This window comes from Marmota monax, unplaced genomic scaffold, assembly GCF_021218885.2.
Source record: "Marmota monax isolate L192 unplaced genomic scaffold, Marmota_monax_Labrador192_F-V1.1 WCK01_AAM20220418_F8-fsc00901, whole genome shotgun sequence".
Lineage (NCBI taxonomy): Eukaryota > Metazoa > Chordata > Mammalia > Rodentia > Sciuridae > Marmota > Marmota monax.
Window position 1 is genome coordinate 1 of NW_026694970.1, and position 131693 is coordinate 131693.

The 131693-nt window shown below is 41.4% G+C and overlaps 3 protein-coding genes across 3 annotated transcripts; 2 read left to right on the forward strand and 1 right to left on the reverse strand.

The window, feature by feature from the left end:
* Positions 1-96: 96 nt before the first annotated feature.
* Nwd2 (NACHT and WD repeat domain containing 2) lies at positions 97-41491 on the forward strand. The gene is made up of 5 exons (XM_046427489.2): positions 97-11703; positions 21957-22160; positions 25796-25940; positions 31189-31778; positions 35302-41491. Exons 1-5 carry the CDS (start codon positions 11680-11682, stop codon positions 39232-39234), a joined length of 4896 nt encoding a protein of 1631 aa, XP_046283445.1. The 5' UTR covers positions 97-11679; the 3' UTR covers positions 39235-41491.
* Positions 41492-45332: 3841 nt separating this feature from the next.
* On the forward strand, positions 45333-80976 carry LOC124081278 (sperm motility kinase 2B-like). The gene is made up of 2 exons (XM_046427493.2): positions 45333-45528; positions 75530-80976. The coding sequence occupies exon 2, from the start codon at positions 75604-75606 to the stop codon at positions 76942-76944; it is 1341 nt and encodes a 446-aa protein (XP_046283449.1). The 5' UTR covers positions 45333-45528; positions 75530-75603; the 3' UTR covers positions 76945-80976.
* A 5978-nt stretch (positions 80977-86954) lies between these two features.
* Positions 86955-87913, reverse strand: LOC124081279 (glycine cleavage system H protein, mitochondrial-like). Its single transcript, XM_046427494.2, has one exon. The coding sequence runs from the start codon at positions 87883-87885 to the stop codon at positions 87364-87366; it is 522 nt and encodes a 173-aa protein (XP_046283450.1). The 5' UTR covers positions 87886-87913; the 3' UTR covers positions 86955-87363.
* Between the last annotated feature and the right edge of the window lie 43780 nt (positions 87914-131693).

A 131693-nucleotide genomic window follows, 5' to 3' on the forward strand; every position in this document is an offset into this window, starting at 1 on the left:
GTACTTCCCCTCCCAGGCCAGTCTCTGGAAGTACTGGCTGCCCTGTGCTCACCTTGCCATCACCAGTGGCCCTCATCAGCTTGTTTCCTTCACAGTTCTCTAGGACAGAAGCAGGAACGAGTCTCCAGATTTGCAAATCTTTCAGAGCTCCTGGGGCACATCTTGGGTCCCAAGAAATCTCTTAAGTGTGTTCCGCTCACCAGCATTCACTTGAGAGGATTCTATGAGTTTCTTTAGCACAACAGGTAGTAAAATGTGGCCTTCCCAATATCTACAGGTAGAACTACCCTCCCATAATGGGGTGGGGATAGGAGAAGAACCACTCAATCTGTGGAAAGAGCGAGGCAATTCCTCCAAATACCCCCAGTGAATCCCTTCCATTTCCCAGTCTCCTTTATACTGGGTGTGGGTGACGGAGACAAGAGTCTCAAGAACAGGGTGGCCACTTTTTATTTAGCGCAGGAGTTGGGTCTAGAAGCTCCTATTTACCACGATTCAAGACTATCAATTTCCCTTATTTGTGTTTCAGTGAAGATTCTGAGTTCCCAGGAAGAGCCCTTGCGATGGTTAACTTTATGCTTTAAACCGAGTAAACCAAAGTACACGGACATTTGATCAAATAATAATCTAGGTGTTACCATAAAGGTATTTTTAGATCAGATTAACATTTAAATTAGGTGACTTTGAGTAAAGCACACTACCTTTAGTAACGAGAGTGGGCCTCATCCAATCAATTGAAGTCCTCCATGGAAGAAGGAATTCTGCCTTCAGATGTGTTCCAACTTGATGTACAACATCAACTTTTCCTTGGGTTTCCTGCCTACCAGCCTGCCCTGCAGATTTTGGATTTGCTAGCCCACACAACTCCACAGTGACCTGAACCAATTCCTTTAAGAAAAAAATTAGAGTTAAAAAGATTAATGCGCATATCCTATTCTGTTTCTCTGGAGGACACTGACTAATGCAGCCCTATTTAACATTCCACGTAATTCTACAAAGACACATGCCTAACTTGTTTTGCTCACTGTAGGAACCATTATCTACCTCTGGTAGTCCCTGAATGCCATCCACTGGGGGAAAAATTCTGTTTATCAGTACCTGGAATAGTTCTTTAGCTCAATACTTGATGGATAAATCAGAAGGACTGCATGAGAGTCACAGCACATACGGTGAAATGAGAATTTTATACAGCCACATACACTATCCATCTGATTGTGATCTGAGTTTCCAAACTGTCCTTCCAAAAATAGGAAATTCAATCGATCGTGGTCAACTTCAGATTTCCTCTGTGTCACCCAGACTCTGTGTTCTCTTGTGGGCTTGAATTGTACTTGCCAGAAAAAGTTCGCTGTGAGTACAGAGTATTTTCATTAGATGTTGTTCAAAGAAATTGCATTTCTTCAGCACCTTTTGCCAAATGCTTGCCCCTAGCCACTGGTTGCCTGGGAACAGTCCCCAGCCCATGTACTGCATCTCTCTGTTGCTCTCCCTCCATTGCCTCTGAGTTCTGCAGTGGCCACACTGTGGTTGTAGAAGGGTTTCATCGTGAACATCATTTAATAGAAGAATATCTTCTAAATTAATTCCAAATTGAAAACAGATCTCCAGTTGCCCAGAAACGTGGGCCTGTGATTGAAGCACATCACTTAATTCTATTATAATTGAGTGTGTTGCACAGTTTGAACATCACAGTTTCTAATTAAAATAGCTAACATTTACTAAATGCTTGCTGTGGGCCAGGCCTTCTTCAAAGCATTAACTAATCTTCCCAACTCTTGAGAGGTTGGTACTATAACAAAGCCATTTTACTGATGAGAACAGAGGCCTTAGAGAGGTTAAAATTACTCATCCATACCAAGTGTGGTGGCCCATGCCTGTAATCCCAGCAGCTTGAGAGGCTGAGACAGAGGATGGGGAGTTCAAAGCTAGCCTTAGCAAAAGCAAAGCACTAAGCAATTCAGTGATATCCTGTCTCTAAATAAAATACAAAATATAGCTGGGTAATCCCCAGAACAGGAGGGAAAAAAATATTACTCATCCAGAGCCACGTGCCAGTATGGCAGGGGCAGGTTTCAGATCCCAGGAGTCTAGTTTTAAAGCCCTTTGTTCTTTACCACAAAAAGAATATCTTGCCTGAAAATCAGCCTTGTCTTTATAAATAGATGCTTACATACTTTGCAAATCATATAACTGTATAGATTTGTTTTATATAACCGTAGCTACACCAAAAAGACTTGACAGGAACTTATGTGAAAAGAAAGTTTTTGGTTTTGGAAGGGGGTTGTTTGTTGTGTTTACATTAAAGGAGATTTAAGAGAAATGACAGGCTAAAATATAAGGAGCTAAAGAGAAAATAGTACATCAGAAATGCATTCAAGGGAAGTGCCCAGGTTTGAATAGAAAACTTGCAAGGTTTCTTGGCTACCAGGACAAAAAGAGGAACATAGTCAAGTTCATATCTTTCTTCATATGATAAAAAGGAAGCATGGCATTTTACTGAGAAAGGTGCAAACTTACACAGAATCAGAAACTCTTGGGGTGGGGCCCAGAGATCAGTGCTGTGCCCAGCTGTCTGGTGGTTCTGGTGCAGACTCAGGTTTGAGCATGGTGCTCCACGTTTGCCATTCTCATGTTTCCAGATGCTTCTTTTCTGTCTCTCATAGCATCTAAGTCAATCAGTAGCAGGTAACCAGCTAAGCCAGACTGTAGACTCTGTATCCCCAAACATCTCAAACCTTGAAGCTTCAACAGCCTTGGAAATGGAATGAATCTAAGCAGATACACAAGGGTAAATTGCTTCTTGTAAAATCCCTTATTAGTTTGCCTTCCCATCTACTCTAATATTCCTCCAAATGGGTTACTGTATGTCCTGTATGTCTTAAATAATGAAGAAGCCCAGAGCTAACAGCTCAATTTCCTAGCAGTCTTCCCACTGGGAAAATAAAGAGAAATTACCTTTCTGGGTTGTATGTTGGGGTATCAGGCTCATTCTGCAGATTTTCCCATTTTCCTGTGGCTATTAACAAAACTGCAGTGGGGAGGAATTGCCCATCCATACTCAAAAATTGGAGTGGTGGCATTTATGTCCTCCCTAGAATGACACAGAGTCCCTGGTCATCATCAATTTACTTAGAAGGACCACTTTTTTAAATAAAAATATTCCTAACTCTTGCCAAGGTTTAGAAAGCCAGCTAAGAATTCTCAAACACTTGATTTCAACTTTGTGACTAATTTCCTTGTGTACCTGCTCTTGACATGTGGCTGACAAATGGGTGTTTTATGGAAGCCATAGCAGACTGTTTGGCTTTTATTGTGACTAATGATGCATCGTAAACAAAATGGAATGTGCATGTGTTTTAACCTCAGTCAATTTGCATTCCTTGAGATGAAGATTGGAAAAAACCAGATAGCCTTTCCCTAAAGAACAATAGTTTTAATTTTGTTGTTGTTGTTGTTATGGGTCTTACAATTCTGCTTAAAAGTGGACTTAAATAAGCTTCACTGGGCAAGCAGGAGCCTGAAGGGTTCGGTGTATATTGTCATTAATTGATGTTGTGTGGTCATCTTGTACCGGACACTGATATTTGCCAACCAGAACAAGTGAGGAGCATGCTCATATTTAAAAACAGATATGTAGTGTCAATAAACTACCCATTTAAATAGGGGCCACATCCCCTGGAACAGCCCAGAATGTCTATTTCATGTAGTTCCTTTTTCAATTATCCTGTCCCTAAACTTATCTGCTCTCTGTCCCCCTTGGCTAGTGTCTTAGCCCATTTTGTGTTGCTAACAGAATACCTAATGCTGGCTAGTGTATAATGAAAAGGGGTTTATTTGGCACCAAATTCTGGTAGCTGGAAAGTCTAAACAGCACTGTGCCCGCCTCTGAGAAGGAGCTCGTGACTCATCACCACATGGCAGAGAAGCAGAGGGGATGTGTCATGGGCATAGAGGTCAGACACATGGGTCAATCTTCCTTTATAAGACTCACTCTCAGAGTAGCTAGTCCAGTCCCATGGAACCTAACCCACTCCTGTGAGAGATGGGCATTCATCCTTATGAGAGTTTTGCCCCCAGGACCCCAAACACCCCCTAAATACCCCCAACATCCCTTAGCACCATTACTTGGGGGACCACACCTCAGCATGTGTTTGGGTTAGAACAAACCGTATTCACACCACAGCAGCTAGAGATCTCATTTCCCTCTTTATTGAGCAACAGAGGACATCTGCCAAGAAAGCTCTGGCTGCTCCTACTCATCTTCATTTCAGGAAATCTCCTCACCTCCGTTTTTCCCAGTTTGCCAACCATCTCAACAACAGGAGCCTCTCTCCAAAGATACCACCTGAGCCCCAAATGCCCCCAGATCTTCTTCACCTGTTACCTCTTTGTCTCTTGTACTTTCCATACCGTCCTGTCCTCTAGCATCTCCACAGGTTTACAAACTCACACTCTGGGTCCCATCTATCACTCTCGTTCCCTATCAATTTGACACCCCCAGATTGAGAACTTCATCTTCTCTCAACAGTCTCTCTTTCTATCACTTCTTTCTTCCTAGAATTCTACGCCCGAGTTATCTTGGTAAAAGACATGTCAAAAACTCAGGGGTATCTAAAAAGAATTAGAAAAAAAAATTTCTGAGTCTCAAGGTCCTCCATGTCCACCTTGAGGCCTTGAACTTTCTTTCCCAGAATGACTACCCGTGCACGCTTCTCTGGTTCTTTGAGCATTACACTCACCTTCAGACCTCTGAACTTCTACTCTTACATTTCTCCATCTGCAGCATCCTCTCTCCACTTATTGAAATCCTCATCCTCAAATGAAACTGTCCCCCTTGCTTCAGTTCAAATCAATGACACCCACCTCTGTGTACCCATCTTACACTTCTATTGTAGTGCCGCCTTCCCTGGTGATTAGTTGTTTGTGCCTGAAATCAGGCACAAACATTTCATTTTTTAAAGTCTTTCCCCAGTGCCAAACATGGTAATTAACCAAAATTAGATGTTGAAGCACTGAATTAAAGTGTGTGCTATTAACCAAATGGATAATCAGGGAGGTACTATAAGGAACAAAAGAAGGTTAGCTCATTTCCATTAGACATCTTCTTCTGCAATATTACTTCAGTGTAATGTAATCATTACATCTAGAATTCTTAACTGTTGATTTAAATTCTTATCAGATAGTCTCATGAAGGAGCCTTTTTTGTGTGTCAAGTAGAAAGATCAGACTGGGATTATAAATTCTAAATCACAGCCCTGGCTCCTCCCCACAAAGCCACCTGCATGGGTCTCATATCACTTAACCTTTTAGGAAAACTCAGTTTCCTCATCTCTAAAGGGAATTGTCACTACTTTATTCTTCCTAAGCTTTCTACCAAGGTCAGGCTATTGCTGTTTTTACCATCACCATTATTTTACAGCAACTTTTTTTTATATAAAATCCGCTACTTATTGAGCTTGATAAATCCTATTTTGTAACAATTATATAGCAAAGTGCACAGAACTTTGACTACCATGAGGACTACTTAATGGTTAGAGGTCCCAATTTACAAAATTAACCCTCTAGGTGAAAGAGTTAGACAGTTCACATCTTCCTATTGTTGCCAAGAATAAAATCTACTGGAACAAAGATACTAGGAAGATTGCCCAGCCCACAGTTAGATGGAGACAGCAGCCAAGTAAATGCTCATAGTTATAAATGTGGAGGGTGCCTTTGAGAGACAATTAGAAGCCTGGCAATCATAACATAATAGAGCTCTTATTTTTACAACATAAATAGCACTGGGTCTGGGAACATAACTCAGTGGTAGAGTGCTCGCCTAGCATGTGTGAAGCCCTGGGTTCAATCTCAGCACTGAAGAAAAAAAACAGAGTTAAATATTAACTGCACTAACTGAGCATTTCCTGTGATGTTGAGTTAGGTGCTGTTATTCCCAAGGTTGAGAAGGTTGACATGGTCCCCAAATAAGCAATAGCAGGAGCCTAAAAGGCTGGAAATGATTAGCAAGTGCAGAATGAATCTATTAGAAAATCATTCTCTTACAGTCCCAAAGAAAGTGACTGGTCTAGACAGCAGTCACCAGTGGATGGTAAAACCACTGGCTGAAACACACCTAAGTCTACAGCACTGGTTGGTCTCAACGTCACTAACCATGGGTCCGAGGGTCTTGGGTAACTCATGATTAACACAGTAAGAAAGGACATTACACCTGTGAAGTCTTCTTGCCTACACATATTGAACATGAATATAGTCAAAGCTTTCAATCTAGCACCAGTTTATAAGAAGCAGGGGGCCTAAATGAAGAAGGTGAGAAGCGATGTGAGTGTAGGATATTCAATAGCAGCGGTACCCCATCAGGGCCCCAGAGGGCTTCTTAAATCACTGGGCCTCATTCCCAAAGCCCCTGCTTACTAAGACCTCAGAAGAAAATTGACATTTGTACCAAATTCCCAGGAAGCACTTCAAGGGAGCACACTTTGAAAACCACTGCTTACCTGGCTATTCAGTAATATGAGAGGGAGAGGGGATGTGACAGAATAACATGAATTTAAAACACACACAAACCTGATGCAATGCATGGACTTTGCATCTTAATTCAAAGCAACTGAAAAAGAAATTTTTGAAGCAACTGGGGAAATATACATATGTCGACTGGATTAGGGGTTAAATTAAGAGATTACACTCCATTCTGTTGAGTGTAGTTACATCGTGACACTATCATGAAACACATTTTTAAGTTAGAAAAGTATTTTGTTACCACCAAGTGACAATATTCCTAAAGATGATGGATTAAAAAGGGGGATTATCAAAATACTAATAATTGTTGAAATTGGCAATATATGGGGATTGTTATGCTAGTCTCTCTGTTTGGGGATGTATTTGAAAATTTTCATAAGAATTTTAAAAAATAATCACTGCCTGCACTGGACAATCTCTTCTTACATGGGATGACACCCTCCTTCATCTGAAGATCAATCTGCCAGTCGCCTCAGCCAGCCCTTCAAAAAATGAAAACCCAACACTCAGAAATAAGCAAAGACACATTACCTTTATACTCTAGAAGTAGCTGTAACAATGTGAATTTTGGCGGACTCAGCATACATCTCCGTCAATGATGGTGTGTTTGCTTCTCATCCAACAGCTGATCTCCCGAAGGAGGATTGCTGGAAGTGGCTATAGAGCCAGCAGGAAAAATGACAATTCGAAGCTGGACAAATAGAAAATGGAAAAAAAAAAAATGTGTAACAGAATTAGATCAGCCCATTGTGCGATACTTGGCCTTTATAAAGCATTTATGTGTCAGTTACCATTCTGATTCTCTTATTTATATTAATGCTATTAATCCACAGGGTAACCGCCTGAGCTTGGCACTGTTGTAATCGGTACTTAATAGATGAGCGCACTGGATTGTGGAGAGGTTAAGCAACTTGCCTGAGGTCACACAGTAGAGAGCCTTTGCTCTTCACCAAGGCTAGCACTGCTTCATTAATAAGAGTGAAACCATATCCACTGTCATCTAAGACATATTGGAGTTAAGTGGAAGTTTAAAAGGCAATGTAGGCATTTTTCTGGTTGAAAATTGTTTTAAAGGGTTTGTAAAGTCCCTAATGGAATAAACTGACTATTTGGAAATCTCCCTAAACAAAGCCTGGTATGGGAGCAAAGAGCATGGACTTTGGAATTACAAAGACCTGGTTCAGAGTCTCTCTCCACCTTTAACCAGCTGTGGTTCTTAGGCAAGATACTTGACCTCTCTGATCCTCAGATGTCTCAGTTTAAAGTGGAAGAAGTAACACAACATATAAGGTTCAAATGAGTTAATGGTGTATGGGTAGTTAGTTCATATTCTCCTTCATCTGGAAAAGCTGGTGGTGGCAGACTAATGACTTGTTACTTTATAAATAGGCAAAAGATACTCCATATCCAGAATTTACAAATGTGAAATTCCAATTAAAGATTAGGCATGTTCTAGAGGGAACGCTTGTAACACCGAAGGTCAAGAGCCCAAGCCATGATCATGAATGCCCATTAATATCTCAGGGTCGTCGTGTGGATGGTTAACTCTTAGCCAGCTTTCCCTCTGTCCGGAGATGCACATGCCAGGCTTCCTGCCAGGCCCGTAAGCTCTGTTCCCAGTTGTAAAGAAGAAACTGTTCTTGGAACTGTGGACCAGCAGTGTGCATGGGCAATTCTGCTTTTCTTTTTTCATTTTCTTTTTTTTTTTTAAGGCTTTCAGAGCAGAGCTGAAAGGCTGAGGATCTGCACACCCGCAGGCAGCTTGAAAGACCCCTCAGATTTGCTAACTTGGGCTGACCCCTGCGGGGCAGCAGGAAGAGAAGCCAGAGCCTGCTGAGGGCCAGGCGCTGTGCATTGCATCCTACCCAGGAGAGGGACCTTGCCAACTGCACAAACCAGGCCCCCCAGGCACTGGAATCCATGTTTTAAGTATAGAGCTGGAAACCAGGCTTGAGCCTAAGCCTTACATAGTTAAAAATTGATGTCATTTATGGAAATAATGTCTTTAATAATTGCTGGCTTAATGATGGGATGGTTAGTAGGATATTACTTATAAAAGCAAAAAAAAAAAAAACCCACTTGGAGGAATCTATGCATCAGGTGAGAATATTGATGAGAATGTGGACTATTCTTAGGATGGAATGCAATAGCTCTACAAAGCCTTCTAAGTTTATCAACATAGAGTCATTGCTAAAAAAGGGTAAAAGAGGGTATAGAACACATCCCATATGTTAATTTATGTTAATTTTAAGTAGAAAACAGATACAAAGGGGTATATCACAAATCTATAATAACAATTGTATTTTAGGAAGGTGGAGAGGAATCAGCCTAGATTTGTAGGTCAAAGGTGAATTCAACTTTATCTGTTATATTTTCTTTCTTTTATTCTAAAAAAGATCCGTTGGAAATGAATGGAGTCTGGAAGGCTGAGGCAAAAGGAACTGCACATAAATACTGTACTCTGGTTGAGAAAGTCATTTCCCACAGTGGTAGAGGCTGGCGGTTCTCATTTTGCGGTGCATGTATACTGAATGTGAACAGTTAAGTAAAGGGGCAAAAGACGGTGGGATCCAGGTTTCTCACTGTGCAGGCTGAAATGTACAGGTAAGCAAGAGTGGGGAGGCTAGAATGATCCATGGGCAGCGGGACAGCATTGGAGACATGATGGAGAACTCATACTCAGCTTAATATAGATTAAGACTAGCATGGAATTCAGATGGAATTATTTACAGATGTATTTATAGACACCTGCATATACACAAGTTTGCATATGCAATATAATTCTGCCACCTGAGTGAACCTAAGAGAAATGACACCCTAATAGCAACAAGCACATCTGGCACCCAGATGCTTATATCTAGTGCCATCCCCAGTAAAAGGAGCAGGGCTCCCTGAAACATGAGTGTGTCTGGGACTGGAGTATCCTGCAGGGCCATAAAGAAGGAGTTCTTAAAAAGAAAAGAAAAACTTAGGGTTCTCAGTGGCTAAAGGTGGATGCATTAAAGCAGCAAAACAACATTGTAGGATTGGATTATGATCCAAGATATGAAATAAAAATACCCACGAGTCAATACTAGTATAAGCAAATGATTAAATAATTAACTAATAAATGGTAAGAAAAAGGACAAATATCCTACACAGAATAATTTCAAAGTGTGTAAATGTTGGTTGGGCATAACTCCTACCCCTTAAATGCAGGCGGTGCATAATGACATTCTTCTAATGAACACAGTGTGGAAATGGAGGGGAATAGCCACCGTGGCTGACAGACACTGTTGGCCAGGTGATCAAGGTTGATGTCCACACTCCTAAATTAGGCTGGTAGTAAGTACACAATGAAGATGGCATTTTATCTCTGTGATCTTCCTTCTGAAAACTTTTAACTCCAGTCTAATAATAAGGAAACTGTTAGGCAAATTTCAGTAGAGGGGCATCCTACAAAATATGGGACCACTTTTATTCAAAACAGACAAGGTCATCAAAAAGCTTGTGAAAGCTGTGCACAGTGGCACACGCCTGTAATCTCAGTGGCTCAGAAGGCTGAGGCAGGAGGATTGAGGCAGGAAGTTCAAGGCCAGCCTCAGCAACTTAGTGAGGCCCTAAAGCAACTCAAAATAAAATATAAAAGGGCTGGGGATGTGCTCAGTGATTAAGTACCCCTGAGTTCAATCCATGATACCAAAATCATCATCATCATCGTCATCGTCATCGTCATCATCATCATCATCCTGTGAAAATGTCATAGCCAAGAGGAGAGGAAGGAAAAATGACACCTAAATGTGATATGGCATCCTGGATGGAACCCTGGAGCAGGAACAGGACAGTACGTAAAAATTAAAGAAATCCAAAATAAAGTTATCCTGCATAACTTTCTCTAATCTCTTAATACCTCGGAATTAGAAAATGGAAATTTAGAGCAGAATTCTGTCCAGATTATGTGTATTGGTAATTACAGTGGACGACATTACTGTTTATTTGTTTGTAATAGCACTGGTAAATCAAAAATCTCTACGAGTCAGGCCAGGATCTAAGCTCAAAATTGTTGAACTTCTTTATACACAAATCTTCATGCAAGTAGTGGGGCTGCTTTCTAAAAATGGAATTTTATACCTACTGGCAAATTTATATGCTCAGCAAGGTTATGCCCATTTTTATTGTCACTCTGTATCTGAGAGCACCTGCATCCTGTTGCCTAGAAACCCCTAGATTCCCATTATGTTCTCTGTGAGATTGATAAGCAAAAAGATCTTATCAAACTGTGTTTTCATTTGCAGTTCTGTGATTGTGAAAGGAATCGAGCATGATTATTTTTCATGTTTACTGGCATTTTGTTTTGCTTTGCTTATATGAAGGACCTGTTCATGTCATGTGTCCATTTTCCGTCACTTTATAACAGCTCTGTATCAGTGTTTTGAATATTATCACTCTTCTGTCCTGACATCTGTGACACTATTCCACATTCCACTTCCTCTTGCACTTCCATGTACACGCAAAAGGTCGGTGGCCCTCAGCCCTGCTTCCCGCTGTTATCCCCGGCTTGAGCTACATAATCTGTGCAGGTGTCTGGCTCTCCGAGAATGAAAATGCAAAAAGAGCAGGAATTGTGGCGGCCTTGTTAGTGTGACTAATCCTTTCAGGACCCAGAGACTGAGGAGGTTCCTGGACTTTGACTACTCAAAGTAGGATAGTCCTGAGACAACAGAGACAGCTGGCCATCCAACAAGGTAAGTTAGGTGCGTGGTAAATTCTTGATGAATGAAGGCATGCTGACTCCATGACTGCTCTTCTAGCCAGATCACTCCTTTGACAACAGATCCGCCTCTCTGACTGCTTCACAGACAGCACCACCTGAATGCACAGACACGGCATTTCTGATATGTCTAGAATGCTCTCCCCCCCCCATCTCGATGAGCACACCTCCTCCTTGGTCTTTGCTTCCTTGATGAACTCTCTCTCTAGCGATTTAAAACTTTAGTTATCCTTACACATTTTGCAACAGTCCTCAATTTTGCAAGGCAGCTGACTAGGGTTAAGGTTGTAACCTGAACTTTGAAACTGCTCAGAATTCTGGGAACTCCAGAACAGCTTCATCCTATCTGATTCTATTCGCCAGTTCTTTGACTCACAGGGCCGCTGACTTTGCTTGCAAGTTTCTGAAGAAGGATGGTTGTGTTCAGTATTTTCCAGGTAATGAAACTTCATTACAGACGAAGACACCTTGTACTAAGTAAAAACATAGCAGAACCATTATGGAGATAAGTAGTTCAGCAGGGGGGTTAAATGTGTAAATTAAATAACCATAATTAAATCATGATTGTTTCCAGGAAAAGACTATTATGCGATTATAAGAAAGCTGAGAATTGTTAGCACTCAAAGAACTTAACTGAAGCATCAATTCAGTTATTCTTCTGTATGCTAAATGATTAAGGAAATCATTTAATCTTTGATTTTATAATTTTATGATGAATGCCAAACACACCTGATCTTTTCTTGGCAAAATCGTATTCATTGTATTCACCTTTTTGCCTGCATTAGTCAGCTTGGGCTGCTGTGACAAAATGCCATAGACTGCATGGCTTGAACAGATTGATTCTCCTACCGTTCTGGAGGCTGAGAAGTCTGAGAGCAGGGTGCCAGTATGGTCAGGTCTGGTGAGGGTCCTTTTCCTGGTTTGCAGATGGCCACCTTCTGGCCAAGTCCTCACATGGCTGAAATTGCTCTGGTGTCTCTCTTCTGATTCAGGCACCAGTTCTTTGAGATCCCCATTCCCCTCCTCCTGTGACCTCATTTAACCTTCATAACCTCCCCTAAGACTTCATCTCCAATATGGTCACATGGGAGTTAAGGCTTCAACAAATGGATTTTAGGGACCCACAGCAGTGCTATTCTTCCATCTTAGAGGAATTGAATTTTAATACATCAATTTCTGCAAATAGTTACTAACACAGAGATTATAACACAAATGACTTCATCTTTTAACTTTGTATGTGGGTTGTCATCTGCCCCATGAGGCCCACCTGAGTTGTCTGTGAAGGTGACTCCACACACCTGTGGCTGTTTCCAGCTGGCTGGTGCGGTTAACCCGGCCCAGTTCCCGTTCACCCATTTTCCTCCCCCCTGGAGAGCAGCATTTGCCCTCCACTGACCACACATTTTCTCACTTTCCCACCACCACTAAGCAACTGCACTTTTCCCCCTTTCTGTCTGCTTATCTTCTTGATAGACACATTTCGCTCCCTTTTCTGTCCGTCCAGCTGTACTTCCAGTTCCTTAGTTCTATCACGGGGACATATATAGAAGCATGCTGAGCTCGTTTCCCTATTTATTATGTTTAAATAGTGGCACTTTTCATAGCACCACGTGCTTTACATTGCACACAGATGTAAGTGTTTGATTCTTACAATAAACCAGAGCAGATGAGGGGGCGGGTAAGTACACAGTGTGGAGCCTTCTCACCACCCAAAATGTGAAAGCTGAGAGTCCAGAGAAGTGAAGGAACTTGCCCTGCTCACTCCTAACACCTCGCCTTCTCTTAACCTCCCAATATTCAGAATTTATCTGTAGATTAAGTACTGTGTGTCTGAGTGCATTTCTTTGTCTCTATATCCTGTTTCAGGGAATCATGTTGGCGATATGGGAAATGACAGGCTCACTATGTATAAACTGTGGGATACGGATATTTTTTGCCCATAGACAGATGCCAGTAAATAGCTAATTATTATAACTATCAAGCCTATCATGAGTATCTGGATAATTGCATGCTTTCAAATGAAAAATACTTACATTTGTATGCTAAATATATCAGCTAACATCTGTTCTTGACAACCCAGAATACAAGGTTATGTCTCTAATCATTGAGAGATGAACAATATTGTAGATTTTGTCTATCTGTGCCAAAAATCATGACCTTTTTTAAAAAAAAAAAAAAATCTTATCTAGATCACATGTAGTGTAGGCATTATTTAGTTCTGACAGATAATGTTTTAGTCACTGGTCATTATTTCCCAATTTATTATCATTTTCCCATCACCCCTGTGGAAGTGAGAGTTTTCCAGAAATATAGAATTAGTAGCATGTGTGTGTGGGAGGGTATACTGTAAGGAATTGGTTCTTGTGCTTTAGGAGACTGATAAGTGCCATAATCTGTCATCTGTGAGCTCAAGACTCAGGAGAGCTGATGGTAGAATTCCCCTCTGAAGACCTGAGAACCAGGGGAGCCAATGGTGTAAGACCAAATCTAAGGGCAGGAGAAGACTGACATCTCAACTCAACAGGCATAGGAAGTAACTTCTCCCTTCCTCTGCCATTCTGTTCTGTTTGGGCCCTCAAAAATGGTAAGATGCACACCCAGTTTGGGGAGGGCAGTCTGCTTTACTCAGTCTACCAATTCCAATGCTAACTCATCTGTAGACATACTTTCACATACACCCGGAAAAAATGTCTGGCCAAATGTCTGGGTATCCTGTTATCCAGTCAAGTTGACACATAAAATTTACCATCTGTGAACTCTTTCTTCTGTGACACGTGAAACTTTACAAAGTTTAAGAAATTGAATTGTAGAGACTATCATGCTAACTGAACTAAAGCCAATCCCCCCCTCCAAAAAAAAAAAAAAAAAACAAAGGCCAAATGTTCTCTCTGATATGCAGATGCTAACACACAATAAAGAGGTGGGGGTAAGAATAGAAGTTTATTGGATTAGACAAAGAGGAATGAAGGGGAGGGGGGATGGAAACAGGAAAGACAGTAGAATGAAGCAGACATAACTTTCACATGTTCATATATAAATACACAACCAGTGAAACTCCACAACATGTACAACCACAAGAATAGGAAGTCATACTCCATGTATGTATAATATGTCAAAATACACTCTACTGTCATATATACCTATAAAAAAAAGAAGAGAAAAAAGCATCTGAATTGTAATTTACTTCACAATGAAGTATCTTATGTTTTTATTAAAAATTTAAATAGGTATGTAAGTACTTCCTAACTTTCAAAACATTGAGAAAGTACTTTAGTAGGATTCAAGTGGTCCCATTCCATAGCAGCATTCTAAAAGCAAACATTCTGTGAGCCCCAAGAAATGCATCATAACTACCTTTGTTCCTCCAACAAACAAAAAATCAGCCATAGCATTGAATGTGTTATTGTCCTTGTGCTCCCATTTGAACCTATCCATGAGCCTTGGGTCCTCCTCAGCAACACTCCCCAATTCACAGATTCCTGAGTGTTAAATAAGATCATGCATGAGGAAAACTTATATAAAATATGAATATTTTCATAATACAAGGGAAGCATATGGAAAGGGAGGCATTGGCCCACCTGCCTTGCTTTGGTGATTGGTTGGGGGTGCATAGGACAGTTACAGAGTAGTGCTTTTGTCTGTCCCAGCAGTGCTGGGGTGAGTGGGGATCTCTCGTCCTTTGCAACTGCTCCCATGAGCTCTGGCTCATGAACAGTGATGTACCTCCCTACCTCCCTGCAAACACACCATGCCATACCCCAAAAAGACTCTGTCTCTGTCTATCTTACCTGATATACTGAGCTCACCAGCACCTTCAAGAGGACTCAATTTATTTCTTCTCTTACTGCATATCATCAGACCCAGACCTCTAAGTTCTCAATTACAAGCCCAGGAAGAACTAACTGCACGTAATAAACAGGAGTGGGGGATCTAATATTTGCCCAGTGGAAAAGAAACATCCATTGAGAGAAAAGAGAATGTTGTGTCTAAGCCTTTGAATGCAGTGGCTTAGATATATCCATATCTGTATTAAAAGAAGGAAAGGGAGAGAGAAAATGCAGTCTTTTTATATATAAGTTCCTAGTTATAAAGAGCTCCATAGTTTAGAAAACATTTCTTTAATGGTGGTGTAATTCACATAACATAAAAGTAATCTTTTAGACAATACAGTAGCATTTAATACATTTACAGTGTTGTACAATCACCGCCTCCATCTAGTGCCAAAACATCAAGAAGTATTTCTCCTTCTAGCATTATATGCACAAACTATATGTAGAACTATTAATTTTTTTTCTTAGACTTTTCAGGCCATTGGACCCATCTCTCTGGATTACATTAGAACCCTCACATGGATTGTTGCAACCATTTGTTGTGTTCCCTCCCAACAAATATAACCCATTTTCAGCATCTAAGAACAGACCAATGAAAACATTTTCCACATTTAATAAGGTGGGCAGGAGAGGTGATTACAGGTTTCTACAAACAGGCCAAGTCCTGTAAGTTCATGTTCATGTATGTATAGACAGAAGCTGAAAATTATTTTAGTCATTTGCATTTCTTCTGTCCAGGGTCCCAGAAAGACTGATCAGTGATATAGCTAATAAAAATGGACCTCAGTGTAAAACTGAATGTGGTCCCCCAAATCCTCACCAAATTTTTCTTCTGCAAACTGGTGAAGTTGTTTTAACAAAGCAAAACAATGAAATTTTTGAGCATTGGTATCACAGGGGTGTGGGAAATGTGTTTCTCTTCAGTGGTGGGAGTACATATTCCATTGCCAGGTGAACAGAGAAGGGGCCCTGCTCCCAGCACCTGGGACTCCCTAAGGTGGTTCATGGATACTTCCCCTGGAAGCAGAAGAGCTGCTCCATCTTGCTACCCGGAGTCTTCCCGCTAGCCTCTAGGACTTGGCCCAACCTTTCCACCCCTGTTCCAACATATGAGCTAACTTTGCAACTGAGTTGGACTGTCTCTAAATTGATTCTCTCTAGCTTGGGTCAATATTGATAAATAATTGTGTGTTACAAATAATTTGTGTATTACATTAGAACTATCACCACAATGAATCCCAAAAAATTCTTCCTGGAAAATGTGGCAGCATATTTCTTTTTGCTAGTTCTCAAATAGCAAGATAAGATGAAAGTGGAAGCCTGTCTGGACTCCTGAAAAATAACTAATTCATGATTTATGAGCATTCTACCTAAAGGAAGAATCAATATAGAGGGGAAAAAAGACTCAGGGAGAACAATCCAATAAGTAACTCTAAACCCATACAGCACATTCTTACTTTTCCAAAGTTCTATATTGCCACTTTATAGTAGGCATTCAAATATTTGTTATAGTGGGCATTCAAATATTTGATATTTGAATCAAATGAGGATATTTTTCTACTTCAGTAATATTTAAAAAACACTTTGCCTTACTATATTGATTAAATAATTATAGTATTTGGTGCCAGGTGTTCAACTAAAAGAAATAATTATTTTTAAATAGCTTTCGATTTTTTTAATGATCTGTTATATTCCCAGTGCTACCTCTTCAATGCCTGCTAACCATTATTCATGAGACTGTACATAGTGTGTGTGTGTGTTTTGCCCATATTAGTTATTCTCAAATTCCAGATTTATTAGGAATTTCATTGTAAATGCAGATTCCTGGGATTCCCCACCTGCATTGTTCTTTAGGTCTGAGAAGGGACCTAGAAATCTGCTTTTTATGTTACAAGCATCCTGGATCATGCACGTAAGCTACGGAGCACATTTGAAAACTGATTCATAATTTTGACTTGACTCTAGTCTTGGGGCACGCTTTATTTAGAGCAGAAAGATGAACAGCCAACAATTAGTACCTTCCTAAGCTAGCGATAATTGTGGTCCACTGAGAGAAGATCTTCTTTCACTAGTCACTATTTTGTCCTCTTCCCTCTTCATTGGCAAAATCCAGCTGGCCTGCCATGATATTCCCAAACTGTGCTGGCTTCTGGATGGAGAGTCATCAGTTACTAAACCCCATATTCTGGTCCTCCACCCAGGACCAAACTCTACCCGAATGCCTGCTTGGATTTTGCCAGGGATTCCCTACCTTTCTCAAATGGGTTTGTTGCATGATCACCCAGTACAGAACCCCACTTCATGACACACAGTCCCAAGTGAAAAAGTGCTGACTAACCTTATCCAGAATGAGCCAAGAGTAATAGGTTGGTTAACCAAAAAAAAAAAAAGATCATTTCTGTTTGTATCTGTGGTAGAATGGCCGGTCATGCCTGCTTGTTTAACAGAGACACCATTAGATGTTGAAAAACAACTTCAAAAATTGAATTTTGTTTAAAATAGCCTATCAACAAGAATGACCCAAAACCAATGCAAATTGAAGTGTGAGCATTCTTAATTGCACTTTAGGCTAATACAGTGAGTTGGGATGGGAACAATTTTATCCCAAAAGAGCCCTCTATGAAACCCTTGTAGCTCATGCTGGATTAATGTATACCAATAAAGTGAAGCCTCTCCTTGCAAGCCCCTTCCAAAAGGGACTGTGGTGGCCAAAGAGAACAGACAGGTTGTATCTACCTCCTGCTTGGTATTGGGGCTGGTACAGAGAAGACTAAGCTTGAATCTGTGAGATCAGTTAACCAGTCACCTTTAGTAAGTCAGTTATGTAAGATAGTTTATGTACTAAAGTGAGAGGCAAGGCAGACTTCAACCAGAGATGTGTTTATGCAGTACCTGCTTAAAGATTATGGGTTGAAATTAGAGTGGCTGCAAAGAACTGGTACCTTCCCAGGTTGTCCCTCTACCTTGTGGGAGCTGAGCTGTTGTGTTTGAATACAAGAAAAAGCTTCAGGTAAGAGACAAATTTTAAAGATTTTCTTGTCTTGGTTCATTTATCCAACAATTTTTAAAATACGTTCCATGTGCTAGTGTTACAGGCCCCAAGGCCTGCGGCAAAGCTCAGACGGGTTGGGGGGGCCTCTTCACCCTACCCGGAAGATTTCAGACACGTCACTCAGAGTAACAAGCATGAGTTTATTAGAAGAGACAGGGAAAGGAAAAAGGGAACACTCTTGAGGGAGAGAGAGAGGGTCCTCTCAAGAGAGGAGAAGGGCAGGGCATGGTCACACACACCTACAATCCCAGCCACTCAGGAGGCTGAGGCAGCAGGATGGCAAGTTCAATGCCAGTGTGTGTAACTTTGTGTGACCCTAAGCAACTTCGTGAGACTGTGTCTCAAAATAAAAAATGAAAAAGTGGCTCAGTGGCAGAGTACCTCTGGGTTCAATTCTCAGTACAAAAAGAGAGAAGAGAAGGACAGTGTGCCCTTGTTGCCCTCCAGCTTTATCGCGGGTAGAGGTCCCAGGAAAGTTTCCAGAGAGTCCTGCCCAGGTCCATCTACTCGCTGACCTTTGACTGACAACATAGGAACTGCACAGACCCACCTCCAAAAGAGGATGGTGTGGAATAGGAGTTTCTAAGGGAATGGAGTCCCTCTCTTTTTGCCTCAGTTGCCCGTCCCCTGAATCAGTTATTGCACTGTGATTATCCTCCAGCAAGCTCTCTTATGAGGATCTTGATGTTTTGGTTCCCAGGATGATTAGGGGTGGGGACAGTGACAAGGGAGGGTACAGACCACCTGGTCAGGTGTGCCATCGTCTTGAATCAGTAGCTTTCCTGAAGGGGGTGTACTTACGGCTAGGGGAGCTTTTGACGTTCCTGGCCTGGACTTCCAGTGCTGGCCTGTCCGATGAGGCTCCCTGTGGCTTCCAGTCCCTTCGTCCTCCTTTCTGCACTCACCCAGCCTGGCTGACTAGCTACCTAACACCAGGAATACACAGCTCTGGCCTCACCCTGGGGCTTGCCATCTTGCACAGAACTTCTTTTGGACAGAGATCTACTAGGGACTTTTATGATTCTCTCCCTTGCCTGAATCAGATAAAAAGTCACTGTGAAGTTTGTTCTGGAAGGCAGCAGAACTAGTCAGAAGTGCCCCTGGGGAAGCCCAAACAGCAGCTCACCTTCCAGTGGATAGATGAGCTTGCTGTTAAGCTAAAGATGCACGTCAGCAGGAGGAAAGCTCCCCATATGCCCCATCGCCCCACTTCGGGAACACCTCAAAAGCTTTGCTTGAGCCACAAATATACCACTTTATGGTAATTTTGAAATGAAGATTTATGTTTTTTAGAGTTAAGTTCTTTTAAGAAAAAAAGTTATAAGTGAATAATTAGTGATAATATTCATTAATATCACAAATGATATCATTAATATTATGGAGGATACTAACCATAAAGTAAGCTCTAGATGATGATTTCCAACATATTTTAATGCACGTGTGTCAATTTCACTGAAATACTTGCAGAATTGAAACCTTGGGACTAAATGGGTTAAACACAAATACTCTATAGCAGACACAATTGCCATGTATGCTATAGATTCATGTAAGAGTTCTGGGTCTTCCCTTTCTTGTTTCCATGATATAAGATGTTGAAGACTGCCGGGTATGGTGGCATGCACCTGTTATCCCATTGGCTCAGGAGGCTGAGGCAGGAGGATCTCGAGTTCAAAGCCAGCCTCAGCACTTACAGATGCCCTAAGCAACTCAGAGAGACCCTGTCTCTAAATAAAATACAAGAAAAAGGGCTGGGGATGTGGCTCAATGGTTAAGCACCCCTGAGTTTAATTTCCAGTACCAAAAAGAATAAAAAAAGATGTTGAAGATAATTAGGTATTTCCAGTATTATTATAAGCTAATAGAACAACCAGAAGTTCAGTCACCTGGATGGCTTGCTAAACCAAAGATTGTTCAGCTCTTTAATCAGAGTTTCTGACTGAGTCTGGGAAAGAGGCCTGAGGATTTGCATGTCTAACAAATGCCCAGGGGCTGCTGATGCTGTGGGACCACATTTTGAGAATCACTGGCTTGAGCAAACTTGAAAGTGTGACTCCACAAGGAACTAGCAATAGCATCACTGTTTAAAAATCTACACACCTGCTACAAGTTTATAATATAACCTAAGTGAATTTAAAGCCATCCACTCAAAAATACCTTGAGTAAAATTGTATTCTTATAAAGTCTCACTATGTATTCTTTTAAACTCTCTTATATGTATAGGTATGCTTGTGTATACATATCAACATTATAATATGTCTTTTCTCAAATATATGTAATATTCTATGTGTAAAACATTGTAATCATCTTATATGACTGCATTCTCTCTCTCTCTCTCCCTCTCTCTCTCTCTCTCTCTCTCTCTCTCTCTCTCTGATTGAACCCAGAGCAACTTAACCACTGAGCCACATCCCCAGCCCTTTTTAAAAAATTTTTGCTAAGTTGCTGAGGCTGGCTTTGAAGTTTTGGTCCTCCTGCCTCAGCCTCATGAGTTGTGGGGATCACAGGTGTGCACCCCACACACGGTTCCTTTTCTCTTCATAATGCTTTATAAACCTCTTTCCTAACTGGTGTAGTTCTACAGCATAATTTAGTACATCCTTTTGAATGAATGGATCTTAATTTGTTTAAATGTTTCCCTTTGCTGTTCATTGAGGTTGTCATATCAACCTGTTCAAACAAACAAGTTCATCATAAATAGCCTGTTAAATTTTTATGTACATGCTTAATGATTGTCTAAAGACAGATTCCCAGAAGAAAAACTTCCAGGTCAAAAGTCATATGGATTTGTAAGGCTTTTAAAACATAAGGCCAAATCCCAAAGAACCAAAAGCCAAATGTTTTCTCTGATATGTGGATGCTAATTCACTATGGGGAGCAGGGGAAGATCTAGAGGTATTTTGGACTAGACAGAGAAGAGTGAAGGGAGGGGAGGGGGAAGGAGGTATGAATGATAGAAGAATGAATCGGACATTATTACCCTATGTGCATATATGATTACATGACCTGTGTAACTACATCATGTACAACCAGATGAATGAGAAGTTATATTCCATTTATGTATGATATGTCAATGTGCATTCTATTGTTATGTATAACTAATTAGAACAAATGGGAAAAATATTTAAAAAGAGGGAAGGTCAGAGCACACTACAGAGAAACATTAGATCATTTTACATACCCAATGGCAATATTGTTATTTTCTCACACCTTCCTGTAGAACTGAGCAATATTTTTGTTTGTTTGTTCATATTGGGGTTGCCAATTATATAGGGAGAAAATGCTATTTTGTTGATATTTTGAATGTTTTTTAGCTGCCAATGGAGCATCCGAGGATACTGTATTTATGCCCTGCGTAGCTGTGTGAATCTGGAGCTTAGAATCAGACTATCAACTCTTGACAGAGCAATTCTTTTGTTTGAGGCTTTGTATGTTTGACATTTCATAAGGTTTAGCATGTTGTTTTTATTTGCCACCAACAAATATAAAAAAAAATCTCTAAGCTCTTGTTGTACTATATGAACTTCAAGAAAGTAAATTTATGCTATGGAAATCATGTATTTTGTATTTGTCTGCTGTGATATACAAGCTCATTTCTTGGTATGTTGAATAATCTGTTACTATAATTGTATTAAAATTAATCTAATTTTACTTCTGACATCAAATGTCTGCTGTGGTGAAAAGAGAAAACTAATGAAGCAAAGTACCTTGCTTTCTACCTTCCTATTTACTGAGTGACCACAGGCCTTGACTACTAAAATGACTACTTTCTTGGTGATACACTAAACTGAACTTTCTTGTTGATACACAGGGACTATTAGGTGAAAAGTATGGGAACATCCGAATCCCCGGAGAAGTGGAAGCCTCAGAATTTGAAATGATTTTGGATGCTGCCATAGAGGCAAAGATGGAGACTAAGCTACTGGAAGAGTGGTACTGTCGAGATGAGAACTCTGTGCCAGCAGCTTATTACCTCAGACCCAAATCAGAAATGCTGAGAAGCAATAAGAATGCAGTAAGTCACCCTTCTCTCCATTACCAAAAACTGTTCATATCACACCAGGGTGGCTTTCTCTGCTGAAAACCACAACAGGTGGGAAGTCACTCTACCCTGGACCATAAATTTAACAGCTGAATCCACACTAACCATCAGGGAAATGCAGGTCAAAACCTCAAGAAGCTGTCGCCTTGCACCTGTTAGAATGGTGATTATCTACAGGAGATAAGTATTTGTGAGGATGTGGAAAAAAGGAAGCCTGGTACACAGTTGGGGGGATTGTAAATTGAAATAGCCACTATGGAAAACACTAGAACAGTTCATGCTCTTATGATCCAGCCATTCCACTTCTGGGTACATATACCCAGATAAATGAAACCATTATCTTGAAGAGACATCTGCAGCATTACTCACACTGGCCAAGATATAGAAACAACCTAAGTGTCCATAAGCAGGTGAATGGATGTGTTAGCTTTCTGTTGTTGTGACAAAAATACCCAGTAAAATCAACTTAAAGGAGAAAAAAATCCATTTCAGCTCACAGTTTAAGGGATTTCATTAGCTGCATTGCTTTGGGGCTATGGTGAGGCAAAACATCATGGTGGGGAGCATATGGTGGTGAAAAAGCTGCTCAGCTGTAGGTGGCTGGGAAGCAAAAAGAGAGGAAGGACCATGATTCCAGAGGCTTACCCCAGTGACCTCACTTCCTTCCATAGGCTCCACCTCTTAAGAGTGCTACCACCTCTAGGTAGGCTGGTGACCAAGCCTTTAACACACAGTTAGCCTTTGGGGAGACATTCAAGGTCTATACCATAACAATGGGTACATCAATGATACACACACACACACACACACAGGAATGTTATTCAACCTTTAAAAAAAAGGAAAAAAATCCTGCCATTCACAACACAGATAAACATGGAGGACATTTTGCTAAGCAAAATGAGCCAGGCACAAAAGACCAACACTGTATAACCTCATTTATATATGGAATCTAAAGAAAGACCAACACTGTATAACCTCATTTATATATGGAATCTAAAGAAATGCAACTCAGGATAACAGAATAAAAAGGGACTAGAGTATGGGAAAATGGGAAGAGTTGGTCAAAGTGTACAGGCTTTCAGTTAGAAGATGACTGATTTCTAGAAACCTCTTGTTCAGCACAGTGTAGTTAATAATAATGTATTCTCTGCTTGAAGTTTGCCGAAAGTAGATCTCAAGAGTTCTCATGATGAAAGAACTGGTAACCATAGGAGATGGTGGAGATATGATAGCTCTAGAGTGATAATCATTTCACCAGGTATACCTACATCACACTACTACATTTAAACCCCTTAAAATATAATCTTGAAAAAAAAAAAAAACTAAATCCAAATCTAAGAAAGTTTCAAATTTTGTCTCACCTTTGCTTTTAGCATCTCTTTCCTTCTGGGGCTATTTCCTTTTTCCAAAAGTATATCTTTTAAAAATTTTGTTAATGCATTTGGAATTCCTTTAGCAATAAACTCTCTCATGTTTGTTTATCTGAAAGCACTCTTATTTGACTCAATTTAAAACCTGTGTCTATTTATTTATTCTTCTCTATTTGCCATGCTTATAGCTGTGAATTCATATGTCCTATCAGCTCTCAAACATTTTTAACCATCATCTCATCAAACATTGTCTCTCCTCCGTTCCTTCTCTTCTATACTTTAATTAGTTGTACTCTAGATCATCTCAATTCATCCTTCCGGGCTCTTAATTCCCTTTCACATTATCAGTTTTTTTTTTCTCTCTTGCTTTCCAGATTAGTTCTGATTTTTTTTCCACTTCAGCAACTTTCTTCAGCTGTGTCCACTTTGTGCACACATTGAGTTTTCAAGTTCAACAGTTATGTTATTTTGTAAGAGGTGTGTGTGTGTGTGTGTGTGTGTGTGTGTGTGTGTGTGTTGGCTTTATTTTTATTTTTGTTTTGTTTTGTGGAAGGAGGTGGGTCCTTTAAAAATCTGCCATCATTTATGGTCTCATTTTTTAACTTTTAATTTGATTCTTTTTCTTTAACAATTTGAACAATCAATTTATATTCTTGTATCATATACAGAAACATGGGATAAGGTTGATAAGTGCCTGAGTATTATGGATACATTATTTTTGTCTCCTTTCCAACTTGATTGGAAACAAGACATCAGTCACCTAAAGCTGAATGAAGGAGAAAGAGGGGGAAAATGGGCCTATCCACTGCATAGAATGTTTATAGATACTGAAAAGATGCCATAGAGAGCCGTCCTTCTCCTGAAGACAGCAGCCTTGATACAGTCAGCACCCAAGCAGCTCCAAGAGGAGGAGAACCAGGGATCAGCTGCTGGTCTTCATTTTAGGACCTTGTATATTTGTCCTTGAGAATTTAACACAAAACATTTCCTCTGTGCAATGTGTAATCATATCAGAATGCTTGATCTTTCTTTTCCCCCAAAACATGCATTCTTCAAAGTGATCTATAAGAATATTGCCTCTCTGGATGGGACTATTAGGGTGAAGCAAATCATTCAGAATGCACTAGGAATAAATGTAGATAGCAAAGAATGTGAAACCTCAAGAAGCTGTTTACATGGTGGTTTGGGCCATTTGCTCATTGTTACTATTTAATTAGCTTCATTCCATCTTCAGTTATTTCTGCAATACTCTAGGAAAATGTAAATTATTCCCAAAACCTGATGTGTTATTTCTGTAATAAATGGAGGTATGAATAAAATTATCCTCAAAACTATATAAACATTTCCTGATAGGCAATCCTCCCATTTTATTTCCTAGCAGATCATCCAAACCAATGAGATGGAAACAGTAAAAGGAAATTAAATAATAACCTCCCCTTTAACTGTCTCCCTTTTGGAGGACATTAAAATGATGATTTTGTTATGATATTTATATCAAAACTCAAGAGGGAAAACATGATAAAATAAGAAAACCTATCTGAGACCATTTTCTTTTTATATATCCATTAAAAAATTATCTGAGTCTGGATACTGTGTAAAGAAAGGAAGTTTGTTTAGCTCAGTTTAGGAGACTGACAGTCCAAGATTGAGCAACCCCCTAATCCCATGTTTCCAGCCTCTGGTGAGGGATCTCTTGGTTACATCACCTTGATGGGGACTCACACCAGAAGAGAGCACACAGTAAGACAGGAAGACCCAGAGGCCAGGCTTGCTCTTTTTACAACAACCTGCTTTTTCCTGGGAGCTAACTGGGGCCCCGTGAGAACTGCATTAATCCCTTCCAAGGATAGCAACCCCTCTCCCCACCCCCCGCAGTGAAATAACCATTTTCTACTAGTCTCCGCCTCTTAAAGATTTCTCCCCCTTACAACACTGGGGACCAAGCTCCTAGCACTTGAAACTTTACACATAAAAATCACATCTAAGTAACAGCAAAGTCCAACCAAAAAACTGTCTGAGCTACACCTTTATGTAATTTGGAAAAGTTCACATGAAACACGGAGATAATTTCTAACATTCAAGGCCACAGAGAAAGGATGAAATAAGATACTGTCTATAGAAGGCCTACTGTAGTTTCAACACATCATCAACCTCCATGTAATAGGAACTCTCTTGTGCTTAAACACTACTTTTTCTTTGATGATTTTAAAACTGGCTTCTTACTTCTAACTTTCATAGATGCAGCCTCCTGCTAATGCTGAAAATGAGAAGCCGTGGCAAGAGATATCCGATGAGATCAAGACGATATTTAAAGCTGCTGTCAAACTGTTACATGAAAAGGGTAAAATGAAACACAGCCAAGCTAAGAGGTACCTGTTCTCAGGTAATTTTCACACATTCCCAGTAAACTAAGGCCTAGATAAATAAGAGGTGCGGTTGCTGCTTCCCTTTATGGTTCTGTAAATCTCATCTCATTTACTGCCTAGCAAATTGAATTATTCTAAACATTTCCATGTCCTGGAGAGGCAAGTGTTCTTTTGGTTCAACCCACAGAAAAGCCTTTACTTAATTTGAGGGCTTCTCCAAGAAATGTGATTTTTAAAGAGGTCAGAGGTGGCTGGAGATAAAAGGCCAAATTCTGCCATGGCTTCTCAGTTGAGCTGTTCATTCATTCACTCATCCAGCTGCCCGGCAAATTTCTATGGGCCTATTGGCCTACTTTGTGCCAAGCAATGGGGAGACAACAGTGAATAGGAAGGCAAGTTCTTCATTCTCCTCAAACTTATTTTTCAGCAAGGGAAAATAAATGATAGTTCAGTAATCAAATAAATGAACAAGATCATTTCAGAAATGATAAGTCGTATCGATAAAATAAAGCACGGTAATAGGATAACTGTGGCTGCTGGATAATGATGGGGTCTGCATGTGGATAGGGTGAGCAATATAGAGATGATCTTTGAGCTGAATGAAGGAGGACTCAGCCAGCAGTGCCATGTCTACTAAGGCAGAGAATGCCAGGCAGAGGCACCTAGAAGTTCAAATCACTGAGATGGGGATGTGCTTCAGAAATTCCAGGGAGAAGATCAAGGTAGTCAGGTTCAGAGAGGGAGAGATGAAGTCTGAAAGTCATCTCAGGTCCTCAGAACCTTGAGTTTTATTCTGGGTGAAATGGGAAGCCAGGGGAGAGTGTGAAACAAGTTCTAATTTCATATTAAAATAAAAATCTCCCCAGCCAATGAGTAAAGACCCCACCTGTCATCTTTTCTCAGCCATGGAAAGGAAGCTTCATTATTAAAAGCTGCACAGGAGAACACAAATCTGAAGGAATATGTCAGTCATTGTTTCCAGAGAACAAACACTCCTGGGTACAAGTAATCAGATATATATAGTATAGCATTTATTTTGAAAGCTGATAGTAAGGAATTATTGAGAGAAAAGCAATAATAGATGCATTTTCAAAAGGGCTTTTTAAATGGTGTAGCAAAATATTTGTAAAAATCTAAAAGTCTCTCGACCCATGCTCACTGGATATGTGTGCTTCACATCATTTTGAAATTTATGAATTATTTTGACAAATTCCAGAAAAATGCTAACAAAAAATTGGCCTGGTTTAAAAAAAAATACTAAAATTGCTAGGAATAAGTACTATCTTTAGAATATGCAGGTTAACATTTATCCTTGTTCCTTTGGGACTTTTTGATCCATTTTTTGAATCTCTGGCTCTTCACCTTTATCAAGGACAAAACGGCCCTGTTCTTGAAAATGTGCTGTATCAGAAAAGATGCCCAGCAAAACTTTTATTTGTTTATATAAAATACACCAGTTTGAGGGAGGCATACTCTAATTCACAATCATATGGTTCACGTGTTTATAATTGGCAAAAACCTTCTCCTCGTTTTCTCCATTCTGAAGAACTCTGTCCACATGGATAAGTTGTTTCATGTGAACTACTGTAAGGGGATTATTTTCTTCTTGGAGTTACATTTGCTAAAGGTAGACACAGTCATGATAATTTTTTTTTTCTTTTACATTTTAAACTCATTTTGAGATGATGCCAAACTTCAATCATAATCAAAATTACTGGAGAATTTCCAGCTATTTCAAATGGATCTAGTACATTCCTTTAATATTTTTATAAATCTTGAAAATAAGAATACAGAATAAAACCTATAAAAGTATATTATTTATGTTTGATGATGATTTTTCACATTTCTGATTTCACCTATTTAGACAAGAAAAGGTGAAAAGTAAATAAGACCCCAAAGTTTTGCCCTTTTGTAAATGTCTAAACTGAGTGGCTTCGGAAATAGTAAAGAGAATAATGTCTCATGAATGACAGTTGCCAGGGCTGGGAATCTGTTCCCAATGTTACCTTCATTGATTAGTGTGACTTATTATAATTATAGTATACTAAGGACAGTGCAAAGACAGAAAACAAATATAGTATTTTCTACTAAGGAGAGGGAAAGTTTTAAAATATTTGTACAGAAATGTATTGCATTATTTGGCTTTCTTTTTACTGTAACAAATACCCAAGATAATCAACTTAATAAAATAAAAGGTTTATTTTAGCTTACAGTTCAGGAGCTTACAGTCCATGATCAACTGTCCCACCACCACCACCTCCACTGCTTTTGAGCCTGTGGTGAGGCAGCACATCATGGTGGCAGTGTGTGGCAAAACCATTCATCTCATGGCAGGCAATGAAAAGAGAATGAGGAAGAGACCAAGGTCCCACAATCCCCAAAGACCTAAGATCTCCCACTAGGCCTCAGCTGTTAAAGGTTTCACCATCTCCCAGTAGCACTATTCTGGGGAACAAGGATTTAACACATGAGCATTTGGGAGATGTTCCAGCTCCATACTATGCAGGAATTATGAATAAAATTCTCCCTAAATCAGAATGATGCACTTTGCCTCCAAAAATAACTCTGTACAGAGTTGATTGTGCATCATGTCACTCATTTATATTCAGAAAGTCCTTTCCATTCCAAGCGCTCTATGTGCAGCCTCTTTTTTACCCCAAGCCAAGCTTGGATGAGCCCTTCCATCTTGGTTGATTTGCATCTCTTTTTATGAAGCTCCAGATCTCCTGATTGACACACTCTTTTCATAGATGTGATAATATTAGTTGAATTATAGCTAAATTGTTTCTGGGAGTCAGGGTGGCAGCACACTCTGGTTACTAAGTTACTAAGCATCATATATAGATGCCACAGTTGGACCACTTCCTTTCTCTTCTTATCTCAGAATGCAGCAACCTGCTAATCCAGTCTGCTCTCCAACACTGTGTGCAGATGGCTGGAAAAGACTGGGCTGAATGCTGCTTTCTATAGTAGCCCATGATGTTTTACCTTGTTTTCCTTATAACAAGTTCTTACTCTTTCATAAAAAGAAGAGTAGACTTATGTAATCTCCTTTTACTTCCTTAAGTAGCTTGCTAATTAAAATGCTTTGTAAAATATACTGATGCTCATGGCACAGCTTACTGAACACAGATGGGGATATCTTCTCACTGGAATCATAAATTATGACTGATTGCTATAGTTATGGAAAGAACATTATCACAGGGGTTTCACTCAAAGTCATCATTTTTTAAAAAATGCACATTCCTTAAAAGTTACTGTATAGAACATATATGTGTATGTGTTCTGGGTTTTGCTTAACACTGAAGCGCACTGAAAGTTTTTTTTTAATTTCTGGACAGATCGATGCAGCATATTCAGAGCCCTCCCCACACCACACTCCCATCAGATCCCCCAGTAGTATAGTCTCCTCCATGGAGAAGCCTTCTCTGACCTCTCTGAGTGGGTGAGAACCCTTACTGTTTGCTCTCGTTGCTCAAAGTTCTTCTCTGTCACAGGAAAAACTAAAAACGATCATAATACATTTATTTGTGGGAATCTAGGTTTAGTATCTGCTGTCCTCCACTGAACTCTAACTCCGTTCAGGCTCTTGTAGAAGAATGTCATAAACTGTGCAGCTTATAAACAACAGAATTTTATTCTTACAGTTTGGAGGCTGGAAGTCCATGATAGTTGGTGCATGGTGAGGCCCCACTTTGTGGTTCATAGATGACACCTTCTCACTGCTTCCTTATGGGGCAGAAAGGATTAGGGAGCTTTCTGAGGCCTCCTTTAAAAGGAAATTAATCCCATTCATGAAGGATCCACATCTATCATATTACCACTTACCAAAGGCCCCACCTTCAAATAGCATCTGAGATTTAGGCTACAATATATAAATTTTAAGGAGACACAAACATTTTGTCTATGATAATCCATGTAGTCTTTTAGTATTGTCTATTTTATCTCAGCATTTTATGCTAAGGAAATATCAGCATACTGGCATAGCATACAGACTCAATAAAGTCCAACTGGATGAAGGGGAAAAGGAAAGGAGTAGGAAGGAAGGAACAATTTCAGGCATCCAGTTTTTAAATAATGTAAGCTTTTCATTGCTGTGACAAAATACCTGAGAAAATCAATTTAGAGGAGGAAAGATTTATTTTGGCTCATGGTCTCAGATCACTAGGCTCCATTGACCCTAGGCCTGTGGTGAGGAAGAACATCATGGCAGTAAGGGTGTGGTGGAGAAAAACTGCTCATCTCCTGGAACCAGGAAGCAGAGAGAAAAAAATAAAAAGGAACAGGGGACAAGATATGGTCCCCAAGGACATACCTGAACAACCCACGCTCTTTAACTGGGTCCTCCCACCACATCTCTGTAATTACATCAGATTATGAATCCATCAATGGATTAATCCACTGATAAAGTCAGAACCCTCATGATTCAAATACTTGCCCAAATCCCCAACTCTGAACATTGCTGCATTGGAGACCAAGCCTTCAACACATGAGCCCTTGAGGAACATTCCAAATCTAAGCTATAACATACTGCTTCCTTTCAAATTCACTTCCACTGGTTTTTCTTTTTTTAAAACATTCTTCCCTGAACAATGATGTTTTTATTTCAGTTTTAAATGTCTTTATGAAGGCTTAAATGATTTATAACATGTACTTACTTGTGTGTAAGCATGTGTCTTGTAAGCCATATACTGTTTAATTTAGATGAAATAAAGTTCTATACTAAGTGGGTGCCTTTTCTGATGGTATAATAGAATTTAACAGTGATATGGGTAATTCCAATTGATCTGTCTTCAGACATGATTAGAATTTGTTTTAATGTGCCTCTGAATTTACCTTTGAACATATCTCTCTGGAGTACAATAAACCTTAAAAAAGAAAAAAAAATGGATGGTAAATCCACAGTGTAAAGGACACACCAACTAGCATCAAGTCAACCCATGTGTCTCTCGGCCTCTGCCTCTTTGTTAGCTGGACCACACTGGTCCCTGCTGTTTCTCCAGTCTTAGAACAGCTAATATCTGAGAGGGCAACTAAGCAGTATCAACTATAAATTTGGTGAACTTGCTTTCTTGTGCTGATGTTCAACCTCTTCCTCACATTGTGGAGGAAACTACATAATTTTATTAGAAATTTCCTTGGTTCCAAAATACTCCACTATAAACTATACTAACCACCCCCCACCAGCAACTAATCTTCATATGGGGAATGTGGGCACACTTCTCTCATTCTAGACAATAAACTCCTTCTCTTATTTTCTTCCAGCTATCGAGGATGAGTTTGACTTTGCTCTCGGCAAGCAAACTCCAGCATTCCTAAAGAAGTGTGTTTGCTACATTAGAAAAATTGCTAACATTGAGCGCTTTGTGAAAATCCCAGAGATGGGAAAATACATGGATATAACTGGAGCAGAACCAAGGATTATTCGTGACCCAGAAGCCCAAGAGAAGCTGATAAAACTCAGGGATGAATTTATTCCTACTATTGTCGCATCATCTAATCTGAGAGTATACACATCTGTTACCCATTGTGACATGAAACTGGGCTATTCCCAAGAAATAGAAAATCATTACATAGAAGGACTTGGTAAACAGTTTTATGAGGACATGATTGATATAATTCAGGCCACAGTACAGCAGAATTTTGACACTGAAACTGATACACTCTACGATGAAATCCTTCAGCATTCGTCATTATGTAAAACATATGCCTCCTTCTATGAGTACAAATGTGAAGCTCTAAACATTGTGCATAAATACATTCTTCCAAGCAAAACTGGGCACATCAACCCTCTTATTATATATGGTGGACCATGCACTGGGAAAACCCTCCTGTTAGCTGAAGTAGCAAAGAAGGTAAAAGTCTGCTCTTTCCCATCTGTATTTATTAAAAAAAAAAAAATTCTTTGGGGAAAAAATCTAATGGATCAAATTCATTTCCATACACTGTGCTTACTATCTGAATTATAATTAATCTTTTTGGAATGGATACCTAAGTATTCATTTCTTATCTTTTTTTTTTCTGATGTAACAGGAGAGAGCAAGACTCATGGGGTGCAACCATAAACCTTTTTAATTTTTTTTCAATCATTAATTGAACACGTGTTACAGAGCTAGATCCTCCATCTGAATGAATTCCAGGGCTGATCCCAGAAGTTCCTCTCACCTCACCCCTCCAAGACTAGTTTTCCAGTTGCTTCAGTTCACTAAATCAGTCTCAGCTCAGTGAATTAGTATGTCCAATCCAAGCAGATAATTAAGATTTTAGTCTACATTTCTCTCCTCTGCTGAGGCCTACCATAAACAAGACACCTACAGTAAGAATGGGGACATGGGTGTCTTTTTCTTAGTCTACATAACCCTTCTTTCCTCCTTTTCTAACCCCAACCACCTTCATGACCCCCATGGGTTGTAGTATAGTGGGTATAATAAGAAAGGTAAGGTGACTACAAAGTTCTTACATGACCAGTACAGTTAGGAACTGGGCTTTGAACTCACTGTCCTTGACAGGTGTTTAAAGCTCCCTCCCATCTCTTCAGAAGTCAATTCATGATTTTTTTTGGAGGTTCTTCCTTTTCCTGAAAATCCCACCCTATCCCCACAGAGCAACTCTCACCTGCAGGGCAATGCATCTTCTCTCTAGCTCTCTCCTTCCCAGCTCCTAGACTGCTAGCAACACACTTCCACCATCTTTCTGCTAAGATTTTCTCCATAGCCCTGCAAACTCCTTCAGCAGGACCTGGGAAAACAAAGCAAACAAGCAGAAACCCTCGCCATCTGTCTCTTGCTGGTGGCTCACATTAGGTACGTGGGAAACCCTGAGAATCTCTAGACCTACAGGCCAGGTGCAGTGAAGCAGCTCCATGTGCCTCAGCCCCATCCACGGGAGCAGCGAGCCAGCCTGTCACTCCACCTTCATGTTTTTCAGGTGTCATCAGATACCAGTTGTCTGTGTCCCCCAGGCTTTAGGGATTCATTGAAGCCCTTTCCCCTGGGCTAGAAGTGAAGAGTGAGAATTCCTCTGACCTCCCCTTTGAGGATGGGGAGGGGAGAGGCATGACCCACACACCCTCACCTCCAACTTCTTTCTCAGCCCTTCCAGTGTTTTTTCAGGCTGGAGGTGGAGAGTCCACTGACAGTAGCAAAACTGGTCTTTACAACTTCCCTTCCCAGTCCTGCTGGGGTCTGGGACCTTTGGAATGTGATGGCTGTTGTCTTGCCTCCTCTGCCTAAACTGGGCCAAACTAGCTGCACATTTAATCTGTTCAACATGGTACCCAAGTATCATGGTTTCCATCATTCTGGTGTTAATTCAGAATCTCCTCATTGTCTTCTGTGGTGACTCTCGAGAATAGAGCTTTCTTTCACTTCATGAATATTCTCATAATCAGTCACATGCTACACAATCTTGAATTGGTCATCCTGAGGACAAGAGCAGGGTCAGCTGCATTGCACCCTAGGTGGGAATTAGGTTCCAGTAAGCTCACAGGTGAAACTCAGGTGCATAATACTCGCCCTTGAAAAGTCCTTAGGAAGGCTAACGTACCATTTCTTGGCATGGCAAGCCTAGATGGCTTTTATTCATGTGTTTTAAAATATGGCCCTATCTAAAATATATATATGTATGTATTTTATACACACACACACACACACACACGTGGCCCTATCATTCATTGAGCACAGATGAGGTAATGGACTGGCATTTAGGGAAATGTTACATCAAAATAAATTATGTGTATACCTGTGAGTGCCTTTGAACCCAGGTTTGTACGTTTATAGTCAAGAATTATTATTTAGATTATTCCAACTGAGCAAAATGATGACAGCATGAGAACCGAAATTTGCGTGTGCCACTTCATGTTCACTCTAGGGCTCCTCTTGTGGAGGAGGAAAAGGGAGAGGTGGTAGAAGGAACAAATATTGTGAATTGGACTAAATGGAATGTGGTGTGATATGTCCCCACGGGCTCTAGCACAAGCAGGCAAGGGTTCCATAGGTATGCTGCTGTGACTATACAGATGAGCCAACCTCACAGGACAGTGTGCTAATAGTGCAAAGATGAAAAATGACTTTCCACACTCTGTCTTCTGGATATTTTATCAGTTGCCCACAACTGACTATGAGAATTCAGGCTTCTGTTTCCCCAAGAGACCTTATCCTTCCCTGCATTCCACTTGACACTCTCCTAGGGAATGACTAGCCTGCCATCCACAAGAGCTTGCCTCTCCTGTGACCTTGTGTCCTTCCAAAATGTATACCCAAAGGCCTTATGACCCACCTCACCCTGCCACCCCCTAGCTGCCTACAGGTACCACACAGTTAATGCCTATCAGGGGATTAATTCCTTGATTAGGTTAACCCAGTGCTTTCCTGCATTGTCTCACACAAGAGCTTTTGAGGGACACCTCATATATAAACCATAACAACCACCAATGAACAGTTGTAGGATGGTAAGATTGAACTCCTTGAAGCCAGCTTCAAGGAAGTACACTCCTCGGAGTATTTTTACACTTTGATCATGTCCTTTCCCATCTTTGACTTTCCAGAGAGAAAAATACTAAACATATAATATATGTTTAGTATGATTTTAACTCCCACTCTGTCTTATGGTGACCTTTCAACTCAGAGCAAGTCATTTATCCAGCCTGGGCTTCATTTCCCTCTTCTGTTAAAAGACACTGTATCCCACCTGCCCTTCAGAGAGAGAATGTGAGGACAGACAACTGCAGGCGTGTACACACAACTGTCTGTTACAAAGTGCATCTAACAAAACTCTCTTAACCAACATTATACAGATATTGTGTGACCAAAAAAATATAACAGTGACCCTTTAGCACCATAGAAATGTCTCTGAATTATATAATATTTTATTCAGTATAATCTTAGCACATAATATTTTTATCACATTCTAATTAATTGGAAATTTGGTCATGCACAGATGGCATGATATGCTTTCAATTAATGAAAATATTTAATACAACATGTAAATCCTTAATTCAGTCATTAAATAAACACTAAGTGCCTACTAGATGTCAAGAAATGTGCTGGGAAATGGGGATGTAGTGATGAAAACCTGACCACATGAGATATTCAGATTTACAGATTTATGAAATGCTTTGTAATTTTCAAGCTCAATGTTGCCTTGGAATTAAATAATACCATTAACACTCTTTTACTGTCTGAGGTCTCACCTGTAGAGTTTGATGCATGAGCTCCATGATAGTGCATTGGCCTTCCCATAAAGTCCTTCCACTTTGTGGTTCTAGGCTATATTTTGCAGGGTAGATGTTCCCAGAAGTCTCAGCTCCAGCAAGAGGAAATGTGAGCTATGACCATGTAGATACCTAATACCATTCTGAACTCGACTTCTGTATTTTAGGCTTATGGCTGGCTACATGAAGACACAGGACCAGAATCTGACCCAGTAGTCGTGGTGAGATTTCTAGGAATGACAGACATGAGTACCGACCTCAGGACCCTCCTTCTGAGTGTTTGTGAACAACTGGCGGTTAACTATCGGTGTCTGGTTCAAAGCTACCCTAAGAAGATCCATGACCTCCGGGACTTATTTATAAATCTTCTGAATGAGTCTTCACTGCAGAGACCTCTAGTAATAATATTTGACTCCCTGGAGCAGCTCTCAGAGAACGACGACGCCAGGAAGCTCTGGTGGCTCCCAGCTCACCTTCCACGCTTCGTGCGGATAGTCCTCTCCACACTGCCCAACAAACACGGGATCCTGCAGAAACTTCGGTGCCTTATCCATGACGATGATAACTACATCGAACTGATTCCCCGGGACAGGAAGATGTGCAGCCAGGTCCTCAAACACCAGCTGCTGCGGGTCAAAAGGAAGGTCACATCAGGCCAGCAGATTTATGTAAACAATGCGTTCTCCAAGTGCACGCTGCCCATGTTTGTGAACCTGACCTTCAGAGAGGTGAGACATTGGAGATCCCACAAAGACGTGGATGAATCCTCCCTCTGTGTCACTGTTCATGAAAGCATAGAGCAGTTATTCTGGTCCTTGGAGAAGAAATGTGGCCAGAAACTGGTCTCCAGGGCTCTCGGTTACATCACCATGGCCAAAATGGGTTTGAGCGAAATGGAACTGGAGGACGTGTTAGCCCTGGACAACAGCGTTATGAACGAGCTCAACGAGAACACCAGGCCCAGCAATCCCCTGAGAGTACCTTATCTGTACATCGCAAGGCTCAAGGAGGGTCTCAGTGGATATTTAATAGAAAGACACGTGAAGAACGTCACCCTCCTGGTCTGGGCTAACAGACACCTGCAACTCATAGCCCAGAAACTGTATCTGCAGGATGACAGCAGCCTGCGTGAAATGCACACCATCTTGGCTGACTATTTTCTGGGGGTCTGGTCAGGGGGCAGGAGGAAAGCTTTCTGCCTTGAAGACCCCTATTTGAATGGCTGCCTTGACTTGGATAGCAGAAGCCTGCTGGAGGAAGAAAAGCACTTCCTGGAACAGGCTTCCTTTGACAGGCAGGCCCCTGATCAGCCCTGGGTTTTCCAGTGCAATCCCCTGGAGCCCGACATCTTTTTCGTCAACCACCGGAAAATGTCTGAGCTGCTGTACCACCTGACGAGATGTGGGAAAACTGATGACCTTCTTTATGGCATCATCATGAATTTCAGCTGGCTTTACACCATGATCAAAATTGGCCAGTTTGACAAAGTGCTTTCCGACATTGAGCTAGCTTACAACTACTCCCAAGAGAAGGAGCTGAAGTTCTTGGCCAGCACCCTCCGCAGCATCAAAACCAAGGTCATTGCATTTCCTGGCTCCCTTTCAGCAGAGCTACAGCAGAGACTGCTTCCTGTCGTAAGCTCCCTACCCAAACTTAGACACCTTCTTTTAGAATGTGACAAAGATGGGCCCAAATATTGCTCCATCGTGCCATTGCATTCATCCATGGATGTGACCTACAGCCCCGAGCGTCTTCCCTTGTCATCCAGCCACCTGCACGTCACGGAGATTCTGCCCACCTCCAACCCCAGCACCGTCCTCACCGCTCTAGAAAATGGTTCCATCAGCACATGGGATGTAGAAACTCGCCAGCTACTCAGGCAAATCACTACGGCCCAGTCTGTCATCCTGGGCATGAAGCTCACCAGTGATGAAAAATACCTTGTGGTGGCTACAACAAATAACACCTTGTTGGTTTATGACAATGTCAATTCTTGTCTCCTGTCTGAAGTGGAAATCAAAGGAACCAAACATGGAAGTGGCTCCACCTACATCAACGGATTCACACTGTCTGTCAACCACGCCCTTGCCTGGCTCGAAGCCAGCAAGGATGTTACTGTCATTGATCTGCTCTATGGATGGCCCCTTTACCAGTTCCACTGCTGGTATGAGGTGACCTGTGTCCAGTGCTCGCTGGATGGGGTGTATGCTTTCTGTGGGCAGTACCTGAACACTACCACCATATTTCACTTAGGGAGTGGAGAAAAGCTATGTACCGTGACATCTGAATTTTCGGGTGGGTTTGTGAAGTTTCTTCTTATCTTGGACACAGCTCAAGAGATGGTGATGGTGGACAGTGAGGGAAGTCTTTCTGTTTGGAATACCGAGGATATTTCCAACCCCCAGCTGACGGATGACTTTGACTGCAGAAGAGAAGACAGCGAGGTGGTCAGCATTGAACTTTCAGAGGACCAAAGTGCAATTCTGATCTGTAAAGCTCTTAGCATTGAGCTCTTACATACCGGCGTATGGAAGGTAGCTGAAAAGTTCAGAGCCAAGCATAACGAACGCTTCGTCTCTGCTGTGCTGTCCAAAAATGGAGACTGTATCATCGCGACCATGGAGAATACTCCAGCTGTATTTTTTTGGAGACGAGATACAGGACAATGCATGGCAAGCTTACAGGAAATCTCAGGTACCATAGTTAAGTTGGTGAAATCTAGTCACCACAATATGCTACTGTCTTTATCAAGCAGTGGTGTTCTTTCTATTTGGGATATAGATATAATCACAGCTATGTCCAACATAGATAAGACTGGGAAACCCATCCAAAGTCTGGTGTTGCCTGCTAGAGGGGAAATCATTTACTCCCTGGACGGCTCTGATTGTGTTCATAAGTGGAACTTCAGCAGTGGGTTCATTGAAGCAGTATTTAAGCATGAAGGCATAGTGGAACACTGTGTGTTAACATCCGCCGGAGACATAATGGTGACATCAGATGACAAAAGCAGCCAGTATGTCTGGCACACCAGCAGTGGGGAAAACCTCTTCCGAATCAATGGGCAGAGAATCTCTCAGCTGCTGATCACACACAATGACCAGTTTGTGGTCTCTCTCTGTGAGGAGAATGCCTCCAGGGTTTGGAGACTGGCCACAGGCCACAGGGTCTGCAACATTCTGACCACTTTGCAAAACGCCTTTATTACCTCCGCAAATACCTTCGTGGTGGGAATGACTAAAAGCAAAGTGTTGGCAGTCAGCCTTTGGACAGGAAGTATCACCAAGAAGTTTTGCTGTGAGGACGGAATCACCATTGTGAATTTTAAACTGATCCCCGACTGTCCGGACATCATCGTGTTCATCACGTCAGCGGAGACTGTGAACATCTGGAGTCTGACAGATGAAGTGATCTGTCACCGTGTCCAGCTTCCAAACAACTTCTTGAAAAATCTGGAGGACTTTGAAATTTCTCCCAATGGAAAGTTAGGCATTATATCTAGGGGAGATGAAAATATCAACGTGCTCGATTTACATAGTGGTAAATTACGAGTAGTCCACGCCTCTGGGGTCATCTGGCGGCAAAGGCTGTCTCGGGATGGTCGCTACCTGGTCTACATTTGCTTCCGAAATGGGGAAGAAGAGGAAGAAAATGGTGCCATATCCAGCTTAATTGTAATGAGACTGGCTGATGGCAAAAATATCGGTGCTTGTTCCCTTTACAAAACGCCAACTTTCCTTGCACTCTCTCAGAGGCACCTGAACATCATTGTGGGCTTTGATGATGGAAGCATAGGAATATACACTGTAGTGGACCGAGTAGATGCTGCACTGAAAATCAAAATTGCCACTTCCAATAGCAGGCAGATTTTCAACAATGCAACACAGACATCCAGACCAAAGTCTAACAGTTACTGTTTTAAAGTATCTGTGGATTGCTTATGGAGAGAGTCCACTGAGGTCTTTGCAAGAGACAGCCCCATCACTGTCAGCGACTCCTCCGAGTCCAACGAAGCCACACCCTCCAAGAAGCACAATTCTTGCTATGACCGGGTGTGCTCTGCCCTAGAATCCAGGGGTCACAGCTATGCCCCTGATAACTGACAAAATGTCTCTCCCACCCAGTGAAAATACACAATCAACATACAGAAGAAAAGACAAGTGTATCTTCTGTATCTCCAAGGATATACTACTCGTTACTAAGAGACAGGAAAGATGCTGGCATTTCAGCGTCTTATTAACATGCTCATGAAACAGAGATGTGAGATTGGTTTTTGGGTGCCAACTTTTTGTCAAGGCATATTTAGGAATGGAGGGATGACAGAATTTCTAGAAGTGAGATTTAAATAGTTATTTCATCTGGAAGAGAGAGGATTTTGAAAAAGCTTCTAAATTAGCTGTGTGGTAAGAAGTATCATAGGTCATTCCATTGGTTCAGATGAGAGGGACTAGAGTTATATGAAAACCATTTGGACTGAAATTAGTTCTACAAAATCCAGTTGAAATCATGAAGACAAAGAGTTGTTTGACTCCAAATGATTTCGTGATAAGTAAAACACAGCCTTAATCTCTCTTTACATTTTCCGATCCTGACAACTGTGTAAACCTAGTCTGCAAATGAAAGGTCTAAAGGTGCAAAATCATGTAACAAATATGCCCAGTTGTATTCCCAGTTTCCCGAGAGACACAACATAAAATATGAGACCATGAACTGGACTGGGACAAGAACTAACTACCACCATCATAGGGCTATTGAACATGGAGAGTCAGTCAGTCTTTAATAAAATACAGTTCCAACGATTGCATGCAAGGGTTTCTCTGTAATGGAACATATGATTTTTAAACTACTTATTTTCTGAGTTGCAATATAACACTTAATAGGAAATCACCATCTTTTCAGATCTTTTTTTGAAATGCATATTTGTGCTGAGTCTAAAGAATTACAGAAAGGGCATTACAAATTCAATCAAAACACCTATTTGTTCTTATCGTCACACTAACAAGAATATGTACTACTCAATCAGTTATATGGAAGCATAAATTATTTCCTACATCCCTGCAGTATACATCAATAGAAAGCAAGCTTTCTTAATATGTCATCTCTGAAACACTGATGACATTTGCCTTACTCTCACTCCTCTTCTTTCCTGTGTTAAACGCAGATAGATGACCAAATACTCTGGGACAAACTTAATATGCCTGTCTTTGTGCTAAAATATTCCAGAAATCTTAAGGGTGTCCAAAGGTTCTTTATTGTCCCTGTTTGTAACCACTTTCTTACTTCCACACACCATACGTATGCTTCTTTCTCTGTTACACTTCTGGACTGAGGAATCTTCTGAACCTTTTATAGTCTTACCATTTCAAAGCAGAAGCTGGGAAATGGCATTAAATATTTTTTAAACTCTACTGCACCTATTTAAAAAATATACATCTCAGAAGGTCAAAGTGATTGACTTCCTTTCATATGGTCCACATGGCATGTCCTTGGATAACTTTTCACAGGGGTCAGTAGAGGTGGTTCAGTTTGGTTTTCCTTGAACAGTGAACAAGGAACTGACCTATTTCCAGTGAACCTCTGCCATGAACTCACTGTGGACGCCTGGCAAGATCTTAAACCTCACCAGTGTGTTGCTTTTGTGAACTGCAAAATAAAGTAATGGGTTCTGCTGAAGCCCTATTAGGGATGTTGGAGTAATAATTTCAGAAAGAAAAAAAAAAGGACATCTTGATTGTTGATTCTAATGAAGAAAAAAAGTGATCTAACATAGAGAGAATCCAAATCCACTGTATTTCACTTGGGAAAGCAGTTTAACATGTAAGCCTTCAAAGATATGATTCAGATATAAACACCCCATTCCATGGTGAAAGATTTTCTCCTCTACATTACTCATAGATTAGCTTCCAGACATGGAGGTGGTAGCCCAGGGAGGGCTCAGACCCACATACCAATCACCTGGAGTAGATTGTATGAGTCAATGCTTTTAGTTCTTCAGGCAATGCATACTTATTCCTGTCACTATCAGTTGAACCTCCATACCATACATTTCTAAGAAGTAAATGCCTAGATGGATTAAATGTAGTGTGTGAATGTTCTATGTAAAAGCCAATAGAGTATAACAAGTGACTTGAATGATTTTTTTCCTAACTTGTTTGCAACTGATAGCTCATATTGAATGTTTTTATGTAAACTTTGTATTGTTGGGAAGAATTACCCAATCAGAGATTTATATTTTCATAAATGTTACATTTAGTTAAATTTTGTTACAGAGTTGTTACACTAGAAAATTATTTCAGTCTTCAAACAATATATAGTCTTGTGTATGTATTGTTTGTATGAATAAAAGATAAACCACTTAAATTTGTGTGCAGTTGGTTTTTCTGTCCCTCTTTTGCAAAAGTGATTGGAGACCTCAAGTAATAGTAATAGTTGTTCTTGCTTACTGAGTGCTTATAATGAGGGCACCTAGGTACTTTTCTCAGAGCTTTACAGATTCTAAGCTATGCAGTCTTCACAACAGACTTATGAGTAGATACTGTTAGTCTTTCATATTTACAGATGTGGAAACCTAGAAATGCTGAACAAGATCTCAGTGTACCATCACTGTGTTTTTAATTAAATTTCTTAAAGCAATCCAAATGTGCCATTTAGTGCACAGTAAGCACTACCTGACAATGACCTCTAAGGTATTTTCTAACTTGTAAATGAGAGATCAATCTGGTCTCTTAAAGATCCCTCAAAGTTGCTGTCAACTCCCAGGTTTTTCAGCAGTACAAAAATAGTTGATGAATTCATTCAGCAAATATTTGTTTGGCTATGCATTTTACCAGGAACACAGGGTAAATAAAATAACTCATGACTTCTAGGACTTCAGCCTTAACAAGAAAACAGGAAACAAGTCCTGTGTGTGTTTGTAAGAGGGCAGTATGCAGGCAGTGTGCTTCCCTCTGGGGCTCAGGAGAAGAGATGACAACCAAGGACGTGTCCCAAAAATTAAAATCCTCCAGGTGAGAAAATAGGGCCAGGAAATCCTTCCCAGAATCCTTTACTGCTCAGGTCTGAGAATCCCCACATACACCAAGGTGCAAGCAGGGTGCTTGGGCAGCATTGGAGAGTCAAAGTTATAAGTAGGCAATAATGAGATGAAACCTTGTATCTAGTTGTCAGGGAATGATTTAAAATTTAAAAGGTAATAATAAATGGAAGAAATGAGCTGTTGGGTTTATTGCCCTTATCAACATTTGGCTGAGACTAATCTGTGTTAAAGTTTATCCCCACTGAAAACTATTCCATTAGGCATGCCAGGGAATTCCTTCTTGGATTCCAAGCTATGTCCTTTAGGTTGAAAGTTACACCCTCTTCTGGTTCTCAGAAAAAAATGTGGAGAAGTTGATCACCAATGTTTTTGTTAAAGTATTTCATATACATGGAGTTTGTATTGAAAGAGCTTCTTTCCTAGAGTTAAGAATACTACAAATATGGTATATTTTCTGTGTCTAAGGTGTTATGTCCTAGGATGGTTTGAAAATTAGTTCTTCTGTCCAAAATCCTACAATCAAAAAAGACATAACTAAACTAGATATAAGTCTATGACCAAAAATTAAGTTGTTTATAAAAGGGAAAGCTGGGTGCTGAGGACCCAGGGAAGCAGTTAGAACTACCTGGGAATCAAAAAGGATGAACAGGAGGAATAGGCAACTGAGGCTTGAAAAGTGAGTAGTACTTATCCATCAATATCAGGCATTTCAGGTTAGAGAAGCTGAATGAGAAAAAAAAAAAGAGTTGAAGCATATTTTGAATGACTTTAAATGCTATGCTGGGATTTTACACTCATTAGGTAGTTGATAGGAAGTAGTTGAAATGTTTTTGAGAAGGGGAGTGGCCTAGTTGGAATGGTATTTGGGATAAATGGTAGGCAGTGTTTTGTCGGATGGATTAGAGATGGAAAGATCAGAAGCCCCGAGACCCTTAAAGACTATTGCAAGGATCTAGGCTAGAAAGTATGAGAATTTGACAGGATGGTGGCAGTGAGAATGCTAAGAGAAGCAGAGATTTAGAGTGATTTCAGTACTTAACTGGGTGATGGAGGAGAGGGAAACTCAATTCTACTTCCAATTTAAATTAGGTAGATGGTAGAGTTACAAATGTAAAGTGAATAGGAAACAAATGCAGGGAAAACAAACTTTGTCCTGGATCCTTTAAAGGATCCCAGTTGGTAATATGTCATTTATCCCATGAAGAAAACTGAGATAAAGAATCCAATCAGTGTTGTCATTTTTTCAGGAGCCCTCTTCTACAGTGCCAATAAGGCATAGGATGTCATTGCTGTTGCAATGTAAACTGATAACCATAACATTTTTTAAAAGTTATTTTTTTAGAGCTACTGGACAAATTTGGAAGTATATTGACAAATCTACTCAAAACAAACTCACTTTCCTATCTTCCATAACATTAATTTGAAACAATTTATATGCTAATGAAAATATGAACAAACTTAAAAACTAAGTAAATTATGGTATTTTTATTCCAACATGCATCAACATGTATGTTCTTCTGTATCCTCCCCTGCCCAGGGTCCCCTTCAGATCTCCATTTGGCAAGTGACTTGCATGAATCATGAATTACATTTGTGTAAACATACAGAATTTGGCTCTAGTGTATCAACTGGAGAAATTATATGCACCATTTAATTGAGATTACAAATAATAACAGCACTTCTGTCTACACGGAATGCCCACCTGTCCTAGATGAAGGCAACTAAGCCACTCATAGCAGAGGTTCTCAAACCAGTGTGTATCACCTATGAAAACACAAGTTCCTTCACCCTCCCCAGATGCCATATTTCTGAACCCATTTATTGGGGAAGGGCCCCAAAATTCGTGTTTTTACTGCATCAGATTAATGCTGATTCGGCTAGTCTAAGAAATACGTGTTAAAACCCAAGACAAATACGAAAATGTTTTTTGGTCAGAATAACCTAACTGATGAATGCACTAATATTCTGTGGACGTTACTAAGGCACCAACTAGACCTGGGACATGAGAGTCATTTATTGTGGCCCAGGGGGTTTATCAGAAAATGACATAAAACAACATATAACTTCCCTTATAAATCTTCCATTTGTAAGTGCAGCAGCCAGTAGGACACTGGGAAAGTTAAAAAAAAAAAAAAAAACGTGGCAAATGCGGGCAGAAGCAGTGAAACTTTTGGTTGGGAGGTCGCAGAGGAGGTTTTAAACAGTATTTACAAAACGGCTTTAGGGAATTGTCTTCCGTTGCAGCACCAGGTTCGCATTCTTCCTATGGGCGTGAATGCAGCTGGAACCACTAAAGCAGGCAGATTGGAAAACTAAGGGCAATAAGTGCATCTCTAAATAGGATTCTGCCCAGTTCCTTCTCCAACATCTGGTTTTATCCTCTCTCCCTGGATAGATTGACGGGAAGAGAGAAGGAAGTTAGCTAGATGGCGCAATTGCTTAATACATTTTCCTGGCAAGCCCCACAATCGCTTTGGAGGGCAGGTGGAAAGAATTTTCGGAAAAGGCAATTAGTTCTCCACCCACCACCGTAGATATAGGGACTGTAACAACTCATTAGATGGATGGCGTGTTGCAAAGAATTATCCTAGTACCCGCCCCCCGACACACACATCAACCAAAAGAAGTAGTAATAGTAGAGGGAAACGAGGGCGGAGAACCTTGGGTTCACTGAGCTCCCACTGTGACCTTTGCGGGGGCAGGCGAGTGTGTGCAGCTTCCCTGGAAATGATCCTGTTAGTGTCTTCGCTGTTTCTCAGGTCATCTAGCCCAAAAGGCAGGCGATGGATAACTGTGCGCACAGGACTAAATAGCAGACGCCAAACTGAGAAGGAAACCGAAAAACTCCAAATACACGAAGGTCAAGGGTACAAATTTATTTCCCGGGAGGTGCATTTATCTATCCCCAACCCACCACTTAAGTCCCCAATCATAGGGAGAGCTCCCTTCTCCGAACAGCACGATAAAAAGTAGGCACCAAAAAGTTTCCCAGGACGGCCACAGCTGGCACAGAAGCTGGGTGTCGGCGCTGAGACCCAGCTCCTGGATTTCCTGCTCCTTTGCCCCGGGATGACCAACCCCGGCTCTGAGGAGGTCCGGCGTCCGGCTCCAGCGGTGGCGCCGCGGTCCCCCGGGAGCTCGCGGCAAGGGGCGCGCAGGTAAAGGGTTACGCGTACCGCGGAGGTTCGCCCCGGGCCGGGCCACGTGACGCGCCGGCCCAATGACGGCGCCCGGTCCGCAGCTCGGGCGCCGCGGGCTCCGGTTGCCGCTGAGCCGCTCGCGTTTTCCCAGCGCGGCCACCCAAGGCCAGCGAAGCCATGGGCGCCACGACCCCAGAGCAGCCGCAGCCGCCCGGCACCAGGTAGGGACAGTCGCCCTCCAGCGCGTCGGGCGCCGTGCGAGCGCTAGTGCTTCACTCCTGCGGAATGGGCTTTGGGGCAGGGGCCCCCCGACTTCTCGCGAGGGTCCTACTTATTCTTGATTTCTTTTGGCCCTGGGGGTGGACGGGGAGGAGGGGCCTTGAGGATGTTTGCATTTTGAAGACTTGGGGTGGGGGGTGGAATCACGAAATTTAACAAAGGCTCGGAGAGAGCGGCAAAACGGGGGACGCGAGGACTTTTACAAATTCCCAAAACTAAAGAGCAAGATGTTTGTAAAGCTCAGCATGTAAATGGCTGTAGGAAACTTTTTAAATTAAATCCCTAGTTAATGAACTTTCAAACAATGCCTGAGAACTTAGCTCGGAAAAACTGCAAGAGATTTCCCCTTATTTCTAGGGCCCCTTCTCCCGCCCCATGATTAAGCATCTGAGTGTTTTTTAATAAAACGGAAATGGGATTTGACCGCCGCCACCGTTTCTTTGAAATGTCCTTGGGTCCCAGGATTTGCCCCGCCTTGGGGTGCTGGCGTCCGTTGTGGGTGAGCAGGGGGTTGAGGGAAGAGGATGCGACTCTACAAGGAACACCTAGTGCAATGAGGGTGACAGGTGCAAACGGTTAAACGGTCACAAACTGCTAAATATTTAATAACTAGGTAAGTGTCACCCAGGTGAATCACTTGGGTCCTTTTGACTTTGGCCGCCTGGATGAGGTGAGATTTTCACAAAATGACAGCGGAAGAATTTTCTTATAATAGGAGGTAGATCAATGTGCAACCCCAGCCTCCTACACCGTAATTATCATTAAAATCAAAACAAAAACTCCTTTTGGTGACTTAGTACCTTCTGTTTTCCGTCCGATTATAGATATTTACCCCATCTAGAAGGAGTCAATGTTCCATGAGGAGGTAAGATCATTAAATAGGGTATTTATTTCCTTCCTGACACATTTATGGGAGAGAGTAACTGATGGTGCTTCTCACTATGGCTTGTGGATGTCCTGGGTGACCAATTTATTGTGAGGAGTAATTACTGAGAAGAGAAACAATCAAAAGTAGAAGTAGAAGTGATTGTTGTTTTTAAAGCTAATGCATTCTGTATTTGCTGAGTTTTTTTCTCCCGTTTAATCTTCTAGTTAATACTATGAAAAGGATATTTTACTAACAGTTAAAGCTTCTCAATCAAAATGCCAGTGTCCATGGAACACCTTCTGTAGTAAAGTCCCTGTCCTGAGATGGATGAGTGAAACAATAATTTGAGGTTGTAAAATTAAAGAAGAGGGCTGAGGATGTAGCTCAGTAGCAGAGCACTTGGCTAGCATGCATAAGGCCTGGGTTTAATCCACAGCACTGAAAAAAATAAAATAAAATGATGTTGCAGTGATCCCAGGTTATTTCTGTTTCTCTGAAGTGTGAAAAGTCAGTTAATACCAAGCTGCACTGGTCACTGAGGGTATTGGAGCAGACACTGACACAGGAAGGGGAGGTGTGATTTTATTTCTCGTCCTTGCCCACTCTGTCCATCCTCTGATCTTGCTCCTTTATTTAATCTGTAAGCATTAAATAAATGTCTGTCTCATACCTCAACCTAGCCCTCATTATCAGTAGTTCTAAAGATTTAGCTATTTAATGATGTCTAAAGACAAATATGACCAACCTTAACTATGTTCCAAAGACCTTTTGCATATCTGGAATTTAAAACAACAAAAACTTGCTTGTCAACTAAACACATATTTAGGAAAATAGAATGATTCTCTGGAATTCCCACCCAGCACCTTTCTTGAGTCTGGAAAACACCTTGCTAAACTCTGGCCAGAATCCAGTGCCAGGCCAAGGAAGGGCAGAGCAGGTGCTATCTGCTTTGCTCCTGGAACTGCCCTGCCCTGGTGCCTGAGGAGTTCACTTCTTGCAAAGAACTCCAGATTCTAATAATTTAATACTAACCTTCTAAGAGCTTGTTTCCTCTCCCTTGACTGCTTCAGATTCTCCTAGTTACACACCTTTTCCAATAACCCTGAATCTTAGGTTCTTGGGGGTCTTGGTTAAATGGTACCTACTTCTTGATGTCTTCTTCTTCTTTTGATCGTTACACAGATTAGCTGTTTACAGTTAGACTTCCTTGGTGTCCAGAAAAGAAGTATTGGGAAGAATTGATTGATCCATCCTAGGAGGAGGGCAGGCACAGAGCCTTTACCTGTCTGCAGGTCAGAGAGGTCCTCCAGTTGTGTTCTTTCTAGAACACCTGCTCTTAACCACTGATCCATCCAACTTGTAACCTTTCTTGCTCTAGTTATCCCTGAATGCTATTTAAGAGGGTATGCTGAATGCTAACATCTTCCATTTACTCATACCCTTTTCACCTGTGAATATCCTCATCTCACAGAGATTGGAATTTCCAGGATTATAGACCATCAAAATGATCCTCTCCTAAAACATACTTAAAACACTGAGATGATGAACATGTGCTATGCAGCAGATAATTAAAATAACTCAAAATACAGACTCAGAGTGATGTGAGGCACCTAAGAAACATGCTCCTGAGTTGCAATGAGTGTTTATTAACATAAAAGAAAAGGGATAATCATGCCTCACACTTTACCACAAGCAGTGAGCTCTTTTCTATTAGGTGTGCAAGTGACTCTCCAGAATTAAATGAAACTCTGGTCTGGCTCTGGAGACAGCATGTGTGTAGACACAGAGACAACAGGCAGTTGGCAGAAGTGTGGACACAGCCCCTATCTTCAGGAATCTTATACCATTGAAGGGTTTGAAGCAGAGCAGATCTCTAGTCTAGAAAGTTCACTCAGCTGCAGTGATAAGAATGAGAGGAGGGAGATACAAATAATGCCAAAGGCAGATGCTGCAAAAATCCACATGATGGGGGGGAGAGAGAAGTGAGTCAATTATAAAAAAAAAAAAAAATTATTTAGGGAACAAATGCTCTTTACAATTTTAACTGCAAGAAACTATTAACCAATCCATTTTTAAAAAATATTAATTCACATGACATTTCAGAAGGACAGGACATTTTATTCAAGGTGGATAAACATAAGCCACATTTCAGTGCAATGTTCTTCTGCTGATTATAGTTACTCTGCCTCTCCCCATAGCTTTTTTCCATCACAGCAAAAAAAAAAAAAAAGTTTTTGATAAACAAAGAATTTGATAAACAAGAATTTGAATTTTCTAAAATTTTTATGGTAATTCCTTCCCCAAGTTTGATAATTGAGTACCTATCTTGGTCATTCGTTTGCAAGACATGCAAAGATCTGATTCTTTATAGCTGTACAATAGTGTCCCTTCTTTTTGATGGTCAGTTGCCAACAACTGCAGTTCTCTAAAACATTTACTGCAGCCTAAAAATGAATAGAAGAAGTTGACCTGCACCTGCAAATTATTGTTAAGAGCCACACATACTGGGTTCCCAGGAGAACTTATATGATATGATTTCATGTCCCTTTCTTAATAAGCCTGGCTGCATGGGTTCCTGGTCCACCATTAGGAAGTCCATGTTATAGGTTCAATCTGTGACTAGCACAAGGAGTATGTAGTCACAACCACCATTGCTCAACAACAAAGACAAGACAGCGAAGGTGTCTGTGATTAAAACCTTTTCTACAGAAAAATGTTAAATGTGGTTCAGATTTGTTAAATATGTGTTCTGGAAAAAAATGAACCCTTATTCCTTTCTCTAGCTGAAAAGAACCTTAATAGTCACTTCGTATGACACTGTAGTTTATAGATGAGGAAACTGGCTCAAAGAGGTCCAGTGATTTCTCTAAGTTCATACAGATGCCCACTGGAAAAGTTACAAGGTCCAGACTGTAACAGTCCCAATTCATAGTTCAGTCATCTTCCTACTACTCATTAAAGCCTAAATTTTAGTTGTATGGAGAAATCCATTTTCAGTTAAGTACCCTTTCCCCAAATATAATAGCCACTGTTCATTGTGAAATTGCATATATATGTATATGTGTGTGTATGCACACGTGTGCGCGCGCACACACACACACACACAGGATCAGTTATCTGTTGCTATGCAAAATAAACCATCCCAAACATAATGGCTTAAAACAACTACCATTTATTTAGCTTGTGAGTCTGTGGATCATCAGTTTGGTCTGGACTCAGCTGGGCAAGTCTAATGATCTTGTCCTCTGAGTACTGGCCCACCATCAGCTGAGTCACCTAGGGAGCTGCTGAGCCTATGTCTCATCATTCACAGGCTAGCCAGGGCCTGTTCACAGGTTGGTTCTGCATGGTTGCAAGATGGAGAGCGGGAACAAGGTCCCTTGAGGTCTCAACTATAAAAGCAAGTCAGGAGGCCAACTTAGGTTTAAGGGATGGAGAAATAGACCCAACCTTTTGATGGGCGGGGCTCCATAGTCACATTAGAGAATGTCATGGAGTCAGAGAGAAGTGGAGAATCATGCCATTTTCAAAATCTGTCATATCAGCCCAGCACTCTACATAACTCACCTAACTTAGTTCTCACAATACTAGAAGTTACAGGTGAGGAAACAGACCCAGGCATGTTAGTCTGGGTTAGGCAGGGGATGCCACCATGAGTGATGGAACCAGCCTTGGATCTCAGACTCCAAAGACCATATCAGAACCTCAGTGCAGCCTGCCTCTCTGCATTATGCCACAGTGAAAGGTGGCATCATTGCCAAGTATCACTCAGCTCAGAGCTGGGCATGAAAAATAAAAACTTTGAGAATACTTTTTAAACTTATGTGTGAAAAAAAATCAGACATGACTGCCCCTTCAAAGAATATATGATTCACTTTATGTCCATGTGCAGAAATTATTGAAGCAGTAAGATTCAGGGTAAGGAGAAAGGGGCTGGATGGATTATGGGAGAAGCTTAGCATGATGAGTTTATGACAGCCAAGAGAAAGATTTGAAGAGAATAGTATTTATTAATATCTCAAAAGCTCCTCACATCATTTATGTAAAGTAATAATATTCCCACTCTACAAGGGATATTATTCCCTAACATCTCACACTTGACAAAGATAGCAATCAAACCCATGTCTGTGTCCCCCTTTTTCCCCCTACTAAGCCAAAAGGCTTTGCTACTCAAAGTGGGGTCCATGAACCAGCAGCAGTGTGATCACCAGGGAACTTGTTGGAATGTTGTCTTTCTTTTCTTAGTACTGGGGATTGAACCCAGGGACACTTAACCCCTGAGCCACATACCAGCCCCTTTTTTATATTTTATTTAGAGACAGAGTCTTGCTTGAGGCCTTGCTAAGTTGCTGAAGCTGGATTTGAACTCATGATCCTTCTGCCTCAGCCTCCCAAACTGCTGGGATTACAGGCGTGTGCCACCATGCCCAGCTTAAAATGCTCTCTTGATTCTGCCTGCCATCTACTGCATCAGAATGTGTTTTAACAGGACCTCATCTCCCAGATGATGCATGAGCACCTCTGAGAAGCCCTGTGCTAAAGGGAACTTGGAGATGATTTGCATTAACATAGACAAAGGAGGGTGGAAATGCTTTCTAGGCGTGGAGACTGGCAAGAGCAGAGGCTGGACTTAGTTCCACAGGTATAAGGACAAGTGGAGGGGTTCACAGAGTAGGAAGGGATGTGAGATGGACAGAATTCTGTGGAACCCAATGAAGACTGTTCTTGAGGTAGGTTAATGGGCAGCCTTGAAGATGGCCTGGAGAGGACAGGCACTGGCCACAAGGACCCCAGGTGTGAGGTTTGCACTCATCCAGGAGAACTCAGACTAAGGTAGGGATGGAGGAGAAAGGTCTAATCGGGGAGGCATCTCAAAGCACATCCAGCCAGCTTGATGACAGATTGGATTCTAAGGAAAGATCCAGCAGAAGGAGGAGAAGATGACCCTGGACTGCCAGGTTCTGAGTTGTGTTTCCCAGCCTTCAGGTTGGGTATGTTTGCTCTCTTTACTGCTGAGAAAAGATACCTTTTTGTAGTGGTGGCTTTATTGTTTTGAGGTAACTGCTCCCATTATTTAAATTGTATCAGTTTTCAGCTATTGGGAAGAGGTAATTCCAATATTACTATTCCAAGTCTGCATGTCTATGTAAATAGTGGGAAAGTGTTTTTTTTTTTTTAATACTGTCTTTTTTTGTTCTAATTAGTTATATATGACAGTAGAATACATTTGGACACATCATATATAAATGGATTATAACTTCTCATTCTGGTTGTACATGATGTAGAGTTACGCAGGTTGTGTTATCATACATGCACATAGGGTAATAATGTTCAATTCATTCTACTATCATTCCTATTCCCATACCCTCTCCCCTCTTTTCACTCCCCTCTGTGTAATCCTAAGTACCTGTATTCTTCTGTAGCCCCTACATGTTGTGAATTAGCATCCACAAATCAGAGAAAACATTCAGCCTTTGGTTCTTTGGGATTGGCTTATTTTGCTTAGCATGATATTCTCTAGCTCCTTCCATTTACCAGTAAACGCCATAATTTCATTCTTCTTTAAGATTGAGTAATACTCTACTGTGTATATATACCACAATTACTTTATCCATTCATCTGTTAGAGGGCATCTAGGTTGATTCCACAGTTTAGTTATTGTGAATTGAGCTGCTGTAAACATTGATACAGCTGTATCACGTGGTATGCTGATTTTAAGTTCTTTGGATATAAACCTAGGAGTGGGATAACTCCTAGGTAGTTCCCTTCCAAGTTTTCTGAGGAATCTCCATTCGGCTTTCCAGAGTGGTTGCACTAATTTGCAGTCCCACCGGCAATGTATAACTTTTTCTCCACATTCTCGCCAACATTTGTTGTTGTTTGTATTCTTGATGATTGCCATTTTGACTGGAATGAGATGGAATCTCAGTGTAGTTTTGATTTGCATTTCTCTAATTGCTAGAGATGCTGAACATTTTTTCATATATTTGTTGCTCAATTGTATTTCTTCTGTGAAGTGTCTGTTCAGTTCCTTAGCCCATTTATTGACTCGTTTTGGTGTTGAGTTTTTTGAGTTCTTTATATATCCTGGAGATGAGTGTTTTATCTGAGGTACGTTGATAAAGATTTTCTCCTATTCTGTAGGCTTTCTCTTTACATTATCAATTGTTTCCTTTGCTGTGAAAAAGCTTTTTAGTTTGATTCCTCCCATTTATTGATGTTTGATTTTACTTCTTGCTCTTTAGGAGTCTTGTTAAGGAACTCAGTTCCTAAGCTGACCTGGTGAGGATTTGGGCTTATTTTTTTTCTTCTATTAGGTGCAGGGTCTCTGTTCTAGTGCCTAAGTCCTTGATCTACTTTTTGAGTTGACTTTTGTGCAGGATGAGAGATAGAGGTTTAATTTCATTTTGCTACATATAGATTCCCAGTGGGAAAGTTTTTTTAATGGCATATAATTATTATAATAAAACAATTCTTTGTGTACTTCTTAGTTTATTAGATCTTCCCAACTACCCTGCATTATCTGTGTAAGTAGGACTTATGCCCCTTTCACAGTTAAGGACACTGAGACTTTGATGTGACACAGTCATGTATGATCTCAGGTCTACTGACTCCAAGCCCAGTCCTGTCTGTGTCTACTAAAGCACTCTGTAGACTTTCTGTTTGGTCTTTGGAGGAATGTAGCTAACTGATCAGTTTTTGGTATGGTTTTTGTTTGTTTGTTTGTTTTTGTTGTTTTGTTGTCATATACACTGTGCTAAACTCAGAAAGATGCTGGAAAGATTATATTGGCAATTTTGCAGTTATTATTTCATGGAAACTTGAAAATGCCTCATGAAAAAAACTGACTTCCTCCTCCACCTGATTTTCTTATTTCATTGAATCCACATGTTGATCCCAGTGGCAACAGATCGCGCCCTACACTTCAAATGATGTGAGCTTTTATATATCCTTTTCCTTTGAGTGATAAAAAGAGTTTGGCTTTGTTCAAATCTATTTTTTGAGCTTGTTTCTTAACTAGATAAGCTGAGGCTTTACAAATGTCCGGGGATGGTAGAATCATGGCTCTAAAGGAATCTTCATGGACTCTAACCCCTCATTTCATGGATAAGAAAACCAAGGCCTGGAGAGAAGAAGGACCCTGTTGAAGGACACCCCACAGGATGGAAGGAGGCCCAGGGCTAGACCCAGGTCTCCAATGCCTCAGTTCTTTTCTTTGACTTAAACTACTTCAAAGCAGTTCCTTTCTCTGAGGAACTGAGGCCACGGACAAGCAGTGCGGAGAAGTTGAGAGAGCCCAGCATCTAAAGTCATACGACCTGGATTTGAGTCCTGGTTTGCTAGCCACCTGGCATGTCACAGATGCATTTAATAATACAGTCATTTCTATAGAGAATCATAAAACAGAGATAATTGGATAGACGGTCGAAATCTGGTTTACAGTTTATCTACATTCTCCTTTAAACTTGACGGGGCAAGTTTTATGATCGTCGCTGGGATTTGGTTTTGATGAAGAAAGCCAAGTGTTCCAGGACTGGATATAATACAAGCTTCAGGGATACACTACAGCCCCGGGCAGAGCCCAACCCCAGACCACTGGGGCAGAGACTGATCCCATGCTTAGAAGGAGATCAGGCCCTGCTACCGATGCCAGACTTGCTAACTGCAAAGGAACAGGCCAGTGTTTCCTGGTGCCAAAACCCAGAGTTAAGCTGTGGCTCTGGGGCGGTGCACCTGAAAATAGGTAGACCGAAGTCACACCTCACTGGCTTAGAGAGAGCTAGAGGCTTGTTTTTAAATACCCTGCCTCTATTCAAGGATTTAATGAGGCAAAAGGAGTGTTGCTTTTATGTAATTTAAAAAAAAAATGCTACAGTAGCTTTGGAAAGTAAAATTACTAAAATTGCACCCTTTAACAAGCAGTCATCCTTTAACAGTGAACTACACAAGTTCAAAGCAGAATAAGCAAAGAAACAGAAACTGGAGAATTTAACTCTAGAGCAGTTTCTGGGGTCCCCAAAGGCAGCTGTGACTGGGTGAGATACATGTATACCCCACACCTGTAAGTCAGAAGTCATCAGGATCATCCTCCCAAACTCAGATCATTGTGAGCAGCATACGAATGTTTGTTTCCATTAAATTCCTCTACCCACTCCTGTGTGCAGGTGCTTGGTGTCTGCTTCCTCTATGTGAACCCTCTGAAAAGAAATGGAGGGTAGGGGTGGTATTTTTTTCTGATTGCTAAGCCACTGGGTTGACCACATTTCTTGCATGACTCACTCGGAGTCAGGCCTGTCCCAGAAGAGACTGGAATAAGGGCTGGGCTGTCCTCAGGTTTGAATCCTGTCCCCACCATCTCAGGAATTTCTCCTAACCTCCTTGGGTTTCAGTCTCCTTATCAGTAGCACCGGGGCACTAGCGACTTCCCCTAAGGTATGTCTACCTAGAATATTCTACATGTGGTAAATTTTAATAAATGTGATTCCCAGCCTCTGTAGTCTCCAGTTTTCTAGAATGTAAAATGACAAGTCTGGACTAAAGCGGTTTCATGGGGTCCAGGAGGGAAGGAGAGAATGGGGAGGTGTCAAGCCCCCCAGGTCTCTCTCTGCTCACCTCACCTTTACCTGCGATAAAGCCACATGAAACAACAGAAGCTTTTAAGCTTGAACATGTGGGGCTTTCCCTAAATTTCTAACTAGACATATTTCCTTATCATGAAATTGTCCACTTAAAAGCCTGCCGAAGGATAGTTTTAAATGCTTCTTATATATAACCACATTTCAAGTGAGTAAAGAACTGTGGGGTCTCATGTAGTAGCAATTCAATGTTTGCACGGAATTGTGAAGTGCCAAGACCTTAGTGTGAGGAAACAAAGTAAAAGTGGAGCTCTTTGAGAAAGCAGAACTTGATTCTGAATTGATCATGATGTAAGTGATAAGACTGAGGGAAACTATAGCATATGGAGAAATGAGAGCTCTCGTTTCTTGGTCCTCATTTCCCTGGAGGATAGCAGCCTCATTTTTGGTGTTTTATATATTTCTCATCCTTCATTTCATGAGTTTAGCTGCATTAAAGAAAAAATTGTGAAGTATTCTTACCGTGCAGGGCCCATTCCAGTTGGTAAACTAGTGCCATAAAATGTTTTTGTTTTGTTTGTTTTTACTGTTAATGCAGGTAGAATACAGTTTAAATGTTTTTTTTTTATTAAAAAGTGTCTGTGGAACCCAAGCACTGTGCCAGATGGGGCACAAAATGGGCCTGGACACGCTCTCCCGGGGAGATGGGTATGGATCCATGACAGGGCAAACACGTAGCTCCACATTCCAACATGGCCCACAGGGAGGAAAGTCCCATACTGTGAGGGGCAGCACATGATGGGCAATACAACTTGATGGTCAGTGTGGTCTTTCCCATAAGAACAGTGAGAAGCTACTGAGGGTTTTCACCTGGGGAGTGATAAGATATGTGTCTCTGCCTGCAGCACAGGAAAGGAGAAGGCAGGTCCTGAGAGAGGTGGGCAGTCTGGGAAGGGCCTCCTGCACAAGAAGGTCTGACTTTCCACTTGAGTAAAGTAGAGGTAGTCAGATGGCAACAAGCAGATGGGTTCTTGAGATATTATGTGAGGCCACCAGGACCTGGTGATTGATTAGAAACAAAAGGTGAAGGAGGTGTAAAAAGAGTAAATTTTAGGACCTGGGTAGGCAAGGAGTTTTGTTGCAGTGTTGTTACAATCAAAAACAAAAAGTGGAAAAGTGTCATATGTCTTCAACATGCATTGGTTGCATATAATTTAGAGAAACAATGTGGTGTTCCACACTGATTAAAAAATGTGATGTACATATAATGACATAATAGAAAAATGTCCAGAATATAGTCTTAAGTTTTCAAAAATTTGTGAGAGAAAAACATGACGATTCATCTTAATAAAAGAGTAATGATTATAATTAGCACTTCACAGAAAACATTTGGAAAAATGAATGTCAAGCAGACAAGAATAGAGATCACAGGGACATTTGCAATCTACATTTGACGTTTCTGTACACTGGACTCTGCAACTCTCATCTGTTCTTTTGTAATCAGAAAAAACAGACTTATCAGAAAATGAGCCAACTATCCTACTTCTACCATGAAAACTTCTGATCCCTCTATCCTAAAATGATCACTTGCTCTTCTTTTTTTTTTCCAGTGGACACAACATCTTTATTTTATTTTTATTTTTATGTGGTGCTGAGGATCGAACCCAGCGCCCTACGCATGCCAGGCGAGCGCATTACCGCTTGAGCCACATCCCCAGCCCCTCACTCGCTCTTCTTGACACAGACCACAGTCATCCCAGAATGTGAATTCTAAAGAGGGCCTTAGAGATTATTTAATTCAATATCCTCACTTCAAAGATGGGGAAAGTGAGGCCCATAAAAGTGATATAATCCAAGTCACATAACTCTAAGTTAAGAGCCAAGACAGAATCCAGGGATGTGCTAACTTGGAGTTCAGAATTCTTTCTACTACAACAAGATAGGTCTCCTCTGGCACTCCCTGTGTCTCTGAATAACTTGGTTTTATTGGACTATCAAGTAAATAGACAAATCTTTCTTCCTCCTGGAGGAAATGATGTGTTCAAAGCACCAATATCACACTTAAAACTCACTAAAACAATAGACTTCAGTTAGACTTGAGATCCAAGAGGCAAGACTAAAATTTAGGGAGAAGAAAGACTTCCACACTTGCATGGAGCTCTTGTGAGTGCTGACACTCATGTGTACATGCATTCTCTCTCTCTCTCTCTCTCTCTCTCTCTATATATATATATATATATATATATATATATATATATATAGAATGTATGTACACACATATGTACATGTATGTATATACATATACACACACACATATATACACATATATACATATACACATATATGTGTGTGTGTGTGTGTATATATATATATATATAGAGAGAGAGAGAGAGAGAGAGAGAGGGGCACTCACCCAATTGGTCAGACCAGAGAAATGAACTTGAACTTAGGATCTAATTGAGTGTCAGAGTGTCACATTGGTCCCCTTCCCACTGCAGCACTGTACCAATACTCCGAGCTTCCCAAAGGAAATGGCACCCCTATTCAAGACACACCTGTAAATCATCAACCGTTTTGGTGATTTACCACGGTGGTCGGACTCTCTCAGCCCCTGTGCACAGCAGGTTTCAGGGACTGCTAATGCAGCCAACCTGGCCTGGTGGTGGTCCCAGAGGAGTTTCGGATTGTCAATCCCATGTGGGGCTCGGCCAAATGGACACTTCAGTGTGGGTCACTGTTCACTGACATAAAGCTCCTGCCCTGATAGAACTGAGGATCTAGGCTACCTTGCCTTGTCCTAGGGGTGTCTGGGGAGTCATGCAGTCTGTTAAGGGCTGTGTTTGCTCTCTCACCTCTAGTGCCCGATGCTTTTCTCCCTCTTCCCTGAAGCTAATCAGAACACTTTTGTCTCTGCCTAGCTCCACTTGGCATCTGGTGTTTATCACCTAAATGAGCTGCTGTCTTTTGGAAACTACTCCGCTCTCTGCCTCCCATTTTGCAAATTTGGTGAGCTTGTTTCCAGTGTTTTATTAATTTACTTCAACTGAACATTTTCCATATCCTAAACATTTCCATTTTTAGACTCTGTATACCCACCTGCGTGTGTGTGTGTGTGTGTCTTATTTTAAACTCTTTCAAACCAGCTTTTCTTTTCCTGTTGCTAATCTTGTGTGGGTTGATGAAGCTTTAAATATTTAAGGTATCTATATAATGTATTTATACATTTATTTCATGTTAAAATTGGGAAAAGACAAAAAAAGTGTCATATGCCCTTAAATTATATTAAGCAAACTCATTTTTATATACTTTTCCCTCAGTCAACTTCAAGTCTGCTTTTCACCATGCTCACATTGTTCATTTCACAAATGCAGAAATTTCATTCCAAACAAACTTCTTGAACACTAAGCTCATTTGAGGTCCTGAGTATGGGCAAGAGGGGAATGTGTAAGAGAACAGCCCACAGAACTTCCTTGCGAATGAAACAGGAAGGAAAGTGGTTGAACCACAACTCAACAGACCTTAGAGCAGAAAATTACAAGACAGCAGTAGGGAGTTCCAAGATCACAATAACAACGCACCCTGGAGGAGTCATTAAGAGAGTATTATCTCTGGATAACCCAGACCTAGACCCTGTATGTGTCTGCACCTTCAAGAAGTACCAGGAAGAGGTTCTGTTTCTCACTATTCTTTCCAGCTATGCTCGGACAGAGCAGTAATGTGTCAGACTGATGGTAATCTCGGTGTAATTATTGAATTTTTGTAATAATGCACAAAGCATGTTAGATGAGCAACAGTATGGACTATTTGAATCAATCTGCCCTGAAACTCAAGGACTGATGTTCCATCTAACTTGACCTTTCCTTGTCTGAGCATGGATGCACTACCTGATGATCATATCCTCTCCTGAACAGATACGGCCAAGCATTTTTATGTCATTTTTGGGAGTTTGTATGCATTATTCCCTAAACATTAGGACATTTTGATAGTTAACAGAGATAATAACTTCTATTACAAATTAAAATTCCCATGCAAGAGTTATAAGTTGTCTGTAGGTGTAATTAAGAGCTAGACCAAGTGAACTTGTGTGTTTCTTAATATCCATAATCAATATACATGTGAGTATCTTCCTTCCATTTTTCTGATTCATAATATGTTGAGAGAGTGAAGACATGAAAGAAAAAAAACACAATTATTTCATCATCAAAAGGAAAGAAATGCTTTCCTGCTAGAAATTCTCAGTTGAAACTGATTAAGAAATGAGTAGCTCTGATGAGTGTTTAGAGGGAAACAAAGGATAAGAGGGTGCTGCTGTCTCTTTAAATTTGAAAATATTTTTATAATTGTCCTTGAAGTTTCTATTTTCATTTGTTTGCTTTGGGTGGCACACGGAAAAATATTTGCCTACCTTATGGTACTAGTCTTCATGCATGTGTTCGCAAATTAACTTCCCTGTGAAAAAGTGGTAGGCAATTCATTGGGAAGGGCTTTTCTTTTTAAATATTTGCAAGTGCATGAGTTTCTGCTCCAAAAAATGGTGGTTCGTTCTATATATGAGAATCAGGTCTAAGAGATGATTCTCTAGAAAAATTCGTAACTGTGAAGCTTCAGGAATCAAACATTGGGTTTTCTAGTTATATAATATCTCAGAAACTACCTTGGTTGTGTGACCAGTGCTTTCATTATAAATCAGTTATCAAAGTTTTAATGAACCCTACTGTTTACTGCAAATAGCACTGTTTTTAAAAATCTTAATTTGTTGAAGTAGGATTTTTTAAAAAAATGTGTAGATAATGAATGACTCTAAATTGTTTTGAGTAGGTCAGAGGCAAAGCAAAGTATGTCTTTTTTCCTTAAAAGAATTAAAGTTTCAATTGTCTGAAAATTCTCATTCACTCAGCAGATAGGTATTGAGCATTTCCTGTATTTCCCAAAAATTACAGAGAAAGTGCATCAGCCTTCCTAAAACTCCATAGTGGCCCTCCCTCCCTATAAATACAGAACTTTAATTTGCACATGAAATTCCTAAATGCTATTCTTCCACATCATGTACTTGGTATTTTTAAAGGAAAAACTTTAGATAAAATAAATATAACAGAGTTTATTGGAGCAAAGAACAAGTCGTGAGTCTGGATGCACAATGAAACAGAAAGATCAGAGGGCTCTGCTCCTCAGCCAACTGGGAAGTTTCATAGACCAAAAAGAAGGAAAGCGCAGAAGTAACATGAATAGTTACCGCCTCTTGTTTGCCTTATTTGGGCATGGTCTGATTAGTGGCTGCCTGTGATTGGCTGAAACTCAGCTATTTGTTACAGGAACTCTATACTTGTAAGTTGAATTTGTTTTCATACTATGTTAGGTTGCAGTTTGTATGGTGGAACTCAAAGTACAAAGACAGCTTCAGACTTTAGCCTCCTGCTTCTTGTGGTTTAACGGTATATGAATCCACTTATCATACTTAGCATACATATTGTAGGCATTGGCCTCTGTGAGGTCAGTATACAGTAGTGAACAGAGGCTTGGTCCTCCCTCGCATGCTTATATCCACTCAGAAAGAACAACAATAAACCCTAAGCAAAAAGTGGAATTTAAATTGTGCCACAGAGGGAAGATCAAAAGGGTCATAACAGCCTTTAGGAACCCCCTGTAAACAAGGAACGAAGGGAGAAGAGGGGAGGATTATCTGAGAAGGTACTGAAAGCAGAACAAGGAAGAAAAGTTGGTCAGAGAAAGAGGTGGAGGAAATGGGAAACAGAGCTATATGATTAAAGGTTGTGGGTAGGATCATGGGGGCCCAGAAGCCTGGCTTCTAACGTTAAGAAGTGCAAGCACCTGCTGCTCTTGCGCCTGCCCTAACCTCTAGTCTCGGCTTAATGGAGAATCAGAGTTGAATAGAAGGGGCTAGGATTTCCTCTCTGATCTGTGATTAATATGAACTGCTGACTTTCTGGGAAGCTGCCCGATGGCTCACTGTGAGCCATTTCAGGAGACCCTGTCCTGGCCCGGGGATCTCCAGCCTCCTCTAACTCACCTGCATCTGTAGCGATCCCTTCTTCATTCCCTCTGCCCTCCAAGGATTAGGTGCTCCTTTTCACGTTCAAGGTCAGCCTTTTCACCTGAATCTCTGTTACTATCATCTTCTGGGATAATGCTTCACCAATTACTTCTGTCTCTATCCTGAATCTGTAAACTCTAATTTAAATTTTAAAAAGGGGGGGGGGAGGGGGAGTGGGCAGTCAACCCTTAGTAAACACACTTAAATCTTTTCTTTGTCTAATAAAAATAAAATACAAAATAAATGTCTCTATCTTTGAGCCTTTTGGCTACCACCTCATATCTCCTCCCCCTCCCCACCTCCCTCCATACCTCCCTCATTTAAAAATTAAACAGGCCAGGGCCTAGTGGTGCACATATGTAATTCCAGCAGCTCAGGAGGCTGAGGCAGGAGGAGCAGGAGTTCAAAGCCAGCCTCAGCAATTTAGCGAGGCTCTAAGCAACTCAAAGACCCTGTCTCAAAATAAAAAATAAAAAGGACTAAGGATGTGGCTCAGTAGTTAAACACCCCAGCTTTCATCCCTGGTACCAAATGGAGTCGGGGGAACTAAACAATCTTACAGAGTTCTTGAATCATTGCTGTGATGCCCAAGTCTGCACTACCAGTTTACTCTCAATACACAGCTGTTCAGTTTCTGTCCACGTCGTGACATGAAAATTTAACTGACCAAATCTAGTGGTTGTACTTCACCTTATAAACATCCTTGTTAATCTTTCCAACCAACAATGTGAATGCTGCTTTGCACTTTGAAATCCTGTCTTTCCTTTGACTTCTATTATGCTGCTATATTTCCCACTCCTGGATCTTCTATTTTGAGGACCAGTCCCTATTACTCCACCGCCTGTTATCACATCTGACCCTGAGGCTTCGATGATATAGAATCTAATCCAGGATCATGAGCATATATATCTATGAGTTTTGGCTCTGACCCCACGGAAGGGTGCGCAGAGGATTCAGGGTGGGATTAACCATGACTGGATTCATTGATTTGGGTCAACTGGCAAGGCAACTTATGGAAAGTTGTGGAATCAAAATTTACTTAAGAATCAGGTCATTTGAATCTTGGGACATAGATGAGAAAACAGAAACCTTTTTAAGGTATGGGGTCCCTATTAATGCAGTTTTCCATAGGGAAAATTAAATCCCAAACCCAGGCTAACTATGAAAATGCACTAAGAATATAACCCCAAATCTCTTGGAAAAGTAAAATTCTGTCAAGATAGAGTTTTAATTCTGGGGAATTTTTAAATGAAGTATAAATTTGATGGATTAATAAATCCAAAGAATTTAAACTTTTGGATAAGTATATAATATTTTAAATATTTGTAATATAATATTATAATAAATAATTGTAATATAATATTCTAAATATTTGTAATATTTAAGATAATTAGCATGATTGACCCTGTGGTTTCTAATTTAAAATATGTCATTGGGTGATTTCTTTAGACTTTGGAGTTTTAGCATAATTTTGTGTGTTTAAAGCTATGTTGAAATGTTTTCAAAAACTAAAGATTACTCTTTATGAGTTTAATTTGTTTTATAAATGAGTACTGAAGAAGGGTTTGTTCATTGGTCACAAAATTGAAGTATGTAAAATTAAATGTATAACATTTTAAACTATAGAGTTTAACCAAGTTGTTACTTTAACCAAGTTGAAGGATCCCCATCAAAATAATTGACAGAGTTCAGAGAACTTAAATAGAATGTACAATTTAGAGTCCATCTCAACTCAAAACAAAACAACAAAAAAAGGCCTTTTGGATTTGTGGTTTTAATAGATTAAACACTAATTTTTAAAAATTCAAGTACATACAAATGTCTTTTGGACCCCTAAGAAGATACCCAAAATCCTTCATTGCTATTTTTTACCCCCAAGCATGGAAGTGCCCCATGTGGGGTAGGCTACTCACCTCACAGTGCTCCCACTTTTCTAGCTTCCTAACGACCACCCCCCACACACACCCTACCGCCCCCAGCATTGCCCAGTGTAAGCACTCCTGGTAGCTCATAAGCACTTGATTCCCACATGCCTGTCTCCAGGCCTCTCCCATACCTGTGGACCCATTGAAAATGGCTGCCTGCAGAACAGATCCTCCTGCATAGCCCCAGAGCCCATCAAACTCAACTCACCTGAAACCGAATCCATCTCTGCCCCATCTCCAGCCACACTGCTTTGCTCTCCTTTCTGTTACTGTCAGTGAGTGACATCACCAAGTTTTCCTTTCCCTGAAGGACAAGGACTGTGGCATGGGCATCTTTCACTCCTCAATCCCTGCTACCTTACAACAGTAGCTATTCAAAAACTCAGTAGATGAAAATGAAACAAAAAAAAAAAAAATAGGGGATGACATGAATACATGTCTCATACCGGGAAGATCCTTATATGAACAGGAGTAGCTAATATTCCCTGAACAACTACTATGTGCCAGGTACTCTAGGTGAATAACATTTATTAACTTAAAGGGGTGCACTCAGAGAGAGTAAGTTAGGATGACAAAGCTAGTGACACAGATGGAACCCAGTCCCTCCAGTGTTCCTGCCTCACCTCAGGAAGCTGCTTTCACATGAGGTTAAATTTCCTCTGGCTGAAATTTATGGCAGTGGCAATACTGATGTACTCTGAAGAGCAAGGGCTCCTTAGAAACTCAGAAATTAGGTGTTTATAAATATGTAATCTTTTCTAAAAATTTCCTCATAAAAAAACCTTACTTATCATTTTCAGGCAGATCAAAATACAAAGGCTTAATCATTTCAAAGATCAATACTGTCACCCGTTGAAAGCACATCAGCCAAGTCAGCTCTCTAACTTTCCTGCTTGGCCTGCTGATGTTTTAGGAAAAGCCATTCTGGATAGTTCAGCTAGACCAAGAAGGTACATTTCAGTCAAACTGAACACAACCACAAGAGCGTCTTTCAAGAAATAAAATTGAGAGTCATTCTTCTAACATTTCCTCCTTCCCTCTCATTCGTATGATTCAGGGAAACAATGCTTCTTTTTTTTCTGCTAAGCCTTCCAAAGCCCAGCACAAAATTACCAAAAGTAGTAAAACTAGAATTGCTATCTTATCCACATCCACCCCACCTATACCTCCAACCACCCCCACCACATGCAGAATAAACCCTCTAAATACAGGCTGTCAAGTTCAAGCTCAAGATTGAGATAACAAGGATCCTTTGCTTAAAAAAAAAAAAAAACTTACAGTAATGAGCATTCTGTTCTATATTTCTCATATCTGAATTAACTCTGTCCCACTTAAAACTAGTCGGTGTCTTTTAAGACTTATAATGTTGGAGAAACTTTTGTGTAGTTTCTCTTTAGGAAATTACATTAAAAAAATACACCACTTTTAGCAATGCCTAGGAAGTAGTTATTCTGAAGATCAATTCTTTCACACTGTTCTACTTAATTGGGTCACATATACAAATTTGAAAATTGGAATGAGCTTAGATAAAGATAGAAGAAATATATATGCAATGGGGTTCCAGTAAGCCAGCCTTTTTACTAATAATGTTAAGGTAGAGCATGATGAATTTCCAGAATGGTTTGCAGTTATAGCCAGAATTACTATTGAAAAATAATTTTTCCCCAACTACAAGCAGAAAAAGACAGGAACTATTTTACATGAGGTGGAAAGTCATCACAAGACTGAAATAATTTATCTGGCAACTTTAAGAGAATGCAGTCATTCAGGAGAAACTGGCCTCATTCTTGCAAGTACCAGGATCAAAAGGTAAATGTAAAGCAGACATGCTCTACCCAATCCCAGGTCCTCCTGTAAATTGCCTTTGGTCACAGAAATTGCTGCTCTTATCCTTCGTCTGTCAACAGGTAGCATCTTGCTTATCGTCATAATATAAAACTCATATCCCATCAGCATCTTAATCACTAGATGCATTAAATTCATAAAACTGAGTTACCTTCATCAATCCCATTGATGAAGTTACCTGAGTTACCTTCATCAATCCCACTGATCCTCCTGTTTGTGCACATGGCAGCCACTGAAAAAGGTTAAAATCAGAAGCTTTTAGACTCTCCCTGGGTTCAAATCCCAGTTCTAGAGCTGCCCTAGAGCCTCCATTTCTTTCTCTGTAAAATGGGGACAATACTTTTGTGCTAACACATAGATGGTGTTGTCAGCCTAGAAGCTAGGAAATAAATCAGCGCATGCATGTGAAGAAAGCTTGTATGTTAACTCCTATGACTTCTGTAATTAGAGCATGATTTTTTAAATAAAAGTTAAAAATAATGCAATGTACTACATCATGACAGTCTCCCATTAAATTGGTGCTAATGAGTGTTGATATGAAAGTGAAAAAACTGGAACTCTCTCACATTGCTAATGGTAATATAAAATGGGGTATCCACTTGGATAATAGTCTAGTGGTTTCTTAAAAGATTAAATACAGAATTAGTACATTATGCATTAAGTCTTGTCCTAGGCATACATCCAAGAAAAATAAGAACATATATCCATAGAAACACTTGAACACAAATGTTCAAAGCAGCATTATTCATAATAGCCCCAAATGGAAACAACCCAAATATCCACTGTCTGATGAATGGATAAATAAAATGTGATAGTTTCATACAGTAAACTATTAGTCCTAAAAAGGAAGGTAGTACTGACACATGCCACAAACAGATGAACCTTGGAAACATCATGCTAAATGAAAGAAACCAGACACAAAAAGCTACATTGTATGACTCCATGTATATATGAAAGATCCAGAATAGACAAATATAGAAATGGGAAGTTTTCTGATGATTGTGGAGGGCTGGAGAGGATAGAGGATTTGGGAGTCAACAGTTAAAGTTGATGGGATTTCTTTGGACGTTGGTAAAAATGGATTGTGGCAATGGTTGCACAATTCTGATTATACCAAATCATGGACCAGTATACATTTTAAATGGAACTGTAAAGGTATGTGACTATCCCGATGCAGCCATTAAAAGAATAATAGTGAAGTGACAGACGGACTTGTAAGCAACTTCAGCAACCTTCAAACATAAATGTTTTTAGTCAAGAGGTCAGTAGACCTCTGTTAATCACCCTGCCACAGAAGTGCCCCCAAACCCTTGGGCTTTGACTTCCCAGCAGTTTTTATTTGGGGTCTTCCTTGCCCACAGCCATCATTTGCCCATGTATAAAAATGAGGAATTTCAACTTTAATCTTTGAGGTTGTTTTTTTCCCCAGATTGTTAAATGAACATATATATATATATATACACTGGGGAAAATTCAGAAAAGTAAGAGTTCAAAGAATAAATTAAAACAAGTAATCCTGTGAGCTTCGAGCAGTATCCCCCTCTGGTTCCTTTCCAGGTTGGAGAATCTGATTTAGAACTTTGGTCTTAGAGAACCAAGTTTTCACGCCAGCTACATGTGTGAACTGCCTCTTTATAGAATCATCTCTAAAATGATCCCTTGGACCTGCAGATCTCATCGTTTTAAAAGCGATTTTCAGTCTTATCTGGGTTGGACAAGTGTCAAAATGTTAACAGTTTTTATTATTTAAAAAACACCCCCTTATATTTTCTTTGTGCTACCAGTAGTGGGCTTCCACAGCACTTATATGATCTTTTTCTTCCTATACTATTAACATTTGCACCGGGTTGTGATCCCATTCATATTTTCCTACTTCCCATTTCTCCAGCCTAGATGCAGCCCTCTGAAAAGGATGTGTTCTGGAGGAAATTCAGCCAGATCTGCAGGCTTGAAGCTGTCTGTGGGAGTCACCAAGACAGGCTTCTCGTGTGGGCCTGATCCAATATATCAGGTGAATATCATCACCTGTTCTTTGTTAGGAAAAAACATGGATTAATTGTTTGGCTTAAGTCTACCAAACTAACATTGGCCCTTTAAAAAACAAATACTTTCCCTAGCTTTGGATTGTCCTTCCAGTAAGGAACTAAAATAATGGTAAATATATCTTAGATAGCCTTATCAGACGCTTTACACTTTTATTTGTTCAAAATGGAAATGCTTTTTATAATTTGCCTGATACTATTATTTCCTGATTTGGTCATTTTTATCAAGGAAATTAATGGATAGTAAAAAATGTGCACTTTCCCATGGGAAATCCATTTCTACCAAGAAACAACAACCATCTCATCCTCTTCCTCCTATCACCACATTTTTCACTTATTTTTATCACTAGTTATTCTTTCATACAAAGGTGTCTCATTTTCTCAGGTGACTATAAATTTCTTAAGCATAATAGCTACCAATTTCTTCTTATCCTAGCACCTTATTTAAGGTTTGTCCCTAAATACATCTTGAGTGATGACATGCCAGTTGACATAGCTTGCTTTTCTTCCTCAAGTCTGGGCATTTGTGATCTAATTATTTTATCTTGTGTCTTTCTGAAGGTGCAATCAGAATGACACTAGTAATTCTGCTATAAAAAAATACAGTAAGGCAAAAAAAAAAAAGAATCCTATTATAGAATGGCTTTTTCAGACCAAATCACATTAAATAGGTAGATTAAAGGCAGGTGGTTGTTGTTCATTGTACTGTTCTGTCAAGTCTTCTGTAGGTTTGAACATTTCAAAATCCAAAGTTCAAAATTTAAAAAAAAAAAAGTTAAACACCCTCCAACCATAGGCCCAATCAATGTCTTTTGATTTTAACTTTGCAGATGGATTGTTTCAAAGATTGCTAAATTATAGCAAAGAGTGCTGTGTCTAAGAATCTCAAGCCTTTCTCCTCTAATCCTTTTCACTCTCTTCTTTCTTTGTAAAAATTTTCACATTGTATTTCAGCCATGTCCTCACAAACTTTCATCAATAAATTAATGGCATTTTTCACGAGAGATGTTCTGCAGACTTTGGAATTTTTCATCTAGAAGAATTGGATTCAGGGATGGAACAAATAATCACACAAGTGTGAATTTTCGGTAATGTGTGCAATGTGAATCAATAACGTAACGATCAACCCAATAAGGAAAGGAAAGGAAGAGTTCTCATTAACCAGGAAGAAGGGGCAGCATGAACACAGGCCCAGGGGGAGACAGGACCAAAAGAAGACCCATGAAGCTAGAGCGCCAAGGGGAAGGTGGCTCAAGATAAACTTTTTAGAAATGAGTAGAAGTTTTATCTTCTGGTCTTCAGGGCAATGGGAAGCTACTGAAATATCTTTGAAAAACAGTTGACATAAACAGACTTGTGCTTGAAAATCTTACTCCATCCGTGTTGTGGAACTGACTCAGGGGACCCCAGTGGGTGTGGACAGACCCGCCACAAAGGCTTGACGGTGGTCTAAGCAGGAGACATAGGTAATTTGCTTCAGGAATTTACAGCAGTTCAGTAGAGAGAAGTATACTAATTCATGACTCTATTTACAAAATTAAAATGTCAGGCAATATTGGTATAGTCTGGGTTTCAATGGAGGTTCAGATAGAGGTGAACTAACTCAAGAAATGTACAGAAGATAGAGTCATCAGGAGTTGGGAATGGGCTGGAAATGAAATGTGAGGGGAAGGGAGAGGTATTGGGAACACCAGATTATATGACTCATACTAATAATATATCTCTCAGCACATTAAAGTTTCCAATAAATCCTATCGCAAAGAAACCAGGCTTACTATCTAATCCAACATTTGCCAAATTTATTGAACCCAGAATCCCCCTTTTATTTAGTAGCTTCCTGGGAATACACATCACACAACTCTTGAGTTCACCTAAAATTTGCTCTTTTATTTTGAACAATTCCAAACATTCTTCACTTTTCTTTAAACCCCTGTTTAAAGTCTTCAAGGCCTGCCGTAGGAAAATACCACAGGTTTCAACCACAGAGATTTATTTTCAGGGTTGAAGGCTAGCAGTCCAAGATCAAGGACCATAGGTTTGGTTCTTTTTAAGGCCTCTCTCTGTGGCTTATAGATGGCCACTCTCCTGCTGCCTCCTCACAAAGCTGTCTCTTGTCGTGTGTGTCCTACCTTCCACTTCGAGGGATACCAGTGTTCAGCCCTGATGACTTCACCTGATGGCTTTATCTAACCCTGATTTTCTCTCAAAAGTCCCACCTTTAAACACCGTCGTAGGCAGACTGAATTTCCACCCTCTTAATGCCTCACAATAGGGATGAAACTCCAACCTGAGTTTCAGAGAGGACAAACCATATTCTAAACCATAGCAGGAGGAGCTGGGGGTTAGCACTTCCAATTGTGGATTTGGAGAGGACAGAATCAGCCTGTAACAACCCCAAAGGCACAAAGTTCTTATCCAGAGCCGGTGCCATCATTGTCCCTCCACACCCTACACCACATATAAGGACTGGTGGTCCTGTGTCATTAACCCTAAAACTTCTCTGTCATTAGTGCTATCCATGGTGAATCACAGTACATGCTGCAGTAAGACATCCATTCTGCAAGGCATGGTGGTACATGCCTGTAATCCCAGCATCTCAGGAGGCTGAGGCAAGAGGATCATGAGTTCTAAGCCAGCCTCCGTGACTTAGTGAGGCCTTGTCTCTAAATAAAACATTTTATTAAAGGGTTGGGATGTGGCTCAGTGGTTATGCACCCTTGAGTTTACTCCTCTGAATCAAAGAAAAGTTATCTATCCTTACTCAAATTTCTTATTAGTAAACCCAAAACATACCAACAAGGATAAGCAAAAAAGGAACCAACAACAGCAGTCCTGAGAAACTCCACAGACAGCAAAGGTGAAGATGTAAGTGGAGAAGAGAATGCTCCTGGATAAAAATCAAAATTAAAATTCTAACCAGGTGAGACCAGCATTTCACCTTGAAGCAGAAGAGCTCCTACACCCAGGCAAACAAACTGTCTGCCCTGCTAACTGTGCCCACAGTACTGGGGTCCAACATCCACATGACATCTTTACATGTCAGGGGGAACAAGCACCTTGTGAGAAGCATGAGGACTAAGTGTAAGTTCTTACTCCACTCTGCTCAGAGTAGGTTATTCCACTTCACTCTGTTTTCTCACCCTAGTGGAATGGCTGAGATTATATTGGTGGATTCTCATATCTTTAAAAACAAAATCATTTTGCACATTTAAAAAACTATGACACCCCAATGTCATCTGACTGGCAAAATAGTTCTATGGTCTGAATGTTTGTGTTGAGGAGGCAGGGGATTTGCAAGGATGGTGGAATGTGATGGACATCATTATCCAAAGTACATGTATGAAGACACAAATTGGGTGTCAACCTACTTTATATACAGAGATACGAAAAATTGTGGTACATATGTGTAATAAGAATTATTTTGCAAAAAAAGTACATGTATAAAGACATGAATTGGTGTGAACATACTTTATATACAAAGACATGAAAAATTGTGCTCTACATGTGTAATAAGAATTGTAATACACTCCACTGTCGTGTATTTAAAAAATAAAATCAATTAAAAGAAATAAAAAAGATTGTAATGGTGAACAGCACAAGAAGATGAAATGCTCCATCTTTTTGACATAGCTAAAATCTAATGTAAAATCTGCATGTAAAAGTTTGAATCCTGCTTTTTGAAAAGCTTACGATTATTTAATAAATAAATCTTCCAGACTTAGCTGATAAAAGTACATCACACATTGTTCCAGGTGGACACCATTGCTTTTATTGCTTATGTATGCCTTAAATATTGCACAGAATGTACTTTTACTTAATTTTTTTCATTGATATGGATTTCAAATGTAGCTGGACATTCTGTACCTTTTTTTCTGTCAATGCTAATTACCTACATTTTTCTTGTTTGTTTACTGCAATTTTTATTAAATTTTATAAACAACATTGTGCTAAATACAAAAAACAAATTCCCTTGTTGAAGTCCTTATCCTCATGGTGATGGTAATAGAGATGGGAACTTTGGGGATGATTAGGTCATGGGATGGAGCCCTCATGAAGGGGATTGGTGCCTTCCTACAGAAAGATGACAGAGCCAAGTGTCTCCTTCTGCTGTGCAAAGGCACAGTTGAGAAGGCTTATCTATGAACTTAGAGAGGGGCCCTTGCCAGATACCATATCTGGCACTTCGATCTTGGACTTCCTAGCCTCCATTGACTCTGAGAAATAAATTTCCATTGTTTGTAAGGCCATTCTGTTTATAGAATTTTGCCATCTCATTCCCAACAGACTAAGACAATAGGTCAATCAAAATACCATGAAAATATTATGTCAGCAACTCCTAAAATCCACCTAAGAGGTGAATACTTTACGTGAAATACAATTATACATTCTATAATCCTCCACCAGACCCAGAATCACCTTCAGGTTTCACATTGTTTCTGGTTTCAGGCAAGCTTTTAAACGTCGTCACATCATCTTTAGTGGAATTGAGTCCCAAATGAGTCACAAGCCAATAAAAACTACCTGCTTATTTGCTAATTAGATACAATTTATCTTAAGGAAGGAATCAAAAGGAATTTTTTTTTCTCCTAAATTCTATTAAATCTGAGAGTCCATCTTCTGCTTTTTGGGCCTGGATGCTAGCCATTACATTATTTTATGAAATATGTCTACTCGGTTATTCCAACTTGACAGGCAAATGATGCTAGGTTTGTACATCAGAAAGTTAACTCCTAGCCAGGCATGGTGGGGCACACCTGTCATCCCAGCAACTCAGGAAGCTGAGACAGGAGGATCGAAAGTTCAAAACCAGCCTTAGCAACTTAGCAAGGCCCTAAGCAACTTAGTGAGACCCTGTCTCAAAATTAAAATCAAAAAAAGGGCTAGGGATGTGGCTCAGTGGCTATGTACCCCTTGGTTCAATCCCTGGCACCCCCTCCTCACAAAAAAAGGAAAGGATAGAAAGAAAGTTAATTCTAAAAAGAAATCGTTTGAGCTGGGATCGTTTATCCTATCTCAAGAGCAGTGCAGAGATCCTTGGAAACAAGAGGAGTGGCATTGATTTCCCTGAACTTGTTTGACATGGGGTTAGTATTGCTAGTCTAGTTCCATTAGGTTCCCCCTATAAACAGCCAGTAGCAAGATACTCTTACATGAATCAGGTTTGAATTACGCCTCTATCTATAACACAGCACCAAGTTAACTGGAAACTGACATGTGCTCATTCAAGGCAGACTTAGTCCCTATTTTTTTTTCCTAGTACAATCAGCCCTTCATGTTCATGAGCTCCATATCTGTGGATTAAACCAACTGTGGATTAAAAATATTCAAACAAGAAAATTGTGCTTGTATTGAACATTATAGACTTCTTTTCTTTGTCAATATTCCATAAACAGTAGAGTTTAACAACTCTAGAAATGACTGAAATATTTGGAGGAGTGTGTAGGTAATTTGAAAATACTAGACCATATAAAAGGACTTGACCAACATAAATTTCTGGATACACGGGGCGCTGCTGGAACCAATCCCCCACAGATACTGATGGACAACAGTAGATATTTACAAAATTTATATTCTTTTTAGTGCTGCCATGTCTATACCGTGGCTCCTGAGATCTCTTTAGTTCAAATCCGCTCCTGCCTGTTCCCCACTTTGCCATTTTATTAACTAAGATGAAGTTCAAAGCCTCTGACTCTTGCTTGGTGATGATATTTTTCTCTCTGCTGTCTTCCCCCACAGCCTGGTAATTACATTGTTTATTTACTAGTTTCACACACAACCAAACCAATCCCAAACATGCCACCAAGCAGCCTTCAGGGAAATATATTCCAAAAAGCTTTACTGAAACCACTTATTTATTGACATTCAAAGACGTTTAATCATTCTGCTGAGCAACAAACACTTGGGCCAAACAAGGAACAGCCCGCCTTTCAAACACCTAACCTTTGTCAAAGGTTTATTGAGAAAGGAAAGCCACAAAAGAGCTGGAGGTGCCAAACTCGGGCAGCCTTTGTCACACCCCTGTGCCAGGTAACAGTATCATATTGCATCAATATATATGAGCATATAAAAGAGAAAAAAAGCAGGCTTCTCTCTGTGGTGAAACTGGATTAAAGTTACTGTTCCTTTTTTTGTGGATTATTATATGTATCCTCTTTCTAAAATGTTATTTCCCTTCTTCTGCTTGAGTGCCTCACCCCTAAAACATACACACATGCGCATGCGTGCGCATACACCTGTCCTCCTACCTTCTTCACATATTTGATTGATACATGCTACTGATTTGCTGTCAACGAAGTTATCTTCCCCCTGGACTCCTATTTGTTCTAGTTCCTGGTTGACCAGAGGTTTTTTGTTAAACAACAATGAAAGCTGCATGAGGACATGTGTGAGGTAATCCCGGTGACTGGAACAGCCCAGATGATCCAGAAATGGGCTCCACAGTGTCAGAAGTTGATGATTGTCATTACTGAAATAGAGATAATACTTGTTTTATGATCTGTGTATGAAAATAGGGCAAGACTCAAGTGAAATGCTTTGCATGTTTTGAGGTAGATGTTTCTTTGCCCAGAGGTTAATAAAATACTTCAAAAGGGCACAAAAAGATTAGCCACTTACCTTTTTACCAGTAGGAACATTAAAAGCCACAAAAAAAAAAAAAAAAAAAAAAAAACGTTGCCAAGTATAAACCACACCCACCACCTAGACTTTATGGTTGACATTTTCCATGTTGTATTGGTCCTCAATCTAGTCATCTAACCAACCTTTTTATTCATTGATCCATCTTTTTCTTAAAGGAAAATGCATTTCAGAGTATGTTGCAGACATCATTTCACTTCATCCCTAAACAGTCAATGTGTATTGCATTAACTATGAACTTAGTTTTTATTTGCAGTTACCATTGTTCCTTTTCTCTTTATCCTTCTCCTTCTTCTCTGCCCTCTTCTCCTTCCTCCTCTGGTATAATTTACATACAGTGAAACGCCCAAATTTATGTCATTTGGTGAGTTTTGACAAATGTGTACCACAATTAAATGTCAATGTCAAAATCTAGAAACCCTACTTTATGGTAAAAATTGAAGATGTTAAAACAGGCTTCTGAATATGCTTTAGGCTTGGCGGGGGGTGGGGGGGGGAACTCTGCCAATCTAGGGAAGTTGATGGATCCCCATATCAGAAGGATAATTTTAAATGCCTAAAGTAAAATACATAGGATTACAAAGGAAATAGTTATCAGTTTTTAAGTGATGATATAGTAGTATATCTTTCTTCTTTATAAATGCACTAAAGAACAAGATCTAGTAGTAAATCTAATAATGTCCATGAATTTGAAGTTGTGGACATACATAATTTTTTGAGATCTGCAACAACTCCAGTGTGATATAAAAATATCTAGAATTAAGTCACAAAAACTTTTTTTGATGCTGTAGTTTAGTGCTTACATTCAGAATGAAAGGAAATGCTAAATTTTAGAAAGCATTGAAAATGGAGACATGACTTTTTCTCATTTTACTTCAGTTACTCTCAATTCTATCCATGAACCTCTTCAGAGCTCTATACAATCCCACATAAAAACTCCTATGTTTGTGGTAATTACTATCACCAAAGAATGACCATTATCTATGATCATCCTTTCTTCTTTCCCTCTTGCTACAAGTAAAATGAGCCAAATCCAAAAACCCAAAGGCCATATGTTTTCTCTGATAAAAATATGTTGATCCATAATAGTGGGGGGAGAGAATAAACTTTGAATTGGGCAGAGAGGAGTGATGGTAGAGGAGTGGGGTGTGGAGGTGGTAAGGAAGGCGAAATGAGACAGACGTTATTGTCCAATATACAAGAATGATTACCTTAACAGTGTGACTCTATGCCGTGTACAGCCAGAGAATGAGAAGTCGGGCTCCATTTGTGTAAAATCTGTCAAAATGAATTCATGGGTCATGGATACCTAATTACAAAAAAAAAAAAAAATTCAATACAAAAAAATTCCAGGCTCCTTTCATATTATGAAAGTTGAAAAGGTTCTGGAGGCCCCAGAATGAGATGACCACTGGTAACCATCGGTTACTCTGACCTCACAAGGAGCCACTGTGATGCGCTCTCAAACACCGGCCATATAAGAGAGGGCCTGCAGCTGGGTTTTTCGTCCATAAGTACAGGAAGCTCTTGGTGGTGACCTGTCGGACTCCCAGATAGTTAGTGGTTGGTGGTTGGTTGTTAGTGGTTTGGTGGCTGGTGGTTTCGGTGTTTGCTGTTGTTTTTTTGATTTGGGCTTTTGTTTGTTTGTTTTGTCTTCTGTCTTTTGGTTGTTGGTTTTGTTCTTTTGTTTGGATTTGTTATTTTATTTTTTTATTTTTATTTTATTTAATATTATTTTATTTTTTATTTATTTTTATTTTATTTTATTTTTATTTATTTTTATTTTATTTATTTATTTATTTATTTTATTTATTTTGAATGAGCGTCCTTAGTTGGTGTTCCAGCTTTAGGATGCAGAGTCAGAGTAGAGAGAATAGTGTAGGGTCACAGGAGCCCAGCTCCTGCTACGAGTCGGCCCTCACCGACCATTACCAGGTGGTGAGGGAGCTTGGGGAGGGGGGCTTCAGCCATGTGTTACTGGCCCGCCATCTCCTCACAGGGGCAGAGGTGGCAGTGAAAGTGGTGTCCAAGGCACAGGGGAACGTGCCCGTCCTTTCCGAATCGGAGAGGTTGATGGCCCTGGATCACCGCAACGTTATCCAGCTCTTCCAGGTAATGGAGAGCCCGAGCACCGTCTACATGGTCATGGAGCACGCAGATGGGGGAGACCTATGGCACTACATCCCTGAGGTCGGTGGCCTGCAGGAGGACCAAGCCCGCCCGGTGTTCAGGCAGATCGTGCGCGCTGTGCGCCACTGCCACGACAGGGGCATAGTGCACCTGGACCTGAAGCCCGGCAACGTGGTGGTGGACATCAGGGCCGGCAGTGTCAAGCTCATTGACTTTGGCCTGGGCGCTACCTTCACGCCTGGGCAGAAGCTCAACGGCTTCTGGGGCACTGTCCCATACTGTGCCCCTGAAATCGTGCAGCATCAAGAATATGAGGGTCCCCCTGCAGACGTCTGGAGCCTGGGGGTTACCCTGTTTCTCATGCTCACTGGGAGACGCCCATTTAAGGCCAGAGTCGCCAACTGCCTGCAGGACGTCCTCATGCAGGCCAGCTACCACCTTCCCAGGTACCTTTCCCAGGACGCCTGCAGCCTCATCCGGCAGATGCTGAGGCTGGACCCCAGGCAGAGGGCCACCCTGGAGCAGGTAATGGGGCACCCGTGGCTGAGCCAGGGCAGGGAACCCTCGCCCAATCCTTGCAGTGACCCACACCCCAGACACCCAGACCCCGCCATCATGACCATCATGTTCGACATGGGTTACGACCCCTACCACACCTGGGTGTCCTTGGACCAGCGGAAATACAATGAGGCCATGGCCACCTACCTTATCCTCCAGCACCAGAGAACCCAGGCCGCGGCGGGGTGGGCGCTCCAGGCGAGGCCTGTGCGCAGAAGGGTGGTGGGGCCTCGCCCAGGCCCCGCGGATGCCCCCGGCCTGCGCCCCAGCAAGTGGTGCACCAGCGAGCCTGCCCATCCAGTGCCCTGGGAGCACCAGCCACCAGAGGAGGCCAGGCAGGCAGGGCACAGGGGCGCGGTCAGTGCCAGCATGCCCGCCATCCCTCTGCGGTTCTTCCACGTGGGCACAGCCTCTCCCAGCCCAGCCTCCCGAGGCGACCCTGTGCCCCGCGGGCCCCAAGACCCCAGGCCCAGCCCATGGAGGGTCCTCTGCGGGTGTGTGGCAGAAGGCCCCAGCTCCTCCTCCCAGGGGTCCTCAGGCCAATCCGCTAACAGCGGCAGGGGTTGGAGGGGGGTCACCAGGAGGATCGCCACCTGCCTCCAGCAACTGTGCTGCTGCTTGCCCTGCTTCCGCGGACCCGGCTCCCGAAGAAGAGCGGCACCCGTGCAGGGAGGCCACAGGAGCCCTAGGTTCCAAAACAGAGTGGCCCCAGTGGACGCGCCCTGAGGAGGCACACAGACCAAGGGACAGCCAGAAGACCCCGATCTCCGAGCAGCCTGACCTCAGAGTCGGCACCCGTCAGGAAGGGCACCGAAACAGCTGCAGCACTGAGGGACGCCCACTGGCCTGGGCCTCCCCGCGTGGACTCCAGCCAAGAGCCCGTCGGCCTCCACCACCACTCTCTCTGCCCCCTCCTGCCACAGACATCAGAGACTCTTCCCTGGGACACTTCCCCTGCCCTGCTCTGCCCCGGCCTTCCTCCCGGGCTTCTGGGAAACCAGCGATGGTTCCTCATCAATTTCTCTTTCTCACCCATTGAATAATAAAATTGATTTTTCAAAGACTATTTTGTTTTGCTTTGTTTTAAGAGGGCAGGTTGAAAAATAGAGGAGATAAAACTTAAAAAGGAAAAACCCAAACCAAAGAGAGGCCTCAGGGCAAAAGCAGGAGCCCAGCAGATGTCCTGACCACAGCCTGGACCACTGGGCCTCCCTCTGCTGTTCTGTGTAGATAGAGACTCCTGCACCTTCAGCCAGTGTAGGTGGGGACTCAAGTGCCTTGACCTCGTGTAGATGGAGATTCTCTCCTTGAGCCACTGGAGACTCGATTCTGTTTTAGTCGATTGCTTTGGCCACCAAGGATCTTTCCTGCTCTTCAGGCCCCTCCCTGAGATGTGTGGAGAGGGTGGGTGGCAGGTGTTAGAGAAGACTCGTCTGGAAAGCCACTGGACTCCACAGAGTGTCTGTGGCATCACCTCCATAATCCCACGGGCAGGGAAGCCAGAGACGAGCCAGTGGGCGGGGGTGGGCTGGCCTGCAGCAGTGGCTGCCTGCGGCACCAGCACGCCTTGCCACCTCTGAACCCAACATCTCCTCCTGGCTGCTGCTAAAGGTCATGAAGAATGAATGAGCACATGGGCTCTGGGGACTGGCGATCTTAAACTGTCCCACAGTGGCTACTTACATAAAAGCCAAGTGACCATCAAGGAAATAAAATTCCTAATATAAAAAGCTCCCAAAAGATCTTCAGCTATAGATGATGGCCCTGGAGAATTCCGCCACACAGTGAAGAAGACCAACTGTATACAAACGTTTCCAGGAAGTGGAAGCACAGGGAACAACTCGCCATGTATTTTATGAAGCTGGTATTGCCCGACCATCAAACCAGAAAAGCCGCTGCCAGAGAGAACCATCAGAGAAACCCCAGTATAGACACCAACATCCCCATACGATGCACTTTACTGAAAAGCCAAGAAAGGCACAGGAGGGTATGGATTCATGTAGAATAATGACGTGACAGAACTCGGCACCTATTGAAAAGTCTCCCAGATGGGTAGGACCAGGGAGTGTCAGGGATCCATCCTGTCCCCCAGACCTCCACACCTAAGAATAAGGTCTCTCTTGTCAGAAATAAGATGGGAGCCTAAGGAACCAGGGTGAGCTCATGGTTCAGCGTGGCTTGTGTCCTCATAGGGAGGCCAGGGCAAGTTTGATTCAGTGTGACTTAGGTTGTTAGGGGACTGTCTTCTGTTCAGGGGATGTCTGTAGTGAAACATTTGAGTTTTCTTACTTCTCACTTTGGGTATGTCCTAGAGGTATTTCTTGGTGGTTCCTGTGGGGGTTTCATTTCCCACGAGATAGGAACAGCAGCCAGATGGAGTCTGTGGCAGGGTAACTTCACTGGCGTAGAGAATGCCGCTGCTGTGCCTCTCCATGCCCACCCGCTCAGCCAGTTTTGTCACAATGTTACACGTGCACACTGTGTTTGATTCCATAGAATAATCTTGGGGTTTTTCTCCAATTTATTCTCTTACATCTTGTGGAACAAAGGTAGCACTAGCTTTTATAATTGTCCTGGATTTGCTTTACCAGAGATCTTTCTGTCTTCATGGAGATCTGACTACCCAATCTAATGTGCTTCAGGTCAGCCCCAAGAACCCCCCTCATACAGGCACATCTAGTGGGGACCAGCTCCACTAGAGTGCAGTCAGGCCATGAGGCTCCACCCGCAGGGATGGGAGGTGCAGTTTAAGAGTGCTTCTCCAGGGGCTGGTGTTGGAGCTCAGTGGTAGAGCTCCTGCGTAGCATGTGTGAGGCAGTGTGTTTGATTCTAAGCACCACATAAAAATGAATAAAAGTCCATTCAGTTAAGAAAAATTTTAAAAACAATGCTTCTCCAGCATGCTCTAAGACGTGGTTCACTTCCTAGCAGTGCACACGTGCCCACACATACACAGAGACACACGTAAGAATATTTATCTAGCATGGAACAATGGCCTGTGGCTGTGTTTTAATTAACTTCCTCATGTCTTTGGCCCAGACACCCAACAAGAAATAGTTAGAGGAGATTATGTTGGCACACAGGTCAGGGTTTCAGTGGTCTCCATGTGTACATTGCTGATTCCATTGCTCTGGGCCCAAGGTGAGGAAGCTCATCAAGGGAGAAAGACCCAAAGGAAGAAAGGTTCTCTCCTGGGACATTTCCCTCTACCCTTCTCTTTCCTGGCTTTCTTCCTGGGCTTCTGGGATAACATGGATGCTTAATAAATTTCTGGTTTTTACCCAATTGTATAATAAAATCGATGTTCTAAAGGTTGGAGGGGGAGAATAAATCTCTCTCATTGTCTGGGTCTACTTACAGAAAATAGGAATTCCTTCAGCTATGTCAAGCAAAATGAAACTTTATTAATTGATTAATTCATGATATTTAAAGTGGGGAACTAAAGTCTTACAATCTCCTTAGAAGGGCTGAAGTAGCAAGCTTGGTAATATCAAGAACACCGCCAGGGAACTAGCCCTCAGATAAGCTGCCTCCTCTTGTGCAATCAGAAAGGAGGACTGGAAGTGAGCATTGGAGCCCTTGGTTCCAGGACCCCTTCTATAGCTGAGATTAGTAGGTGAGCTGTGAAAACAGCAGCCCCAGACTCCCACCGTGCTGAATGGGATCTGCATTCTGCTTCTTGACATCTGGTCATTGGAACACTGCTAAAGAAAAATCCAGTGGGTCCACAAAGGGCTTGCCAGCAGAAACAGCAGATGTAGCCAGGTGCTACAGGTATCATGAATCAATCAATTAATGAAGTTTCATTTTGCTTGAAATAGCTAAAGGAATTCCTATTTTCTGCCTCACTCTCTTTCACCTTTCTCACAATACATGTGATGGTCTGGACCTTAGTATGGAGCCCTACTTACCAGGTGATTCTGGGAAATGTGGATGAAGAGAGCCACAGCCCACATTATTCCTCCCCCACCTCCTGTCTAAGGTTCTTAATCTTGTGCCATTCCCTATCCTGTCTGCTAGTAGACATTGCTCAAGTGGTTATCTTGTCCTGTCTTCTGTCTTCAACATCCCCCTTTCTTCCACCTGTCTCTAAACAACTTGCAGACCCTGAAGACAAGCCACGAAAGCAAAGGCAGACAAGTGGGACCAGGTCAGACTGAAACAGCAAAATGACCAGGCAACCCGTAGAGTGGGGGAAAATATTTGCAAGCCTTATATCTGAGTAGTGGTAAATATTTGAATTATATAAGAAAGACCTACAATTCAATAGCAAAAACAAAAAGAAATCCAATTTTGAAAATTGGGAAAGGACCTGATAGACATTTCTCCAAAGAAGACCTACAAATGGACAACAGTTATACCAAAAGGTGCTCAACATCAGTAATTACCAACTAAATGCAAATCAAAACCACAAGATAACACCTCACACCTGTTAAGATGACAATTATCAGAAAAAAAAAAAAACAGATGTAATAATGTTGGTGAAGATATGGAGAAACTGGACCTCTCATGTAGTCACCATCGAAGTTTCTTAAAAAATTATAAGTAGAATCATCATATGATCCACCAATCCCACTTTGAGGCATATATCCAAAAGAATTGAAATTAGAATCTGGAAAAGATATCTACACTCCTATGTTCACTGTAGCATTATCCACAATAGCCAAGATACGGAAACAACTAGATGTTAATCAATGGGAGACAAAGAGAATGTGGTGTGTGTGTATAATGGCCAAAAAAAAAAAAAAAGAAGAAGAAGAAGAAGAAGGAAATTGTGTTATTTGTGACATGGATTAACCTGGAAGACATTATACTGAGTGAAATAAGCCAGATACAGAACAAATATCACATGGTCCCACTTACATGGGATATTTAAAATATTCAAACTCATAGATGTAGAAAAAATGGTGGGACTGGAAAGGGAGGTGGTGGGAGTTGCTGTTCAACAGTTACAAAGTTTTGGTTATGAAGATTAGTAAGTTCTAGAACTCTCCTGTACAGTCTGCGCATGTAGTTAACGATACTATGTTGTACACATAAAATGTGTTAAGAGGGTGGATGTCATGGAACTGTTCTCACCCCAATAAAATAAGAGCCATATATTAGAAAATATTTGGGGGCTGGGGAATGTACCTCAGTGCAGAGCACTTGCTTAGAATGCATGAGGCCCCAGGTTTGATTCCTAGCACTACAAAAAAAAAATTCATATTTTCCTTTCACTAAATTCTTATATATATACTATGATCTCATTTGGGGTTGGAGTGCAGGGGGGGACATGTTTGTTTTGTATCATTGTCATGTTTGGGTGGGGGGCGTTGTCCCAGCTTTTTGGAAGTTTTCAATTAAAAATTGCTCACCATTTTAAAGTACCACATTTCTAGGATTATAATCTCTGTTAATTTTTTCAAATTTAAGTTACACATATGATACGGTAACACTTAACATAATAATGTAACTACTTATGTTAAGTAGAGAAATGAATGAAAAAATTAGGGTACATTTTTGGATGACAGAATTATGGGTGACATATAATTTGTGTGACACATCAATGTATTTTTCCATTTTTAATTCAACAAACATGTATTGATCACCTTCTCTATGGGCCAGATATTGCTGAGGACCTGGGATAACAAAAAGGAAGGAAAGCATGTCCCTGAACCAACCATTGGGCTCCTTGACTTGGCACTAGCCCAGTCTTCCAGACCATCTGGGTTGCCAAACAAGTCAGATCCAAATTTTAAGTACAAGTGAATGTAACCTGAGATTGTATCTAATGGGATTACGATAGTCAAAGTACAATATGTTCTTTGACCCTTTGAGATTGACTGGACTGAATGTGTCATGGGAAATGTTCTCCTCTTTGATGTCTTCTCATTCTTAACACCAAATTACATAACATAAAAAGAAAAAAAAAAAAAGAGCTAGAAACAAAGTGTCATGAATCAACCTACAGGCCCAGTGAATCAAATTATGTTCTTTGCATCTGTTTAGAGAAGGTCTATCCAATCCTTCTCTCAACAAACCAGTTGTAGTGGCACACGCCTGTAATCCCAGTGAGTCAGGAAGCTGAAGCAGGAGGATCACAAGTTCAAGGCCAGCCTCAGCAATTTATCGAGCTCAAAGCTCCATTTTCACTGTTCTGAGAGTATTAACATGTAATTCTCATAACCATATGGAATAGGTATTATTGTCCTCAGGTTCTGTATGAGGAACCAAGGCAGAGAGAGAATAAATGACCTACTCAAAGTCATCAAGGTAGGAAGTAAAGTTTGAACTGGGCAATCTTCATATTTCTCTAATTCAGAGCTCCTGCCTCACCCCACCCACGGCAGTCCTGTATTATTAAGGACTCCATGTTTTCTTCCTTTGCATGTCCTGGAGTCCTATACTATGAGTGACTTGGCTCATGCTACCAAGATTAACAATGACTTTACTGCAAAATGCCAGCAGCATTTGTAGTATATTTTTCCTGTGTCCCCTAACCAATATCTCAAGCAGAGCTTAGCTCACCAAGATGGATAAATATTAACTTTAGGTCAGCACCTTATGTCACAGGCCAGAGTCTAAAACAGCAGGGAACTTTGGTCTCTTCCTGTATCTCCTCTCATGTGGACACAGGACAGAAAAGCAGCCTCAGGTGTCTCTGGGCAAATCGTTGGACAGCCATGCTGCCTTATTCTCCTCCATTCTATAGCACTGGATCGTGTCCTTAATATGTAGAAATTTTAACCATGAAAGAATTAGAGCATTCTCTCAACTACCAGATTTCTGTGTGTTCATGTTCAAAAGTACAGGCACATGTACAAAGGGATACAAGAAACGTAAATGTGAGGTCAAGGGTCACTAGAAGTCATCTACTCCAAGTCTCTCCATTTATAAAAGAGGGAAGCAAGCACCCCCAAAATTATGTGCCAAAGTCACATAGATTTTATTTTGATAAAGCCTTTATTTTTAAATCAGTTTATACCCTTACACTTTAAATCATTTAAAAAGTTTTTCACCAGGTATATGCTAGAATATATACTAGAATATGCTGGTATATACTAGACTATACATATTCCACATACTGGAGTATAGTTTTTAAAGTCTGCAAATTTTACAAGGTTTCTTAAGAAAAAGACAGATGCCCAGGTCACCTGCTGCTCACTCTCTTTCCCAAAGACTAAGTATGACTTTGTTTTCTCACCTTCTGTTTTGTTTTGTTTTGGAGGTGGGGAGTTGGACATTGTACACTGACTTTCCCCTGTGTAGGATAAAGACTCAGCCCTCCACCTGATACAGTTCCATCTCAATTGTGATGGAAATATTCAATTTACACTATTTGCGTTTTTGTGACTGTAGATGATATTCAGAAATGGGGCACATCCTAAGCTTGTGTGTGTGTGTGTGTGTGTGTGTGTATGAGTATGTGTGTGTATAAGTGTGCCCATGCTTGTGGGTATCTTTCTAATACAAATTTAACATCCACAGAGTTAATCATTTTCTTTTTGCTCTGCCTGTTTTTCTTGCCTATGTTTGCTTTGTTTGGGAGCCAGGTCTCACTAGGTTGCCCTGTCTGGTCTCCACTTGTGTCAAGTGGTCCTCCTGCCTCTACCTCCAAGTAGCTGTGGCTATGGGCATGTGCCACCATGCCAGTTTGTACTTGTTTTTAATAAATGTACTTACCTTTCATTCAATACTGAAATGTTTCCCAGTTGTCTAAATAGTCCCTCAAGATATTCAGTAATTCTTTCAATTTTCTATCAAGTATTGCATCAGTCCTATCCATGGCAAGCTTATGAGGTCTCTTCTGGAGAACTCTGCCTGCAGGTCTGAACTGGTTGTCTTCTGTACCTGCTCCGTCTCCCATCATCCTTCACTTCATCCTGTGTTAGAGCCCCATTTCTGGGCCTCACATATCTTAGTCCATTTTCTGTTGAGCAATTGATATACCACAGAGTGGGTATTTTATAAACAGGAGAAATGTATTCAGCTCAGGGTTCCAGAGGCTGGGAGTTCAGCAGCATAGCGCCCCCATCTGGAGATGCCTCCTTGCTGCATCATAACATGGTAAAAGGGTTGGCAAGCATGAGAAGACAGAGAACCAGGTGAACTCTGATAGCAGATCCATCCTTGGGCTAACTAATCCACTCCCTCAGTGAGGACACTGATCCATTCATGAGGGATGTGCCCTCATGACCCACTCACCTCTTAATGGTCCCACCTCTGAATACCTTTACGACAGCTATTAAATTACAACATGAGTTAGAGAGGAGCTTCAAACCATAACAGCATATTTTCCTTTTTTCTTATTTTTTTTATTAACCATGTCCTCTAATAGCTTCCTAAGAAAAAGTATATGTGTGTAAATATTCAATATTTAAGACCAGCTGTCTAAAAGTACCTGGGTTCTACCTTCCCACTTGATTGATAGAGTGATTGCCTCTAGGGTTCTGTGTTGGAAATCATTTTCACACAGAACCTTTTTCCCTTCTTTGTTTCTTTGTTTTGGTTTTGATTTTTGATTTTTTTTTTCTCCCTTCAGAGTCCTGAAGACACTGCTCCTTCATCTCCTGGTTCATTGTGGCCATTGAGATGCATAACACCATTCCAGTTCCCAGTCCTTTGTGCATAGTTTGATTTTCTTCTCTGGGTGTTAAATATTCCTTACCTCAGAGTGGGGAGACTTCACAGTGACACACCTTGGTATGAGTTGGCTTCTATTCCCTGTGTGGGGCTCTCAGCATCTCCTTCTGCACCAAGAAAATCTACTCCAGATTAGGGGTATTTTCTGGAATTATTTTGGTGATGTTTTCTTCTGAGAGTTTTTTTATTTTGTTTTTTTCACTTTCTAGATCTCCTGGAATTCCTAATATATTTATCTGCTTTTCTTATCTTTCCTCATCCATTTCTTTGCCTTTTCACTCTAATGTCTTCAATTTTAATGTACATTTCTCCAATGAAGGTCTTATTTCTGCTGTTTGTCTCCTGCCATCTGTCTTCCTTGTTCTCTCAATTCCCTATTGTTAGATTCATGATGCAAATACAGACATGAGGTATATATTCATTTTATCTCTAAATAACCATTTCTGAAAGTTTCTTTTTTTCCTAACCATTTTTGAAAGTGTCTTTTTTCTCCATAGTCCCTGGTTCCTCCAAATTGTTTCTGTTTTCATTGGCTTCATGGTAGTCGCGGTGTTCTGCTCAGATGTAAGAGTAGGACTACAAACTGAAGCTCAGGACGACTTATGAACAATGAGCCTGGAATCTGATTGGGGGGATGTGTCTTCCAAAATGCTCATCAACGATGACTTTGGCTGTAATGCTCTGGCTGAGCTGGTTGTTAGGGAGCATCCATGTAACTATCTTTAGGGATTTCCTCCAAGGTTGGTCCTAAGAAAGCTCTTCCAGCCCCTTGCCTGGAGAGTAAGGACCTGGTAGCCAGCATTTGAGGGATGCAGCTGGGAAGCAGATGAAAGGAATCTCTGTGTACTGGGTGCATGTTTACTTTATGCTCCTGTTTCATCTAGTATCCCACCTTCAGTGTTGCCTGCTGTTTCCCCAAGTCAGAGGGCTTCTGGCCTGACCCTCTTCACAAGATTAAGTGTCTGGACTTCTGCCGGAGGAGAGGAGGTGGAGTCACCCAGATGCTCCCAGTAAGGGGAGCACAAGTGTCAGCTTCTTAAACACATCTTAATCCTTCCCATTTTGACCTCAGCCTCTTCCTCTACCAGAGTGACCTGATGCTGCCAATCCCAGAGCCTTTGGAGGACCCTCCACTCTCTGTAAATTGATGCCCACTAGCTCTGGTTTCGCTTTCTCAGGTCCACTGAGAAAATGAGTGATCAATCATCCGCCTGCTTTCTGTCTTCCAAAATGCTGTTGTCGCTCCTTCAGTTCTACTATTTCTACTATTAAGAATAGCTGTGTACACACACACACACACACACACTATATATATATATATATATATATATATATATATATATTATAGTTTTAATAAGTTTCAGGAGAAGGCCAAAACTGATGGTGTGTTCAATCCACTGTCTTTACCTGATGTTCTACCAATACGCGTTTTAATAAGGTTGATATGTACCGACATATATCCATGCAGGGGTCCAAGAATACCTAATAATTATTTAATTAGTGGTGGATTACAAGATTCCAATATAGCATTTTAAAAATCTGGTAGAAAAAAAATAATTTACATGTGACTTTAAAGTTTTCTTAAGACCTATTATTATTTTAACAACCAGGTATGTTCCATAGTCTTCGTCCATTCTCTGCTGCTGTAACAGAATGCTACAGACTGGGTAATCTATTAGGGGAAAAAATCATTTTTATGATTATAGAGGATGGGAAACTACTGGCATCTAGCAAGGGCCTTCACGCTGTATCATAGCATGTTAGAGGACACAAATGAGATCATAAATGAGAGGGCAGGAGCAAGAGAAAGCTAGAAGCCGAACTTGCTTTTATAACAACCCACCATCATGCCAATGACCTTCATCTGCCATGAGGGTTCTGCCCCCACAACCTAAGCATTGCTCAAAGGTCCCACCTCTTAATAATCTTACAGTGGCAATTAAACTTCAATATGAGTTTTGGAGAGAACACTCAAATCCTAGGACTCCACCAATATTCGTCAGTATCTGTTTTTTTTTTTTTTTTTTTTTTTTAATGAAGTTGAATATTTTATTTCTTATTTTGTTGCAAGCTGCTGTTTCAGTGTATAAAAATAACACCAGTGAATGCAGTACATTATAAAATTAAGACAGTATTGTTCTTCTGACACTGTACAACACACACTTTCCTCTATGTCCAGTTTTTTTAAAATGGAAGATCATTAAGTATATTGACCCAGATCCAGGGATGGATGTAAGCACGTTACAGTATTATATTAGGCTTATAACAAGATTATCCTTGAATTACATACTTTTTTATAAGTATTTTTACCACAGATAATTTCATGAATTCTGATATCAACCTAGTGCCTACTCTAAAAATCATAAGGAATTGTAAAAAAGATGCATATTGTGTTTATCGGCAGTCATTGGGAAGTTAAGGGGTATCTTCTTCCAGTAGCATTGTTAAGAGTAGTTTTTAAGTCTTCTATAAGACAACTGCTTGCAGTTATTCCATACTAGATTATTTAGGGTGCCATTTTCACTCCTCAATAGATTTTACATATTTCTCATATGCTTCTTCGCTCATTAGGTCATCTAGTTCTGAAGGGTCACTCAGTGTCATCTTTATCAGCCAACCATCTTCGTAACAAGATTTGTTCACAAGCCCTGGGTTTTCTGCAAGTGCCTCATTAATTTCAGTTACTTCTCCTGATAGAGGAGAATAGAGTTCACTGGCAGCTTTCACACTTTCCAAAGCACCAAACTCATCTTGTTTTTTCAATTTTGTTCCAACTTCAGGCAGACTACAATAAACAACATCTCCCAGAGCTTCCTGTGCAAAATTGCTGATTCCCACTGTTCCAATACCATTTTCTGTAGTTATCCATTCATGTTTCTCTGTGAATTTACGCACGGAGAGCAGAGTGGGTCCGGTGCGCAGCGTCCGAACAGCGCCCGCCCTCACCCGCCAGGGCCACGGCGGGCAGAGCGCAAGGGGCGCAGGGGCTGCACGCAGGCTGCGGGCAGCAGCTAGCGCGCTCCGGACTGCTCGCAGCGCCATATTCGCAAGGGTACAGAGGGTCGCCCGCGGCGCCTCTGCCGCCCTGCGACCCCGGCGGGAGTGCGTCAGTATCTGTTTTGTCCATAGCACTGTAGCAGGTGCTATAGTGCTTATGACCTTCTGTCTTTTACCAGAGGTAAGATCTACTGAATGGGAAATATCATGGCATCCATGATATATATATCATTTATAAATTATCTTAGGAATAGGTAAAAAAGGTTTTCTTAAACTATAGGTAAAATAAATACTATCATCTACTATCTACCAGACAGATAATTTTTGCTACTATTTCCTCAAAAGGGTACTACTGACATTTTGAGTGAGGGAGTTCTTTTGTGGTGCTAGACAATCCCAAGCATTACAGTTTGATTATACATAAGCATTAAATGCTGTTTTAATGCTTATATATAATGTCCTCTGTCATTGAGACACTAAAAATCAAGTCCATTCCCACATTTCTAAGAGTCCCTTATGAGTACTTGATGCCAACACCAGTGATTTCTAATAAAACTCTTTGAAACAGAGCTCATTTCCATTTTACAACAAAGCACAGAGAGACTCTGAGAGATTATGTTACCGCTGTTGACCAGTGACGAGTCCTTGCTTCCCCAGTGTTGAAGAATAACACCAAAGAAGCATGCTGAGGCAAGGTCAGAGTAGAAATTAGAAGTTTATTAAAGGACAGCAGAAAAGACTTCTCCAGGAGGAAGAAGGGGACCCAAGAGGTGGAATCCGTGGAAGTGCGGTTGTCTCCCCTTTTTATAGTTGTTTTTAAGTGATGGAATGTAGGTGGGAAGGCCTGAGGGGTGGGACACAGGTGGGCCAAAGAAGTAGTCAGAGCAGGAAGGACTTCATTAACACTTCTTTGGGATGGACTTTGGCCTAGAGCCTTTTCAGGACTTCATTAACATTCCATGAGTTGTCCTGCCTTTCCTGGAATCATTCTCAGCATGGCCTCCATTTTAGATTTCACCTGGTATTAGACCCGATTTACCTAACTACACTGACTACCTAACTTTAATTCTGGCTCCAGTTAAACTCCTTATTCTTCTATTACCTGCAAGTATAATTAAATATAATTCCAAAGCCTTCTCTATTTAGCTGTTCCCTATAGCTGAAAGAATTTAGAGAGGTTGTATTCATTTGCTTAGGCAGTCTTAACAGAACACCACACTCTGTGTGATTTAAACTATAGACATTTATTGTCTTACATTTGTGGAGGCCTGGAAGTCCAACACCAGGGTTCCAAGGGGGGCTGATTGTTGTGAGGGCTCTCTTCCTACTCCTTGCTATCCCTTCACATGGCCTTTCCTTGGTGTGGCCTTGCATATCCAAAGAGAGGAAGGAAGATCTCTGCATTTTCTTATGAGGACACCAATCCTAGCAGATCAGGGCCCCACCCTAATGACCTCATTTGACCTTAATTACCTCCATGAAAACTCCATCTTCAAATACTCATTGGATTTGGTGACTGAGGTTACAAATTAACATTGTGCAAACAATTTGGCACAGTGGTAGGGCCAGAAAACATGAAGACTGATTAAGCAGTAGGTGCTCAAGGAAAAAATGGTGATGATCCATATCTATAGGCAGGAAGGATGGAAAGAAAAGGGAGAAGCCATTGAATAGCCATTCACAGATGAGAACCTGGTGATCAAAAAGTGGTATCAGAGCAGCTAATAGTCCTAATAACAGGAATGTTTTTATCTTAGTCTCTTTTGTGGGTAATTTATAATTAACAAAAGTTTGCAGGCCGGCTGCAGAAGCACATACCTGTAATCCTAGTGGTTCGGGAGGCTGAGACAAGAGGATCATAAGTTCAAAGCCAGCCTTGACAACTTAGCAAGACATTGTCTCAAAAATTAAAAAATAAAAAGGTATGAGACATGGTTCAGTAATTTATCAGTCCTGGGTTCAATCCCTGGTATCAAAATTTTTTTTTTCATCCACAGTTCTGAAGGCCAGGAAGTCCAAGACAAAGAGACCAGTATCTGGGGAGGACCTCCTTCCTGCAACATCCCATGCCAGAAGGCAGAAGGGCAAGAGAGGGCCAAACTTGCTCTTTTTAACAGCTGTAATCCCATTCATGATGATAGATCCTTCATGGCCTAATCACATCTTATATTTCCCATGTCTTAATACTGGTACCATGACAATTAAATTTCAATATAAAATAGAAGAGACCTACATTTGAACTATAGTCTTCTGAAAAATACCATAAGGTTTTTTTGGTTGGTTTGTTTGCTTGGGGCTTTTTGTTTGTTTGTTTTGTTTTTTTTAGTGCTGGGGATTGAACTCAGGTCCTTGTTCATGTCAGGCAAGCACCCCACCATAGAGCTACATCCCCAGCCCAACAATGCTAAATCTTAAGGCTTGAGAATAATCTTCGACTTCTCCTTCTGTCTTCCAGGCCCTCCAGGGCATGGTTGACTCTGAGCCCTCATGTAGGCCCACCTTATGGCTTTGGTGGGTTCAACCACCATGGCAGCTCTCATGGGTTGGAGCCTCCGCCTGCAGCTGTTGGCTGGTAGCTCTACAGCCGTGCCTTAGGGGCAGCCCCACCCCACAGCTCCACTGGGCACTCACCTACTGGGGACTGTCTGCAGTGGGCCCCCAGTCTCTGCCTGGGCACCAAAGCTGTCCAGTACATTCTTGAGCTGTAGGTGGAGGAGGATACCCCCGCAGCTATTGCATTCTTGCACCTGCAGAATTAGCACCACAGCTGGACCACCAGGATTTACTGCTTACACTGAACAGTGGAGCCACCAGCCACAATGGGGCCCCACTGGGCCCCTGCTGGGGCCGCTGAGGAGCACTACACCAGGATGCAGAGTACAGACTTGAGGCCCCTGCTGTGGGTGCCAGAGGCCTCTCTCTCTCCACACGTTTGCTTCCCCCTACCTTATCCTCTGGGCCTGTGTAGGGAAGGGTGGCATCAGTAATCTCTTGAAGTGCCTTCAGGGTCATTCTGAAGGGTCATTTGACCACCCCCTTGGTTTCCTCTTCTGAAAATGCTTTCATTTTTCTCCCACAGGGCCAGCATGATAAACCTTCAAATCTCAGAATACTGTTTCCCTTTTCATTATAAATTCTATCTTGAAGTCATTTCATTCTTCTCAAGTTTTACTACCTGCAGTTGAAAGAAGCCCCATGGTACCCAGAATGCCTTGCTGCTTAGAGGTGCCTTCTGCCAGACCCCCAGCTCATCACTGTCTTCCACAGAGCCTCTGGGCTTGGCACCCTCCAGCCAGGTCTTTGCCCACTTTATAACAAGGATGGCCTTTACTCCCGTTTCCAGAAGCTCATTCTTCATTTCTGAGGCCTCATCACAATTGCCTTTACCATTGTATTTCTGGCCACATTCTCATCACAGCTATTTAAGTAATCCCTAAGAAGTTCTAAACTTCCCTACAGTCCTTCTCTTCTTCTGAAGTGAGACTCAACATTGCCCTTCACACTCTATTTTGAGCCATCTAAGCTTTTTCTAGCCTATTCTTCCAAATCCTTCTAGCCTCTACCCATTTCTGGGTTTCAAGCCTTCTTTCACATTTTTTGGATATTTGGAATATCAATAACTCACTCTCAGTACCAATTTTCCAGCTTAGTCCGTTTTGTGCCATGATAACAGGATACCACTGACTGGGTGATTTATGATTAATATTATAATTAAGATTTGCATTTCTGGAGGCTGGAAAGTCTCTGATGGAGAGACCAGCATCTAGTGAGGTCTTCTTACCAGGTTATCCCATAGCAGAAGGTGAAAGGACAAGAGGGACCAGTACCAGTCTCACCATGAGGATGGAGCCCTCGTAACCTAATCCCATCTTAGAGGTTCCACCTCTTAATATGTTTATAATGACAATTAAATTTCAACCAGAGTTTTGGAAGAGACAAATGTTCAAACTATGGCAGTTTCTAACTCAAGGTATGTGAATTTATGTGAGATTATATCTAATGGTAAAATTCCATTCATTGGATGGTAACGTGGGGCTCTTTGAAATCATCTCACAGCATGATTCTCCTCATTCTGTGACTTTGAGACCCACAAGTTTAAAAAAATACACTTTACACCAACACGCACATCTGAAACAGAACTTTTATAGGTTCTAGTTTCAATTGCTTCATAATGAACTACCCCCACTCCAAAAAAAAAAAAGTTTGTTTTGCTTTAAAATGAAAATTTAAGTTGTCAAACCTGCAATTCATGTAGGACTCTTGGGCACTGAGGAGGGAACATCTGGTCTCTGCTCCACAGCACTTCAGGGACAGGAGAAGCCATCCTCCAGATGGCTCGCTCACATGGCTGAGGTTTAGTGTTGGCCATCAATGGGAGCTTCATCAGGGCTGGAGGCCAGGTCCTTCCTGGGACTTGGTTTCAAGAGCAAAGTCCTTGAAACCAGGTGTCTCAGCAAGTACCTTGTGCTATGGAGGCCAAAGGAAGAGTAATCTAAGTCCTTGCTGCTCTGAACCAGTAGCATGAATATCTCATCAAAGTGTATTAGAAGGGTAGAATTTGGCGCCAACCTGAATATGCCAAATATAAACCTACATTTAACAAAGTGTCTCTGCAGATTCTTGAGCACATCCAAATTTAAAGGATAGTGATCTAAAATCAGCATTTCCCAAGTGTTTGGATCATGCATCCTGTCAGTAAAATTTGGCATGAATCACATGTTGTTGTGTGATGTTTGTATGATGCACATAGATTGCTGTACTAGTATTTTATAAACAGTAATATGCACCAAATAGAAATTTTTAAAAGATGAGCTGAAGAGATGTCAGTAGGAATTTAATAATTTTCTCCCAATCCCCAGTATTACATGTTAATAGCTTCCAGAGGTACAAGCACCCCAACTGGAACACCCTCTGGCCCTCACCCCTAGCTCTGCTACCAAGTCACATTGGCCAGTCACACATGAATACACCCATGACACACTCTAATAAAGCACGCGATTCACCAAGTTTCATGCATTTGAAATTCTTTCTCCTCTTTAAAAGCAAATACTTGCTGATATACTTAGCAGACCATTGCATTTTGTCTTCATAGAAATTAATTAGATTTTAAGAAACCCTGATACCAGTATTGGTTGTGGAAAAAGAATAAAAACATATTTGCCTTTGAGATGGTATGATGGCATAAACTTTCAATAAGAGAGTTTAAAAATAATCTGCATTTTCTGATTCTAAGGATTATCATCTAGCCATTAAAAATTATAAAGTGTCCATGAAACTTTTTTATGTGGGAAATACTCAAGGTATATTTTTAAGTGAAATAGAAATAAGAAATACTGGAGAACGATATTGACCAAATTTATATTCATATATATATATATATATATATATAGTGTGTGTGTGAGTGTGTGTATGAACATGTAACAGCAAAACCCACCATTGTGTACAACTATGATGCACCAATTAAAAGATGTGGAAAACAAATAAAAATAATAGGTTAAAGAAAAAAGGAAGGAAGGTAAGAAGGAAGAAAGGAAGACAGGCTAGTGGTAACCCCAACTTAATGGTAGCTATCTTTTTTGTTTAATGATTTTAAGTTATAGATGGACATACCATCTTTATTTATTTATTTTTCTGTGGTGCTGAGGATCGAACCCAGTGTCTCACACGTACAAGGCAAGTGCTCTACCACCGAGCCACAGCCACAGCCCTAATGGTGGCTATCTTTGAATGGTATTTTTATCTAATCTATATTTTCTAACTCTTTTGCAATGACCATGTATTCTTAGAGTAATAGGTTAGTCACTAGGTATGACTTCACTGGCATGCCCTGAGCCTTGTAGACAGGGTTTATGTGCTATCTGTGTTTTCCTGTGTAGGTAATCAGACATTACCCGCCCTGTATGTTACAGGAAGATATATATATAAAACATTCCAGGCTCGGTCTTTTCAGGCTGCTATCAAGTTACCCAAGACTGGGTGGCTTAGAAAACATTTATTTTCACAGTCCAAGGTTGGGTGCCTGCATGGTTGGGTGTTTGGTGAAGACCTTCTTTGGGTTATGTCCTCACATGGCTTTTCTTGGTGGGCATGCAAGAAAGAGAGAGCAGAAGTGGTCTGGTTTCTCTTCCTCTTTTTATGGAACTCTGCCCCTGACCTCATCACCTCCCAAAAGTCCAAAGGTTCTACCTCCTAATATCATCAACTTGGGGTTAGGCCTTCAAGGTGTGAATTTTGGGGAGTCAGGGGAACACAGACACCCAGACCTTGCATTAACCTCACAGCTAAATTAGCATCTGCATTTCAAAGAGAGAAAATGGCAAAGAATGAGGAGCGAGGTGTAAAGTGGTTTCCTTCTTTAAAATGCTTTGCCTATATTAGATTATTCCATGAGGCCAAGTGAGAACAGGAAATGTATTCTTTTTTTGAGGGGGTGGGAGTGTACAGGGTACCAGGGTTTGAACTCAAGGACACTCGACCACTGAGTCACATCCCCAGCCCTATTTTGTATTTTATTTAGAAACAGGGTCTCACCGAGTTGCTTAGCACCTCACTTTTGCTTAGGCTGGCTTTGAACTCCTGTTCCTCCTGCCTCAGCCTCCTGAGCCACTGGGATTACAGGAGTGCACCACAGATCCAGCAGGAGATGTATTCTTAATGCACTAGTTATCTGTTGCTGCATAACAAATTATTCCAAAACTCAGTGGTTTAAAACAGCAGTAAATATTTCTCATTTCCAATAGTTTCTGAAGGTCAGGAATGAAGAGTGACTCAGCTGGGCCTTACCAGGGGCCTCTCATAAGTTTGCAGTCAGATGTGGGCTGTGGCCATAGTCACTGAGGCTTACTGGGGTGGAGGCTGTCCTTCCAGCCTGGCTTGAGTTGGTTCTTCCCATGGGAGCCTCTCCACAGGGTTAATTTCATGGCTTCACAACATGCAGCTGGTTCTCCCAGAGCAAGCAATGTCAGAGATCTTAAAGAAGCCAAACTTTCCTAACCTTGACAATCTCACTGTCACTTCTGCCTTGTTGCATTTGTCACAGGCAGGGTCATCCCAATCCAGACTCACTCCAGCAAGGGGACAGATAAGGACATGACACCAGAAGGGCCATTGGGGCCATCTTGTAAATTTGGCGCTAAAATTATTTCTTAGCTCTGGATGCCTTGAATCGTCAGAGCTGAGGTCCTTCAGCTTTCCCCTTCCTTCTCTTTTTAGCACCTATCCGCACCCTCTTCCAGAACCCATGATGCCCTTTCATACTTCTTAGATAGTCATGAGTGAGGGCACTGGCCTCTCTCAATATCACCTTAGTTATTGGCTTAAATTCCTCTAGGAAGGAGGTATCTGTTGAACTACCACAGATGCTTATGAGGTGTGGTGGCCTCCAAGATGGGCACAGAACTGGCTGGTAAGGGACAAACTTTAACTTAAAGACAGGTCTTTAGGGCATGGAAAAGTCAAAGTAAATTGGATTAAACATGGATAACAGAAGTTGCAGGCAAGCCTGGGGTGGGTAAGAACTAGCCACTCTTCAACACAGTCCCAGTCGGGATATAATGAAAGCAAGTGTAGAACCAAATTCTCCACATAGCTATTTTAAACTGCCTTGATTAGCAAGTAAACCCAAAACAGTATGTCAACCTATTCTGTAAACTTCAAGTCTGAAGTCTTTATTGTTTTATATTCTAACAGCACCCTACAGAAAAGACTTGGTCATCCCTTGCTATCTATGGGGAATTGATTCCACGAGCCCTCTGGATACCAAAGTCAGATGTTCATGTACCTTGTCTAAAATGGCATTGTATTTGCATATAACCTATGTACATCCTCCTATATAATAAATCATCTCTAGGTTACTTTTAGTACTCAGTACAATGCAAATACTATATAATTAGTTGTTTTAGTCTATCATTTAAGGAATAATCACAATAAAAAGTTTGTTGTTGTTGTTGCCATGATGAGCGCAGGCAACAAAAAAATACACAACTTTTTTGGCAGAGGAAGAACATTTTTTTATTTTCTCACTTTTTTATTGGTGCATTATAGTTGTACATAGTGATGAGATTTGTCATTATGTATGGGTACACACACAATATATAATTTGACCATACTACTCCTGAGCATTTAGAATTTTTTTGATTCAAAGTTATTTGAGCCTGCAGATATGGAGGCTTCCTGTACTTGGGTCAGCTTAACAATATTCCAGACATAGTGTCCTAACACCCTCAAAAGTCTGCATCAGGTACCCAAAACAACCAATCCAATGAAGGTCACAGGTCCAGTACCTAGCTTCACCTCACACGCAAGTGTCTAGACTTCAGTTTATTAGATTCTTCTCTCTTACAGGCCAGGGAAGTCCACCTACATATCTGAATCCCACCAGTGTTTTCTGTTTTTTAAGTCTATGTTCCTACTTAGTAGGCCATTAATAGAAACCCAATCATTAGTTCCTGTCTTAATCAATGGATCACTGGAGTATCACTTAATAATCACTTCTATGTGCAACTGTCCCGATTAGATATTAGTTGATTACTCCTGAAATGTTCATTTCTTACTACCCCTAGGGTGCAACAAACTAAAATCTATACATATGTAGCATACTCTTTAATGGTAAATTACAGGTCTTAGCCCAGACTGTGGATGCAGGGGGAGCTAAGTTGAAGACTGATTTACTGTCTCACTAGAATCCAGTACCGTGTTGTTTTGTGCATAGTTAGCAAGTTGTTCCACGTGCTGGATTTGCCTTTCTATTCAGATTATAAATTTCTTGAATAAAGCAAATCATATATACTTTTTTATTCTTTTGCAGTGGCAAACACAGAACTAGATACATATAGGTACATATAGCTCCAGAAAAGCCTTCTTTTTTTTTTCCTGGTACTAGGGATTGAACTCAGGGAACTCAATCACTGAGCCACATATTCAGCCTTTATTTATTTATTTATTTATTTATTTATTTATTTGTATTTTATTTAGAGACAGGGTCTCACTGAGTTGCTTAGCACCTCCCTTTTGCTGAAGCTGGCTTTGAACTCGTGATCCTCCTGCCTCAGCCTCCCAAGCTGTTAGGATTACAGGCATGTGCCACTGTGCCTGGCTAGAAAAACCTTCTTAATCATTAAAATTTGTGGCAACATCTTACAAAATGTTTGATCCTTTAGGAATCTTATTTACTTTGAGATTCTAAAGTACCTCTATAAACTAAAAACCTAATGACGTGAAACAATTATCTGACACTCTTGTAATGATTCAGGACAATTTAGGATTGCAATGAGTGATATAAATGGTGTATATACATTTGTGTAAGTATTTTTTTCCCTCATGTCAGTTTATAGCCTTGGTTCCAATCTCTTTTAAGCTTCACGAATTACAAATCAAAATATGCTAACATAAATAGTGACATTTGGCTTCATTCAAACTTTTTAAATTGAATTTGTCTGTTTGTACTAAGTTTAATTGCTTAAAGCACCAAGTCCAGAAGATGAAAGTTAGCACTGGATTTGTTTTCGTTCTGGGTACTGGCTGAAAACGAATGGTCGAAAAGCACTGTAATATTTGATTTTGAAGAGCTTGGACTAAAGGGATTGCATGTTGCCACTCAGGTCCTCAGCAAGGAAAGGCACACAGCTCTTATTATTTAGTGTGTAATCACGCACCTTGCAGCCACAGCCAGGAGAGCAGAGTGTTTGGTTTTGTTATGCAACAGCAGCCAGGCACACAGCCACTCAGCCACCCTTCACCTGCCCCGCTCAAGAGGGCCCTCAGCTGGGTTTCCTGCTATGTTTTTAACCATTGGACAACTGTGTGAAGTTCTAAGAAACTGTTAAGACTGTGGCCTGGGGATGCAAACCTTTGGGGCACCTCCTTGGGGCAAAGAAAGGAAAAGAACTAGCAGAACAGCTCCAGAGAGGTAAGAAAATCCTTAAAACAAAAGCAAACAATAAACCCAGTTCTTTCTGCAGTTGCCCAGAGAGAGGAAGAAGTCCATGTTGATTCACTGCAGTTCTCCTGGACACTCCTTCCCACTGCAGTTGGGGATGCAAAGGTTTGAGGGTTAAAGTAGGAAGACTGACCCCATAAATTTCCTTAGTATTCCTTCCAAATTCACACTCAATGGTAGGGCAGTGTGTGTTCAATCTTAGGCATACTGTGTAAGTAATGTCCTTAGGAACCATCCTAGTCCCTGTGTACCTTACATAAACTACCAGGAGAGAGATGAGTTGGTTGGTTGCAGGTAACACTTGGCACATACACAGACACACACGTACTTTCTTATTATTACTTCAAAAAAATTCATCTTGGGTCACTTGGCTCACGGCTCATGGTTAGAGATCTTAACTTTGATGACTTGACAATATTGGGTTTATAATATTTTCTGGGTTTTATTTTTTTCAATGTAGAATGTCTTCTACATAGAAATCTATTTCAATTTTTATAAAACGTGATAATAAAGCAATCTCTGAATTTGAATCTTGCTAAATTCAATAAATTACTTGCATCCTTATGCCTTTAATGTTTCTAGGCCAAATTCTGTGATTTCCTCAGAATTACATATTGAATTGTCCCCAATAATGTGTTACATAAATATGTTTATTTTGGATCTAAATACTTTAAATTATAGCCATTAATTATTTTTTAAAAAATGCTTCTAGCTTTTAGACTCACATGCGTTTCTATCTTTGTATTTTTTCCCAACCGTAATGACTGTGTACTGTTGATGTGATGTGGAAGATTAAATTTTAAGGCCAGGCTGACTCCCAGTGGCTCCATTATCTTTTCTGTTTGGCTTATCAATTAATCCTTGGTGTCCCTGAAATCCAGAATAAAAACTAGAGTTTGAAAATGTACGTGAAATAAAAGGTAGTGGCTTAGAATCTCTTAATGTCCTCGATCCTTGGTCTGGTTAGTAGCTATCATAGTGGACCTTTTTGTTTGCTTGTTTTTATTCTTGAAAGAATGTACTGTATTGGGCAGGGAGATATCGATTCAGCTTGCTATCTGCCTATTAGAAGCAGCAGGAAGTGGGCCCCTTCATCAGTGCTTTGTCTATAGACCCCTGCCCCACTGGGTTAAACTTCAATTGATTTGAAAGAAGAAAGAACGCAGTGCACAGCCTAAAACAGCTACCGTTAGGTGTCCACCCCAGGCATGTGCTAGACACAGTCCATGGCCAAGTTCACTGAATCCAAAACCGTTACAATAGGCATTTCCCCAGTCCTCATATTAAAAAACACAATAAGCCTTCTTGTTTTTGTATTGTTTTGTTTTGTTATTTAAATGTCTGCTTGAAAAGAAAAAGTGGAGATAAAGGATCTAAAAAGGTTTGGAATGTCAAAATAAATGATAAATGTCGACAGCATATTTTTTGAAAGATTCAAAAACTCTTTTTTTAAAAGAGTTCTTAACCTTCATCTAATCAGGGTCCTGTTATCTGCGCTGATCACATAGAGGGCAAGTGAGTCTTCCTAAATTCCAGGATCTACTACATGTCCCGTGGTTCCTATGTGAAACACTGTTTGGGGTCTAGGCTGAAACTCTCCTACTACAAATTTTATCAGCACTTTTTTTTTTTTTTTTTTGGTGGTGGTGGTTCCTGGGAAGAGATGAGAGTAGTGATCCCTGGGAGCCAGGCAAGGCTCGCTCTTCCATGTCCTCATTGCGACCTGGCTCTTAGACTCATCAGTGAGTCACGTCTCAAATCAGAACTGGGAGAAAGGCCATAGCCCCCCTGACCGACCGCTCTGTGTCCAGAAGCAGAATCTTGTGTAGTGATTCCGCTGTGGTCTTCATGCTAGCCCTCTAGCTGCTGAGCTTCTGCTGTATGTGAGGCACAATGCTAGCACCAGCCCGAGGAACTGCCATTCCACTAGTGAGGAAACTGAGGCTGTCTCACAGTCACATGACTATGCTAGGATCATTTTATCCCACTTGCTTTTCACTAAATGTTAATGTTCTACTGGGAACTTCTGCCATACATCGTACCCCCTGGAGACTGATTAACTCACAACAGGGGAAGCTGGGCCTTAGGGTCACTGTTAATGGGATGTTAGTGGCCTGTGGCTGAGGGGAAATTGCCTGGAAAATGCATTTGCCCTTCAAGCTCAGAACCTCGAAAGCTTGTTCTGGAGACAGCCACGACTGGCTGGGAGAACTTGGAATTTCAGAAATTTTGTGACATTTTGATAATATTTTAAACAAAATTGTATTAAAATAGAATTAAGTAAACTATATTTAAAACTGTAAATAAATACAAAAAACTCATCTCTTCCTAAATATTTTATCATTTCCTGTGCTCTTGAGGTTATTACATCTGTTGTATCTGTGTGTGAGAAATACTAAATGATGGGTACCACTCTGCACCTTTCCAAATCTGCATTCAGCGTCTCAACATGCTAGCTTGACACCAGCCCTGGCAGGAACATTTACACCACCCAAACTTGACAAATGCTATGAATCAGTCAGGACTTAATTTATTATTTTGTTGCTTGTCTACAATTAAGAACACCATGAAGAAAATGTTTGTCAATGGCCATTACATGAAAAGTTCCTTGAGGAAATTTTTCTTCTAGTATTCAATCACAATTTTTAGTATCCAATTCAAAAAATATGCACACATCATTAACAAACAGCTGAAATGAAATTCCCACTTATGTTCATTGTTTCACCTTCCGCTAACCTTGCGAACTTAAATGTAAATGTCAACCCACACAGATCTGCACGTCTTTATCATTTGTAACCATAGTTAATGATGGATAGAAGAGTCTAGCAAAACTCACTGAAATCATTCTTGTGTGAATAAGTGATCTAGTCAGCCTTGGTGGTGCATGCCTGTAATCCCAGCAACTTGGCTGGATCAGGAGGCTTGCAAATTCAAGGCCAGGCTTGGCATCTCACTGAGATCCTGTCTCAAAATTAAAAAAATAAAATAAAAAAGGCTACAGGTGAAGCTCAGTGGAAGAGTGCCCCTGAGTTCATTTCCCAGTACTGCAAAAAAATGAAAGAAAGAAAGAAGAGAAAGTCAGTGGTATATATGGGATGTTTTATTTTTTAAAGTATTGTTATTATAATGTTTATACTGTGCACTAAACATCTTTTATTTATAATAAGCATTTTTTTTTTCCGGAGAATCAGTTGTTAAACATTTGCCCTCATAAGCACTGCCTGGAAGGTATAACTGGTTTGCAAACTTGGCACCTGCCTAAATCATAGAGTAAAAACCATGCCTCCCCAGAAACAATGGCACCATTTTGAATACAGTTGAAATACAAACAAACTTTTTGCCCCATTGTTTAAATAGGGAAGCTAAAAAGTATACTGACTACTAGTATTGAATTTTCCACTCCTGTCCACTGGCAAGAATAAATTCTGTTGAGAAATCTTCAAATTACCCCGGAGCAGGTTGCAGATAAGGCATGCATTTTGTTATGGTACATATGGCAGAGTGCTGATTTTTCTAATGAAGATTATAGGATCCTTTTGCAACTATCTCTGGTTTAACCAGTAAAACTCCCACCCATACCAAGAACGCAAGGTGATGCACTTTACGTGTTAGTATGTACAGCTAAGAAAACATTAAGGAATTTAAAATAAGGAATTTAAGCCCATCTCATATTTACTCAGTTGAGTAAATGAAAAGTAGGCTAAAGCTTATCAGTTTCTAGTTTTGTTTTACTTCTAGCCTGAAATACTCTCTAGAAATACTCCTGTGAGCTGTGGATTGGCATGTACTTCTTTTATGCTCTGTTCCTTAAGTCTACTTTAATTGATTTTGGATTGTTTCCACAAACTATGTTTCCGCATTACATTCTGCACTGAAGAGGGTGGGGCTATTTTGTTGATTTTGGCTTACAAGAAGTGAACTTTCTTTGACCTGAAAAATTTTGAGAAATTCCCTCCTTCTCAGCTTTTCCTTGTGGAAATCTAATATCTGTTCATTAAAAAAAATAAAATGAATGAATGAATGAATGAACAACTGAGAATCCTTTCAGTATTTCTGGAAAATGGCTTCCCTTTTGTGGGAATTGAGTGCTTAAGAGGAAGAGTTAAAAATACTCCCTGGTGCAGTGGTTCAGGCCTGTAATCTCAGCAGCTTGAGAGGCTGAGACAGGAGGATCCAAGTTCAAAGCCAGCCTCAGCAACAGCAAGGTGCTAAGCAACTCAGTGAGACCCTATCCTTAAAAAAAAAAAAAAATTAGGGCTAGGGATGTGGCTCAGTGGTTGAGTGCCCCTGAGTTCAATCCCCAGTACAGGGGGAAAAAAACAGGTAAATGGATGATGTTGGAGAAGATAATGCTAAGTGAACTTAGCCAATCCCAAAAAAAACAAATGCCGAATGTTTTCTCTGATATAAGGAGGCTGACTCATAGTGGGGTAGGGAAGGTGAGCATGAGGGGAATAGATGAATTCTAGATAGGGAAGAGGGGTGGGAGAGGAAGGGAGGAGGCAGGGGATTAGCAAGGATGGTGGAATGTGATGGAAATCATTATCCAAAGTACATGTATGAAGACTCGAATTGGGTGTCAACATACTTTATATATAAACAGAGATATGAAAATTTGTGGTATATGTGTAATAAGAATTGTCATGCAAAAAAGAACTACATGTATAAAGGTATGAATTGGCGTGAACATACTCTATATACAAAGATAGGAAAAATTTTACTCTGTATGTGTAATAAGAATTGTAATGCATTCCGATGTTGTGTATTTAAAAAAAATAAATTCAATAAAACTAAAAAAAATTAAAAAATTAAAAAATCACTTCCAGGCTCACTCAGTTGCCTTTAGCAAAAAATTCAATGAAACTAAAAAAAAAAAATTGGTTATAGTTGATGCAGATTTGAAGAGTCACCTAATGTAGATCCATCATGTCTCCCAAGTTCTCAGTTCCCTTAGCACAGTAGACGATTGCCAAGTGAGGGTAGGAAATACTTAGAGTGCTCATTCTCCTGGGCAGAATTGTTTTTCTAGTTTTGACACTGAGTATATGTCAGGTTCTTGGTTTTCTTAGGTTGTCCCTTTTATATAATTCATCATAAGCAATGCTGAAAGGAAACCTGGAGGAAGTTTTTGATCTCTTTGGATTTGCTGACAGGGGCTTTTGTGCTTGTTTTCCCTGGCATTTAAGGAAACAAGATGAAATAGGCAATCAGTACAGAAAGCACCATTTTTTTTCTTTTTACTTAAGAAAATCTCTGCTGTGAGACTAATACAGTTTAAATGCAGGATCTGCAGGATCTTTGCTGCAGTCTGGTCAGAATAGATAATACTTGTCCTAGACGGTGAACTTGTGGCACCAATGCTATGGCATTGTGGAGCCCTGGGACTTAACTCACCAGAACCTTGTTCAGAAAAGTCATGGGAATCTAAACTGGCATGGCTGCAGCAGGTGCCTTGAGTGGTCAGGCGTTTTACCCTTGACGTTGTTCTTTGGACTCTACTTCCTTCACCTGAACACACTATCCTAAATCTAACAGTACAGGGCCCAATTTTTAGGACCAAAGACTTACTGAACATTTACAGTGTTCTTGGTACTGGGTTTAATGCTGGGCAGCTTCCTTATGGAATTTATATGCTAACCTAGAACTGTTTAGAAATGAGTGAAAATTCTTTCCTTTGTTTTCAACTGGAATGAAGACAATACCTCTTGTATACCAGGCACTCTTCACATCCTGAGGATTCCATCGTGAAAATCCCAGCTCCCTCTGTGAGGTGCTGTGGGAGTCAGAACCAAAACAATAATCCAGCCTGGAGCATCCAGGGTGCTCTCAGGTAGGGACCAAGGTTGAATGAAGGAACCACAAAGAGGGCTCTCCAGAGAGGAGCAGGCACAGTCCCAGTAAAAGCTCCCAGTTGAAAGTAGGAGGTATATTTTTAAAGAATTGGGAGTTTCTCCTCCTGTTCCAACACCTCAATCCACCATTATTGTTAGGATTTTGCAGAGGAGAAGGAGCAGGGAGAAAGAATAGGATCTATACAAGGCAGGTGCCAAGGTCCCACCTCTTGAGACTGCAAATGGGTACAACCCCTCTGGAAAGCAGTATGGAGACTCCTCAGAAAACTTGGAATGGAACCACGATTTGACCCTGTTATCCTACTCCTCAGCTTATACACAAAGGACTTAAAATCAGCATACTGTAGTGACGCAGCCACATCAATGTTCATAGCAGCTCAATTCACAATAGCTAAGCTGTGGGACCAACCTAGGTGCCCTTCAACAGATGAATAGATAAAGAAAATGGAATGTCACTCAGCCAAAATTATGGCATTTGCTGATTAATGAATGGAACTGGAGGCTATTATGCTAAGTGAACTAAGCCAATCTCAAAAAAAGCCAAAGGCCAAATATTCTCTCTAATATGCAGATGCTGACTCACAATGAAGGGGAGTGTTCACCAGACTGGACAGGAGAAATGGGGGGAAAGATGTGGGATGGGAATTGGAAAGACAGTAGAATGAAGCAGACATTACTTTCTCGTGTTCATAGATGTATACATGACCAGTGTAACTCCACATCATGTTCAACCACAAGAATGGGAAGTTATACTCCATGTATGTATAATATGTCAAAATACATTCTACTGTATAACTAAACATGTATACATGTAGTCATTATAATTAAACAGAAAAAAAATTAAAAATAAAATATTTTTTAAAAAAGGTCCACCTCAGTCCCCTCCTGCCTGTTTTCCTGTTCATTTTTCATGTTTGCCACACCCAAGAGTCAGATAAGGAAGTCTCTTCCCTTTGACTTATCATTTACTGAGAACTAAAAATCATGTGTTGGCTTACTGTGCTTTTCCTCACAATAACTCTAAGAGATAGGAAAAGTACCGTCACATCGCCACTTTATGGTTGAGATGGCAGTGATGTCCTCAGCAGGAGTGGTATTGCTGAGTTCGTGGCTCAACACAGCAGCATGTCCACATTTCCTCACATGAGGATATAAGGCAAGTTCCTTAACTTCTAAACCTTTGCTTCCTCCCCTGTCAAATGGGCTTAAAAATAGCACTGTTTTCTCAAGGCTTTTGTGAGGGTTCAGTGAGATAGTGCACATAACGTGCTAAGACATGGTAAGCAATTAATAAATAGTTATTATTATTATTATATTATTATTATTATTATTATTCCACTTTGAACAATAGGCACTAAATCAGACTGTGTTTACAAACTTGAGTAAGACATGTCACCAGCCAGAGAGACAGACACCTGCGTAACTGGCCACATGGCCATGAGATAGACAGATTAAGCAGTTGTGCTGGCCCTTAGATTGTTCCATTTGAAGCTGGGGCATGCACCAAAGGCTTTGCAGAGCTGATCATGTTTGGACTTTGACCTGGGAGGTACAGTGTCACTCACTCTGAAAGGGTGAGCCCAGTTGAAGAGATGCAATTTTATTAGTTTTCTATTGCTATAAAAAAAAAAAAAACCTAAATTCTGTAGCTTAAAATAACAAACATTTGTTATAGTTTCTCTTGGTCAGGAATCTGAACACAACATAAGTGACTTTGGTTCCAGGTCTCTCATGAGGTTGCCATCAAGTTATCACCCAGGGCTCCAGTCATCTCAGGCAGAACTGGGGATGGAGAATCACTTCCAGGCTCACTCAGTTGCCTTTAGTAGGCAATAGAAGACCCAATTCCACACTCACCATGGGAGCTGGCCTACCTTGCTTCCTCAGAACGACCTCTGTTTATTCTGTAGAGCTGCAGTTGGCCAACTTATTATATAGAGGGCCAACTAATAAATATTTTAGACTGTGGATCAGACAGTGTCCCTTGCAACTACTCAACTCCACTGTAGAGCTGGAAAACTACAGTAGACATTGGGTAAATGAATGCACATGATTATGTATCAATAAAACTTTATTTACAAAAGAAATGTGGCCTGACCCATGGACAACTTAACTGACATGTTTCCTCCTATAATCTGAGTCACTTGTGGTATGTGGATGGCCAACTTTGAGGCAGAGAGGATGAGCTCATGGCAACAGGGCTTTGCATACTAACAAGGAAGGAGTAAGCCCAGTAGCACCATAATAACAGTTTCTGATAATTGATTACTTGTCCTTTGCCCACACAAAATACATAACCCATAAGATATCATTCTTAGGATCTTAAGATATGGATACTTAAGAGTGGCCATCTGTGCACAAGATATGGTAGACTCTCCCTGTCCCCAGAATTTTCCTTTCATAATTTTACAGAATCCATCCTTAACATTTCCTTTTGCATTATGTTGACATTACACATACAACCTGACTTTTTCTAGAACAACTATAGGATTAGATCAGGTCTCTGAGAGGTTGAGAAATCCTGGATGACTATTTTGTGGTTTTTGAGACTCTAAGTTTATTAAAGTAGCAAAGTAATGACAAAACAGGATTATAAAAATTAAAGAATATTTTAAATGCTTACATCTACATATATTGCACACATGCACAAAGGTGATAGAATTTTTCTATTCTGAAGAAAAAGTATTAATTCATAGGGGACTATGCACAACTTGTTATGGAAAAATGGGGCTAAAGTTTAAGGCTGTGATGAACATTGTCTTCTTTCAATCCTGTCAGTAGCTCTGGGCTTACATTTGGAGATAGTAGTTAAGACTTTTCGTTTGAAGCCCATCATGGGAGGGAGGCCTGGGTTACCAACTAACCTCCTATGTCCTATGTTCCCTGACTGCCTCTGCAGTGATAGGCTTGGTGACACACATTCTGTCATTGACCACTCCATGGTGTAATGAGAAAGCTAAACTCTGAACTCTGGGTTCACCAATTTACTAGTTGTGCTACTTATTTGTGTTAATTAAGCTTGGTAAACTAATTTATTTATTCATAAAATTGAGTTTTTAATGCTTGTTTCATGGAGTTGCTGGAAAGAAAATCAGTGACTGTGAAATATCAAACACACAGTAGATGCTCAAGTGGTAGATACCATCACCAACCCGCACCACCATCACCACCTTCACAACCATCACCACCACATCACCACCTCCACCAAAACCCCTATCGCTACTATCACTACCACTACCACTATCATCTCCTTCACAACCATTATCACTACCATCACCATCACCATCGCCATTGCCATCGCCACCAACATCATTACCACTACTACAACCACTATCAGCAATACCACCACCATCATCACCCACACTACCACCACCACCACCTCTACCACAACCACCACCATTACTACTTTCACAACCATCCCCACCATCCATTATCCCTCACCACCACTTCCACCACCACCACCACCTTTATCAACATCACCATCCCTCACAACCACACATCATATCCAAACCCCAAATTTTGATGAAGAAAATCTGTTAAGTATAACCAAACCACCTGCATGAACCCAGTGAAAAATTTTGTGACTGTGACCTCCCTGGCGCCCTGCATGAATGAATTGACAACACCCCAACTGCAGTTATTTAGCCCCTGGGTTTTGCTTCACTACACACTCTCCCCATTCACCCTCCCTGCCCCGGAAAAAATGATTGTGTGCAAGCCAGTTTGGACATTTGAGACAAATCTCTTCTGCCATATGTGAGCAAACTGGGACAGAATCAGGACTTTATAAATAGAAAAGAAAATATCCAAAGAACATTGTAGTGCCAACAGATGTACAGGATGACTGCCACCTTTGTTCCCTGAGACCCTGATTGTAAGAGAGACATGCTTTGCCGCCTCCCTCTCAGAAGGCTTGTGCTTGAAGACTTAATAGGAGTTGAGAACTGGCTCGGATTCCCAGGGGTCTATTGTGTGGAATCTTTAACTGTTTGAAACAGGAGGTGTCTGCCTGCTTCAGGTTATTACAGGTTTTCTTGACCCAGAGTTGAGAATTTGAATAGCAAGCATGCCTGTGGATTTGACATTTCCTGGTTGGTCACTAACTGCCTGGTCATATGGGTCATTTTTGCTTCATGTCAGAAGAAAATTAGAAATTGGAAAAGAGAAGGAAATCAAAGTCCTCTCACACATTAAAATATGTAGAGTTTATCATCAGCACTGTAGACCCTGAACCTGGAAGCTGCAGGAGAGTGACTTTACCAAAAATGGAAAGTTCTACAACTATTAAGCTCTAGAGAAAAACGGTTAATTAACTGGCAGAGGGTCACTCTTGGAATAATTTGTGGCCATTGAAAGCAATCATTATGCCGGGCACAGCAGTGCACCCCTGTATTCCCAGTGGCTTGAGAGGCTGAGGCAGGAGGATCACAAGTTCAAAGCCAGCATCAGCAAAAGCAAGGTGCTAAGCAACTCAGTGAGATGCTGTCTCTAAATAAAATATAAAATAGAGCTGGGGATGTGGCTCAGTGACCCAGTGCCCCTGAATACAATCCCTGATACACTCCCCACCTCCCCCCCCCAAAAAAAATCATTATGAACCTTATGTATTGTCATGAAAAGGTCAGCGATCTAATGTTAAATGGAAAAAAAGTAGGATATGAAGTTGTTTTTATATTTTGTATGATGGGTATGCAGGTGGACGTGAACTAAAAGATATCATGGAAAAATTGAACACATCACACAAGGTTCAGTTGCTGTGATCACGAATGACCTTTTTCCACCCTTTTCCCAGCCTTTGTGTGCTTATTTATACTTCTCTGTGTGATCATATCTATTTTATATGTATTTCATTAGTTATATATTACATATATAAATGTATACATAGACAATACCTATAATGCATAAATGTAAGTGAAACAGGGTCTTACTTTAAGCCTTTGGAAGAAGGTCAGAGATGTTCATAAGCAGAACAGAAGCAAAAGGAAACCAAGTTTTATCCTTCAAAAAAATACTTAGAATTTGGCATATACTAAAGATTGAATTTTAAACTCCATCGCTAGATGAGCAAATTCGACACCATGATGCAGATGATTGTGCTTTCCTCAAATAACTAATCCCTTCTCTTTTCAGCAACAAGTCTAGCTACAAACCTCAGTTTTGTTCCCTTGGCTTCAATGGCGGTCTCCTTTGATCACGACTTCACACAAGGAAAAGATATTTCCTTGTGCGAAGTAGTGGTTCTCTTCTCATAGCCTCCGACAACAAAGGCCCCTGTGTGAGGACCACAAATTCCTCCTGGAATACAGGGAAGGCCCCCAGCTGAACCGTATCCAAGGAAGATGTTGCAAAGCTTGCAAAGCGTGTTCTGAGAAAAGAGCGCTGCGTGAGATCTTTTCTTTCTATTCAGATATTGGCCCCGCTCAGGGGGTGGGGGCGGGGGACCCATCAAAGGACAACAGAAAGCAAACCCTGAATGCAGCAGCTAGTTACAAGGAAAAGAGAATTCCCGCAGTCAGTGTTGGTGCCAAGTCAGGCTTATCATGTTTAGAATTTAACTGCGTTTAAAAGAAATCGGTTTTCCTTTCTTGGAAGTTATAAAAGGCAGTGGAAAGAGGCTGTCCACTCTGCGCTATAAAACTCTGAGTAAAGAACTCTCTATGATTGCCACAGACTGACTCAGTTCACCTCTCCTCCTGCACCAGCGTGTGGCCGCTGGTCATTTCCTGTGGACTGCAGATCTCACCCGTCAGGCCCTTATCCTGGAGTTCAAGGTCCCTCCTGCCCACCCCCAGCCCAGCCTCCTGAACTTAGCTCCCACTGGGCTCCCTCCCCCACCACCCACAAACCTTCCCCTCCACTCGGCTTCCTCAGGACCTTCCACAACTCCCAGACCTGTGGGGAGGATTTATGGAGTGACATTAAGTACCTGTATCAGGCAGGTGCCTTTGGTATATATCCGTGTCCTTTACCTTCTCCCTTCTTTGAACAGGAATCCCCTTCCTATTATTTGAACTTAAGTTCTTGGGCAGTGACAGATCTTTTATCAAAAGCCAGAAAATACGGTTCTGATGGGAAGAAATGGGAGGTGAGGAGATCCTGCCTCTTCCCTGTGGCCGGGCCCCTCTGGACCTGCTGGAAATGGACAAGGAGAGAGGCAGCGGCCACCTCTGTGCTCCTACCACCTGCTTATCCTGATTCACCCACAAGCCTTGCATTCCACCTTGCCCAAGGGAACAAAGGCACAGAGTTGGGGAGATTTGACTGATGCCACATGCCTCACAAATAGCGAAGCTTAAGATTCAAATTCAGAAGTCTCTGGCTGCAGAGCTCTCCTGTCTTCCCACTACACAAAATACCTTTTCAAAGATTCACAGACTTCCTGTCATGGCAGCATTTGCCCCTGACATCTGTGGCTCGCCAAACAGCATCAAAAGTAATAAAAGAAAAAGAAAATACCCTTTCTTAGCGCCAGGATTGGCTCCACCTGAAAACTAAATTGTTTACGAAGTAAAAATTCCAGTCCATGTGCAGGTAACTTAGCTGGTTAAATATCAAGCTCTGCAGGACTGTTTACTAATAGACCCTGGAATGTGATGCCTCCAAGGTTTTCATGTTGTACTTGAATTTGTTGTCAAATATCACTGTTGCAGAACTTGTGGACCAGCATCCTCCACTAGAACTTTCTGTGATGAGAAAAATGTTCTGTGTCTACTCAGTCCAACACCATAGCCACTAGCTGCATGTGGCTTTTAAGCCCTGGAAAGATGGCTGGCTATTTATTTTAACCTGGGAACTGAATTTTTAACTGTATTTATTTTTGAATAATTTAAATTTAAATACCACTTGTGGCTAGCAGTTATCACAGTGCACTGCAGAGCTCCAGAACATTCTGAAAGGTGGCAGTACTTTGCCTATGTAATTTCCATTACATCTCTGGGTCATACTTATTTATGTTCTGCCTGCCTCACTCAGTTGCGGACTTTATGTCTTCGCTCACCCCAGTATGATCACCTATTGGCACGTGGCCTGGCCCAGAACACCACACGTTTAATAATCAATGTGGGACAGATAAATGGATGTGAGTTGGCTTTTTTGGAAGCGTTGTGTCATCGCTTGCACTCATCTGGCTCACTTTTGTCTTAGGCCTCGTATTCCACTGTGTGTGAAGATGATTCAGCCGCCACTTCCGCCACCTCCCGCCACCTCATACAAGGATCTGCTGATCTCCACTCCCTTAATTTTGGTTAGATGAATATTTATTGTAACTATGTAAATACTTGTCACAGCTAAAGGAGGCAATGAATTATAATTGCATTTCCTTTCCTAGACAACTTTTTTTTTTGAGAATTTTTTAATATTTATTTTTTAGTTTTCGGCGGACACAACATCTTTGTATGTGGTGCTGAGGATCGAACCCGGGCCGCACGCATGCCAGGCGAGCGCGCTACCGCTTGAGCCACATCCCCAGCCCGACAACTTTTTTCTGAAAGTAACAAATGGTGTATTTTTCTTTCTTTTCTTGGGGGATGGGGGATTCCAGGGATTGAACTCAGGGGTACTCAACCGCTGAGCCACATCCCCAGCCCTATGTTTTGTATTTTATTGTGAGACAGGGTCTCACTGAGTTGTTTAGTGCCTCACTTTTTGCTGAGGCTGGCTTTGAACTCACAATGCTCCTGTCTCAGCCTCCCGAGCCGATGGGATTACAGGTGTGCACCACCGATCCTGGTGCAAATGGTTCATTTTTTCATTTGCTGAGTTCACTGTACACTTCCCTCTGATTCAATCCCACATGCTTTCCCTATTATTAAATCTTCCTCTTTTGGATGCTTTAGTTATTATTTTTTATTTGTCCTTTTCAGATATATATGACAGTTGAGTGTATTTTGACATATTATATATACATGGAATATAACTTCCCATTCTTGTGGTTGTCCATGATGTGGAGTTACACTGGTCATGTATTCATCTATGAACACAGGAAAGTTATGTCTGATTCATTCTGCTGTCTTTCCTATTCCCATCCCCTCTCCCTTTCCTTCATTGCCCTTTGTCTAGCCCAAAGTACTTCTATTCTTCCCTCCTCCCCCCTTATTGAGTGTTAGCATCTGCATATCACAGAGAACATTCAGTCTTTGGTTTCCTGGGATTTTCTTATTTCACTTAGCATGATAGTCTCTAGTTCCATCCATTTACTAGCAAATGCCATAATTTCATTCTTCTTTATAGCTGAGTAATGTTCCATTGAAGGATACTTTAAAGTATGTTTTAAAGGCCATCCTGGGCCTTATCACCTTCTCCAATATAAGTGAGCTGTCCTTCTATTGCATGTAACAATGTGTCAGTCAACCCTGTACCCAGGGACCATATGAGCCAGGATGGTCCTGCAAAATGGCAACAGAGATGATAAATGCCTATTGTCCAGGGAAACTGTGACCACTGTAATATAATTGTAACTGTAATACAACCCATTAGTTATACATTTGTGGTGATTCTGGGATCAACATACCTACTGCTCTGCCAGTCCTATAAAAGTATTGCACATATAATTCTGTACAGCACATGATACTTGGTAATAAAGTAGACGTCTGTATTACTAGTTTATGTACACTACCCTTTTATTATTATTTTTAAATGTCCTTCTTTTACTATAACAACAACAAAAAAAAACCCAGATGCCATGCTAGGCTGGCATCAGCCTCACACATCTGCATTCACTGCCTCTGAACAGCGTCAAGAAGCCACACTGAGCACTGGGCGGGGCTGGGTCCATGCACTCTGTGGTGTTCACAGTGATGACTTCGCCCCACCACATGTTGCTCAGAACGTATTTCCCGATGTTAGGTGACACGGGCCTGTACACACTGTTGGCATTCTGGGGTCTCCAGTCCCCATCACCCAGGGAAGACTTTGCCTGCCTTCTGCGTCAGTGCTGCGTCCTGTATCCCTGGCCATCTCCTCCTTATTTAGCCCCTCGTTTGTTTCCTACGCCTCCTAGAACCCTTCTGGCAAAGGGGATGTGGATGGTCAACTTATTGAGAACTTTCATATCTGAAAACATCTTTATCCTGCCTTCTCACTCAATGGGTATCTGGTCAGGTTTAGAAGTGCATGAGGGTGTGTGTGTGTGTGTGTGTGTGTGTGTGTGTGTTTAAGAAGCCTAAAACCATTCTGCTCCCAACTGCTCCCATATCACTTGTTTGGCTTGTCTTGTTTCTAGAAGCTGCAGGAACTTCACTTTGCTCCCAAATCGAAAGTCCCACCACAGGGTGTTTGGGTGCTGACTGTATTTCTGCCATTGTGTCAGGTTGGTGAGTCCACTCACTCCACGAACTCATGTCCTTCAATTAATGATCATTTTGTCCCCCTTTGGTCTTTCTCTCTTTTACTACCTCAGGGGACATTTCCTCAACCTTCCAGATTCTCTATGGAGATACTCATTTTTACTGTAACTTTTAAAATCTTTTTTCTTTTTCCACTTTTAAAAATTATTGACCAATTTAAAAATTATTGACCAATTTCTGTGATTTTGATGAGGTGAGGTACCCCGGATTGAATTCAGGGCACTCGACCACTGAGCCACATCCCCAGCCCTGTTTTGTATTTTACTTAGAGATAGGGTCTCACTGAGTTGCTTAGCGCCTTCCTTTTGCTGAGGCTGGCATTGAACTCGTAATCCTCCTGCCTTAGTGTCCTGAGCTGCTGTGATTATAGGTGTGCACCACCACGCCTGGATGTTCTCTGATTTATTTTATTTTTTAATTTGTTCTAACTAGTTACATGACACTAGAATGCATTTGGACACATTGTACACAAATGGAGCATAACTTCTCCTTCCTCTGGCTGAACATGGTGTAGTCACATGGTAGTGTAATCATACATGTATATAGGGTAATAATGTCTGTCCCATTCCACTGTCCGTTCCTTCATTCTTCCCCATCCACCCACCCCTCATTATAGATTAGCCCTTGGGTTTTGGGGTTTCTCACTTAGCATTATATTCTCCAAGTTCAGCTATTTACCTGCAAATGCCATAATTTCATTCTTCTTTAAGGCTGAATAATATTCCATTGTGTATATGTACCAAATTTTTTTTTCCATTCATCTGTTGAAGGACACCTAGGTTGGTTCCTTGGTTTAGCTATTGTGAATTGAGCTTCTATAAACATTGGTGTGGCCACATCACTGTAGTACACTGTTTTTAAGTCCTTTGAGTATGAACCTAGGAATGGGATAAGTGGATCAAATGATGGTTTCTTTTCAAGTTTTCTGAGCAATCTCCATAATGGTTGCACCAATTTGAAGTCCCACCAGCAATGTATGAATGTACCTTTTTCCCTGAATCCTCACCAACACTTATGGTTGCTTATATTCTTGATAATTGCCATTCTGACTGGAGTGAGATGAAATCTTGGAGTAGTTTTGATTTGAATTTCTTTAATTGCTAGAGATGATGAACCTTTTTTCAAATGTGTGTTGATCGATTCTTCACTTCTGTGAAGTGTCTGTTCTGTTGCTTAGCCCATTTATTGATTGGGTTACTTGGTTTTTCTGGTGTTAAGTTTTTTGTTCTCTGATCTTTTTATTTTTAATTTTTTTTAATTGCCTTCCGTTCTTTTCAGATGCGAGTGACCTGAGCACACTAGTGGCTATTTTTGTAGTTTCCTTCTCTAGTCTATTTCCTCTGCTGTGCTTGGTTGGGTGGTTGGCTGGCTAGAGACTGTCCTCTGATGCCTGGAGGACCACTCTAAGGTGGCCCCCAGCATTTCTGGAGGGGCAGGGATGGAGCAGGCTGGGGATGCCCCAATCCATGTGCAGGCCTTGGCTCAGTGTCCTCCGTGGCCACCATCACCCCACCCCTGCTTCCAATAGGGAACCCCACCCTCTCCTGTGTTCAGTCCAGAAACCCTGTTTAACCAGCTGCAGACACAAAACCTACAATCTTTGGTTGAGATGGAGGGAGTAACCACCCTGAGGCCAGGAGTGCAGAAGGGGATTTAGGAACCTAACTTCTTAAACTTGCAAATGAGCCTTAAGCCCTCGCCTTTCACCAGGCTGGCCTTGGGTCTTAGGGATTCTACCATCCAAATTGGGCTCATTCTTCATTTCTCAGACTGCTGATGTACTCGGTCAGTGCTATGATTTTAATATGGGTAGAGTCCCCCCAAGGTTTAGGTGTTAAAGGTTTGGTCCCAGGGTGGTGATATTGAGAGGTACTGAGGACTTGGAGGAGGTGGGGTCTAATAGGAGGTCCTGAGGCCTTTAGGACATGCCCTCAAGAGGAATTATGGGACCCAGGTTCTCATCTCTCTCTGCTTTCTGGTCCTTTTTGCTGTTCCATGCATTCCTGCCATAATGCATTCATTACCTTTTTCAAAGGTAAAAAAGCAATTGGGGCCACCTGATCTTAGACTGGACTCTCTAGAATTGTGAGCTAAATAAGACTTTTATTCTTTTATTGCCTCAGGTATTTCATTATAGTAATATCAAGCTGACTGATACAGTGAGTCACTACACATCCATGGGCTCTCTGTTTTCATCTCCTTGGTGGCTTTCCCTATGGGTTCATGTCTTTTTCTGACACAGAGCAGTTGGATGTTGTGTGAAATGAGTTCTGAAGGATGAGTAGAATTTTGCAAAGTATTGATGGGTATGGTGGCATGACAACTGGCGAAAATAATGGGTGCAAAGACAGAAACAGGAGCATTTTGGCATATTTAGAGAACAATAAAAAAATTCAAATGGGCTAGTTTCAGAGATACCATAGGAAGGCCATTGATGTCATGCTGTGAATGACCTTGAATACTTAGCTGAGGATCTTAGAGACTCAGTAGGCAAAGATTTGCTAACCATGCAGTGGCTGGTTGAGAGCTAGTCTTGGCTTGACCGGCTTCATGTTGTGTTTGGATCTGTTCCAACACTACTCTATCCAAGGGCCCTTTCCTCAAAAAGTGGATTCTTCCCTGTAACTCCAAATTGCCACGTGCACTTGGTTTCCTACAAAGCACTTATCACTGGTTGTGATTTCTGTCTACCAACCACATTCCATAGTGGGACCAGGGAATGTTCTGTTCACCCTTTCCACTCGCAGCCCTTGGCACCCTGCTCGGCCCAGTAACTTCTCACAAAATGTGCAGACGTCTAAGAGAAGCTTCTGACAGACGGTTCAGTACCTTGTTCAAAGCTAAGCCAAGGCTTATGTGAGAGTATCAGTTCATAGAGGAGCTGTGAGATGGGAGGCCAGGAAACCTGGTGAGCAGGTCCTGGCTGCTCATCACTAGCAACCTGGGTGACCTTGGATAAGTTGCTACCATTCAGACCTGATTTTCTCATCAGTTAAAATACAGGCTTGCTGTTGCTGACTGCGGGGTTCCCTTCAGAAACAGTGCATCCCTCGCAGGGAAAATGAGGGGCTGATTGGAGGAGACAGAGGGCCTGACTAGAGGGGCGCCTTTTGGATTTTTTCTAGGAGGAATGTAACATAATTGATGTGAAGAGAAGGATCCAGTTTTAAGAGTTGCCTCTGACCTCTGCATCGCATTTGATCCCTTTGGACCAGTAAACCTTTCCGGTGCTCTTTCTATTTCTTTTGCTCAGAGCCTTTTACCCCTCTAAAAAGCATGGAGATGTGACTGTGCTCTTTTCTCATCTTACTCTTTGAAGTGAGATGTAGTTCTCCAAGTAAATACTCGTCCCTCCCAAGTCTCCTCACTGTCTTGATCTTTAAACTGCAGGAATCCAGAGCATTCTCTCCCCTGCGCATGAGGCTGTCATCTGTAGAGCCTGCTGACTGTGCCTCACTGCGGCATCCTGGTCCCTAGCACAGGGCTTGTCACAAAGCGGCATTCAGAGTTGTTTGTTGGCTAAATAAGTGATACCCTGCCGCAGTCCGGCTGCAGCAAACTAGCCGGGGGGGTGACGAATAACTTGTGTACGTTGATACAGCAGGAGTAGGAGCCGTTTATTGCAGGACAGGAGCAGTATTTATACATTCCACACAGCTTATCTAATTAGCATAAACTAGATACATCAGTCAACCAATAAGGAATCTCCACACTTAATGGCTTGCTTTTGTTACTTCTCAAACCACTCCCTCTGGCATTTTGCCAGGCACCATCCAGACTTGTTTACGAACTCTAACATTCCCCTGGCAAAATGCCAGGTGTTATTTTGACTTGTTTACAGACTCTAACATTTCCCCCTTTTGTTTAATTTAAATAACGACCATAGTGGTTTTTACAGAAACACCATAAATAACCTGCTACAAACAGAAAGGGAGGATACAAAATGCCACAATACCAAGCCAATTGATGGCTCCATGCAAGAAGCCCTTGGAAAAATTATACCAGCAATGACACTGTTAGCAAAGATACCGAGTTACAATTTGTTGTAGATTATAGTTTGTTGTCTCAGTCCAGGTAAAGCAGTGTCTCAATAGATTAACTCACAGACCAGGTAAATCACAGTCCAGGTAAGTTCTGCAGGCAGCTAGCTTAAATCACAGTCCAAGTAAGTTCTGCAGGCAACTAACTTGATCCGAAGTCTCGTCCGTTTCTCAGCCGAAGACTCGTCCGGTTTTCAGCAACATTGGAAATTCTTTCACCTTGGTCTTTATTGGCACTGGGATGAAGGCAGGAACTCCGGATGGCTAAAGAAAATCCTGTAGCATTCTACTAAGAAAACAACCTTCTGAACAATTTAGTACATTATATCAAGGTTTTTTTGCATTTGAAATAAGCATTAATAGTGCTCATTACTCATTAGCTTCCAGGTGTGGGAGAACCATTGTAGTTTAGTTATTGGCATTGAAAATGACCAAACATCAGGGACACCAGTAGCGTCTTCTGCTGGCTGTAGTGCCTGGGCAGCCCCAGATGGCCCTGGGGAGTGTCCCAGACTCAAACTGCTACTGGGAACAGGGAGCAAGAGCCTGCGATACTGTGCCTCCGGGTCAGGCTTGGATTTGGGCTCTTGCAGTGGCATCCCGCTCCCCGGGCAGGGGGCGGGGAAGAGCCGGTTGCTGCCGCTTGGAAAGCCCTTGCTGCGCCATGACCAGCTCGCACATGGCAGCTGCTGCACCGATTCACGCACCCTCCGGTAACAAAAAGTATTCAGTAATAGCCTTTTGCTGCAAACGAAAAGTATTCAGTAATAGCCTTTTGCTGCAACTTTTTTCCTGATAATCCTTCTTCTTCTGAACTTTCTTTTTCTTTCTGACTAGAGTTCCTGGGCTTCCATCAACACATGCCCTAACTATTCTTGGTTCCACTGGGGTGCCTTCTTCCCTTAGTAATTTACTTCTCACCCCTTCCATATTTTCATCACAAAGACAATACAATACACTGAGACAAAACAAGACACAAACATACTGTATCAATCTTCTCCATTTTCTTGAAATGGTCATTTTTCCTCTCGCCCTATCTGCCTAGGGACGAGCAGATTTGCTCCCGTCCTATCTATGGACGGGCAGCTTTTTTTTGTCACTTACCCCCGAGTGTCCCAGGGCTCCCCGTACGGGCCACCATCTGCCGCAGTCCGGCTGCAGCAAACTAGCCGGGGGGGTGACGAATAACTTGTGTACGTTGATACAGCAGGAGTAGGAGCCGTTTATTGCAGGACAGGAGCAGTATTTATACATTCCACACAGCTTATCTAATTAGCATAAACTAGATACATCAGTCAACCAATAAGGAATCTCCACACTTAATGGCTTGCTTTTGTTACTTCTCAAACCACTCCCTCTGGCATTTTGCCAGGCACCATCCAGACTTGTTTACGAACTCTAACATTCCCCTGGCAAAATGCCAGGTGTTATTTTGACTTGTTTACAGACTCTAACAATACCCCAAGCCTTCTCACCTCCCACCCCACTAGCCGTCATCCGTTCCCCACCTGCCACTCTTCCTCTCACCTCTGTCTACCTGGCCAGGTGCTATCAGTATCTAGAGGCTACTCACTTACACAGCCCTCCAGGGCTGAACCTCCTCAGGGTGTGGTTGATGTTCCCATTCATGGTATATGTGCTCCCTGCACAATATTTTAGTTATTTAAAAGCTCTTCTTTTCCTCTTGACCTCTCCAGCTAGTTAGCTCCCCGAGAGCTTGAACTTGACCTTTCTCATGTCTTCCCTATCAAGTCATAGGAGTCCAATTATGAGCACTATGGTAAAAATTAAGAATAATAGAATCATGGACCATCTGAGCTACATTTTAGATTCTAAGGAATTATTGAACAATGAAAATAATACTAGATGAAAAATGGCTAACAAAATTATAAATTGAGGGTTGGGATTGTGGCTCAGTGGTAGAGTGCTTGCCTTGCCTGTGTGACGCACTGGGTTCAATCCTCAGCACCACATTAAAAAATAAATAAATAAAGATATTTTTAACTAAACTAAATAGAGCTTTTTAAAAAATATATATAAATTGAATCACTGGATGTATGCAACTACTCCAATATTTTGTGGTTGATTTGAGGCAAAGTTCATTATATGGTTATTTCATATATGGGATTGAAATAAGAGCATTTCTTGAAAAATTGGTGTCTATAGATAGCAAATTATTCTAATAACCATAAAAAAGTTGGTAAAAATCTTAACATTTTATGTTCCTTCTTAAGTTGTATATAATGTTTTCCTTATAAGCAAAGATAATTTTTAAATTATATATATTTTTTGAAATATTGTACATTGCATTTACTCATTGAAACTTCACTTGATATATCTCTGAGGAGCAAATTTCTTCCCTTTTTTTTTTTTTCTAGTTGAAACTATACCCATCAGGGAAGAGGTGTGCTATCATGTGGTATTTATCAACCCTAATAACCACTAAAGTATCTTGGTCTGTCCGGGCAGCTTAATAAAATGCCTTAGACTCGGTGACTTATAAACAACAGAAATATATTTCCCACAATTACAGGATCAAGGTGTGAAGAGATTTGGTGTCCGAGAAGTGCCCCCATACCAGATGGCCATCTTTTCACCATAACCTCATTTGGATGAAGGGACACAAAATCTCCCAGGGGTCTCTTTTGTAAAGGCATTAATTAGTCCCATTCACAAGGACTCTGCTCTTGTGACCCAATCGCCTCTCCAAGGCCCCACCTTCTGACTATCACCTTGGGGATTAGGCCTCAATGTGATAACTTTCAGGGGAGACACAGACCATGGTAGATAGCTTTTGGTTATTGAACAGTTCCCAGCACATGGTAAACAGTTTACATGTCATGACTTTATCTCATTACAATATTATTTTATCAACGTGATAAAATTTCAGTGAAATTTTTGTTGTTAATTAATTGATTATGAAGTACCAGGAGGGGGGTTGTTTAACTCAAGCCTGAGGAGTTTCAAACCCCTTGCCTGCCTGGCCAGGAATCCATCCCCCTCAGGGCAGCACCCCTCGGCAGATCTGTTTCTGTTACCTGTCACCTTCCTGATGCAAACTGGCTGTGACAAGGAGGCAGTGTGCAAACCTCAATTTCAACATTTTTGTTGTTGCAGGGAGAGAAGTTGAATTGCTAGAGGGACCTAATGGACAGTCTCCCCAACAGGTAAGCTATTCTACTTTTTTTTCCTATGCACTTGGGGGGAAAGTGTATTCTTTCCACTTTTTATTAAATTTTCTGTCACTTGGTGATACAGGTTTTTTCACTACAGTTTTTATTCCCTAAAACATTAAATCCAGTAGACAGAGCAAAGTCTGCTTCTTTCTGGCCCCTTCAAGTTTGAGAAAAATCCTGTTTTCCCCCTTACTCTTGTTGCTAGGGGAGAGGATTCTAAAATGTGTGATGAGCCATGACCCAAGGAAGCCTTCACACAAAAGATGGCCAGTCAGTGGATCCCCTCAGGCATTGTGGAATTTCTCCAATAAAGACCTTGCCCCGGGACAGTGGCTCTCAGCGTGTCCCAAGGACCAGCAGTAACAGCCTCAATTGGGTACTTCTTAGGGGAGGGGAGGGGAGGGGAGGGGGGATAGTAGAGGATAGGAAAGGCAGCAGAATACAACAGACACTAGTATGGCAATATGTAAATCAGTGGATGTGTAACCAATGTGATTCTGCAATCTGTATACGGGGTAAAAATAGGAGTTCATAACCCACTTGAATCAAAGTGTGAAATATGATATGTCAAGAACTATGTAATGTTTTGAACAACCAACAATAAAAATTTTTAAAAAAGTATAAAAATAGTGAGAAACAAAAAAAAAAAAAAAAAAAAGAAATGCAGTTTCTCTGTCCTGACTCCAGGGCCACTGGATCAGAAACTTGATACTCAGCCCTCCGGTGGGTTCTAGTGTATTGTCAAGTTCAGGTACCAGGACACAGGCTCACAGACCTCCCTCCCCATCTTCTCTGCGGGTCTCCTCCCCAGCTCCCTCACCATTTCCTTCTTTAGCCCACCTTGCAGGACTATGTTCTGTATATTTTACTCCTGTGGATCCAACCTATTTCCTCCTTTACCCTGTGTCTCTCAAACATACTGTGCACATTGTCCTTGTTCCCTTTGCCAATTCCATGTCCTCAAGCTGCCTCCTTGTGCAGAGCCTTAGCTTCCTTCGAGGTTCCTGTCGTCTTCCTAGTCTATCATCATTTGGGAACTTTCTAGATGCTCCGTATCATTCAGTACCGTAAGTTCCAAGCCTCCTTGACTTTCTGCACTCCAGCCATCCTCCCTGGGCTACATTTCAGTCTCCTGCTGTGGCTGCATCCTGGACATTGTCATTAACTACACACACTAAATGCCTAGGTCAGGGCTAATGGTCTTAGTACTCCAAACTTCTCAGGCTCCAGAATGCCAGGTCACTGTTTTGTTCTCTGTCTATCTCTATCTCTATCTATCTCTATCTCTATCTCTGAGTCTCCATACATGAGGATCTCCACAGAGATGTTGTGGTAGAGGGTTGCGTATGCTATGGAAAAGACTCACAAGGTTCTCAGTAGTTTTGGGTTACCACCATCAGTGCTCATAATCCACTACACTCATGTTCTGTAAAGCTGCCTTAAAGGATGAGTCAGTGAATAAGGAACAGTATTGCTCACAGAGGAAATACGGGCTGAGCTTCCCGTGAGCCTCTCCTCACTACATGTTCATCTAATGATCCACACAGAACCTCGTGTTATGTGTTTCTGTTTCAAGACACCTTATTTAAAAATATGCTGTTAATTCATGAGCGGTGAATTCTGGGCGGACAGCACCATGACTCATTCCTGAACAAAGCTTCTCTAGCACTTGTCCTTCCTCTGTAAGGCACGGACCCTTAGACATAGAGACCACCAAAAAAAAAAAAAATTTACAGCATAAAAGTTGAAACAAGGGGACAGGAGACCTTATTTGAGCTCAGCTAAAAACATGTATATCAGATGACTGCCATTTTTTGACAGTCTGAAAACCTCCATGAATGACTTACAAGCACCGTATTGATTTAGGGTTACAAATATATTTTATTAAGTAGGTAAATTTAAAAATATGGATTCCACAAGAAATGAATACCTTATATATAAGAAGCTCTCTGTAAGTTTGATGTTTTTATCATCATCTTCATTATTATATGTTATTAAATATCCCCCAGGGCATTGGACACCTCTGAAAAGTTTTAGGCAGGGGGAGTGATTTGGCACGTGATAGGTGTTCAGGAAATATTTGTTGCATGAATAGGTGGTGAGACCTTTAAGGAACATCAGCAGTCCTCTCCCTCTCTGTACCCTCTCTGTCTAGTAATTAGCAGTGTCCTACCCCCACCAAGATTCTGGGAACATTTGAAGCCTCTGAACATACTCAGTCTTTCCAGAAATTAAAGTACTTTTATTCTACCTTAAAGACATGTTAAAGCTGCAGGTCTGCACACAAAGGGTCATCTATAAGTACAAAACAATTTTTTTTTCTTGTCCTCTTGCCATTTCATGCTTTCAGCCTTGAGTTCAGAGGCACCTTTATAAAATTCTAAGATTCTTTTTGGTCTGGGCACTCTGGCATTTGGTACCATCAGCCTGAGTAGACTGACAGAGACTGGGTGGCTTAACAACAGAAACTTGTTCTCGCATAGCTCTGTCAGCTGGGAAGTCCAAGGTCAAGGTGCTGGCCAGTTCAGTTCCTGGTGATGGTTCTCCTCTCAGCGTGCAGATGGCCATCTTATCACAGCATCCTCATATGGCCTTCCTCAATGTTACTCATGGAAACAGATCTCTCTCACTCTCACTCTCTTTTCCTTTTCTTATAAGCCTACCAACCCTATCGGATTAGGATGTCACTCTGGTGATCCCATTTTGACCTTAACTACCTCCACAAATCCTTATCTGCAAATACAGTGACACTGGAGTTAGGGCTTCAACATGTGAATTTGGGGACAAGGGTATACATCTGTCCAATGAAGGTACTGTAGGATTCTAGAAATTACCTGAGTTGGCTTAGTCCAAACATGTGGCTTGGACTGCGCTGTGCCTGCCTTTTGTTTTTTTAATATTTTTAGTTGTGGATGGACATAATACCTTTATTTTATTTATTTATTTTTATCTGGTGCTGAGGATCAAACCTAGTGCCTCCCACGTGCTAGGCAAGTGCTCTACCACTGAGCCACAACCCCAGCCCCTGTGCCTGCTTTTAACACTATTCTTGTTTGTAGCCTTCCAAGACTGCATTATATAAGCCTTTTTCCACAATCCCTTCCTTTAAAAAAGTCCTCATCAAGAGGTTGTGAGGGGAATGGGAAAATAAACAAGGAGAGATATGAATTACAGTGGATGGGGTAGAGAGAGAAGATGGGAGGGGAGGGAGGGGGGATGGTAGAGGATAGGAAAGGTAGCAGAATACAACAGTTACTAATAGGGCATTATGTAAAAATGTGGATGTGTAACCGATGTGATTCTGCAATCTGTATTTGGGGTAAAATTGGGAGTTCATAACCAACTGGAATCTAATGTATGAAATATGATATGTCAAGAGCTTTATAATGTTTTGAACAACCAATAAAAAAAATTTAAAAAAAAAAAAAAAAAAAAAGTCCTCATCATTTTCAGGACTTGATTTTTCCCAAGTGCTTCAGGATTCTTCTAGGCTTCTGCCATTTCCAATAGAGCAGCTTGAAGGCTTGGAAAGACCCTGTCTCAAAATTAAATAAATAAATAAAATAAGGAAAGGGCTGGGTGCATGGCTCCCATGGTAGAGTGCCCCTGAGTTCAATCCCCAGTACTACAAAAATCAATTAAAAAATTTTAAAAAATGGGCTGGGGATGTGGCTCAAGCGGTAGCACACTCGCCTGGCATGCATGCGGCCTGGGTTCGATCCTCAGCACCACATACAAAGATATTGTGTCCGCCAAAAACACACTTTGCCAGACCTGTCATGTTCATATCATGTGAACCTTGTAAGAACCCTAAGAGGTGGGGTGTTACTATTTCCCCCATCTAATGGTTGGCAGAACTGAAATGGAAAGATGTTATGTGTCTTTCCCAAGGTCTCTTTCTCACAGGCCTCTCCAGAGCCCACTGCCTTGAGTAGGGGACAGTACTAGGTTACCTCTATGTACTGAATTTCTTAAATTCTTCCTCCACTTCTTCTAAATCCCACTGAGGGGGAAAAAGAAAACACAAAACCAAAAAATAGTATCTTCTCTCTGTATTCACACAGAGCATCACTTCTGACAGCAGAGGGTGGGGGTTAGGAAATGCACATCAAGCTGTTCTCCACCCCTGGACACCAACTAAGTGTCCTACAATGGAATTCAATTCCAATTCTGCCTGCCCGGATTTGGTTAGCATCAGATGCCACAGTTAAGGGCTCAGGCCCACAAAACTGTCCCCACTGCAGATGCCAGTTCACTTGTGGACCCCTGAACTCCTATAGCTCCTCTGGACACCAAGACACCCCACCTCAGGTTCCATAATTTGCTAGAATGGCAGATAAATTCTTTGCTTACCTTGGCTGGTGTGTTGCAAAGGGTATTAAAGGATACACACGAACAGCAGATGAGATATAGGGCAAGGTCCAAAAAAAACCCCACTGTCCCATGGACTTGGGGTGCACCACCTTCCCATACATGGGTGCAGTTTACCAATCTGGAAGTCCATGGAATCTGACTATCCAGGATTTTTTACACAGCTCAATCTCCAGCCCCCAAAAACAAAATGCACACTTCACAGAGTTGGTGAATGGAAGTACAAGTTCCAACCCTGTAAGTACTTGCTCTTTCTGGTGTCTGGTCCCATTCTGAGGCTATCCAAGGGCCTCACCCAAAAACACTTCATTAGTATAAACTCAAGTGTGATCAAAGTGTTAGGGGTTGTCAGAGATACCCCTTTGACTCAGGATATTCAAAGGGCTTAGCAGCTCTGCGACAAGAGCTAGGGGACAAGGGCTAAATATATTTCCTATTACACCACAACTTCCTAAATAATTTCATGTTCTTTGACCAGTCCTTCTGGTAATTCAGCCATAGAAAACATGATGCCAAGGCGTCTCTGACGTGTTTAAGCAGATACCCTACTAAAAACAGGTGATGCAAAGCTCATCTTGTGACTTCGACCAGAGCCAGGCAAATCAGCTAACAGGCCACGTTGAGATGAGTTTTGTCAGATGATGCCATCACAGTGGCAGGCAAGAGCATCACAGAAGAGGGGCCCCTGAATCCCACAGGAAAAAGACACAGAACTGCCTTGTTAGTCGAAAAACATTGTCTTCATTCCAAAGATTCAAAGTCATCTTCTCAAGTAGACTATGTTTGTAGTACCTGGGAATTCTCCAGTGTGTACTTCTCTAGATTCTCAGAAACAAAGCCAGGCCTAAGGACACACCCTGTCCCCATCTCCAGCTCTGTCTGCACCTTGGTGCTGTGGTGATTCTCTCTGAACATCATAGTTTCAATGACTTTTATATTGATCTTCCATGAAGATGGTTCTCTCCAAGCAGCAGAATTGGGGGAAACATCTACTTATACATCATTAATAAAAATCCGTGACTGTCTGTGAGGTTGTGTGGGTGACTCCTTGAGCTCTCTCTGTGGTCTCAGCCATTCTCTCTTCAGAGCTAGCTATGACAATTCGATGACTTTTCAACATACACACTTGGCCTCCATTTCTATGGGTTCCACATCTATGGATCCTACCAGTCACCAATGGCAAGTATTTGGGGAAAATTTTGCACTGTTGTTATCACGTACTATATAATTAAGCTTTTGATGGTTGCATCTGTACTGAACTTGTGCAAACTGGTTTTTCTTGTCATTACTCCTTAAACAATACAGTGAAACGACTACTTACATAGCTTTTCATTGCATTAGGTATTACAAGTAATTTAGAGATGACTTACAGTATAAGGGAGGAGATAAGTAGGTTATATACAAATACTACACCATTTTGTATAAGGGACTTGAACATAAGAGGATTTGGGGGTAATGAGGAATCTTGGAATGGGTCCCCCATGGATACCAAGGGACAATTGTATATCAGAAGCACATTGATAAGCACACTGGGATGTCTTGATTACCAACTCCAAGAGTTTTAGATATTTTTCTTAAGCTGACAAGTGGGAAACTCATTGAAGCCTTTAGCACCTATTAAAAATCAAATTCCTGTCCCTGTATTGCTAATGGGGTATGCGATAATATGGCCCAACAAACTGTGCTAATAATAGGGAGCACTTTCCACATTGTAGCTGACTTAACAAATGTCTGAACTTAGTTATTAACCATCACTCACAACCATTGATGATAACGAATATTTTCATGAGAGTACTGAAGATGGTGTGAAGCTCCTTACTCTGTCTCCAGTGGCAATTTTAGAATATCATTTACTAAATGTGGGGTCCGGGGCTAGGAAGAGAAGCTATGGGCCTCCTGCTGAAGTAACCCTGCATAGCAAGCAGGCTGATTTTAGATGGGAAAGCAAAGAGAACTTGATGGAGATGACTGAGGGTCTAAAGCCCTTCCGCGGCCACACTTGGTGTCCCCCTACCCCACCTCACTGTGACCTGCCCTAGTCTGCAGCAAGCACAACATGTATGTCACATGACACCAGTTTTCTCAGAGTCCTCTCAGCAGGAATGCCTATGCCTTTGTCCAGGATGACACCTGCATTAGGTGAGATCCAGCTGGGAAGAGCTCCCCTCCTTCCAAACACAGGGAATCGAATCTCAGAGAGTCATTTGGTTATGCAGGTATTGGAAGAGCTAAGAAAGCAAATGAGATGATGGAGCAGGGAACCATTTCCACCCGTGATGGTTTGAATGTCTGTCCCCTCCCAAATTCATGTTGAATTTCCAAAGCAACAGTGCTGAGAGGTGGGGCCGATGGGTCAGGTTATGTCCTCCGATGGATTACATAATTATCACAGAATTGGGTTCCATCTCCCTCCTGTCCCCTCTTGCCTTCACTCACCTGTGGACCCCCTATTTCCTCTCTTACACATGCACAATGTACCTTCTGCTATGCTGTAAAATGGCAAGAGACCCTCATCAGATCATGTACTTTCCAGCCCCCCAGAACTGTGGGATAATTTTGTTCCCTTTATAAATTACCCATTCTGTTTTCAACAGAAAACTGACTCAGACAGCACCCTATGGTGAGAGACAGAATCCAGAGCTAGGAGATAGTCACTGCTGAGATGGACAGGATACTTTCCAAGGCAGAGAGAGAAGAAGGGAGGAAGACCTGTCTTCCCCTAACCCTCTAGTTCTTACCAGCATCTTCCATGGGTGAGACCCACCCAGATCCAGAAGATAACAGCTTTTCCCTATTATACTCCTATAAAAAAGATAATAGGCTAAACATCAACTAGGAAATGTTATAAAGCAACATCTGAAAAAGGCACAAAATTTTTTTAGACAGTTAAGATGATTGTAAACTTGTACCAGTTGAGGATGGGACTGGCTACATGTATTAGCTTCTGACCAAAATGGTGTTCTAACCAAATGGTCCTGTTGGACAACTTGATTCAGACCATTTCATCTGTCACCAAAAAGATTCAACACTAATGGTAGGTGACCTCTGTTTGCCAGGGACTCACCCCACCACTGGATTCTTAGGGTGTAAAACTTCCGCCTTGAAACAGAACTCACCTAAACCAACCAGTAACACAGGAAAGCAGGGGCCAAGCTGCCCTTATTTCCTTAAAGCAGTGAAGAGTGGCCTTCAAAGTGCTCAGCCAGCAGCTTCAGCCTCACCTGGGAGCTTGTCAGAAATGCAAATTCTCAGACCCAGGTGGATTCCTTATGACCCAGGGTGCACTGTACTTCTGTGTGTCTACCAGGATGCTCCTTCCACACACGACACACACGGCCTTTGTTCAGTAATGAGTTGCATCTCATCTGCTCCAGGAAGGAGTCTATTCCCAGGAATAGGGGCAGAGCTTCTCAGACCTTTCCCTAATATAGTCCCCACGGGGCACAAGAGGACCTGGCAGCTTGGCAAGTGTCCAGAAGGCTGATCACAAGCTACTAGCAGAACCAGACATTTCTGTTTAGCTTCTGTTTCATTTTCCCTTTTCACACACAGCATTCTGAATTTAGTTACTAATATTAGGCTTCTTCCCCCAAACCCTTCACATTGGGCCATGTTTCTTTTATGATTCTCTTTGCCTCCCAGTTTATGGTCGCACACCTTCATCCAGAAGATGGGGCTCTGAGCTCAACTCTCCTTGTGGGTTGCCCACAGGGCCTGGGAGAAACACAGGGTCAGCCACAGGAGAGGCACAGCCTCGTGGACAGGGCCAGAGGAGTCACATCTAACCTGGGGAGGAGCTGGACTGGACACCCCACAGGCTCCTTCCTCTCTCAGCCGTTTCCACAGAATGATCGTCCACATGCACAGGTGGCAGGGAACAACCCAGATCTCCTATCCGGAGGTTTGATGAGCAGCCATCATGTGAAAAGAGGCGAAGCCTGTGTAGAGCTATTAGACCCTTTTGCCCCCGGCAGAGTCTACCCAGTCTACAGAATAACTCCCACCCCCCAGCTGCCCACACTGCAGAAGGCTCTGCCAGATAGAACAGCCACAGCCACCAGGACTTAAAGGTGACAGCAACTATCCAAAATATTTACCACATAACTTGTGGCAAAGTACCCATGCTATTTATGCCATAATTCATTCTAAGGCCTTCCCAGTACCAAGTTTCTTCCTTGAAATTAGATTAAAATAAGCACTATATACTGCCATCTTGTGGTTAATAGATGAAATTACACCTATAAAATTCTGAGCGTGAGTCTAGAGAAACCAGTTCCCTTTTGCAAAAACTTCTGGGGCACAAGCTTAGGGTTAGGGTTAGGGTTAAGGTTAGGGTTAGGCCTCTAAATGGCTCCTTCCCAGCAGGTTCAGGAAGCCTTTCACCAAGAAACGCCCATGTCAACCCAGGTGTGACACCCTCAGAAATTTTCCTTTGACTTTTGAAAACACTTTACACGGTTTCCTATTAAAATGCCAGTGTCCCACAGGTCCAGCTCTGGAATGCACTGGGAGCCCTCGCCCCCAGTAGCCAGCACCTCTCCCAGCCCATTGCTCGCAGGGATAGGGCTCCAGCAGATGGCACCCATCCACTCTGAGACCCTTTTCCCTCCCAGGGACTTTGCTGTTAAACACACCTGGCCTTGTCTCGGGGTTCCTCCTGGCAAAAACACTAAAGAGACTTGTACCAAAGAGCTGCACCCCTGAAGGAATGTGGCAGAGAATGGACTCCACGGGGAGGACAAAGGAGAGCTTGTTCCGTTGGGTCAGGGTCATGGCTTAGGGTGAGTGTGGACTTGGAACCCAAGAGACCTCAGCAGTGTTTTCATGAACAAGTTTACAACCACTGAGCAGAATCCCCACCTGTGAAAGGGCAGTACTGATTCTTTCTTCAGTGCCGACCCCGGGATTCACTGAAATGATATGTAAATCTAGTCAAAGAATGAGCAGTAGTTCTCCTTTCCCACTTTGCCATTTAGATTGTTAGGTTGGAAAGAGATTTTTTGATATCATCAACCCATTTTGCAGATAAAGAAACTGAGGGATCAAGAGATTGAACAATTTTCCTGCATCCATGCCATTGGTGATGGGTTGTGACTAGGATTGGTCTTCTGACACCTGGGCTTGGACTTGGCCTGGCTGTTTGCCCAAACACCACATCATTCCATTAGTTTGGGTTATAAAACTACTCTGACGATAAGAACTATCATCTTGATCATGGTTTTTCCCAAAGTAGTCCACAAAACATATATTCCATTGGTTGCTAATAAGTTTATTAGGAAAAAGTTTCTGTGCTCAAGTAATTTTAAGAAATATTGGGTTAAACAAAATGAAATTGTTCTTTTTCCTAACTGGGAATGCATTTGTATTTACTCTCTGCTATTCCCAAACCTATTTGAACAGGAAACCCCTCTTGGGGGTACCTATGAATACATCTCCTTAAAAAAAATATTCCCAAATCTAGGTGACACTAATACAATGACACATCAACAGTTGAGAATATATAAGATGGATTATTTAATGGTGCTAATAATAAAAGTCTTTGGATGATCTTTCAAGTTCCCCCAGAATAACAAAGGCTCCTCCCCTTTAGCAGAAAAGTAAACACACCAGAGAAATTTATCCCAGTAAGTTGTCAAAACCTGCCCAGAAAGGAAGGAAACAGAGTGGGTAGAGGAGAGTTTGTTTTCTAGTCCCCTCTCACCTATAGATTCAGAACCATCTATGAAGATGGGCAGGCAGAGTAATTTCTTCTATAAAGAGAGCTCCTAGCACCTGCTGCTTATTTTCATTCATTCTTCTTATGTCAGGAGCTTGAATTCAGTAGTGACTGACTAAATATTTGTCGACTTTGCCTGCTGGCCAAGTTCGGGGAAATCCTGGATTATGTTTTCTAAACATTAGCAAGTTGATTTTTCAAGATGGAGTCCAAATTGAATGTTCCGTTTTATTATACCTCCCTTGCAAATGCTCCTGTAACTTAAAGTTGAATGACTCCCCGGCAGCTGCTCTAAAGTCTCATTTAACAGAACCCTTGAAGCAGACTGTCCATAACCCTAGGAATTGTGCCACAGCGTGTTAGCTGTTTCCCAAGCTGGGAAGGGGGAACCACAGCCTCTCTGATCCCTCTTAACTCGTGCATTTGGCTTATAGTTTTGAACCATTGGGTCGCGTGAGATTGGATCATGGAAAGGAATAGACCCTGTGATGGAGTAAGTTATAAAATCTGGCATGCATCCCCGGTTCATTCCCAGCTGTCACTCACCAGTCATGATTTCTCTTCATTTGACTGATGAGGATAAAGAGCTCCTGGGAGCCAGGCTCTGACTGGGAGGGACATTGCCTACAGGAGCTTGTGTGCCTTAGGAAGGCAAACAGCTGACACACACCAAAGCACTGGAGTGTGAGTCTGTTTTTGTCAGCATTTTCAGCACTGTGACCAAAAGACAGTGTAGGGGAGAAGAAGTTTATTGGGGCTCACAGTTTCAGAGGTCCCAGTCCCTGGATGGCCAACTCCATTGCTCGGAGCCCGAGTTGAGGCAACACACCTGGAAGGGCACAGGGGAGGAAGGCAGCTCAGGACAGGCAACAAGGAGGCAGAGGGAGCTCTACTCACCAGGAACAAAATATAAACACCAGAGTCCCGCCCGCAGTGCCCTATCTCCTCCAGCCACACCCTACCCACCTTTGCTCCCCACCCAGTTAATCCGTTTTGGTGGATTAATCCACTGATCAGGCCACAACTCCTAATCTAATCATCTCACCTCTGAAAATGTTTTCATTGCTTCTGGGGACACCTCATATCTAATCCATAACAGAGTGCCTCTCTGAGATAAAGTGGTGGATGGGTGCAATATTCTTTATGTGCCTCCAGAGATCCAGGGCCTGGGACCTTATGTTGAGCCAGGGGCCTCTGTACAGTCACAGGACGACACCTGTGTGGACTGCAAAAGATCAGTGGGCTTTTGATGGACTCTTTCCCAAGCCCTTGCTCCACGGCCTTCTTTATACAGAATATTTTAATATCAGTGACTTCTTGGAGGAATCCTAGCCCAGGGACAAACAAACAGAATAAGAACTGCTCTTAGACTATTAGATGTGTGTGTACGCACGTGCGTGTGTGTTTGTTTACCTTT

Excerpts from the sequence above, each read along its gene's own strand:
- Nwd2 (XM_046427489.2), top strand. The coding sequence starts at position 11,680 with ATGGTTGTGTTCAGTATTTTCCAG. Across the intron at positions 11,704-21,956 it reads TTGTGTTCAGTATTTTCCAG|GGACTATTAGGTGAAAAGTA; the intron begins GTAATGAAACTT and ends GTTGATACACAG. Across the intron at positions 25,941-31,188 it reads TAAGAGGTACCTGTTCTCAG|CTATCGAGGATGAGTTTGAC; the intron begins GTAATTTTCACA and ends ATTTTCTTCCAG.
- LOC124081279 (XM_046427494.2), bottom strand. The coding sequence starts at position 87,885 with ATGGCGCTGCGAGCAGTCCGGAGCGCGCTAGCTGCTGCCCGCAGCCTG.
- LOC124081278 (XM_046427493.2), top strand. The coding sequence starts at position 75,604 with ATGGCCCTGGATCACCGCAACGTTATCCAGCTCTTCCAGGTAATGGAG.